Raw genomic sequence first — 137,660 nt, 5'->3', positions numbered from 1 at the left:
TTTGCCACCTCCCAGTTGCAAGAAGGGCACTATGCTAAGGTCTTTTCTGCCCTGCCCTGGATCTACAGCAACGTATTGAGGGTGCCGCTGCGCGTTTCCTGCCTAATGGGAGGCGCTTACGCGGCTCAGTACAATGCCGCCGCCGCAGGTTTTGGGAGTAATTGCAAGTATGTCCATCTCATGTGTTTCGACCAAGGTGATCGATCAGCTTAAGGGTCTGGCATACGAGCTACGCTCGGTCTTTCGTGATATCTTTCATCTGCACTACAGCAGAAGCGCTGACGACTTTGCCACTGAGCCCAAAGCTTCAGAGACCCGCTGGCTCCAAAATTCAACGCTACAGGCGCCCCACGGGTATCTCAAACGAGTCTGGTTAAATGATCGATTTTGCCACTGGCAATGATAGAGTACACCTACCACGTTTGCCACCACCTAGAATCGGGTTGAGCAATTCAACCGGGCCTTAAACCTCGATTGCACAGCACATCGTCTACTGAAAATGGGCGAGCTGCTACAGCAACTTGCTGCTGGCTGCCGCCAGCGCGCCAAAGATGTCCGTCCGTTCGCGCTCACACCAGCGTCAAAAGAGCGGCTTGCTCGTGTGAAGGCCCTTCAGAGCCAGTAGGTCCTACAAGAGTACGTAGCGCCACGGATGAGCCTCGACTTCCTCATGGTGGATTCGTGTACAGATGTGCTTCACGTCCTGTACACTGCATCACAGAAAGTCTATAACCCTGTCACAATTTTCTTGCAAGAAGAACTCAAAGTCTTTGCTTAGGTTGGTGTCAACACTACACGCAAGGAAGCCGAAGACCAGCCCAAGACAGGGTGGCAGTCCAATTTGCGTACCCAGACATGCCCTTGCTCATACCACCCCAAGTATGGTAACCGCGTGCATCGCCCCTTCGCGATGCAGGTGCTACATCGAGATAGCAGTAACGACAAAGAGCCGCTGGCCAGCCATCATGCCCAAAAGCGCAAGCGAGCTACAGTCGACACCGCTCCTACCGCAGCAGGCCGTCCTTCCCGTGCCGGCCACGCCCCCCCCCCCCAACGGAAATAACGTGAGAGATTACGCTGCAGCAGCCGAGCCGATCGCCGCTGATATGGCCGAACGTCGGCACGATTACTGCATCAGCGTAGCTTCAGAGCCTGATGAATGCTTGATACACAAAATATATCTCTAAATACAGACACAATGATAACATATTAGTGGTAGTAGCTAAGTAAGCGATAAGACTTACACGTCATGCACAAGAGAGACGTCTGGCGGTCGCTCTGCGCAGCGAATTTCGTCTCTCATATCGGCGGCTTTGATGATCGCAGAACCAGCTAGCCCGCCGTGTCACGCGTCACACTTCACAACACCAATCGGCTTAAAAAAGCGCCGATACGCACAGCAAACTAGCAGACTGCCGGCTGTCCTTTCGGGAACGAAATCTCACCAGCTTGACCGTTTGGCTTGATCCGGTCGCTAGTCCACCGAGCTGTGTTCCCTGCCCAGATGTTGCAGGTGGTCTGGTGTGCCGGGACTCCCTAAGGCCTTAGGGATGCCGTGCGATCCATCGCCGCCGCGTGTTGCACATGTGGCGTCGGAGGGGGAAGCGTTTTGGGTTGCGACAAAACTAATGTATGCCACAAATAAGAGGAGGCCTTTATGGTCGATAGCCGGTCACTCGCACGTTGTACCTCCGTTGAATTCCTGTTTTGGTACGTGTGCTTTTAGCACCTCTGTGGTTATTTCGACGGATACGCATGTGATACTTATATTTCCTTGTTGCCGCCGGTGCAAGTGGCTTTCAGGTTTTGCTCGACGTGACAGGTCTGCATCCTCATTTGCGATATCCTCAACCGTAACCAGAGGGTCATCGACGTAGTCTTCGTCGCTACTGGAATCGTGTATAAATCCGCGTCCACCAAGTAGGTAGTCGACATGCGGTCTTGCCCGTAGACAGCGCCCTATACATGATAGAACACAGCGTTGTAGATTAGGACAACGTGCTGCAGGCTGCCTGTCACTATGTCCCCCGTGTCTTACCTGTGCTCTGCGCATCTCGGCGCGCTTGCTGCTTCGGCATCTTGCTTTCCCCCCTTCTTGGAAATGAAAGGTCTGTACAACTCGTACTTATTGAATCTCGTACTTAATAGACACTGTAAAATTTACATTTCCGCTTTTGAGATTTTTAGCGTAATATAACTTGCAATAACTTACCCAGCAACACAAAACGCCATTGTGTTGTTCTAAAAGATAAATCGTCATGTTGTAGTAATGTTGCGGTACCGACTCCGGCCGCCGACAGCACATCAAAAACACAATGCACCTGTGAATTTCACAATATCATGCGAGAGCACAGCTGTTAATCAAATTATCTATCCGAGCGTCCATTATCGACTCAATTATTGGCAATTTGCTTTTTCATCTAGAAGATATCGAAGGTCAAATGCATGCTCGTGCTCTCGCCAGGTTCAAACTGCAAAATGATCGGTATCATATAGAAAAGAATCACCATTTTTGCTTTCGCCTGTGCGTCAAGTGTATTTCGGATGGCAACATTTCTAATGGACGACACTAAGAACGAGACTGGAATTAGTCGTTTGACCGGTTGTATGGATGCAGTTACCGCGCGGTACGCGCGAATAGTTTACGCTACATCGCTAGAGCGCCTGGCATGCCTTATCAGCACATCCTGGGCAATGTCATTGGCAATGAACTGTACGACTCATCAAGAAAAATCATACGTTGTTATTCGCTGACGCTTTTTCACGAGCGGCAAGCTACACAATTTTCACCTACTTGCAATACCTTTGCACAAACGGCACACAGCATCAAATATTTTTTATGTAGTATCCGATTTTCTTGCCGCTCTCATTCCAACTTGTAAGTCCAATCATTGATGTGGCCACTGATGGTGCCGCAGTCATGATGAGACACATGAGTGGCTTGGTCACCCTCATCGAGGCCGAGATGGAGAATAACATGACAAAGATTTGGTGCGGACTCCACCAATTGAACTTGAATATGCAAATGGTATTTGAGCAGGCACCTCAAGAAACATTTCTTTCGAGATTGTATGCTGTCATTGGCTATCTCCAACGGCAGACTCTTATTATCAAAATACGTACGACATGTTTAATAGTCTCGGACATACGCTGGATATCGATGTACAATGTTTCGGATTGGATTTGCGTGCACGGATTTGCCATTCGTGGATACCTGGTAGATAAGAAAACCACGTGCAGCCCCAGTTTGGTGTGGTAGCATTTTTTGTTTGTATTGAGGGAGGTAGCTAAGGAAGCAAATGCGGATTTCGTGTCTTTTCAAGGATTATCTACACTGGTACAGCAGCAGCAAGCTCGTTTTAAGGGGTGGCTGAGCAAGCTGTGTACTTTCTTCGGTGTGAAAGGTCCTTTGGTAGAGAAGAGGTTTGCGATTAGAGGTGAAATTGCTTTAAAAAGGAAGCAATACTATGAACACGAAGGGGACTTCACAATTTCACACAGCGCGGCTGAGGAGCTGGGTTTGTGGGTGTGCGATGAGATCTCAAATTGATGATGACGTAAACAACACACTAGTTTCTGCAGTTGCGAGACGGTGTGTGGCTGCGTTCAGCAACATCTACGTTCTAACAAAAGTACCTTGCCTATCATATCCAGTCACACCAAAGGGGTTGGCATGCCTGAGCTTGCTGCAGTCATTAACACCCATAAAGCGCGCCTTTTATAGTATTTTGGTGAGGAAGGTATCTATTCAATAGGGCATGCGTTCGAGCAGCTCAAAGGCTTTTACAGTGACCAGCAAAAGTTTCGGGACGAAATGTCAGCGCGCGATCATCGACTTGCAAGTTTCGATGAGGCGTGGGCTATCGGCGGCTCATCATCGTGTTTTTGACACTTGGCTCACTTCTGTGGTGGGTTGGCTTCTCTGTTTCTAAACACAGCCACAGTCGAGTCCGATTTCTCGGTACTGGTCTGTGAATAAGACAGATAAGAAAACGTTCCTGAGCGACATCTCGCAGGAAGGAATGATGCACCACAAGCAACGTGAAAGCCTGGGTCAATTTACCACCGATAGTTGTTAGACTTGAATTAATTAAATGCCCCACATTTCCCACTTTGAAAAGCATGATTACCCCAAGCAAAAAAAATACGTCAGAAACGTGTGAAATCCCTTATTAAGCTAGGTCTGCGCATCAGTGCCGTGTGCGTGTACACCCAATCAGTAGCAGCACACAGGAACAAAGTAATGTCACACACAGAGCTTGAGAATACTTAATAGCCAATTACAAGCTACCGGGACGCAAATTTGTCCAATTAAAGATTCCTATTTTAGCTAGATTCAGCCTATCAAATAGCTCAAAAGTCGATTCAATAGCATTCCTTAAAATCCTCCCCCGCCAGTACGAGTCTTGCTCACCTTTCACTACCTTCACCTCAAGATGCCTGAAGCAATTGCCTAGCGCCCGATGTGCACCGATCTTAACCCATCGGCGACCGGAATTAAGAGCGACGCACTCATTATTATCCTGTGTCTGAAGGCCTTCAAGATCGCCAAAAGTAAGCCTTTTTTTCATGTTATGTGCCGTTCCAGCACCGCACTTGATCCGCAACAAGATTCTGAGGTGCCGCTGCACTCAGTGCAAACAAGCCGCCCCCTACGCCAGGTGTCCGTGGAGAGCAAACATTTTAAGTCTGTTTCTACCACAAGGTCGTGTCACTATTTGAGAGTGGCGAGCATGTGGCTAGAGCGATACCGCTACACAGTCGCTCCCCCAACGCTGCTCAAAAGTATTTTGACAAGCAAATGACTTAGGTCGGTATGCAGTCGGCTCGTATACGCAAGACGATGCTGTTGTAGCTCGGATTACGACCAAGCAAGCCTCCAGCGTTACAAAAAGTGCAAAATGTCGTGTGCTATTATCGCCGTTCCAAGATCGGAGGTAGTGCCACAACTTCAACCATCGTAGCGGCTGTTCAGAAGCTAGCCTTAATGGCTCGGATAAAGAGCACGAGCCGTTACATTTGACTAGGACTTAAATAGTGAAGGCAACTTCGTTGTCAGCTATGTGTCCGACGAAAAGCCATTCCTTATGGGTTTTTCGACGAAGGCGCTGCTTTATCAAGCTTCTCAAGGCCTCGCGACCTTTATTTGCCATGTGAGTGCTACCAAAAAGACCAACCAGGTTGGATATCCTGTCTTGGTTATCGGCATTACCGATGCCGCAAGAACATTTCACCTGTTGACATTGTTTGCCACCTCCCAGTTGCAAGAAGGGCACTATGCTAAGGTCTTTTCTGCCCTGCCCTGGATCTACAGCAACGTATTGAGGGTGCCGCTGCGCGTTTCCTGCCTAATGGGAGGCGCTTACGCGGCTCAGTACAATGCCGCCGCCGCAGGTTTTGGGAGTAATTGCAAGTATGTCCATCTCATGTGTTTCGACCAAGGTGATCGATCAGCTTAAGGGTCTGGCATACGAGCTACGCTCGGTCTTTCGTGATATCTTTCATCTGCACTACAGCAGAAGCGCTGACGACTTTGCCACTGAGCCCAAAGCTTCAGAGACCCGCTGGCTCCAAAATTAAACGCTACAGGCGCCCCACGGGTATCTCTAACGAGTCTGGTTAAATGATCGATTTTGCCACTGGCAATGATAGAGTACACCTACCACGTTTGCCACCACCTAGAATCGGGTTGAGCAATTCAACCGGGCCTTAAACCTCGATTGCACAGCACATCGTCTACTGAAAATGGGCGAGCTGCTACAGCAACTTGCTGCTGGCTGCCGCCAGCGCGCCAAAGATGTCCGTCCGTTCGCGCTCACACCAGCGTCAAAAGAGCGGCTTGCTCGTGTGAAGGCCCTTCAGAGCCAGTAGGTCCTACAAGAGTACGTAGCGCCACGGATGAGCCTCGACTTCCTCATGGTGGATTCGTGTACAGATGTGCTTCACGTCCTGTACACTGCATCACAGAAAGTCTATAACCCTGTCACAATTTTCTTGCAAGAAGCACTCAAAGTCTCTGCTTAGGTTGGTGTCAACACTACACGCAAGGAAGCCGAAGACCAGCCCAAGACAGGGTGGCAGTCCATTTGCGTACCCAGACATGCCCTTGCTCATACCACCCCAAGTATGGTAACCGCGTGCATCGCCCCTTCGCGATGCAGGTGCTACATCGAGATAGCAGTAACGACAAAGAGCCGCTTGTTAACCATCATGCCCAAAAGCGCAAGCGAGCTACAGTCGACACCGCTCCTACCGCAGCAGGCCGTCCTTCCCGTGCCGGCCACGCCCCCCCCCCCCAACGGAAATAACGTGAGAGATTACGCTGCAGCAGCCGAGCCGATCGCCGCTGATATGGCCGAACGTCGGCACGATTACTGCATCAGCGTAGCTTCAGAGCCTGATGAATGCTTGATACACAAAATATATCTCTAAAAACAGACACAATGATAACATATTAGTGGTAGTAGCTAAGTAAGCGATAAGACTTACACGTCATGCACAAGAGAGACGTCTGGCGGTCGCTCTGCGCAGCGAATTTCGTCTCTCATATCGGCGGCTTTGATGATCGCAGAACCAGCTAGCCCGCCGTGTCACGCGTCACACTTCACAACACCAATCGGCTTAAAAAAGCGCCGATACGCACAGCAAACTAGCAGACTGCCGGCTGTCCTTTCGGGAACGAAATCTCACCAGCTTGACCGTTTGGCTTGATCCGGTCGCTAGTCCACCGAGCTGTGTTCCCTGCCCAGATGTTGCAGGTGGTCTGGTGTGCCGGGACTCCCTAAGGCCTTAGGGATGCCGTGCGATCCATCGCCGCCGCGTGTTGCACATGTGGCGTCGGAGGGGGAAGCGTTTTGGGTTGCGACAAGCTAATGTATGCCACAAATAAGAGGAGGCCTTTATGGTCGATAGCCGGTCACTCGCACGTTGTACCTCCGTTGAATTCCTGTTTTGGTACGTGTGCTTTTAGCACCTCTGTGGTTATTTCGACGGATACGCATGTGATACTTATACTTCCTTGTTGCCGCCGGTGCAAGTGGCTTTCAGGTTTTGCTCGACGTGACAGGTCTGCATCCTCATTTGCGATATCCTCAACCGTAACCAGAGGGTCATCGACGTAGTCTTCGTCGCTACTGGAATCGTGTATAAATCCGCGTCCACCAAGTAGGTAGTCGACATGCGGTCTTGCCCGTAGACAGCGCCCTATACATGATAGAACACAGCGTTGTAGATTAGGACAACGTGCTGCAGGCTGCCTGTCACTATGTCCCCCGTGTCTTACCTGTGCTCTGCGCTTCTCGGCGCGCTTGCTGCTTCGGCATCTTGCTTTTCCCCCCTTCTTGGAAATGAAAGGTCTGTACAACTCGTACTTATTGAATCTCGTACTTAATAGACACTGTAAAATTTACATTTCCGCTTTTGAGATTTTTAGCGTAATATAACTTGCAATAACTTACCCAGCAACACAAAACGCCATTGTGTTGTTCTAAAAGATAAATCGTCATGTTGTAGTAATGTTGCAGTACCGACTCCGGCCGCCGACAGCACATCAAAAACACAATGCACCTGTGAATTTTACAATATCATGCGAGAGCACAGCTGTTAATCAAATTATCTATCCGAGCGTCCATTATCGACTCAATTATTGGCAATTTGCTTTTTCATCTAGAAGATATCGAAGGTCAAATGCATGCTCGTGCTCTCGCCAGGTTCAAACTGCAAAGTGATCGGTATCATATAGAAAAGAATCACCATTTTTGCTTTCGCCTGTGCGTCAAGTGTATTTCGAATGGCAACATTTCTAATGGACGACACTAAGAACGAGACTGGAATTAGTCGTTTGACCGGTTGTATGGATGCAGTTACCGCGCGGTACGCGCGAATAGTTTACGCTACATCGCTAGAGCGCCTGGCATGCCTTATCAGCACATCCTGGGCAATGTTATTGGCAATGAACTGTACGACTCGTCAAGAAAAATCATACGTTGTTATTCGCTGACGCTTTTTCACGAGCGGCAAGCTACACAATTTTCACCTACTTGCAATACCTTTGCACAAACGGCACACAGCATCAAATATTTTTTATGTAGTATCCGATTTTCTTGCCGCTCTCATTCCAACTTGTAAGTCCAATCATTGATGTGGCCACTGATGGTGCTGCAGTCATGATGAGACACATGAGTGGCTTGGTCACCCTCATCGAGGCCGAGATGGAGAATAACATGACAAAGATTTGGTGCGGACTCCACCAATTGAACTTGAATATGCAAATGGTATTTGAGCAGGCACCTCAAGAAACATTTCTTTCGAGATTGTATGCTGTCATTGGCTATCTCCAACGGCAGACTCTTATTACCAAAATACGTACGACATGTTTAAAAGTCTCGGACATACGCTGGATATCGATGTACAATGTTTCGGATTGGATTTGTGTGCACGGATTTGCCATTCGTGGATACCTGGTAGATAAGAAAACCACGTGCAGCCCCAGTTTGGTGTGGTAGCATTTTTTGGGTTGTATTGAGGGAGGTAGCTAAGGAAGCAAATGCGGATTTCGTGTCTTTTCAAGGATTATCTACACTGGTACAGCAGCAGCAAGCTCGTTTTAAGGGGTGGCTGAGCAAGCTGTGTACTTTCTTCGGTGTGAAAGGTCCTTTGGTAGAGAAGAGGTTTGCGATTAGAAGTGAAATTGCTTTAAAAAGGAAGCAATACTATGAACACGAAGGGGACTTCACAATTTCACACAGCGCGGCTGAGGAGCTGGGTTTGTGGGTGTGCGATGAGATCTCAAATTGATGATGACGTAAACAACACACTAGTTTCTGCAGTTGCGAGACGGTGTGTGGCTGCGTTCAGCAACATCTACGTTCTAACAAAAGTACCTTGCCTATCATATCCAGTCACACCAAAGGGGTTGGCATGCCTGAGCTTGCTGCAGTCATTAACACCCATAAAGCGCGCCTTTTATAGTATTTTGGTGAGGAAGGTATCTATTCAATAGGGCATGCGTTCGAGCAGCTCAAAGGCTTTTACAGTGACCAGCAAAAGTTTCGGGACGAAATGTCAGCGCGCGATCATCGACTTGCAAGTTTCGATGAGGCGTGGGCTATCGGCGGCTCATCATCGTGTTTTTGACACTTGGCTCACTTCTGTGATGCGTTGGCTTCTCTGTTTCTAAACACAGCCTCAGTCGAGTCCGATTTCTCGGTACTGGTCTGTGAATAAGACAGATAAGAAAACGCTCCTGAGCGACATCTCGCAGGAAGGAATGATGCACCACAAGCAACGTGAAAGCCTGGGTCAATTTACCACCGATAGTTGTTAGACTTGAATTCATTAAAGGCCCCACATTTCCCAATTTGAAAAGCATGATTACCCCAAGCAAAACAAATACGTCAGAAACGTGTGAAATCCCTTATTAAGCTAGGTCTGCGCATCAGTGCCGTGTGCGTGTACACCCAATCAGTAGCAGCACACAGGAACAAAGTAATGTCACACACAGAGCTTGAGAATACTTAATAGCCAACTACAAGCTACCGGGACGCAAATTTGTCCAATTAAAGATTCCTATTTTAGCTAGATTCAGCCTATCAAATAGCTCAAAAGTCGATTCAATAGCATTCCTTACGGATACAGCTATCTCGCAAGTTCACTGATCCCCGATTCCAAACCAAAGCACGCGTGAATAAGAGAATCCGGCGACAACCACTCGCAGCGCCATTTGCGAAGCCAAACCGAGCGCAGGCGGCCAGCCGCGGGGACAGGGAATTGGTCAGCCCCTCGCTCCCCAACGCAGTCCGCGTGTGGACAGCCCCGGAATTCTTGGCCGGGATCGTACAATGAACAAGCGTAGTGCCTGCCACGAAATAAGAGTTGCTCCCCCCCCCAAGCCCACAATACGTCGCAGCCGTCGCCACGCAATGAGTGCTAGCCCCTTGGCTGCCACCACATTCCCCGCCAGTACGGGTCTTGCTCACCTTTCACTACCTTCACCTCAAGATGCCTGAAGCAATTGCCTAGCGCCCGATGTGCACCGATCTTAACCCATCGGCGACCGGAATTAAGAGCGACGCACTCATTATTATCCTGTGTCTGAAGGCCTTCAAGATCGCCAAAAGTAAGCCTTTTTTTCATGTTATGTGCCGTTCCAGCACCGCACTTGATCCGCAACAAGATTCTGAGGTGCCGCTGCACTCAGTGCAAACAAGCCGCCCCCTACGCCAGGTGTCCGTGGAGAGCAAACATTTTAAGTCTGTTTCTACCGCAAGGTCGTGTCACTATTTGAGAGTGGCGAGCATGTGGCTAGAGCGATACCGCTACACAGTCGCTCCCCCAACGCTGCTCAAAAGTATTTTGACAAGCAAATGACTTAGGTCGGTATGCAGTCGGCTCGTATACGCAAGACGATGCTGTTGTAGCTCGGATTACGACCAAGCAAGCCTCCGGCGTTACAAAAAGTGCAAAATGTCGTGTGCTATTATTGCCGTTCCAAGATCGGGGGTAGTGCCACAACTTCAACCATCGTAGCGGCTGTTCAGAAGCTAGCCTTAATGGCTCGGATAAAGAGCACGAGCCGTTACATTTGACTAGGACTTAAATAGTGAAGGCAACTTCGTTGTCAGCTATGTGTCCGACGAAAAGCCATTCCTTGTGGGTTTTTTGACGAAGGCGCGGCTTTATCAAGCTTCTCAAGGCCTCGCGACCTTTATTTGCCACGTGAGTGCTACCAAAAAGACCAACCAGGTTGGATATCCTGTCTTGGTTATCGGCATTACCGATGCCGCAAGAACATTTCACCTGTTGACATTGTTTGCCACCTCCCAGTTGCAAGAAGGGCACTATGCTAAGGTCTTTTCTGCCCTGCCCTGGATCTACAGCAACGTATTGAGGGTGCCGCTGCGCGTTTCCTGCCTAATGGGAGGCGCTTACGCGGCTCAGTACAATGCCGCCGCCGCAGGTTTTGGGAGTAATTGCAAGTATGTCCATCTCATGTGTTTCGACCAAGGTGATCGATCAGCTTAAGGGTCTGGCATACGAGCTACGCTCGGTCTTTCGTGATATCTTTCATCTGCACTACAGCAGAAGCGCTGACGACTTTGCCACTGAGCCCAAAGCTTCAGAGACCCGCTGGCTCCAAAATTAAACGCTACAGGCGCCCCACGGGTATCTCAAACGAGTCTGGTTAAATGATCGATTTTGCCACTGGCAATGATAGAGTACACCTACCACGTTTGCCACCACCTAGAATCGGGTTGAGCAATTCAACCGGGCCTTAAACCTCGATTGCACAGCACATCGTCTACTGAAAATGGGCGAGCTGCTACAGCAACTTGCTGCTGGCTGCCGCCAGCGCGCCAAAGATGTCCGTCCGTTCGCGCTCACACCAGCGTCAAAAGAGCGGCTTGCTCGTGTGAAGGCCCTTCAGAGCCAGTAGGTCCTACAAGAGTACGTAGCGCCACGGATGAGCCTCGACTTCCTCATGGTGGATTCGTGTACAGATGTGCTTCACGTCCTGTACACTGCATCACAGAAAGTCTATAACCCTGTCACAATTTTCTTGCAAGAAGCACTCAAAGTCTCTGCTTAGGTTGGTGTCAACACTACACGCAAGGAAGCCGAAGACCAGCCCAAGACAGGGTGGCAGTCCAATTTGCGTACCCAGACATGCCCTTGCTCATACCACCCCAAGTATGGTAACCGCGTGCATCGCCCCTTCGCGATGCAGGTGCTAGATCGAGATAGCAGTAACGACAAAGAGCCGCTTGCCAACCATCGTGCCCAAAAGCGCAAGCGAGCTACAGTCGACACCGCTCCTACCGCAGCAGGCCGTCCTTCCCGTGCCGGCCACCCCCCGCCCCCAACGGAAATAACGTGAGAGATTACGCTGCAGCAGCCGAGCCGATTGCCGCTGATATGGCCGAGCGTCGGCACGATTACTGCATCAGCGTAGCTTCAGAGCCTGATGAATGCTTGATACACAAAACATATCTCTAAATACAGACACAATGATAACATATTAGTGGTAGTAGCTAAGTAAGCGATAAGACTTACACGTCATGCACAAGAGAGACGTCTGGCGGTCGCTCTGCGCAGCGAATTTCGTCTCTCATATCGGCGGCTTTGATGATCGCAGAACCAGCTAGCCCGCCGTGTCACGCGTCACACTTCACAACACCAATCGGCTAAAAAAGGGGCCGATACGCACTGCAAACAAGCAGACTGCCGGCTGTCCTTTCGGGAACGAAATCTCACCAGCTTGACCGTTTGGCTTGATCCGGTCGCTAGTCCACCGAGCTGTGTTCTCTGCCCAGATGTTGCAGGTGGTCTGGTGTGCCGGGACTCCCTAAGGCCTTAGGGATGCCGTGCGATCCATCGCCGCCGCGTGTTGCACATGTGGCGTCGGAGGGGGAAGCGTTTTGGGTTGCGACAAAACTAATGTATGCCACAAATAAGAGGAGGCCTTTATGGTCGATAGCCGGTCACTCGCACGTTGTACCTCCGTTGAATTCCTGTTTTGGTACGTGTGCTTTTAGCACCTCTGTGGTTATTTCGACGGATACGCATGTGATACTTATATTTCCTTGTTGCCGCCGGTGCAGGTGGCTTTCAGGTTTTGCTCGACGTGACATCCCCCATATAAATTGTTTTGTGTGTATCGGTAATAAAAAGTCCAAATTTCGTGCCTTTAAACTGTTTGGTGCCCTAGCATATAAAGTTTTATGAATTCGCGTTTGGTGTCTCTATCCTTGACATATCCATATAGGGCCTACCCTGACTCATTTAAAGCAAAATTCATGAAAACCACAATACTAATAAAACCTTGAAGATCTAATTTAGAGAAGTGTGTCCTGCAACGCTAACAAAGGAGGGGGTGAGAAACGGGTCTGCGACTTGGCCAAGCTAATGCCTGCAGTTTAAGATTTATGTGCAGAGCATGCGGGCTTAAGCCCAGGCCCAAGCATGGCCAAGTACCGCTCGATCCTACAGGGTTAATGTTAATGTCCTGGAAGGTTTGGCCTGGATTTAGGCAGCGTGATATAATTCCTACATATTCGCAGGCCAATTAAATCCGTCCTCCCACGATTAATGGATACGTTGTTATTTATCGTGTCCAGTCGAAAGGCTGCACGAGTGCGAGGAATCTTATAAAGCCGATCATTGCCGTCGGAGTCGGAGTCGTAACCGCGTCGTTTGATAGCTGTGGTGCTAAAGGGCAAAATGTAAAGGGACAGGTTCGATTTAAAGTAAATTAGAGCGATCAACAAGTTGATATAAAGCACAGTGAGCTATAATCGACACTCTGTAACTATTAATAATGCCGACGATTGTGAGTGTAATGAAATTTCCAGTCAGTTAAGCACGGGATCTGCGTGGGAGCAACAGTGGCCACTTAAGCTAGTCGCCAAATTGGTCGTATATTTGGTTGTAAAAACGAAACGAGGTCGTAATTTTTGTATTTTCCAAAGAACCGATAAGAGCCACAGCAAATATTAACGTAAAAAAGCCGAAACGGTGCGATCGCTCAGTAATAAAATTCTAATTAATGCAGCACGGAATCTGCGTGGGTCAACAGTGGCCACATACGTTTGGCGTTAGGTTGGTCATTTATTTTGGTGTAAATACGAAAAGATGTCGTACGACATGTATTTTCCAAAGAGCCGCTCAAAGCCGCAACCAAATTTACAGTAAGAAATTTGAAACGGTAAGCTTGTGAAAACAATCTACAATAGTGTCGCTGTCCTCCTCTTCGTTAGACCCAAACATGTCCTTAGCGGACAACCGTTTTCGTAGTCGGTCGATAGTAGCGTATGCAACCTAGGGCTTCCGTAAAAGGTATTCGAGTTCCTCTTTAAGGCTACTATCGGTCGACGCCATGTTATTTATCGTGTCCAGACGAATGGCTGCACAAGTGCGAGGAATCTTATAAAGCCGATCATTGCCGTCGGAGTCGGAGTCGTAGCCGCGTCGTTTGATAGATGTGGTGCTAAAAGGCAAAATGTAAAGTGACAGGTTCGATTTAAAGTAAATTAGAGCGATCAACAAGTTGATATAAAGCACAGTGAGCAATAATCGACACTCTGTTACAATTAGTAGTACCGACGATTGTGCGTGTTGTAATGAAATTTCCAGTCAGTTAAGCACGGGATCTGCGTGGGAGTAATTAGGTTAGTCGCCAAATTGGTCGTATATTTGGTTGTAAAGACGAAACGAGGTCGTAATTTTTGTATTTCCCAAAGTTCCTTCTTGACAGGGGGGGGGCGCAGGAGGAGGCCGCGTGAAAAGGTCAGAGAAGAAAGCCAGAAAGAAAACGTGGCAGCGCGAGCGTCATGTCACGCGCTTTGTCGTTCGTAAGACGGCAGGAAATTCGGACGCGTCCGCAGAGCAGGAGGAGGCGACGAGAAGCGTCGTCAACGGCGTAGTGAAAGCCGACCCCAAGACCTACTGGCGGGCCAAGTGCAGTGAGCATAGCGGCGGGTGGAGAAAGGCAATGATCGAGGAGCAGCGGGCCCTCGAGGCAAATGGAATGTGACGAGCCGAGAGTGCGCATCTTGCACACGAAGTGGGTCTATAAGACTAAACTGGATGCTGGGGGAGGCGCTGAGCGCTTAAAGGCGCGACTAGTGGCCTGTGGGAACGAGCAAGCGTTCCACGTCAACTATGAGTTGACTTTCGCGGGTGTGATGGGACTGAGCAGTGTGAAGATCATATTGGCACTGGCGCGCAAGTGGCGCGTACCAGCGAAGCATGGAGACGTCCCGAACGCGTACGTGAAGGCGGATAAAGAGGCTGAACAAGAGATCTTCATACACCTGCCGAAGGGGATGGACATTGCCATGGAGATCCTCAAGGAACTAGGGGTCGAGGACGAGTCAGAGCTGGCGCTGAAGTTGAAGAAGGCGCTCTACGACTTGAAGCAGGCTGGCCTCTGGTACAAGCTGCTATACAAGAGCAATGTCGCAAGCAGGGTTCAAGCAGAGCCTCACGGACACGTGCGTGTACTACCGACGACGTGTAGATAATCTAGTGGTTGTAGGAGTGTACGAGGACGACCTGCTTATCCCTGGGATGAACCCGACGGCCGTGTACGCGCCCTTTGGACGAGTCTATCGGCGAAGGGCCTGGGAACGGCAAGCAAATTCTTGGGAATGAGGGTCACGTACAGCGACAGCACCTGGATCAGGAGGTGGCGATCGCAGAGATGCTCTGAGCGCACGGCATGGAGGACATGATGTGCGCGCCCCAATCGGAGCCGAATGGAACGAAACGGACGAGAGCGAGTCGCTGCCGACGTCGGGAGACAGGAGCACTGCAACAGTCGCGAGGTTTCAGTCGTTGGCTGGGAGTCTGATGTGGAACGCGAGGTGCACGCAGCCGGACATGGCGTTCGCAGTGCACAAGGCGTCGCGCAGAACGCACCCCGACGACTGCGGACTGGAAGTTGGCGAAGAGGATTGCCAGGTATCTGATTAGCACCAAGGATCGGCGGCTACGGATGTGTGGGGACAAGGATCAGGAGGAGCCACTGGAGGTGGTAGCGTACAGTGACGCGGATTTCGCCTCGGACAGGAGTGACAGAAAGTCTACTACGGGTGGGATGGCTACAATCGATGGAATGCTAGTGAGCTGGACATGCCGGAAGCAAGGAGGAGTCTCCTTGTCCAACATGGAGGCCGAGCTCACGGCGGCGTCCGTCATGGCGGCGGAGCTGCTGGGGGTGCGAGAGCTGCTGACGGAGCTAGATGTAGCGTTCGTGGAGCCAATGCCGTTGCGTGTTGACATCCAAGCGGCGTTGGAACAGCTTGAAGGGGAAGGTGTGTCCGTGAAGGTAAAGCACATCAACGTGCGAATCAAGTTGATGTGCTTTGCCTTCACGGACACACCTTCACCTTCAAGCTGTTTCAACGCCGCTTCACACCACCATGTGGCCGGCTACAACCAAAAGAGCGTGCTGGAGCCAGAGTATCGGCAGAGCGGGGAGATACCTGCTGATCGGCTGACTAAAGCACTGGACGCGCCGAGAATGGCGGATTTGCGAGTCGTGGTTGGGCTCCATTAGAAAAAAAAGTTTATAGCATTCCTGGGAGAGGTAAGGAGGAAGCTCAACACTGCCAGTGAGGAGGAGTGCTGGAAGCCGGAGGTCCAGCGAGGATCCGGACCAGGTATATGGTGCACCGAGCAGCTGTGGGCCTGTAAGGAACAACTGATGCTAGGTGGATAGATAACTTAAATATCACTCTATCTTTTGCATTGTAGCCCGCTAGTGCGCCAAGGTGCAGCCTTACCTGAGGGTGAGACTATAGCAAAATCAAGGTATTTGTTCTTCTTCTCTGCCGATAGCCTCATCCACATCGTGCGTCTAATAACCCTGTAGCCTGTGACGCTATTATAGATTAATGGTCTCAGCAGTGCCAACACACCAACCTTGCCGTCACTGTCACGATTGTCTCCCTCACTGTTGATTAGCAATACTTCAGCTAGTCGAACGTTGACGATGTATGCTAGGTGGATTAAAACCGATTATGCAATCTTTGAAAAATATAATATCGTTTTAACTAGTATTAAGTTGATTTTTATAATAACGTTTAGTCTCAGAGTAAACTATTAGGTGATATATTTTTTTAACTGGACTACCAGGTGAAGTTATCACTACCGGTATATTAACTTAACCGATCTTGTACTGTAACCCCTGTACGCACAGCCATCTGCGTGTATTAAAGCACCCACACATCTCTAATAGTGAGGGTTTTGCACAGAAGTGACACGTAGCTAAGTGGCTGAAATCATTATTAATAGTCAATGCGTAGTCCGGAAAGACATTACATTTTTGGCGGGCTACTAAGAGTTGTAAACTCGGGGAGATGGACCCAAAATCATAAATATGATTCTCTTTTTCTTTAAGTTAACGGATGTGCCCTATTAGAGTCCGGACTTTTTTTAATAGTGCCACTCGAAAGTGGCAGAGAGGACTTTATACGGGTGAGGACTTTATTGGTCTGACTCTTTCTAAGCGTTAACTTCGATGTACAGTAGGTCCTTGAAACTCTTATAGATTCCAATACCTCCAGCTTGCAAGTAAGGCGTGAGGCCACCAGGCACAGCATACATCGAACACTTTTCAAAGAGCACTTAGCTTTTACAGCCTTCGATATGTGCTGTCCCAACCAAGCATTTACGACCACCATGCATCACAAATGGAATAGCCACATCAATCAACTTCTTGAGCAGCTCGCTATCAACCCAAGCTCAGGGTTGGTGTGCCACGAAAAGTGGCCCTGACTTTGTTTTCAAAACAACGGTGAGCATTTTTCTTTCCAGACCAAAAGTGGGGGCAACTTTCGGCCTGTTGCCGGAAAATAGTTCCTCTCTGTATAATGAATAATCAGTAAGTTTGTATTATCATAACCGGGGACCGGTCCGGGTTCTGACATCCGATTCTATTTAAGTTCAGTTATTAACCAGAACGGGTCAAATAATAATTGGTTTATCAACCGGTCGTGTCTTCTGTGATCTGATTGGGCCAGGTTTAACAAACTAAGGGCCATGTAATTTTAGTACAGAAGGGTATAGAAACACTCCAAGAGAATTGCGGACGACGATGGCGGAGGAGGCACGGATGTCAGTCGAGCTGAGAGAGTCTGTCCAGCGCACGTACGACAAGTCCATTCAAATGCGCCCTGCAAACACGCAGCGTGCATATACGAAACGCCAAAAGGCGTTTAGAGACTGGTGTGCCGCTAAAGGAAGCGCATTCAGTGATTTGACTCGATGCACTGTGACAGGAGAGAACTTCATCTCTTTCTTGAGGAGTGTGTCATCGGAAGAGCGAAGCGATGCAAAAATACTCAAAATCAAGACGGGGCACGCAAAACAATAGGGCGAGCTACGGCTAACAGCTATGCTGCAGCAATGGTCGACCTCTGTAAGCAGCAGTCCAGTGCCAGAATCAACAGCCATCCCTCTCCCCGAGACGCTGCAGTGACGCTTCTTAAGGTAACCGATTCTTTAGAAGATGAAAGTAAGCGCAAGAACTTCGAGGATCGCGGCGCTGATACGCTGCTGGATGGCTACACAAACGCAGAGCAGACAAAGAAGATAGCTGCTTACTTCTGCACTCTGGGGCGAGAGCAGGGTATAGCTTTGCGCAATCTACTTGCTTTCCTGCTGAGCCATTACGCTCTAATGAGAGGCGAGTCAGCACGTAAGATGAAGTTAGCAGACTTGCACTCTGTTCTTCTTGAAAACGAGGGCTACAGCCCTTGCAGAGCGGTCATACTGGTCATGCGACAAGGTAAAACAAATCAGGTCGGTCGTATTGAGGTAGGCGCATTCATGCGGAACAAAAGCGTTAAAATATGTCCACACGGACTACTGGGATTGTACTTATTCTGGAGGTGGCATGTTAAAAGTGTCAATGATGTGTCCTAATTGGTGACATAGCGTACAAGTTATTGTACAAAATTTCTCACCATACAAAATATGTTCTGGACCCAATCCTGCATAAGTCGATACATCACCTTTTACAGGAAAGATAAATCAATGGTGCCAGGAAACTCTCTGAAGACAGACTCATAAAATTCAATCACATCTCTTTTTTCTTCCTTCTACTCAAGCTCCTCCACCTTCCTCGCCTCACCTTCAATAGGTTATGAGCCCAACGCAAGCCTCCACCGCTGACGACCGCGAGTTTCCGCGCCTCAATGGCCGGAACTTCATCATCTGGAAGACCCGCGTCATTGCCGCCCTCGAAGGAAAGAACCTTCTCGGCTACGTCGAGCGTATCGACTACACCGGTGACTCCGACTACGAGTTCGACTCCGATGAAGAACTCAACCCGGCACTGTCCGACATGAACGACATGTCCGCCGCGCTTGATGCTGCCGGTGCTCCCAAGGCCGACGAAATGGTGGGCTCCTCACCGAGCGAGTCCTCCTCTGATGCCAGCTCCGCAAGTTCGGATGCACCCACAGCCGGAGACGACGGCGATGTGGAAATGGGGCAGGAGAATCCCCCCGTTATCCAGTCATTCACTGCTCAGAAGCGGGATGAACTGAAGCGAGCAGAGAAGCTGAAGGCTAAAAGCCAGAGGCTGAGCTCGAAAAAGCTTCGACTCAACGAGGCAAAAGCAAAAGCTTTCCTTATCAAGACCATCGATGACCAACATGTTCTCATGGTCAAGGACAAGACTACTGCGTTTGAGATCTTCCAGACGATCTGTAGCAAGTACGAAGGTGCTGCCATCCACGGCGACCCGTATCATGTGCTATCATACCTGATGGCACTGAGGTATGAAGAAGGTTCAGACCTTACGGGGTTCATAATTGACATCGAATCTGCCATGAAGGTTGCCTCCGAAGCCACAAACAGTGTGCTCAGTGACGAACAGAAGTCACTCTACTTGTACCATGCGCTACCTGGAAAATGGAAGCAGCAACTATCGGTCTGGAAGGGTAGCAGGAAATTCATTCCCTACGAAGAGCTAAAGCGTCACATCGAGGCCAAGGTGCAGCATGAACTGGCGAAAAACCGCTACACGCTCAAACAAGGAACACCCGAATCGAGGGAAACCCGAAACGAGCAGGCCCTACAGGCTTTAGCACCTGAACCAACCTTGGTTCAAGCTCCCTATCAAGAGAGCAAGGCTCTCATCTCAACGATGAGCTGTACATACTGCCTGCGCACCAACCACGATACTGTCGACTGCTATGTTCTACAGCGCCACCTACAAAATGGTCAGGTAAAGGCAGGAACGGTGCTTCCCGCCAACTTTAAGCTGAAACCTTCGCCCAATCAAGCTCGACAGCATCCTTACAAGGACGGTTTCGGCGGCAAGTCACGAAACCAAAATCGGAATGACTACAAGAGCAAGCGGAACAGCAATCGAAACAGAAGCCAGAACGGCAACCAGAAGAATACATCTGGAAAATCCAAGAGTCACAATAAATATCACGGTCGCCGCAAGGACACCGACTCCGACAACGAGTATGGAATCATAGCCATCACCACTCTGGACCTCAGACAAGAAACAGAGGCTGTAAGTCTCACCGCCCAAGATGCGATGCATGACCCAGTGTGGACTGTCGACTCAGGCTGCACTCGCCACGCTACGTCCAATCCGAAGTGGTTTGAGAAGCTGATCCCAAGTGCTGGCAGGTCAATCACTGTCGGCGGCAATCACCAGATTCCGATAAAAGGAACTGGTGATGTCAAGATGACAAATAAGGACACGAAGGGAAAGGAACGAGAAATATCCTTGGCCAACGTGCTATATGCGCCTTAGCTGAAGTTCAACCTACTCTCCGTGCGCCAAGCCGTCGAAGATGATTTCAAAATCAACTTCCCCAACGTAAAGAAGTGCGTTCTGTTCTTCGCTAGCCGAACCAAATTTGAAGCCAAAATTGGTGAAGGGACTCGACTCTACCAGTTTCAAGCGAGCCCGGCAACCTCAAGTCAGGTAGCCCATGTGGCCACTTCAGGTAAGCCTGATAATGTTTTACTTTGGCATAAACGAATGGGTCATCCTAACTTTCGCATTATGCAGGATCTGGCTAAAGCCAACACTGTCATGGACATGAGCCTGAAGGACTTTGATTCCAAGAAAGACTACTTTTGCTCTTCCTGCACATACGCCAAGGCCCATCGTAACCCATTCAATAAACGTACCGTTGAACGGGCAAAGTTCCCTCTTGAAAAAATTCATTCTGATATGGCTGGTCCATTACCCGTCCCCACACTCTCGGGGTGTCAATGTTTTTTTACCTTTATAGATGACTACTCACGGTACATGTTCATCTACATCATCAAGCGAAAGTCTGAGCTGTACGAATGCTATGAAGATTTTCGCAAGAAAGCACAAAACGTTTTTCGCGCTGATGTAGGCGAACTCCAGTTCAATGAGAACATACACGATAAAGAAGTTAAACATCTTCAAAGCGACAATGCCCGAGAATATGATAAACTTGGAAAAATGATTTTTTAGAAGTACAATACGCACGCACAATTTACAAATGCGTACACGCCCCAGCAAAATGGAGTTGCAGAGAGGTGCATGCGTACACTACTCGAACGAACCAGGGCTTTCCTGATTGATGGTAACCTACCGCAGGTTCTTTGGGGAGAATGCGTCAAACACGTTGCTGACCTTCTGAACATTACTCCCAGCTCGGTAACCGATAAGGTCACCCCATACGAGAAATGGTTCAAGCGAAAACCATCCGCGCACTACATCAAAGTGTTTGGGTGTACTGCGTACGCTCACATCCCTGAGATACACCGCACAAAACTAGAACCACGTGCTAAGAAAAGCATATACTTAGGAATCCCATCAAACAAAAAGGGATATAGACTCCTTGACACGAAAGAAAACCGTGTTATCTACAGCAGGGATGTTGTGTTTAGAGAAGACGAGTTCCCACAATTGGAATTCCTCAATACACCCGCAATCTCGGACCAAAATGGCCCCGCACGACGCTATCACCGTCGCTACCAACACCACAATTGCTACCTCCAATAGCCTCACTACTAAAACGCAGCGTCAATGCGCTTGCCGCGGAAGTAGTAGTAAAGATGAAGAAAGTCAAACACAAAACGAACGCTCAGAACGAGGATGAACACTCGTGTCTACTTGATGATCCACTCGACATTAACGAACGAAAAGAGCACCTCACTCATATCTACGCTCTATTGGCTATCAGACACATATCTGAGCCAAAGACGTTCCTAGAATCCCAGAAACTACCAGAAGCACAACACTGGGAGAAGGCAGCCATTTGTGAATACAAATCATTGATTGACAACAAAACGTGGGTCCTCATAAAACTACCGACAGGGAGAAGGGGCCTACAGTGTCGATGGGTATTCGTTGTAAAATACAATGGAGACGGCAGTATTGACCGCTATAAAGCTCGCCTGGTAATAAAAGTTTTTTTGCAAAAGTATGGCGTTGACTACGATGAGATATTCTCTCCAGTGATCCGCATGGAAGTGCTGCGACTTTTACTGACGATTGCAGCACTCCTTGACCTTGAGATCCATCAAATGGATGTTAAAACCGCTTTCCTGAACGGATACCTCGATGAGGAAATTTACATGCTGCAACCTGAAGGGTTTACTGTTCGTGGAAAAGAGCACTTAGTCTGCAAGTTTTTGAAGAGCCTATAAGGTCTCAAGCAGGCACCTCGGATCTGGTATCTTACCCTGTGCTCTTTTCTTCTCACCATGAAATTCCACAAATTCATCAAAGACCAATGCGTTTTCATTGGAGTTGTGGATGGAGCTACATGCTACATTCTAGTCTATATGGACGACCTCCTCATCATAGCCCCCACGCTTGATATCATTAACAGCATAAAGAACGCTCTCAAGCAGCGCTTCAAAATGTCTGATCTCGGTGAAGCTCAATACATCTTAGGCTGGTCAATCGTACGCAACCGTACGGACCGAACCATTTTCGTCCACCAAGAGAAGTACGCTACCAAAGTCCTGGATCGCTTCTCTCATCTTGATGCACACCCGGTTGGTACACCCGCTGATCCCAGTGTGAAGCTGACGGAGGCCATGTGCCCCCAAACGCCAGAAGAAAAACATGAGATGAAAGCGATCCCGTACAGAGAGGCAGTTGGTAGCTTCATGTACTTAATGATGGGAACTAGACCTGATCTCGCATATTTTCTACGAGAAGTCAGTCAATTCCTGGTGAACCCAGGAAAACCTCACTGGAATGCCGTTAAGAGAGGATTGAAGTACTTAAACGGTACGCGCAATCTTGGCATCACCCTTGGTGGAAAGCAAAATCTAGAGCAGTATAAGTCAAAGCATTATCTCACTGCATACTCCGACGCAGACTACGCCAATTGCCCAGACACACGACGATCTGTGGGAGGCTATATCGCATATATGTGTGGAAGCCCAATTTCATGGCAATCGAGAAAGCACCACACCGTAGTTCTGTCCACAACAGAGGCAGAATACATAGCCCTATGTCACTGCATGCAAGAAGTTATTTTCTTAAAGCTTCTTTTAGTAGAGCTTAAACACGAAAGCTCACATGCTAATACCCTATTTGAGGACAATCAAAGTTGTATTAAACTTTCCTACAACCCAGAACTGCATGGCAGAAGCAAGCACATTGACATTCGGTATCACTTTGTACAAGAAAAAGTAGAGCGAAAAGAATTTGAAATTATGTACTGCAACACCAAAGAAATGGTAGCAGACATTTTTACAAAAGCACTATCAAAACCCCTTTTTATAAATCTAAGAGGATCACTATGTAAGACACTTATACAAAAATAAGAAAAAGAAAAAAAAAGGAAAAGAAAAATACTAATCGATATGTAAAATTTATACAGCAACAAGTTTTGTTAAAAGTAAATACGTATTATTTAAATCTTAAAGATTAGCACGAGGAATGTCCTCAATTGAGTACACACCATCTACTGTCTCAAAGAAACTTGTCAAAAGCTCCTCCCGGTTAGGGAAGAAGTGATAGGTGTCGGAATCGATGAACACAAACTTGTTACCAACCCAGGCACGAGCGATACAATGCCATGTACCTGCTCGTTGCCCAGGCCGCCTACCTATAATCAGCAGAGCCGATTTTCGACTCCGCACGATGGAGGCAGGTCGCTTGGGTCTGCTCTTGAACCCCGACTTTGTGTTCAGGTAAATCAGCTGTTTCCGCCGCTTCTGCAAGCCCTTCTGCAACGCATCCATAGTGTAGGCACCGTAGCGTGGATGTCCATGATCCACACTTGGGCTCACCTCTACCAGCCGAGCCAAAATAGGCCGCAACATGGCTGGGGTGATAAAATCCCTAGTTTGAAGAGCGTTGCTGATCGATAAGAGACCGCACATTGAGTACCGGTCCGACAGCATCTCTTGATGTTGGCACAAAATTGATGTGCGAAGACTGACAGGCATCTGTGTATACAAAAGATAGTATATTAGTACTGTGCAAATCACATCAACCATAGCAGCAAAATATTGATTGCAGTAAATCAATATGACAAAACCCAAGGTTATTGAGACCAGTGGAGACGATTCGCTACCGAGTGAAACAAGTTCACTCAGAGCTAGCCCAGACTATAGCGTCAGGCGCGCATCGCACTAAGTCTCGCTCCCTTGAGGATTGCACTTGATCAACACCTTCAATACTTGCATGCAAATCAGAAGAAAACTGCACCTGTGCAAAAGTTGAAAGATCAGGAAATGAACACTTAATGTACTCAACGAGAACGATACGGAAGAGAAAGCAAGCTAATTTCACTGATACTTGAACTGCACGACGGTAAAGAACTTTGCGACCTTCGGAAAGGTATAGACATACTTTCTAGCAACTCACTACCGCAAGAAACAGTCGATTATCCTCGAAGTAGTAATTTTAGTCAAAGTCCTCAACGTCTTGAATGCAAATCAGCTGCACCATCTGGGATAAGAACTGCCCCCAACTTGGGACACAGAGAGGCTGTCAATGATGTGTCCTAATTGGTGACATAGCGTACAAGTTATTGTACAAAATGTCTTACCATACAAAATATGTTCTGGACCCAATCCTGCATAAGTCGATACATCACCTTTTACAGGAAAGATAAATCAATGGTGCCAGGAAACTTTCTGAAGACAGACTCATAAAATTCAATCACATCTCTTTTTTCTTCCTTCTACTCAAGCTCCTCCACCTTCCTCGCCTCACCTTCAATAAAAAGCGAGCCTTTTCCCGATTTTACAACTTCTGCCAACTGGTATCCTGTCAAGCTTTTAAAAACTGGAAAATACATGACCAAAGAAATGTCCTACAAAGTGCACCGACAGGCTATCACATTGGCGTTTAATCATGTTAATATTCACAGTAAAACGAAAACGCATGTTGGGCGGGGTTCTGGAGCAAGAATGGCTGATTTAGGCGGCGCGAGTGAGTCTCAGATTTGTCGGCTAGGTCGCTGGAACAGTCAATCACTGGAGAAGTGCTATTTAGCTTCCCTTCCGCGAGAAGCAATGCACACATTAGCAGGACTTGATCCAGCTAAAGGAAGTTTTGTTTTGGCTCGGGCTTCAGTTGAACCCCCACTACCACTGCAACATAAAATATTTCCACAAGTGGAAAAGTGGAAGCAGTCAATAGCTAACGGAAGTGCGGAGCAGACGATGGCTGGGGGGGCGCTTGGAATTACTACAGTATCTCCGTATAGTGATACTACAAGGCGCTGTAGTATCGAAAGATAGCACTTCCGCACATCTAATCTGACACAACGACGTCTTGCGTTCGTCTGAGTTTCTTCTTTTCAAGCAAGAAGCAATCCAGACATAAGCCAATATCGACGACCCCGCCGAGCAGAGACTTCAAAAGGCAATGCCATTTCTGAAAGCTAAGATAGACGGATCTCATCAAGTAAAAAAGCTTTGGTTGGCCAAGCAAATGCGTCACTGCAGATGGTTAAAAGTCAGCTCGCTGACGTTGTACGCGTACTGGCCCCACTTACAGGTGGTATAGCTTTGGTACAGTTGAAATTGGTCTCTGATACACAGGCAGTGAATTTAACTGCCAGGCACGTAGAGCGGAGTGCTTCCACCGATCAGGATACACCCATGAGCATCACCCCGGCCTCCTGTCCGCAATATAAGCTACGCCGAGGCGTCGAGACAGTAACGGATCTTTGGAAGGAGTCGACGGTAGGATAAGATGGTGGTACTGCGGTAAGCCATTTGGAAGCAAATCACGGCGCAAAGTGGTGCTCGCCAGAAGAAAGGCGGTTCTTCAATCGCCGTCGAGCTATTCTATATCTAATACAAGACATTGCTGCTCAAGGCCACGTAGTTGCTGTAGTCACAGAAGTTGCAGCGATCGAGCAGGTCGTCAAAGCTGTGGAAGAGTGCCGGCAAAAACACAAAAAATCACTGAACTGGATAAGTAAAAATGCGGCACTGGTCCGTGAAGAAGTAAAGAAGGCCGTCTTACCCCGTCGAGCAACAGCCTCCTTAGCTTCATAGCTAGGCACACTATACCCATGCAATATATAACAATGTAAAGGTGAACAATTCTGTCTTGGATATCGACACCATTGCTACCGTCGTGATTTCGCTGTGCACCGCTCCATCGCTTCCTCAAATTATATTCAGATCTGATTCTCCACCTACTGAGAATGTCTATAATTGGCGGATACCCAGAAAAATTATTGGCGCTAGGACTTCACGTCCTTTCTAAGTAAAGAACGGGCCCAAGTCCCAGTTTATTTCCAGGCTAATAACCCGTCAATAACAGGTTTGGTAGTTTGTCTAAGGACTCTATTCGGAAGAGGCTTGTATTTAATAGTGCAGGCATATAGCACCCCACACAGGGTTCTGGACTGTGGATAAATTGGTCGATAAAAAAACGTTTATACCACCCACCCACCCCGAGAGCTTGCAGGAAGGGTTTATTGAGGATTATTAAAACATCCACCCATGTTGTTTTAGTCCACCCATCAGTCATTCACCCGCCCACTATCCCTCTCCTCTATCAATCCAGATCTATCAATCTCTAGTCCATCCATCAAATAGCATAATGCTTCGAGCTCCAGAACTTAATCGAGGTCCACTCAGGTATCACTCTTAGCTTTCGTTGCTTCAGCACAGGGGGCGACGGGCCCAAGAACTGTGAACGATCGTACCAAAACCCCGACGTACTTTTGTACAGTGCACTGCAGTCGTTGATTGGGCGCTTAGTATGGGATAGGGGGCGTAAAGCCACGGCATTCTGCAATGGGCAGTCCGCAAACACTGTTTGCATCGATAGACCTGCACATCCCACCCTGCTGTGCAGAGCAAAATCACTACTGTGAAGTTTGTGAATTAAAAGTGTCAGCTTTTGTTAATTTCATTTATTAGAAGTTTGTAAAACATTTAGAAAACAAATATTTCAGTACTACTCTGTTCCATCTCAAATCTAACACTTCTCCTTTGCTGACATATTTGTAAAACTAATGGTGTGATTTAGCTAAACGAGCCCACTACGGAAAGCCCTGCCTTAGCTCTATAAAACAGTATTTTTTGGTAGATCATAGGCAAACAGCAACGAAGTACAGAGCAAAAGAGCGTCATTCGTTTTGACGGGGGGAGCGTCTGGTTTCGCAGTGGGCTTCCCAGTGTTGGAAAATTGCTGAGGTTTTCAGGAGAGATCGGTTTTGTTACGGTCTTTTTTTGTTACGGTCTTACAAGATGTGAAAATAGTTCTGTAAGAGCTGCTGTCTGTGCCGCGTTTGCCTGAAAAACGCTTTTGACCAATTACATCTATGTATTTACAGTCTGACAGATTTTAGATCTCGCAAAAGGTGAAAAAATAAAACAAGGTGTGTAGAAAAAGTTCATTAAAAATAAAAGTTACTTATTTTGAGCTGGCGGCGCCTTCATTTTTTAAAGTGTCTCCTGGCCGTTTCTGAATACCAAAAGGTCGCAAGGCGATGAGGTTGGAAGCACTCCGTTGCGAATGTGGTGCTTCGAAACTCAGGGGAGTTTGTATGAATTGTCTCCTCCACAGATTCTAGTATTTTTTGTGCTGTCACAAAGCACTTATCTATCGTCTTACTTGGAAGATCACAGTAAGCTTTTTCAACTTCAGCAATTAAAACATCGATCTTGTACGTTGGTGTTCGATATTGAACCGACTGTAGCGAGTTAAACAGACCCAAGTCGAGTACGTTCATATCGGGCGACTTCGCTGGCTGATATTTAATAGCGATGCTGTGCGCTTTGGCTGCTGACGCTAGAGCGGGGTGGTCATGGGTCACGTGGGGCGATGCGTTGTCTTGCTGGATAACAACACGTTTCTTTCGGTACCCTAAAATATCAGAAACAATAAATACGAGTATTTTAATAAAGAATAAGCAATAAGCAACTTTACCTGGTCATGCCGCCTCAATTGCCGGGAAAACTTTTTCGGACAGCAGCTCCATGTACACTTTTGTGGTCATTCTTCAATTTTTCGTTTCTAACGTGCCAGCAACCCGATTCTTTGACGTTTTTTGGCAGCAACCAGCTCAACAATAGGCCATATGCCTAGCTTGCCACTAAAATATTTTTTGCTTCGGCATTCGTATCTTGGGCGGCCGACAGCGGCTAAAAACATTACTTTACCAATGTAACGTCTATTTGCACACGTACGATGAGGCTCAGGCTCGTCGGCGGCTAAATACAATTTTGTGGATGCCTCATACATATTAAACCATTTTTCGTCAACGTGAATGCATATGATCAAACCAGTATTTTCCACCTAGAAAAAAATATTAGAAATGAATAATTTCAATCAAATAGCACTCGTTCTTATCGGCCTCAGTTTTCACCTTACCAAGCGCAAACTCCAAACGATTTTGTTTATGCGCCGCGGTTAACGCAGGTTTGACGCGCGAGACTGCACGTCGCACTAGCCCTCGTTTTATATACCGGTAGATAGAAGTAGTGGGAATCTTGGTGGCATCAGCAAGGGACCGGATTGTTCGGCGTTGTGCATGAGGTACCGCTCGTACTGCGGCCGAAATTGCAGCAGGTTAACGCTTAAGAGGAGGTGGGCGAGGACGTCGCTTCGTGCGCAGGAACGCAGAGGTGCCTTGCATCCTCCAAACTTTAAAAGCCAGCTGCCTGGTTATTCCGAAGGCTGCAGCGGCTTTTGTATAGGCCCCTTTTGGTAGTTTGTCGTCTTTTAGGAGCTTTGTCAACCAAATGACAATATTTGGACGGTCACTGACGCTAAGTTGCTTGTGTTTAAGTCGGAGGGTTGGAGGGGTAGTCATCGGAGAAGCGCTCGTGCTGTTCGGCGTGATAGTCTTAGAATGAGGCCCTGATTTTCAGTCGAAATCGCTTTTTACACAAGCGATCAGACGGCAGCCCATCATGCTTATCTGCACAGCTGACACGTATTATGTAGCTGGCAGCCACAAATTAGAAAATTGCAAATTTCTATTCTTTGCATAATAATAGCCAATGATATCATGTAGTTTTTTTTTTGGGCGCTCGTTGCGTTAGATTTGAGATGGAACAGAGTGGTAACTACATTCTATTAATAGATTTAGCAATATAAAAAATCTTCGCTCTGGTTGCTCGTCCCGGTGTCCTCTTCCTCATCTTCCTCTGTAAACACCCGTAGTAAGTCTTCCAGATGCGAGTAGCGCTCAGCGTCTTCATCTCAAATATTCTTTGCATTGAAGAAAATATGTACTAGCTTCTCCACCCGATCAGGCGCCAACCGGTTGCAAAGTTTAGAGTGAATGAAAGCGTGAGCCGAGAAGTTGCGCTCCGACGCAGCACTAGAAGCCACGCAACGAAACAGACGCAGCACTATGTCCTGCAACAGAGGGAGATTATTCAGTCCACACCAGAAGTCGAAAAGCGGGATCTTGCGCTCACAGAGTAGACCCCATTGTCGTGGTTAGGTTACTTTCAGATCTCGGACATGCCGATGATAAGCTGACAACTCCACGATCACTGCGTCCGCTTTCTCCTCATCATGCCATTGTACAACAAAGTCCTCGACAGCGCCGCGAAGAGAAGCATCCATGTCAATCCCAGTATAGCGTGGGTCTAACAGGTACGCAATGCCGTGAGCATCTCCGTAGGTCAGCTCAAATCGCGAGCTGATGAGCGCATCCACGCTCTTGTACTCGGCTGCAGTGAGTTCTGTAGCTTTTTACTCGTTCGGTAGGTCGACAAAAACTTGGTACACCTCCGCAACTGGTGTGATGTTCTTCTCAAACAATTTCAGCGCCTTCGAAATTGGCTTAAGGATGGCGATAGCCTTCTTTAAGTGAGGCACAAATTCAGCCGATGTCACTAGAGTATGGACGCCAAGGCGGGTCTTTTTTTTTGCTTTTTTGTCTTCGCCTTCAGGAATCCACGGGCTGACACACGAGAGAATAGTATGGCCTCTGCAGCCAGTACAGTCTCGAAGCACTTATGCAGGGATCCCCATCTTGTGTCTCCTGGCTTAGTGAGAGCCTGTAGAAATTTTTCTTCAAGCTGTGCTGAAAGCTCTGCCCACGTTTTGTGATTCTTCTTGAAGAAGGTAACCATTTCCTTACATCCACTATGCAACGTATCCATCCATTTCACCTTTTTGACGATGTCCTCGACTAGTAAATGCAGGCCGTGGCAGACGCAGCCGAGAAAGAAAGTTTTGGGAAACTTTTTTGCAAAGTTTCCCAAGCGGCCTTTCTCGCGTTAGTATTATCTGTCACCACGGCGCCGACCTCGAGAAAATCGTGTTTGGTAATAACTCGCTCAATGTCCGCTGCCAAAAACTCGGCATCGTGTGCTTGAGTACCGATGTAGACGCTCTAAACAAAACGGGTACTCCCCGCAAACGACGACATAGTTCGCAGCAGCAAGGCCATTGATGTCAGTCCATCCATCCGTGACAAAGGTCACAATTTTCCCATCCAGAGCGACTTTGAGCATCTTGATAGACTTGTTGTACGCACGATCGAGAAACAACGTAGCTAGTTGCTCGGGGCTTGGAACTTTGACGTCTGAGTGTAGTAGCTGAAGTGCTTCGAGAAAGCTGGTATGTCCGATCCTATAGAAGGGCATACCCGTGCTGCACACCCACCATGCCAATCGATCTTGAAACTGCTTGGTGGTGTCGCCCTTCAGACGGGGTCGAAAGTATCAGTAATTAACGCTGTATTCCTTTGAGCAGAGCAGCGCTTGGTCAGATAATGCTTGATACGTTCGACGTGGCTCCGACCGGTGGTTTGAAGAAGCTGGTTGCGCTTTTTGCACCCGACACCACCTTGTGGATCCACATCCACATGGTTCCAGGCTGCGTCTGCTTTCCGACCGGGGCGAACAGTCAGATCCCTCTGCTCTGTGACGACAGGAGGTTTCTCCGAGCTAGCTGGAATCGCGTCGGTCCGTAGCGACATACTGCGTAGACTAGGCTTCAGAGGTCTTGAGGAGAGGGGAGAGTTTTGGAGAATGAGAGTCCGCGGAGAAGTCGGAAATTACTGCTGCGTGCAAAAGAGAATGGTTGGCTTGCATGGTGCAAGCCAATCATTCTGTTCGTCCAATTCATGGAATAATTGCATCTGATTAATGAATAGGTGAAGGGACAGGTGTTAAATATCCAATTATACCACCCATGCTATTTAATAAATACCCCTGATATTTCAAGGTTTTGGGGTTTTCCAGAGCCCTGACCCCACAGGACACTATACGGAAGGGGGCTTTTATATGAGCGCGTCCATTATATGTTTAGGAGGCATAGACGTGCATATTAAAAACAAGTTAATTCAAAATAGTTTTTAATGAGGAAATTTAGGTGATTAGCTAGATACGTTTTGATTCGAATCGACTATTTATTAGAAAGCTTAAGTAAATCTCAATCTTCAATATTAACGGGCTCTACCAAAACCATACCGTTAAATTTCCAACTGTCCGACCGTGGGCTCCAACTGTACCGATACGAACGCTTTTCAGTTTTATGACATGATGTGACGCTTGTGACAAACAGTGACACTAGGAAACTGTGGTTCACACCCAACAGCCAACAGACTCAACAGCACGCGGCAATGGACTTCGTACGGCGGTGGACTTGGTGGCGACGCTGGCGGTCGCGGCGGACTCGGTGCCGGCGGTGGCGGCGGACTCGGTGCGACGGAGACGACGGACTTGTTAGCAGCGCTGGTGACGGAGACAGGGGACTCGGTGCTGGTGCTGACGTCGGACGCGGTGGTGCTGCTGGCGACGGAGACGGGGAGCTTGGGGATGGCGCTAAAGTTGGTCGTGATGATGGTGTTGGCGGAGAAAGCGGGGTATTGTTGCTGGCGTAGACGGCGGACTTGGTGATGGCGTCGACGGTGGCGACGTGGTGCTAGTGGTGGAGGCGGATGTGGCACAGCTATCCGGCGACGGCAGCTAGCCATCATAACGCGTTGGTTTGACAACGTGTAGACATGCAATGTGGTGATGTTTCCGGTGGCGGTCCTTCCGGAAGAAGGCAGCAGCTTTTGCTGCTGGCTGGTTCAACTCCAGAATCCGTCTAAGCATTAACTTTATCCCGTTGTATTGTTTCCTTTTTCTATATTTCTTGTAGGTTACTTCGAAGGTCGAAAACGAATGAAGGCAGGAAGAGCGGCTGATGGAGCTGGGCCAATGACGAATCCATTTTCCACGCGCTCGTGGAGCGCTGCGATTTGCGTCTCAAGCTTCCCAGCTTTATGAAACTTACGGAAGGCTTTTACAGCCGTGCCTGCTGCAACAGCAGAAGACTCGTTGGACTTCAAGAAGGCAAGTGCTTTCGCTTGGGCCTTCTCGCCTAAGGCTAACACCTCGCTTTTGAAAGCTGGGGAAGCAACACCCAGGGCAAATCCAGAAGGTAAGAACCGCATCATGTACCCTGTGGCGTGTCGTAACTCATACAACGTTGTCTTTTTCATACAGGGCGAAGCATACACGCGTGGCTCCGCCGTGAACCACTCGTACCAGACGTCTGAAAGCGACTGATACCCCTTCTTCTTAGGACGTGTGGTTCGAGTTAGTTGCTGTGGCGCCCCCATGTCTTCAGGCTGGTCAACAGCAGGTGCTTGTGCTGGTGCACCAGGTACGGCTTTGGTTATGGAGGAGTGCAAATGTGACTCAACAGCTGACAGGCGTTTCTCTAGCTGCCTATTTTGCAGGAAAAGAACATTGATCTGCTCTGACTGGTGCTTCACGAGATCCAGGAGCTCCATTAAATTTGAGTCACGATCTGTTAGCGTGTCCGTCTTAAGCGCCGGAGGGGTGAAGGCACTCCGAATCGTGCTGCTCCACGCAAGCACCTCTGCCTCTCGAATAGACCGTTCAGACATGACCTCCCGCATTCGGGCAATCAATGCATTCTCGTTTGACAGCAAGGGCACGTCGGGGTAATGCATTACGAGGGTGGTTGTCAAAACTTCTGCTACGTCCTCGTCGAGGTTGATAGCGACGTGCGAAAAAGCCAAGGTGTTCGGAAACAGCAGCGCCTGAAACCTTAGAGCACGGGCAAGTATTGGTTGTTCAAGTGTGCGCAACGAAGGCAACCGAGCACCTTCCTTGGGCTTCCACCCACTCAATACTCGTGCTACATTCTGGTCCGCCTGGGTCGTGGTTAGCACATAGCCAAAAGCTTTATTTACGCGGTCGAGCTGCCAGCCACCTCGATCAATAATCGAGTTTTCAGCCACGCTCCCGTCGTTGGCGTGCATGGCGGCACCGCGTCGGAATGAGTGCGAGGTAAGTCCGGTGGTGAGTCTAATTTGTTTCTCATCGCCCAACGTTTTCACTCTCACCAACAACCTGTTCACGTAAGCTTGTGCACCAGGGACTGTCCGCTTGGGTGCTGACTGTGAATCTTTCAAGAGAGCAGGAATGCTGTCAGCTTCTAGGAGCTCTACGAGGCTCAGCTCCTCAACGTCGACTGCGCATGTGGTGCTACGCCTTGTAGAGAGGAGCTGAGGGAATATGCGCTTACTTGGGGCAGTTTGCTTTGCCAGCGCTGACGCCAACGTGAACAGAGGACACGTAAGGGGTCTTTGAAAAGGGAAATGCCTTGTAACAAAGCCGTTTTCACCCTCTTGTAGCGCAAGAAGAGCACACCACCTAGCCTAACAATATTGACACAACAGCTTTTTCAAAAAGTAAAATAAAAACCTACCAGGTAGTATAGAAAGCTGTTGCTTCTCAAGTTGCTCTGCGTCGGAGCTGCGACCGTACATATACCACATCATAACGACCAGTGAGGCATCGAGATAAATACTTTCGGCGGCAGACGTATACAGGAGGCGTACGATATTTTCTAGATCTTGCTTGGAACAAGGGAGTGCTTTCTTTTCAAACGCGCCATCTTCTCGATTGTTGCAGTACAGACAGAATTTTTGTAGCTGAGGCTTCACTATTCCACCTTGCTGCGAATACTTATCCAGCAGCCAGTTCTTCACATTTTCGAAATATGCCAGACACGTATTTGTAGATCGAGATTTGTCTGTTGATCTCGCTAGGGGATATGCATACTTATCTCGAAGCACTTTACCAGTTTTGTCGGCGTCAATAAGTTGATGGACAGCATCGAGTGCTATGCTCTCCGACGCAAGGAGCGTGGTGAACGAGTTGATGGCAGTCGTCCTGGCCTTCTTGCTGTTTGCTGGAGCCAGCGACGCGATGGACATGGCTTCAGCTTAGCAAACTGCTTATGCTTGTGAATTCCCAGCTACCGTCAGATTGGTAGGAAACTTCTGTTTATTTTTAGTACATGCATTACTACAAAAGTTTGTACAATTTTTTTGAGAATACTCCAACTAAATATGGCTGGAAAAGTTGGATATTTTTAAAAGCTCTCCCATTGGCTATAATTCTGTCTTTGTCTAATTTCATTGGCTCATACAAGCTACAGTCGGTTGGATTAAAGTCGATATTATACCATACCCGCTCCAAGTCAAGTACGAGTACCCTTTCTGATTTTGAGGGTATACATGTACACTTTGGTATAATACCATTTCAAATAATAAACCCTCTTTACACGCATGCTGTCGACAAAAAAAACTAAGTTCGTATTGAGGAGGATATAAATTTCTACTACCAGTGTGACTATCACGTAAATGTCAACTTTGACAGTCATTTTCGAATATTTATGCAATGACGCGTGAAGTGTGGTTCCAGTTGGTGGATGGACAAGGCAACGCCGTCGGCTCAGCCGACCGCGTGAAGGGGCTATCTAATAAAGCAGACGTTGTTGATCTCCGAGATGCAGTGAAGGTGAAATACAGCGACAGTCACCTCGCGGGCGTTGCCGGGTCCGACCTCAAAGTCTTTGCGAACCGGGCGGAGATGAAGGCGTTATCAGTAGATGCGTTGATTGGGTCGTTTGGTGTAACAATGATGGATGCACTTATCGTGCAAGTGCCTCAGCGTGCAGCTGTCCTGGATGTGAGCAGTAATCTGAACCGGGTCCAAGTTCAGTTCGCCACTCGAGACCTGAAATATTTACTCGCCAAGGACACAGCAAAGTATAATTGGTTACAGTCACCCGCTTTGACCAATGCAGAAGCCCTCCAGATCCGGGCAGCTGCCCGATCAGCGATCAAATCTTTCACGCGACAAGCCATTAGAACTCGTGAAGGGGTTCTACTGGATGGTCCGCTTAGTTTGCGTCAAGGTCAAGCGAAATCTGGTTTCTACTATGCCTTTTCCACATTCGGTGGTATTTTGGGTGCGAAAGTGTATGGTGCGATGCACAAACACGAATTTCAGAGAGAAGTTGAAGTCAACCTCGCGTTGGGAAGTCACAGCAATATCGTCCAATTTATCAAGTCATTCTCGATTAAAAATGCCGAAAACGAGCCGCGGCATATTATCGTGATGCCGTTCTTTGCTCGGTGTGCTGCCGACTTGCTGATGCAACATTCTCCGGTTGAACCTCGCGCCTTGGTCACCATTGCGCGCGACTGCGTCAGTGCGCTTTGTCATATTCATTCTAAGAAGTATTGCTTTGCTGATTTAAAACCCGCCAATATTATGCTTCATTGTGGGGAACGAGGCGGCGCCACGCTTGTTGATTTCGGGGGTGCGGTGAGACTCGGTGATTCCATTGTCGAGATCACCGAAGAATTCTGCTTAGATGTTGCTATATTGCAAGGCTCCGAGCTCCTTGACTGGACATGTTTGGGCACAACGTTGGCTCAACTAGCGGGTATTGACATTAGCATGTACCACTCGAGACTGCAGCTTATCACGTTCTTAAATGATGGGAACCACTCAGTGAACAAGCTCATCGAACAACTAATCATCAGCTGCCTCGTGAACCCATGTCTGAGTCACATCGAAGCAGCCTTGAAGCCATTGCTCAACTCTTTGTCAGCCTTTATTCACCAAGATCATCAGACAGCATCATTATTGTCGAATGTGTAGCTACTCGATCTGTGAAGAGAACTTTGGTAATAAGCTGCATGTACCGCCGTACACGAGACCAGTTCATGTTTGTGGTGCTTGTTTTCCGCTAGTGCTTGCTTTTATGTAGTGAGAATCAATGCTTTTGTCGCTGCTTGGATACTCGACCGTAACGCTACGATGTCTTCTGCCTGGTACGCATATGTCTTGTGAATTGCGTAACATTTCCGTGAACCTTGTCTCGTCGAGAGTGTGCGGAAAAATTCGACCTTGACTCATTTTAAATACTTCGAAGTAATCGAAACAAAAAATATGACTGGACGTCGAGTGGTTGCATTACAGTGAAGTACGATGTCGGAGCTGGCGCCGACATATTTTTGCTCTGAAGGGTGCTGCGTCTGATAACGTGGTAGTCTTCGTCGACCAGCGAAAGCGTCAGTTCGGTACATTTCATCCCAGTCATGTAAAGGAGTATCTTGGTAAGCTGAGAGTTTGTCCCGATTTTTGTCGTGGCATGTCGTGCGCGTTTGGTGCGAGGGGTCATGAATTCCGTTTCCTCGTCAAAGTTTGCGACGTATGTAGTGCCGCCTAACTGGTATCTCTTGGGCCGAGACCAGATTGAGCAGCTTCATGGAACATTGACGTATCATCCAGCGTGTAGGCATTTATCTCGATTAATTCGGAGTCCAAAACATCTCTCTAAACAATATGTCAAGGCTCCACGGAAGATGTTTATGAATCCGTAAAAGCATTCTCGATGAAGAGAAAGAAACACGGTGGCGGATTTAGCAATTTCGAGGGACTGCGCTTTTTTTTCTTTCAGATAAAAGTTGAATTTGATGTGCAGGATGCGGAGACAGGAAACAAAATTCATTGCGGAATTTTTTTTCAACATTTTTAATGCCATATTCGGAGGCATTAACTCGGTAAGAGGGAAAAATCTATTACACTCTTTCTTTTCTTGCGGTAGATTTAAGTATCTCATTCGGCGAACGCGCAGCTCTGGCTTTACTTTATTTTTTTACTTTAATTTTTATTGAACGAATCTTTGTCCGAAAATGCGCTTTAGTTAAACAAGTTTCGTAGCAGCTGATAGTACCCTTTGCTTCTGCTGCATGGCACCTACTTATAATCCCGAGCGGAACGGTACTTGGACGTAGTTAGAGCGACGGTGTCGCGAAGGATAGCGTCCCCCTCCGCTCGGTCCTCGAACCACTGCATACTCGCATGCGTGCGGTTGACCACATTTAGCAGCGAGAATCCGTAATCTGCCTGGCGGAAAGCCGACCATTCCGGCTGCGGGTCGAAGTATGTCGGTGCCAGACCTTCTCGATTACCGGCGTCACCGAGTACGACGAAAACCGGGCCGTCTTCAACTACCTTCTCCTTGTAAGCCGGGTGACTTCGCTCATAAGCGTGAACGTGTCCAGCGAGCACTACGTCCACCTTGTTCCGGTATAGAATGTCCTCCATGTGCTTCTTCATGACCATGTGCGGCTCAAGACCCTGGTGTGCCGTGTTGCTATTATACCATGGTCCATGCATGATTACTACCAACCACGGGGTGACGCTACGATCGACACGCTGGAACTCTTGTTGTACCCATTCGTACTGTGGCGACGTGGGGGTTGAGTCGACGTATGGTGTTAGGATAATGAAGTGGACGAGGCCAACGCGAAATCCGTAGTATAAATTACGCCGTTGCAGCTGATCCTTTCGATCGTACGGCATGCGGAAACGTGTCTGATACGCGACGAACTCGCTCACGTCCGCTTGGCAGGGACGTTCCACCTCGTGGTTGCCCGGTGCTGTCATCCAGGGCATACGGGCGATCAACGGCTCAACGAGCTTACCCCATCGATCCCATCGGTACTGCTCACTGTCTGCGTATGAGAGATCTCCAGCACAGACGATTGCACTCATCGTCGAATGATAGCCAGCGAGATGGCGAATGGTTTGCTCGGAGTACTCGGTTTGGCTGAATTCGAGCAGTGAGCACGTTAGTAAAAGTCGACACAAAGGTACTAAAGATCGTATGTACTTACCCGAGGTCTCCAATAACACCAAACGTCTGCGATGTCTCATTTCCGACGGGTATAGCCGTCTTGAATGTGTATACGGTACTCCACCCTCCAGTTTCATCTCCACATTGGTCTACACGGCAGGACATTCTGTCAGTGCTCGTATCTTAGCACATGAATGTCCTTTAGATACGTACAATAGTAATTCGTGTTTGGCTCAAGTTTGTCTCCTGGAATCGTCACATGATGTAGCCATGGTGACGTGTACGAGCAGAAGTCGTACTGCTCACAGGGCTCCTCAGACTGCTGTAACATCGATAAATCGTCCTTGGACAGCCCGTAGCGCACCGAAGACGTCATTGTCTTCACGTCCGTCGCCCAGGAAATCGTCATTCCCAACCGGATCTCGGATGCCGCCGCATTTAGCGTTCTACTAGCTGAAGAACCCTTGACTTCCACCTCTTCGGCCAATGCGATGTGGATCTGTGAGGGTGGAGCGGGGTCTGTCACGAGCATTGAGTTCGTGCCCACTAGATTCGCATCATATACAGGCACTTGAGCCATATTAACCAGCACGAAGGCCGACGCGAAGAGCAGCAGGGAGACACCGACTACCGCCATCCTCTTGCTCGGTGTTGAGGTCACTTTGGCTTGCAAGAGTGGGGCTTCCTCTTCGTGTCGGTGGTGCGACTGTGGCTCGAGTTAGTTTGCGGGCGAATCGTCGAGCTGTATGAGGCTACCGTCACCATTTCTAGTGCAACCGCCACACACATTATTCTCTCTTGAAAAACTAGGACTGAGTTAAGTTAGTGGCGCATTGCTGTGCCCTTGCCAGCGGAGCCAGGCAGTTGGACAGATTCAAAGCATTGAATCTTCGTCCTCATGGAGCAGAGCAAGATTGAGCGCACAACAACCATCTGGGATCGTCTTCACTGAATCAGAAATTGCGACGCGCGCTAGAGCAACATAACTGTACGTTGCAGGTAAATTGCTTACGAATTATGCCCGGTTACATGTATTATGTCCGACCAGAAGTCAATGCTAAACAAGTATTAATTTTGTACTGATTTTTGTTAGCTGATTCAGGATCACCTCAAAAATTCACCTACGCTAGCTGTAGGAAGACACGCAAGACCTCGAGCAGCTCGATGGACGCGGACGACGCGGCTCCCGTCGCGAATGGCGCGCCTGCAGCCGCACGAGCACCTCCCGCCCCTGTGTCAACTCCTACGCTGTCGGTGGCTAAAGAAGAGCCCGCGAAGCCCCGCAATGGCGCTCCCAGTTCAATGGGAGCCTTTCCCGCCGCTTCCGACGCCCCAGTGCCGCTCAAACCGAAACCAAAGCCCACATTACGTACGCCACCTAGCAGACTACGTAGTGGAAGTGGTAGTGGCAGCAATACAAGCTCAGGACGCGAGCGACGCGAGTCTGGCGGCCCTCGTCCCGCCAGTGCCAACATGGGCATCGTCGTGGGCACCCTCAGACGCAGAAACCGCGTGAATCTTCGCACCAGCTCATTGTCGGATGAAGAAGCTAATGACGTAGTGTCAGTACCGCCTCGTAGCACAGCGATGCTGGCTCCGAGGCGCAGTAAGAAGCAGCCTAGTCTGCGCAACATGGCGTCACTCGTACGCTCACATCTACGGAGCTCCAAGAGCCTGGTATCTACCTCCAGTGAGTCTACAGATGTGGACGTAGACGCTGACGCAGATACAGACAAGAATCCAGGCCTGGAGCGCAGCAACTCGTCGTTCGCGGGCGTGGCACAGCAACTTGTGACCTCCAGACGTGCAGCCAGAGGCTTCCTGTCCATGTGGACGAAGGATTCCACCGAGACGATGCACGTGTATCGAGGTATTCACATGGAGAAGAAGAAATTGGACCTTGTGAGTGTCGCGTCTGAGTATAAGGAGATCAAGCGTCGACAGTTCTACCAGGAACTGGTAGTCTACGTCGTTTTCTTGACGTTCCTCTTCTCGCTGCTCTCGTGGCTGCCAGTACAAGACAGTTTCCACCAAAACGACGTGGTGGGCGCTCTTACGTGTCGTGAAGAGGGCGAGTGTGAGATCAAGACCTTCGCAGACATCTACGACTTCGCCGGTAAGCTGCGAGACACCGTTTGTGAGCGTCAAGACGTTACAGCGCAATGGGTACGCGTGGGTGGCGTAGGTTTCCGTCAAGTTCGAGTCAAGGAGCTACGCTGTCGAGTCTATGATGGCTGGGAGGCTCCGTGTTACCCGTTCTACAGTCCAGAAGCGGAGCAGAAGACGTCTATACTAGGAGAAAACGGTACTGGTCGCGTGTACGAGTGGAGAGATGGTCTAGGAGATCTGTCACCGGAGATGTACAGGTCTGCAATCGACTGGCTGTTCTTCGGTCCTGTGCCATCGTACGGCTCAGGTGGCTACGCTGTGGATCTGTGCGATCTGGAGGATGTGGAGGAGCTGCAACGGGATCATTACCTCTCCGAACATACCCGCGCTGCGGCATTCAAGTTCATTTTGCTGAACCCGATCACTCGTGTGTTTACTATTGGAATGCACGTGATCACAGTGGATCCTTCGGGTCATATCGATCACTTCGCTCATAGTTCTCACGTTCGAGTGATCGGCCACGAGAAACCAGAGCAGTTTACGATCACTGACGACAGCGTGGAGGCACCTCCTAAGCCCAAGCTTCACCGCAGGATCTTCGATGCTCTTAGAGGCTCCATGTCCTTAGTTCGTGAGGCTTTCGACGTGCGTGTACTGCTGTGGGTCGCGCTGGTCTTGTTCTTCATCACTTATTGTATAGGAGAGGCCACGGAGATGAGTACGATGGGTGTGTCGACGTATCTTGGCTCGGATATGTGGAATCTGTTCGAGCTGAGCCACTTGGTAGTGCTGGCTGCGATGCTGAGCTACATGGTGCACTACTACATGGCGTCCAGTAGCTTTGCACTGCATTTAGCGGAACTGCGTGAAGGTCGAGGAGTGGAAGAACTGAGTCACACAAGCTCTCAAGAACTATTGACTGGCTTCCAGCAGTTATCCGACCTCGCGTCGCTGGGCTCTGCTATCAGTTTACTCAAGGTGTTCAAGTTTTTACGTATGAATGCGACGCTGAACTTGCTCTGGCGTGTGTTGGGTATGGCGATGAGTGACCTCATGGGCTTCCTGGTTATCTTCAATCTCATCTTCCTGGGATATTCAGCGATGGGTAGCTACGCCTTTGGCTTCGCTCTTGAAGAGTACTCGACCATCAGCAAGTCGTACGGTACGTGTTTCCAGATGCTGGCTGGAGAGATGGACTACGGACGATTGCAACAGGCGAACCCTCGCGTTGCTCCGCTGTTTATCGGTACCTTTGTGGTGCTGGTTTTCCAGATTTTAGTCAACATGTTTGTTGCTATATTATCCGAGTATTATGAAGTCGCCAAGAACGACGAGACAGCCAGTGGAGAAGACGTCGAGTACGATGTACTCGCTCGAATCCGCAGCTTTGTGAGCGCGTGTTCGCCCACGGTTGTTGTGCCAAAGGACCACGGAGTTATTCGTCTTATTCCATGGCAACAAGTTCGTCTTATATCGACGAATCTAGTCGACCAGGAGGAGACACGTCAACGTGTCAGGAAGCTGTTCCGTGGCGCAGTATGGCGCGTCGTTGCGTTGCTACGTTTCGGTATGAAATTCGACCGTAGAATCAATTTTGGAGACCGCAAGACGCACGATGGAAGCACGCACAATGGCAATGGGGGATCTCCAGGTGGTAAGGAAGATCGTGAGCTTGTGTCGCACATCCGGTTGTCCGAGAACTTTGATCACAAGACCATCAAGGAGATGATTCCTATCGGCATCACGATTCGACTTCAAGGAGACTCCATTCTTGGCGACGGACTCGCGCTTAAGGTTGTTCATCACGGTAAATTGTCTGTGGAGTGTATCGTTCTAGGCCCCAATGAGGCAGAAGCCGGGTCGAATGCACCTGGGAAGATCAACGGCGGGTTGCATGCCTTCGCTCCGCCACGCACGATCTCGTCGTTAGGCTCGTTTGAGGACGATTCCGACCTGGACGACGGTGCACCAAGAGAGCGTGTGCTAGAGCTGATGGGTGGAGAGAAGCTGAGGATCCCGAGGAGAAGACTGGCAGTGCATTTGTGTCGTATCATGTTCCAGGAACTAAAGAATGGGCTTCTACGTGCTACCAAGTTGTGGAACTACTCCAAGGACCACATGGTGGACGACTATCATCTCGGCCTGCTCTTTGATAGTGTCCGTGCTGATGGGCGTACTAGTCTGCGTTTCGACGAGATCTCTCGCATGCTGGATCTGTTCCTGCGTAAGGATAAACGCAAGGCGATGTGCTCTCAAGCCGAAGTACGACGTGAAGCTCTTCAAGTGATGTATCGCTTCCGTAAGTGTCTGATTGACATGCCGTCGCGTGAAAAGGAAGGCCACAACTACCGTCCGAAGCCTGTTGATACGTCCAAGGTCGAACTGGGTCATCTTGAACATCTAGGCGATGTGTTAGCACGCAATTGTCACGATATGTGGGCGTTAGAGCGTCTCAAACAAGGCTGGCAGTATGGTGAGGAACGAGATGACAAGAAGAAGAGACACCCGAACTTGGTGCCGTACAAGTTACTCTCTGTGGAAGAACAGGCTTTCGACTACCGCTCGTCCATCGAGACGATAAAGACGATCGTCTTTATGAACTACGCCATCACTCGTGCCAACCACCAGCGCTCGCACAGTGGCTCGTTCCATGACTCTGTGTCTCGATCGGCTTCTACGATGTCAGATATCGCTGATGGAATGGGAGGGAGCAACAGTTCATTGTTGAGTGGCGGCTCGGAGTCGACAAGTCCAAGAGCCAACGACGCCGCCGTTTTCGAGGAGTTAGGAACAGCTTCTCACCCTGGAACACCGGCACGGCCTGTACCTTCATTATTACGTGAAGCGATGAGCTTTCGACGCAATAGTCTGATGGGCGATTCTCCGTACTTCACGAGCTATGGAGAGGGCGGTGTGGAGGTGTATCGTCCTCTTCCTATTGACACCACGACGGTCGAGTTGCCTCCGAGACTGTTGCGTCTTGTGGATTTATTGGCTGAGAACGCACACGAAGTCTGGGCTAAGGGACGAATGGATGAAGGCTGGACGTACGGTCCGCAGCGTGACGATAGCACCAAGAAACATCCGTGTCTGGTGCCCTATGTGTTCCTCACGGATGACGAAAAGGAGTACGATATCAACATCGCTAAAGAGACCCTCAAGACGCTCATCGCGATGAAGTTTACAATCCTCGACCGCTCCAGCAAATATTAAATCTTGAGGTGGATATGACATGTTAGACATCCACACTTACATGTAGAAATATTGACTTGGCTTCCATGAATCTCAGGCCTTGTGTTGGATCTCGGTATAATGCTCATATGGTGGATGTATTATATAAATTGAGGCGTGTGTTGCTACCTTACTCTTCATCGGGTGCGTTCATGAGGATATCGGTAGCTGCTTCAATGGTGATGCATAGGCGCACAAGCTCACGTCGTACCGTCATGGCGTTGCCACGCTTGAGTTCGTGAGTGACGCCAGGGAACAGACTCACTCGATAGTCATCCCACTCGGAAATGCCGTACAATACCTACATCAAACGTTAGGACCTTCCTGATAAATTTCAGATTGACATAAGGCACACTTACGTTCTTGATCCAAGGCATGTACATGAGACCTGAAGGGAGCACGAACGCACGTTGTGCACGCAGTAGACGATTGTTGATCAATCTGACGCGGCTGAAGTCGTGCTCTTGGTCGGAAATGACGTTCATCTCGTGACTCACACTGATAGCAGCGGCTTCGAAGGCGGTAGTGGCGTTGTGTAGACGAACAAGAGGCACCACTTCGGCCAGTCCTTCACGTGCTAGTGCATCCTCCAAGAACGCTTCACCTCGACGGAGTTCTCGTGATAATTCCGTAAAGTCATACTGCAAGAACTGTGCGTCCGAGAATGACAACAGAATACTGCCATAAAGCTCAGCAGCAGCACGGTGGAAAGCGAACTGAGGGTCAGCGAAGTGCGAGATCCACGCAGGGACGTCAGCACCGGTATTACCCACACCGAAGTAGCCTCCATCAAAGCCAAGCTCCAGCGACGGGATGCCCAATCGTCCAAGGAATGGGGAGATACGTCCACCCATGCTCTTCTCCATTGGTGGCAGCTCTAATTCAACACCACCTGGGTTCTTCTTGTTGGCATCTTCAAGCCAATACGCAAAGACAGAGTTGCCACTGCCCTCAGGGAGCTCGTTACTTGAAAAAGTTGCGTTTACTGGCAACATGTCGAGATCGTCTTCATCCTTACTGGAGCTCCCAGTAGCTACAGCTGAAGTAGCGGATGCGTTGCTGAAGAAGAAGCTGTCGACGTCAGGATAGTCTTGTTTCTTCGGTTGAGCAACCGCTGCAGTCATGAGATAAATGTTCTTGCGGATGGTAGCCGAGGCCTTGCAACGAAGTGCACCAGCACCACGTACAACGTCGTCTAGATGTAAATACACTACGCCACGTCCAGAGTTGCCACTTCCAAAGCTTGGGTACCGGTCGATCCAGTGCGAGCTACCAACGGAGCCGAATTGCTCGCCACCAAACGATGCGAGCACCAGCGTACGATACGGGGTCCATCCATTCGACACGAGTGTTCCCAACGCTCGGACAACTTCGAGAAACACAGCGTTACCTGAGCCTGGACTTACAGCACCAGCGTTCAAAGAGTCACGTGGCGCACCGACCAGGACATGGCGATCCGGTTCACGAGAGCCGTGCACAGTGATCACCACGTTCCACGTCGTGGTTAAGTTGTACACATTGTGGTTCGCCATCTTGACGATAACATCAACGTCTTCTGACTTGGATGTTTCGTCATCTACTGGAAGCAAGTACTCGACACCCAAAGCTCCACCTTCCCATCGAGTTCCGAAGACATCAGCGGCGTCAATCAGCTTCAACGTTGCTACCTTCTTTGAAGCAGCTTCGGTCTGAAGTAGCAGGTCTTGAGCAACTGCAGCGCTAATAGGCATACTGACAATTGGCGGGAGCATGTTGAACGTGTTGTTCACCGAGTAAATGTCGTCAACAGAGAGACGATCGGCATCGGTTCCCATGGGTCTTGTCGCTGAGAATCCTTCCGGCATGGTCGGATCACCGTCTCCCATGTACACGTTGCCGAATGTTGTGGTTGTAGTAGGACGCCATGGCCCATCGGGTGCTGTGCGTCCTCGAGCTGGGCCATCGTCGGCCGGGTCAGTGTAGGTGAGTACACCGACAGCTCCAAACTTGGAGGCTATGACCACCTTTGCCGGTAAAGAGATGTCTCCTCCTATGCGAACCAAAGCGATTTTACCAGAGACGGTAATGTTGTTCAATGCCAGAGCTTGATAGTCTTCAGAGGAGCCGAAATGTGCATACACAACCGGTCCAGATACGGAGCCGTTCTTGGAGTACAAGTGGAATGCTGCATAAGGTTTAATCAAGTTCTTGCCTTTTGCCTGTCGTTTGGCCTGTCGAGCAGCATGTTCAGCAATGAAATCGTACGACGCTAGCGACGTGTTATTAGGCAATTGGAGAATATCCAGAGTGAGGGTCTCAGGTGCGTTGACGAGCATTTCGAACTCGTCAATCTTGATGTGACCCTCTTCAAAGCCAAAATCGATTGCACTCGAGCGGATAAACTTTGCCATCTCGTAGTCCCCAGTGCTGCCGGTGTGGCGAACGACCTGTCAATGTGAAGAAGAAAAATAAGTTAATCATTATTTTTGCAACTATTTCGCATTAAACGTACGTCAGTGTAAAACTCGAGGTTTTTCTTGAACCCATCGGCTGAAGTTGCAGCAATGAAATGATGTTGAATGGCAGGTGTTGAGCTATGATAAATTGGCAAATTAGTGTTCAGTTGATAAAAGTGGCAACTTGCCATTTGCATAACTTACCCGTAATTCTCTTCGTGTCCTAGGACACCCAAAAGCATGACACAAGTTGCGCTGGCGAGGACGAGACCCAGCACGAAAGCGATACCTACGCGTCGTCGACGGATAATTTCCGCTTCAGTGATGCCTTCGCTTAGGTGGGCCTCGCGCGGACTGTCAGCATACACATTGGACCTCGTCAAAGGCACCTTGGACTCATCGGCGTTGCTGTCGTCGTCATCAAGATCCAGATCCGGGAGCACCTTGAGTGCGTCGCCCTTGATGATACTGGTCCTGTCATCGAAAGCCCCCATGACTGCTGAAGGTTGTTCTGAGGCCTGCTTGCTGCTTTGAGCAATGGAAACTTCGCCCAAGTAGTAGGAGAACGTGAAACTCCACTTATACTTTCTATCTTCGGCGTGTCTGAGAGCCCTATTTTTGCCAAGATATTTTTACTACAAGTAGTATTCGACAAGCAAGACGATGGTGCTGTCATTGAAGACAGCAACACGTTTTTGTCTCGAGACCACCCGGATTCTACAAGAGTCAAAAGTTTTTTGGCTTGCTACATCTGAGACTATTATTGCACACTTTTGGCAACTTCAACGACACACATTTTGCATTGTCCGGCTTCATAACATCGAGTCGGTTCAAGCAGATCGAAGCGCAGGATACTGTAGACACATTGCAAGTCAATTGTTGAAGGACATCATACTGTTTTTGGCTTACACATGCCACGCCTGCCTTTGGCGTTGCACTTGTCCTTCTCTCTCCTCCTTCTACTTCGTCCCAGGACACTCTGCGTGTCCCTGCATCCTTAATCATACACTATTACTAAGTACCTATCACACACAGGAAAGGAGACTCTTACTGCGCATTAAGGCCAATGCCTCAGCAAGATCACCCTTCAGTTCTCACGCGCTGCCTTTCAGCATCGCGGTTTTCCTTCCTCTTCTCTCTTGTTTATTGCTTTTCTTGTCATGTTTCTTTCATCAAAACACTCACTCACTCACCAGCTCCTTTAACTGAAGCAGCTGATGCTTCGCACTTTCTTCTTGGTCTGCCCCTCCAACATACTCTCAGCCTGACCAGTGGACTCGGCCACGATGGCATCAAAGAAGGCAACACCGTCCTTATCCTCCGACAAGCCCGTTCCTTCCACGATCTCCACTGCCTTGGCGACAACCAATTCCAGCTGCGAGGGGGACGTGAAGTCACCGTCGCGCTGCAGCAGACTGCCGATCTCAAACAGTGAGAATCCAGCCTCCGCTCCACGCTTCAACATCGCTGTACACACACGCATCGTCGTCACACACTCCTCTTCAATCCCAACAGCACGCAGCACAGCCGCATCGCGCGCCTCATCCAACGACGCGATGTGGTCGAGCTCAGCACACGTGAACGGGAACTCGGCCTGCGGCCACTGCAGCCAGTCGAACGTCGCGCCATCCAGGTGCTTGTAGGACGGCAGACAGAAGCCGTGGTCGATCGGGGTCATAGCAAACGTCTGGTCATTCGGCCGCGCACTCAGCAAGATGTTGCCGGCGTGACGGTCCGTGTTGAATAGACGCACGTCCAGAATACCGATCTTGTGCACCTCAGGGATCGCGAACTTCAGTGTACCCATGTCCTCAGCTGAGCACTGTGAGGCCACAAAGCGTTGCATTGAGCCTTCCTTGTCCTCTCCATTTACATTCAAAACCATCAAATTCGTCTCAGGCACATCACTAAAGTTGCCATAGGCGTTGTCCAGCAAATAGGCGGCACGTTCACGGAGCGCGCCGTTGCCAACACGGAAGCCCTTGTTGACGGGGTGCTCGGTCACGCCCACCACGGCGTTTTCCTTCACATACCCTCGTGGGTTCTTAGGTGCCATGTACTCTTCGTCTCTCGGCTTAAAGATACCCATGGGGTTCATCTTCTTACTAGGAGAAATAGTCGATTCCGTCGTCAAAAAGTACGCTCCACCGCAGCCTTCGCTGGTCAACTGGAACGTGCTACTCACATCTGCAGCCATACACTTGACCTGGTCGGCGAAGCGCTCGGAGGCCTCCGTGGTGAGCCATTTGGCTTCCAGCCCAGTAGGCAACTCGATCTCCGGCTCGACGCAGTCCTTGGCATGCTCAGCCGTGAGCGACTCGCTGTCACGCTTGAAAGGAAGCGGCGAAAGGCGGAACTGCACGATCGGGTACAGTTTGGTCACCACTGTGCGTTGCACCAGACCCTTGGCGTTCAACATGGCCGAGCCGTGCAGTCGAAGGCGACTAAAGCGGCTTGGGGATCTCTTACGTCCATTTTCGTTCTGTATATCGTTGTCCACCCTGTCCGAGCTCCCGCGAAACCAGTCAACAGCGCCCATGCTTTCTCTCTCTGTACTTGAGTTTCTTTAGCTTAGCTACGCGAGGTCGGATGGGCGGGGCAGGGCTGAGGGCTTCTGGCTGGTAGAGGCGAGAGGCGAAGAAACGGAAGACAGAGAGAGGCACGAGAGAGACAAGGACTTGTTCTCTCGGGCGGTGGCGCTGGGACGGAGGCGAAGGCGGAAGCTTCAAGCGCTACTGGGAGGCTTGTCTGTAGGAGTGCAAATTGCGGAATGGCGTCGCAGAAGCGGGGCAACAAAAAAAGTAGTCAGCGCGCGATTGGCACTGTTGCATTTGATTGCAGTAAACAGGTAGTTTTGAATGAAAAAACGCTCAATATTTGAAGTCAATTTTCGAATAAAAAGCTGTATATTAATTAAAATAGAGAGGTGCTGGAAAGACGAACGAAAGAGCGCATTTGTAGAATTTACTGGCGGTTTGCACCAAACTTTTGCAACTGTACTGTAAGCAGGTGTCGCCTTCAAGGTTGCCTTGAGACGTGCTACCGACAACGCGTCCCACACAATAGGAAAGCCTCAGACGCTTAGGTGTAAACACGCCAAAAAATCTTTTAGCAAGAATTGAAGCGCGAAAAGAAGTCGTATTATAATGATACTAAAGGATTTTCTCTCAGCTGGCATGTTGGCGCTGTGTAAGCGCATCTGCAAGCCGCAGTGTTGATGCCCGTTCCGAAGGCGGTGGTGATCTGCGATAAGTGATGAATAACAAGACGAAAGGGCGCGACAACGCCCCGTTTGTGAAGAGGTCGGTTTCAGCACTGCACAGTGTGCATCAGCGTTGCCAACGATGATATCTACGGCAGCTCAGAGTCTCCACTTGACCAACACGCCATCGTAAGTCACGGCCCCGACCGGTACTGGTGTCCTCAAAGAGTTAATCGCATGAAAGCCTGCGCTGGGACCTTCCTCGGTCGCCCCTACGCCTCTCCCTCTTGCAAGTGCGAGTCGACCACGTGCTTTTCGTCGAACGTCTCCGCACTGAGCGGCCTGATGAGACTTTCGTCATAAGAAGGGCTACCGGCAAATTGCCGGCGGCAATGCTGCGGACACTCACATAATAGCAGGATAAACAAGGCTCACTTATCAGGAGCAAGTCCGTGTAAGCGCAGCTCTTCAAAAGCCTAATGCAGACCTTGCAGACATCCTACATGTTTTTTTTTCTAAAAGAGTGTCAGCGCTGACGGCAAGCGGGACGTTGGCGTGATGCTTCGTCGAATCGACACCTTCAATATGCGAGGGTACTGTACATGTATAAACCCTTTGGGCCTTTTAATAAAATGCAGCTCTGTCATCGACCTTCTCTCAATCGAAGCGCCACCTCCGGGAGTGAGGAACTACAATACAAATTCAGATTGCGCTCTGTGGATTCCTCGAGGCTATATATTCGATTTGTGGCCTCTCATGATAAAACAGCAACAGGGATTTATTTGCTACACATGTAGCAAATTTAAGCTAGCTACAAGTATGCGGCCGGTGAGCCACTCGTTCTCACCGATGCTTGTACTGGATAGTGCTCCTTGAGCACTGGTAAGCTGACAGAGGCGTCTCTAGCGACTTGGTGGAGTCTCGTCACAGGGCTCTACAGCACTCGACATTACTGCAATCTTTGCTTCTGCACAATTTAGCAAATAGCGGACCGCGTGTACCGGTGTGCGCACAGGTGTTGTTGGTTACCAATACTGGTGCAATTTGCGCAGTGAAGGGCTGCGCTCAAGGATTCAAAAACCGGTTGCACTGACGATTCGGTTCTGATTGCAAATCGGTTGTGAAAATTGTCGTGAAATTAGTCGGCCTCGACGCTCAATAATAGCACGTCACCACGGTGTTGCAAGTTTCGCCGCCACGAGGACTTACGCTTCCCTCGAACGAGCTTCTTTGGTCATTCCTACTGTCGCTACCTACGTGGTGCCACCGGTGGCGCCCGTTCGGAGGCTCATTCGCAGCTGCATCATATCCAGACTTGGCGCCAGATCGAAGGAGAAAGAAAAGTGGCGTGGCACTATCATGGCTGGGCCCTTATGAGCTGCTGGCAGCGCGCCATGCCGCTGGACGCGTGCAAAACGAAATGTAATATACCACATAATCTGCCTCTGCCCCGGAATGGTGGCCTACAGCGGCTCAAACTATCTCTACTGCCAGGCTCTACCGTGCCAGCATGGTGGCAAGGTCACGAATGCAACAGCTCTCCTAGCCTCATCTCCACTTAGCAAATACCGTGGCTCACCGGGCTAAATCCGAATGGGTTCAATGGGGCCCACCCGCGCATAGCCGGCCTATTTTTGGCGCCAAGGGCGGCGACTGGTCGAAAAGCTGAAGAGATCATTATTTCGATTCGTGCAAAGTCGTCCTCCGACTATCCACCAATGAGGCACTTCCTGCCCGCCCGGGCTGTATCATTAGCCCGCCAGCCCATATTGCCAGCAATACCGGTTTGCCTCGATGATGCTTGGCCATCGTGTCGGCCCCTCTTCCTCGCGCTCTTGCCGCCATTCCGTTGTTTTCCGTGGCCTGCGCAAGCCTCGTGTTGTATATTCCCCTCTGTGTCTAGTCGTTCCCCTCCATACCTGTCAATATGTCTGCTGTGCCTGTGTCCACCATGCCGTATGAACTGCCCGAGGCGTGCGCGTCCGAGGCGCACGAGATCATTCAATGGGCCCTACTCAAGGAGAAGCACTACACAGCGGTGCGTAATCCGCTGTACCTCTCGGAGGTTCAACGCCACGGAATGACATCCACCTGGCGTCTGCGCGTCTGCCGCTGGATGTTTGAGACCGCGAAGGAATTCGAGCTACAAATGGACACGGTCTTCGGCGCCCTGCACTTCCTGGACCAATATCTCAGCGTACATTCGGTGGACCGGGTAACACTGCAGCTTCTGGGTATGATCTGCATGTGGACAGCCAGCAAGATGCATGAGGGCAAGCCAATCCTTCTCGAGGAGATGGCGCTCATGTGCGAGCGCAAGTTTTCGCGAGCACAAATGGTCGACGCCGAGGCGCAACTCGTACGTCTCATCGGGTTTCGCTTCAACCCCCCGAACGTCTTCACTATGGCCCGAGACTTCGTTAACGAGCTCCCTTTCGACGGTGACGCCGACCGTCGCGCCAACTGCGTCGCCTCCGTGTTCAATCTGCTCGAACGCGTGGTCGAGGACACGTCATGTCTCGATTGCACAGCCTCGAGTCTGGCTAAGGCCGCTGTTCAACTCGTTGCCAAGTCAGAATACAACCTTACAGTCACACAGGTTCTCAAGTCTCTCAAGACGGTTAAAATCGTGGAAAGTGCCTACCGCGCAGCCTTCAAAATTGTGCGTGGCGCTTACTTCGGCACGTCCTTCGCTGCGACTCGATCCAAGACGTCACAAACCGCTGTCTCGGAGATGGTGGAGCCTCTCAAAGCTCTGACCCAGAGCCCCACATCCATTGAACAAGGCCCGTCGCTCCAGGACGACGAAGTGTCATCAGACGGCAACACTCTGGACGACTCGTACCTCATCTGTACCGAGACGCTCTCCCCGTCTCCCTCACGAGCATCCCCTGCATCCGTGCGAACGAGTGCATCTACCTCATCAACCATCGGTGTAACTCGGACTGCGTCATCACCAGCGCAGTCCGAACCCGATACCAAGCGACCCAAACGCCAGCGCAAATTGAGCATGCAGACACAATAGGAATAAAAAACAACACAAAATTGTAGATAGGAAACAATCGGAAGCTAAAAATAAAACTAATTTATACTCGAGACTCTCTACTCTTCCGAGTCGCTTATCTCGATACACGTCATGCTACCGTCGCTGTCCTCTGCAGGACGTGGAGCACCGTCATCCTCGCTTTGATGACGTCGACGTTCTTCTTCTTGTTCTTGTTGCGTGAAGAACAATCTTCGAAGATCTCCAGTGGACAATCGCGTCTCTCGTAGTCTGTTCTTCTTTGCACTCGACAAGACATCGCCATCGCCTAAGAAGGCAGCTGTAATCTGCCGCTTCTTGTTCTGCAATTCTACGACACGTTCTTCAATTGAGCCTTTCACAATGAACCGAACAACGCGAACTTCTCTCGTCTGACCGAAACGATGAGCACGATCGATAGCTTGACGCTCAAGACTCGGATTCCAGCTCGGCTCCATGATGAACACATGTGCGGCAGCTGTAAGGTTCAATCCCAGTCCACCAGTACGTAGCGAGAGCAACAACACATCGAGCGGCGGACCAACCACGGGTCCTCTGTCAAGACTTTCTTCCTGTTGCTGGAAATTCCGCACAACTTGTTCGCGATCTTTGGCTGGCATCCTGCCGTCTAGCTTGGCGAATGCTATGGCCATACTACCAGTCTCTGGTACGTCATCCAACGACGAAACTCGCGTCTCACACTGAGTATTGTGAGCCTCTAGACGCTCTGCAATCATATCGAGGAAACTCGTCCACTGCGAGATCACCAACACTCGCTCTCGACGGGCTCGCACCTTCTTCAGCTCCTTCATCAACGCTGTCAACTTTGTCGATTCCAACGGATTACACCCAGCCACAGTATCAGAACTCGAGCGCTCCTGGAGACTCTTTAACAACTCCGCTTCTCCCGTGGAGAACGGAGAGATACCGTCTCTTCCTTTGCTGACCAAAGCTTCCGCACTTTCAGCTCGTGTTTGGACCTCAGCCAACGGGTCTGCAGTCACCAGAGCACAGGAATCACACACCTGTCGCAGTCGTAAGATGAGCTCAAACACGTGCATGAAAAGCGGTCGCTCTTCTCCATCTTTCGTCGGTGTAGTGAGAGGCACCCGACGATTTTGTTTAGCTTCTTTGGACTGCAAATACCGAAGCACTTGACGTTTAGTCGAGCGATGAAGCAGCATATACAGAGCTCGCTCGACATCTGAAGCGAACTCCAGCTCGATAGTCTCTTCAGTTTTAATCGGTAGATCCAGGATAGGAGCTCTGGAACGCGCGTCCAGTGTAGACTTCAATCGTCGCATCACGACACGAGGCACTAACGCACTTAGCTCCCGTTCAGATAACGCATGCGCACGGTTGCCAAGACCAACGAACTGCAGCAACGCTGCCAAGTCGGCTGTTCCATTCTGGATTGGTGTTCCAGTCACACACCAACGACGTCGACTGCCAAGTGTAAATGCAGCTCGTGCTCGAGCACACCCGGCGTTCGAGATCAAGTGACTTTCATCCAAGATTACTCGGAACCACTGCAGTTGATGGAGCTTCGACGTCACCACAGACTTTTTGGACTGCGGAGTAAGACGAGGTGCTTGATGCCATCCGTCCTCTGCAGTACCGTCGCCATGTTCTTCATTGTCACTGTCCTTGTCTCGAACCTTGCACTCCAATAGTCGGAGAGTGTCGTATGTCGAGAGAACAATATCTGCTCCCATGAACTGAGTGGCAGAGCGGAAGCTCTTGCGTGTGGTTCCTTGATACGTCACCACACTTAGATTTGTTTTGGCGCGGATCTCTTGCTCCCATTGTGACAAGATAGACAACGGCGTTACGATCAGTGTCGGTGCAGTAAGACGAGGCACTGTACTGCCTGTCTTGCTTCTCTCTTTAGCATCTGCTGCTCGCGCTCGACGTAGAGATTCACAGATTAGAGCAAGACAGCATATCGTCTTTCCAAGACCCATTTCATCCGCCAGTACTCCTCCACATACTTTCGCAACTAACGCGTCAATCGCAGTAGCGTCCCCGCGCCGTTGCTGGTCAATAGTAACATGGTCTCCAGGCTCCTTCTCTCGTTCCAGCATCCACTGCAACGCCTCTTTTTGATACGGTTGCAGATCCACCATGAGCTCCGGCACGACGTACGGGAACACTCCTGGCTTCGCTGCAAGAGACTTACGACGTCTTTTACGTCGGCGTCGATCGCTTGCAAAGCGATACTCCATTTCCAGTGGCAGCTTCGTATGCAATAGTGCACCTCGGTTTGCACGCTTCCTCGACAAAGCTGATCTAGAAGACGGTGGGGCTGTAGGAGGCGTCTGCATTGCTCTCTTTGCCGAAGGTGCAGGAGATCCGTGTGGCGCTTTCCTCGCTGACGAAGCTGTAGGAGGAGAAAACGTGGTCCGTCTCTCGGATGAGGCTGTCGGAGTAGCATACGATCGCTTCCGCGCTGACGAAGCCGTGGGAGTTGCGTTGGATGTTTTTCTTGCTGACGAAGCTGTGGGGGTCGCGTACGACGTTCTTCGGACCGAAGAAGCAGTGGGTGAAGCGAATGTTGATCGCGTTCGAGTCGCAGGATTCCGCTTGGTGACGCTCTTTCGTTTAGTGGAAGCAGGACTTGATGTTTTGTTTGATTTCGCTCGAAGCTCTTGCTGTTTATCTGTGGCTCGTGTGTCTTCTTGAGTTGATTCTCCAACTGGTTGACTTGCCATGGGTGACTGAGGTGCACTTTCCACGGCTGGTGGCTCTGGTTCGTGCATGTTTACGTCTTGTTGTTCACTTTCTTGTTGTTGATTCTCGTCGCCGTATTCAGTTCCATCTCCAAACTCAAAATCAGGTTCTGAAGCCCATGGAGGTCTCTCGGTTGTATCTTCAGGTGGAGGGGATCGATTCCTTTCGGGAGGGATTGGGACACCCCCATGCGTCTTTTCCTCCTCGACCACAGCCTCCGCTTCAGGTTCAGCCTTGTCTTCGATGTCATCCTCTTCACTATCACTACTGAACACCAGTTCCTTAGATACATTCATCTCTTCATCATCCGGGTCATGATGCACCATAACATTCTCTGCAGCATCTTGTTCGTCCACACTTTTCTCTTGACATTCGACAATTTGCACTTGCCCCTTATCCTCTTCACTATTTACTTCCTTGATTACCGCAGCCTCTTTTTCTTCAACATGTGCTTCAGACACATCGATCATCTGCGTATCTTCCACCTCTGCGGCATCATCCTCGAGGCTCCGTTCGTTCTCCTCATCACTCAGATGCATAGAGTGCATAGACACATCCAGATCTTCTCTGAAACTCGGTTCTAGCGACCGACGAGGTGTTCGTCGCGTCTTTCTAGCAGGTTTCGGCGACCATTGGCCGGGTGTCCAGGGCGACTTGGCAGCCCCCGAGGGAGGCGAAATTGTGCCTGCACACTCAATTGATGTGCGTCTACTATCAGCAATGGGCGACACATCAGCCATTCGCACTTGCAATCGCTGTGAGGCGCTCACGCGGCGTTGAGGGGTCGATTGAGACGCGAAATCTTGCGAGCTAAACGCTGGAAACATGCTCTGGCTCTCCGGCGACGGTGGCGTACTGTACACGTACGATCCGTCAGAGACAATTGAGTTCTGCGGTGCTGAAAACGTTTGTGACGCTGGGGTAGGCGCGTTCCATCGACTGTGGTTGGGCGGAGCGTGCTTGATACCCACCGACGCCAGGGCTTCTCGAAGCTGACGCTCATCCTTCTGCGTCACAGCTGGAGAACACTGCAGTGCGTATTTACCAAAGTGGTTAGCGATCACTTGCCGCGCGTAGTCGCGCCAGTCGCGCTCGTACTCGCGCTGCCATCGCCCTGCAGGCGTCATGGCCGCCGACCGATTTCAAATTTAAATTTTAAATGTGCAAGTTTAATTTCAGCCAACCAGAGGTAAGTACATCCAAGAGAACATCACGCTCGAAGCAAGCGACAAAAAAAGGTTGAAATAAAAATATTGTGGAAGTGAGAGTGTTGAGGAAGTAGTTCTTTGGATTCCATTAGATACTTCAATGCGCTCTCGGAGAGTCGCTCTGCTAGTTTGCCACTACTACCAAAACAGGGGAAGCGACAGGCAGGGGCCCTCACTCGAGCTGCCACGCGTCCTTCCTCAGAATATTGGCCAACGAGGTCGGGCTATTTTCTCTTGGATGCTGGCAACAGACGTCTTTACTGGTACTGGGGGGGGCTATAGAAACAAGGTGAGCTCCCTGCATCTGCGTCTAATGCAGGGACTTGACACGATTTCAGACTGGAAACGAGGACATGAGGCTATCGCCGCCGCACAGCAAATCGCTGGAACAAGCTGCCAGTCGATTGTGATCGCTGGGGAGCTTCATTCGCCCCCGGCAACGAATTGGCATTCTTTCTTGTCGTAAAGGGAAACCCACGTCGTGCGGCCGATGTTTGCGAGCTCCTCTCTTCAGCAGCCTGTAGCAAAGACTGGCAGTCGTGGAAACGCAGATTCTCCGGACTGAGCACAGTGTACACCGTACTGTCGTCGCTCTGCTGGTTAGAGGCGGTTGGGTACGGCTCCGGGTGTGGGCCAAACAAGCTGGTAGCAGCCACACTGGCGTAGTACCCAGACTTAGACTGAGCCATAGTAGCCAAGTGGAGTCCATAGCCAGCCAACGACGAGGTCGACGAGACAGTCGAATAGTTGAGTGAAGCCACAGAGTTGCTGTGTTTCAACAGATCCGACTTGGACAACGGACCCGAATGGCCAATCTGGTTGTCTCCCTCGAACTCGTCACAGTTCGTGACAGACGGACACACAGCCATCGAGTCTAGCGATCCGATTACTGAGACGTGATCGTCCCCATCCGCCCTGTCCTTTGAGCGCAGAGACTGACGCAGTTGATTGCATTGAGCATTCAGCAGCGAGTCGAGAGCTGTAAAGCTGTCACGGTTGTTGCTAGAAGCAAGGTCGGCAGTCGTGAATTCCAAGTCACTAAAGTATCGGTTGTTACTATCATCCTGGTCGTAGGACGGAGGTGACGAGGTTTTCCTCACCGACTCGCCCTCCGTGCTAGTATCCGACATGCATTCTTCATCCACGCCACGCCAACGTTGCCGTCTGGACTTGACCACATCATAATTAAAGCCATACTCGCCACCACTCGTCATCTCGTCAGCAGTAGGAGAGTGAGCCTCAGATTGTTCCCCAACGATTGAGTTCAGGTCCGAGTTGTAGTCGTGTACCGTTGGCTCCGACGACTCGCCGATAAGCTTCTCCGTGTACTGCGTGAGCTTGTCAAGCTGCGATCGTAGCATCGTCGCACGGTTGATCTGTTGCTGAAGACGGATCTCCAACATGGCGTTCTTCACCTCTAAGCGCTCGCTCTTCTGACACACATTCTCATACTTGGCTTGCAGCTCCATGTACGCTCTTTCGACTTCACGGTACTTCTTTTCCATAGGCGACTCCACGTGGGCTACTGATTCCGAAATAGAGATTTCGCTAACTCTAGGCGCAGTGTTACTGTGCACAAGGCCAGCAGACGTCAGAGCCTCGATCCACTGGGCATTAGTAGCCACCATTTTCTCCAGCACAGACTTCATCCCGTTCGTCTCCTTCTCCAGGAACTCCAAGTGGTGGTCAAACACTGTCGGGCTTTGGTTGTTGGTCTGATGGGTGATCTGGTTGCTCAATGGACGGGCCGGCAACGCCGCGCGCATGGAACGAGATGAAGGCGAGCATGCCGCCAATCGTTGGAACGATGCAAACAACGGTGCTTCCTGTTGCAGCTGCTGTTGCTGATGCTGAGAAAGCCTGGCCTTTGTCAGACCGACAGAGGAGCGCACGTCACCTGCCGACTGAAAAGGTTTACGAGTGGACATTCTTCTGGACGCCTGTCGACGCTGGGCCTCGAGGGCACGCGAGGGCGAAGGGCCTAACGAGACCGACAGGTCTTCTCGCTCACGTGACGCCTCGGGGGATTCCGGAGACAAATCAGTGATGGTAAAGCGACCTCGGACCTGCGTCTTGCCCTTGCGCACGGACGAGCTGGAAGCCGACAAGTCTTCGTTGTTGTTATTGTTGTTGTTGTCTTCATCGTCGTCGTCTCGAGTCGCCTCAGGCGCGTCGGGCACGTCGGTGACCACGAACTTCCGCGGCACGCGGAGCTTGCGTCCAGTGATTTTGGTCACCGAGCGGCGACGCACGTCCATGCGCTGCTCAGTGGCCGAGCGCATCAGCGCAGGTTCCGGTGGAGGCAGCGAGCTGGGCGCGGAGACGGTGCTGGAGGTCGTCATGAGAGTTTTAGCTGATGCTACTGCGCCGCTTTGGGCGGGACCGCGCGAATCGAAGGAGGTCTATCTTTTCTATCGCGAGGAGCGGCCGATAGGTTGCAACGAAGGGAAGGTACGCCGCGGACAAGCCACTGCTCCTTGACGCGGAAGTCTCTAGTCTGATACTAAACCTTAGTGAGGCTCATACAAACACTCGCACCAGGGAGAGGAGCCGGAAATTCGGATTTTCGGGTTTAATTTCATAAGGACCCGCGGGCTACGAAAACCTGAACCCGAGGCCCGCAACGATCTATGCACCTCTTACAAACTCCAAGTCATTTTGTTTTGACTTTTTTTAATCCTGTTCGATCAGAAACGGTAACCGTAACTATTACAGAAAAATAGAAAAATGGCCAGCAGACCTATTTTGGTGTTACGGTGGCAATGACGGTATCGCATGGCGACTCGCTCTGGTCCGTTCACCGCGGTATTATTACCGCTAAGGTTTCTACCTAACAAAATACGCGAAATCCAGGCGTCGACCCAACCTCGATCCCTTCACATTCGCTGAAAGTGCCTTACCGGCCCACGCAGCGAGCAGCCACCACCGACTTGCGAATGTACATGCTTCATTTTTCGCATCGCCAACCGGTGGGTTACCAACTGGTAAAATACAACAGGACTGCGTGACATTTTGCTAGCACGCAGCGTGGCTCGGAGGTGCAGCTGGGTCAAACCTGCTGGTGCTCAGCCTGTGATCTCTTGCACTTGCCGCAAAGCACGGCACTTTGAAAGCAGTGCCGTAAATTTCTGCCAGAATCTGTCTTCCTCAACGATGTGAAACTTTAATAAATCCATGCTTTATAAATCTTCAAGTAGCAGACGCAGAATCTGCGAACTCGTACAATCTATCCTGGATAGCGGACGGCAACTTGCCATAGCAACTTGCCATGAAATCTTCATTGATGACGCCAATAAGATTAAGAGAATCACGAGTCTTGATCCCATCGGCCCGATGAGGGCAGAGCTCACAGACTCTGAGTCACAGTGTTTCAACGTCGCAAATGATTTCCCCGTTTTAGTGTGATTGTCATTAAACTGATCTTCGGGTGGTTAAATCGCTAAAAGATAGAGTGCAGTTGATTGGCTTAATTTCCATCATCCAATGGCTGATCCCGTGAAACGACTGGCTGGGAGGTTGGTGTAAAGTGGAGAGCACCTTATCATTTCCAGTTCAAGTTTTCCTCGTAAACCCACTTCTGGACTTGTGTATTACGTGCGTGCGTTTGTATTCTGTATCCAACTGGACTTCTGGCGAGACCTCTCTTTCACAGTGGAGGTCCCAGGGTCTAGCAACTCGCCCCGATGTGGAGGGTGCGTGTCTTCTGCTGTCGCAAGGCGGTTGAGGTCGCGTGCAAACTCTGCACTTTTGTGAGGGATAAGCGAAGCGAACAGTTGAAAAGAGAAGTCTTGGTTGTTGAGCATCTGGACCGCCTGGTGGCCTCGGTTGCTTCGCTGGAAAATTTGCTCCAACTGATCGATGGCACCATATTCCCAATCTTTTTTGCTAGTCATTTAGACGATAATGCTGGAGACTAACCATGGTCGCAAACACACTGATCAAAATCTATATGTATGTCCACCACGAACTTGTAGTGGCGTAGGTAACACAGCGGTAGTACTACTGTAGTACATGTACATGTAGGAATAGGATTGAAAGCAATTTACAGTTCCTTAAAGTGAAGTCATTTTACTGCTGCTTTAGAAGTATAATGGATGCAAAGCACTTCCTGCTGCATTCTTGCTGTAGTACTACTAGTACTACCGTACAATTACTACAGTAGTAATGTGCAATATCTATTCTTACACTTGCAGTATAACTGTAGTAGTAGTAGAAGTCATGGGACCTTGTGCTTCTCGGCGTAGACTGGACGCGGAGGACCGTGCTCAAGAGAAGATCGCGGAGTTTGTGCAGTATGTCATCTCTTCAGATCTTGCCAAGCTGCGAGAGATGATTACAAAGCGGAAGATGAATCCAAACGCGAAGGATGTGAGTAGAGATGAAGGTAAAGGTACTGCAGAACTGTTGATTCGAAGTGTTTGAAACTTGCCCTTGTGATGCAGCGCTTTGGCATGAATGCGATTCACTGGGGTATGAGCTGCTTAACTAGCTGTACAGTACTTGCAGTGATCGTTGTTGACTTTGGGGTCTTTCGTCTGCAGCATCTTACGTGGGAGCGCTTGAATGCATAAAGGAGCTAATCAAAGTAGGAGGATCACCAACAGCTACAGATTCCAACGGACGCAATGCGCTTCATCATGCTTGCCGAAAAGATCATGACGAGATAGTGCGCTACCTAGTTTCCACTGCACATGTGGACATTAACTCTCGCAGTGAAAACCAAGACACGCCATTGCATAAAGCAGGTTTGTCTGTTCTGAAACATCTTGGCTTGAAGCGCTCAGAACACTTTTCCTCATCACTTCTACTTTGGTAGTACGAGGCAAAAGCCTTAAGGTAGTGGAGATGCTTCTAAAACTGGGAGCAGATCCTAATCTTCGGAACGAGGTATTCTTCTCATGAAGTAGTATTTTCTTGATTCACAAAGCGCTAAGCCATTTTCGTGTGATTTTTAGCAAAACAGAACACCCCTGGACGACCTGGAAGCCACCTTGTCAACAGTGTTCGACTCAGCTTCAATGGTTTGTGTAATCCCATTTCACCTTTGCTGTAATCTCATGATGTTGAATGTGTTAAGACTGAAATCAATTTATCAAATCGCGTGAGGTCCGCAAGACGTGAGCAATATGAGCCCTTCAAAGCAGAACCGAGGCCGCTTGAATACGTTGGGCTAGCTCTGCAGCCAATTAGACGCGATAGCCACTCGGAGCGCCGAAGCTTTATGTCTCGACGAAGTGTTACCGAGTGCACAGATCGGACGGCACGAAGAAACTCTATTTCAGAGGAGCCAAGCCAGTGGGCAACGTCAACGGTATCTAAGCAGTACGCGTCCTCACCGAAAGAAGACACACCATTGCGCAAGGACCTTCATTATGCCGGCGAACGTGTTATCATGGCTATACGCGTCAAAGGTGCTTTGTCCGACACCGAGAAGCTAAACCTCATGCGAGCCATGCTCTTAAAGCATGTAACGTCGCCTGATAATTCGCCGTGATGTCTACTCCTGAAGCATTATGGATAGCAATAGCGATGAATAACTCGTCAAGATCGATTTTGCTTTCGTGAAGCCGACAGTCAGGGGAGATTTATTGATTTAAATACTCCCGTCTCGCTTTCCCTTCGAGGTTTGCAACATCTTAGTTGGAAGCCTCGCGACGGTAGCCATCCTGGCCACCACGGCGGAACTCCGGGTTGAAGTCGCCCGATGGGCCGACACCCTTCTCCTTGTCGAAACGGCCACGGCCAAAGCCGCCAGCGGACGGGGCCTGCGGGCGCGTGGGGCGAGCGGCCTGCTTCTTGAGCGTGGCCGGCACGATCTCAGCGGGCAGGTGCAGGTAAGAGCGCAGGTACTCGATACCCTCGTTCGTAAGGTACCAGTAGAACCACTGCCAGTTGAACGTCTCCTTAACGTAGCCGCGGGACTTGAGCGACTGCATGAGCTTGATGACCTGGAGGTTGGGCACATCCACGGCCTCGTGCTTGGGCAGCGAGAAGTCCTTCTTCGCAACCATCACGCCCTCCTTGAAGAGGTACGAGTACACAGCGATACGGTTCGTCTTGGGGACCAACATGTTGACAGTAAGAGTCTAGAAAGCTTGCCGGCGAGTGCGGATCTTCACGGGAAATAAGCGGCGAGGTTTATAGGAAAACCAGAATACGCCGTCATTCTAATACCATGAGCTCCAGCCAACCAACCAATGCGGTTCTCCTGAGCTACACAATATTGTGTTTTATTGTAAAAAGAGATGCCATGAGTAATTACGCTTGACAAATTTTAAGCCAATCGCACCGCGGAAGCCTTGAGTATTGCGGCAAATGTACGTCAGTAGCGGTTGATTTGCCGCAAGCACCGCCGACTCCAATGGCGGAGAACGTGGAGAAGTACTCGGTTCTAATTGACTTGACGGCCGGCACAGTCGGTGGCATCGCTGGTGTCGTCGTGGGACAGCCGTTCGATACGGTGCGTCTGATATTGTAACCTGTCATCAACATCGCTGATTGACGCTGTGTGTGTATCATCGTCCTGCAGGTCAAAGTGCGGCTGCAGTCGTACAGCAAGTACTACAATGGTGCCTTCGACTGCGCTCGTCAGACTGTGCGCTGCATCTACTTTATATTACTTAAGCTGAGGCCGTGAAGACCTGATGGACGGTATTTCTTTTTCTTTCGAGTGTAGTGGAAGCATGAGGGCTTTTCAGGCTTCTTCAAGGGCATGACGTCACCCATGGTCGGTAGTGCGGCGACGAATGCTGTCATGTTTGCAGTCTATGAACGCACGCTGAAGATGATCGACGATAATCCGGAGAACGCGACACTCAAGTCTGTTTTCTATGCTGGAGCTGTCGGAGGCTTCTGGCAGACGATTCCACTGGCCCCTGCAGAGCTCATCAAATGCAGACTTCAGGTGCAGGATGGACGCAGAAGTAGCCAGTACCAAGGACCGATGGACTGCATCCGGCATATTATTAAGGCCCGGGGTACGCCCGGACTTTTCCTAGGCATCACGTGCACAATGTGGCGCGAGGTGCCGTCGTTCGCCGTCTACTTTTGGCTCTACGAATACACCAAGCGCAGGATGATCGACAGCAATATCAACTCGACCACTTCCATGCTGACAGCGGGTGGCGTTGCTGGTGTTGCTTCCTGGGTTGTTTCCTATCCTTTTGATGGTGCGTACATCTGCTTGCTTCTAGGAACTCCAGACTGTTCGTTGGTGGGGAGTAAGGATGGTACGGTATCAGCTAACCATGTGTTGTATACATGTAACGTTAAACAGTGATAAAGACTGCGATCCAGACGCTTCCAGTCAACCACAAACCAGGAGAGCACAAAATTACATACCAAGCTCGTCAACTCTATCGTCTCGGCGGTTGGCGAGTCTTCTTTAGTGGCCTGGGCACTGCTTGTGTGCGAGCATTCCCCAGTAACGCGGTGACTTTCTTCGCTTATGAGAAATCCTCCGAGCTGCTCAAGGACGTGGTTCGAGACTGAGCGTTTTTGCCAATTAGAAACTGCTATAGACTTCAACTAAGTAGGCCGATCACATTGACTCTTATGTGGTGCACATCCTTCATTTCACGTCATCTTCACGTCGGAATCAAAAAATGTTTCATCATCAACCTTGCTATTCGTTGATCTACCATGTTAACCCTCCGGAATGCTCTCTTGCGTCCTCGCCTAGGCGCTGCTGTGCTGCAGCGTCGCTTTGCATCCAAGAGCAACCAAGAGCACCTAGTAGACTGGATGACGGGGCCTCCGAAGATGCTTGACGTGACGTCCTCCAAGTTTGACACGCTGTCGTTGGGTTTCGCCAACGATGATGCCGACTCTGGGGTGTTGCACTTGAAGCTCAACCGCCCCAAGGTTGTGAACGCCATGAACATGCAGATGTGGGTAGATCTAGCGGAGGCCTTCGAGCTCGTGGAGCAAGATCCCAGCGTTAAGGCCGTCGTGGTGTCTGGGGAAGGTCGCGGGTTTACGAGTGGCATGGATCTGGACGTCTTCGCTCAGATGCAGAAGGTGGCGATGGACGAGTCTTGTGAAGGACGCAAGCGAGAACGTCTAATGCGCGTCATCGAGAAGTTGCAGAACGTAATTTCCGCTCCAGAGAAGTGTCGGGTGCCGGTTATTGCGGCGATCCACGGGCCTTGCATTGGTGCAGGCGTGGACTTTATCACGGCTTGTGACTTGTGCTACTCCGATGTGAGCGCCATATTCTCCGTCAAGGAGGTGGACCTGGCTATTATCGCTGATGTGGGCACGTTGCAACGTCTACCCAAGCTTGTGGGTGAGCGCCAAGCCAAGGAACTTGCCTACACAGGTCGTGACTTCGGTGGACTAGAGGCAGAGAAGCTCGGTCTTGTGCTTAAGGCTTTTCCTGACCAAGAGGCACTGATGAGCCATGTTGGAGACGTAGCAAAGGATATCGCCAAGAAGAGTCCGCTCACTATTCGTGGCATCAAGCAAACGATCCACTACCAACGAGACCACTCGACAAAGGACTCATTGGAGCAGATTCGCTACCACAACGCCGCCGTCTTGTACAGTGACGACTTGGTGCAAGCTGTCGGTGCCATCATGAGCAAGACGGAGCCCAAGTTCCGCAATGACTAAGTACGTCGCAAGCGATCTAATGTTGAGCTCGTCGTGCCACCCGCACTTCATCTTTGTCTTTTTTGCATTTCCTCGTGTTTTACGCTTTTCCTCACTAGCTACAGGCACCAACATCTCGCTCTATCACAAGTGGCTCGGTCTGGTCTAGAAGCTTTCTATTCCTTTTTCCGTGCAGCGATAGCAGCCATCAGGTTACCACGGCCAGGGGCTCCTCCTCCTCCTCCTCCTTCTCCTCCACGGCCTCGAATAGCTGACATCAAGTCGCCGCCCCGACCGCCACGACCACCATCATCTCCGCCGCCACTGCGAGACTTAATCGCAGAAAACAAGTCACCGCGCCCTGGACCACCCGGGTTTCCGCGACCACGCCCGCGAATTGATGACAGGAAGTCGGTAGGGGGTCCTGGAGGACCATCACCGTCGCCACCGCGGCCACGACCACTAATCGCTGCAAACAGGTCATTTCGCCCACCTCCGCGACCACTACGCCCCCTACCTCTGGCCGCCATCATTGGGTGCGGTGCCCGGGCTGGACCAGCTTCCTCCGCCACTTCACTTTCTGCTGGTGCAGCAGCACTTTTGTTCTTCTCCTTCGCTTCCTTCATGATTTCGGTTCTTGTCTTCACGCGACGGTTAGCAGGTGGACCCTTGTCCTTCAGCGAGTCCAATGTGCTCTGACTCTTTTCGCCCAGATCCTTCAAAAGACCGCGAATAACAGGGATAGCTGACCGCAGACGCTTATCACTTGCCTTGACCTCATCCATACGCTCGATCATGCCGTCAAAGCAGTCAATCACGGCATCGCAGTACAGCAGAATCAGATTACACTCGATAGACGAGCGCGTATCCTTCGCATCCAGCGACGCGTCCCGCTTACCGGAAAGATTCATACCCGATCGCTCGGCGAACTTCAAGCTTGCCAGACGAATCTCGTTCACCACCTCACCAAACTCTGCCAGCTCCACCTTAATTGTCGCAGCCGTCTCCGTTCGCTCAAGTCGGCGCTTGAGTCTTGCCTGGAACCAGAGCAACTGTCGGTTCTCGATCTGATCCAGCGATGTATCGATCAACTCGCATGCACCGTTGGCCTCAGCAACAAGACGCACGTTGCGGTAGTGCTTCTTCAAGGCGTCAGCACGAGAGTTCGCAAGCTTCGCTCGGGCCAGTTCCTGAGCTTCGGCCAGAGCTCGTGCACCAGCATCATCAGGGTTACCCTTCTCGACGGTTGATTCCATGTACACATCTCCATCGGGATATCCGAGATCCTGATCGTACGCAGGAGTTTGGTTAGCCTTGATAGGACATTGCTTGCCAATCATCGGGCAACCGATGTCTGGGTCGTCGCGTGTGGCGTACGGGTGATTATCCTCTGGTCCGTATTGCTTCACGTGCTTGTTGTAAGAGTTGACAACGGTCTTGAACGTCTCCTTAAGCGTCTTAAACCACTCATACTTCTTCTTCGTCATTTCTTCTCCCTGTTGAGCTTTCCATGTCTCCGCAATATCGCGCAAGTGCATGTGCAGCGCACGACGCTCTGTCACCGAGAGACCAGTAACACGCAAGTTATCCAGCAACGACGGGTGATTCTTCGCAATATCCGCGGGGTTCATACGAATCAGCTCCAGGACGTTCGTGCGTTTATACTTTCGAGCAATATCACGCGGAAGTGTCTTGCCCGTCGGTGACTGCACAGTCTGGAGATCAGCTTCCGACATCTTCTTCACGTCAACCGGCATCATCCGACGGATGGCCTTCAGCGCCTTAACGTTCTCTTCGTAGTTCTCCTCTTCCCATTCACGCTCCTTCCGTGCTTCTTCAGCAGCGTACTCATCAGTCAGCATAAGAGCAGTGTTGTACTTCTCCATATCCTGTTCAAGACGGTAGTACTCTTCACGCAGCTGCTTCTGGATCGTGGCGTCCGGATGCGTCACATCAGCTGAACCAATTTCCTGCATACGCTTAGAAATCTCTTGCACCTTCGCCATAGCCTCTTCATACGGAATATCTGCGGCCACGGCAATACCAGCTTGCTGCAACTGCTTCTCCAGCTTCAATAGACGACGTAGCAGTTTAACTTGGTCGCTAGAGATGTCCAAGTTGGCCAACATATCTTGCGCCTTCGGCTCTTCTCTCTGTCGGACGGAGCGGCTACGCTTCAGCTTCTCCACTTCTGCCTGCAGCGCACGGATCTTCTCGTCATACGAGTTAATACCATCAAAGAACGCATGAATACCCATCTCATCGACGCCGTCTTCTTGCATTTTTTTCTTCACGTCGTCGTTCGACTCGCCGTCCTGAATCATCTTGCGGTACACAGCGTAGATCGATGGTCCCTGTACATCCGACTCCTGAATACGACGGTTTGCTTCAATCAGCTTCTGGGCCTCTTCCTGGGCTCGCTTAGCTTCAGCGAGCTGCATCTCTGCTTCCTCCTTCGCTCGAGCTGCTTCTGCCATTGCCTTCTCCACAGCAGCTTTACCCTCGCGCTGCTCTTCGCGAGCTGCAGCCATAGCTGCTTCTGCCTTCTGTCGAGATTGCTCCAGCAGCATGTGTGCTTCTTCCTGGGCACGAGCAGCGTGATGCGTGGCTTCATCGGCTGCCATCTGAGCTTCGGCCTTAATCTTAACCATTTCATCTCGCTCATTCATCATGCCGTTGCTGTTCAGGTCATCGCCCAGGCGTCCACGCTCTTGGTCCTCCTCATACGCTTTCTGTTTATTCACGTACTCCAGTGACAAAGTCAGTACAGCTCCTGCCGACCGGCTACCGAGAGCCAGAGGGTACTTCTTCGTTGTCTTCTGCATGTTCGGCAACGACCTCAGAGGAATCGTAAGCGTCGTAATCAACTCAGTCGCACGGAACAAGTGCTCGTCGAAGATACGGATCTCCACCACCATGTCGTCACTGGGGGCCTCGAACGAAGCCGAGTTATCTTGTTTCCACACAGGAGACCGTTGGTTCTTAACCACTGAAGTCTTGAAGGTCTCGGCGCCCACTGTAACTTCGCAAATCGCGTTAACGGAGCTGCCCGATTTGGTCAGATTAGTAGCTGACAGAACACCAACGTGAATCACGGGCGTGGAGAATGCCTCATAGTTGAACTGCGACAGACGGCCACCAGCATTCCGATCCAAGAAGGTTCCATCCATCGAAAGACTCTCCGTCCGCTGTGTTCGCAATGCTTTGGCTTCTCGTAGTGACTCTCCAAGGTTCTGTGTGCGGTTGACAGTCTTGGAGGCATCAATAGCCAGCTTAACTGCATCCATCCAGCCCTTCTTGTCCGATTCCGACGTACAGGCCATGACCATACGACGATCATCCACACGAAGTTCCAGCAAATACTCTGCAGTCACGTTAGGAGAGCGACACACCACGTCACCAGTCCCAGATAGCGAACGCACAGTACAGCGATGATTCAGGAAGCTCATTTCGCCACGCGATGTCGTAGAGCTCGGACTCTTGAAATATTCCACCTTCGACACACTAAGCACAAAGTATCGAGACTTCCAGTTGCGCATCACACGGCCCTGCTTGTACATGCGTCCCTTCTTGATAGTCGCGGCTTGGTTATTCAGAATCAACTGCGCAATCGACTGGTTATCGTCGCCTTCATTGCCGTCGTCCTTCACAAGGCGCGGGTTATTCATCAGTTTCTGCTTCACGTGGGACGTCGACTCACGAAGTCGGAAAGACTCGGAGTGTCGTGAGTTTACACGCTGCACATCGGCCAGTTTTTCCTTTGGCACAAACTGCAGAGTCTTGGGAGCTGTCGCGTTACGAAGTACGTTCATGACTTCAAGATACGGCATACACAGCACATCCGTCTCGTTCACCTTGTACACGATATCGCCGACAGAAATCATACCGCTTGTCTTCGCTTGACCCTTCAGTGCACGTACCACGGCACCGTCAATACCGTATCGTACGGCTTCTTCCAGGTTCAATCCCATAGGTCCATTGTCGAACACCACAGCGTACGTGGTGAGCTCCTTGTCCAGATCGTCATCTTTATTCTGCTGGAACTTCTCGCGCACAACTTGTTGACGTCGGGCTTCGTCGATCTCGAAAGAAATAGCCAGAGGTCGAGGCATCTTACGAATCAGATCAATAGCGTCGGAGAAGCCCATGCCGTCTACGTTCTGTCCTCCAATAGCGACGATAAGATCACCAGCCTGTACCTTGTTCTCCAGTAAAGGATTGTTAATGTTATCGATAGCAAGACCGTGGTCGATCACGCCGTCCGTGGGCGGCATAAGCTTCACGCCGAGCTTCTCCTTAGCCGGCAGCTCGATGACTACAACCTCGGGGCCGGAGTCGCCGTCCTCGTCCGTTGCTGACGTCGACTCGGCCGCTGCCTCCTCTTGCTGCTCCTCCTCCGGCCGCTCCGAGCCACAGGCCACACACGCCTCCTGGCCGTCCTCATTGGCTGCGAACTCGCACTCTGTACAGGTCCAGGCCATGGTGCCGCACTTGGGTTAAACGTTGAGGGTTCACCGCCTAGATAGCAATGCAAGGTGAAGGTTATTAGATGCCTGGTGAATGAAAACTTTAGGGTTACGATCTCCAAGCCAGCTGGTTGACATGGATATCACTTAAGAGAGATCGCCACTACAAGGAGAGGGGGCGTACTTAATGAGACAGGTTATACGCGCTACAGCGCTGGGGGTCGCTAGCTGCGCGACAAGAGTGAGCACACGCACGTGTCGCCTGTTGCTCCTCGCACGAACTCGCTTTACGAGGACTGCGCGTCCTCGGTGCTTCTCTGGTCTGCGTCGATCGCCGCACGCCGCGTTTTCCCTTTGGCGATTGACGATGGAATGCGACCATCACTCCTTCACCCCCTCTAAAATCACGGGGCTAGGGGTCTTTCAATAGTAAAACACCGATGTTGTTTGTGCCAAGATCCCGCTCTTGGCGATCCAGAAGTGGTTGGTGAACCTGGCTTGGCGAGTGCAAGCTTGGGAGACTCACCTAATTGATGCACGGGTCAAAGGGCAGGAATCATGGCTATCGACCGCGCTGATCGCCCATTATGGCCTTATTGGCGAGGCAGAGCGATCGACGTCCGTAGGTAATGGACATCTTCCGCTCTCTCTGAGCCGATCGGGTGGTGCTGTACCCGCCCTGCCGCGTTTTTGGTCCGGCCTAGCGAACGGCGCTGTCGCAACGATTCAACGAATCGGAGGATTGAAGTGGAGACCAGCGACGCTGTCTACTCTGTGGTCCACGCCTGTGGAATCCACTGCTTGTACTGCCTTGTGTCATTGTTTTAAGTAAAGACAATGAGAGACTCTTTACTATTGACGCTAAGCACGACGCAAGAAGCTTTTTGAAAGTTTGTGCTGAGGTGACGAGTAGCGTATTCCTTCTTTTTCAAGACTCGGCGAGCTTCGAGTCGACCTAATAAGCGATTTACATACGATGCAATGCATGAAAAAACTGAATGTTGACGGCCGGGCCGAATCGTTGCTGAAAGGATTACATTATTAAGAACTCGGTGGTGCTTGTTTTGGTTTAAGCACCAGCGAGTGTGCAACAAATGAACCACTTTCGAGCAAACGCTCCACCATACATTTATGACATGTAATGATAGCTCGGAGCCAGAAGCTGTTGCTGCTATCACAGCTTGTGATTTAAGTTGTGATATACAGCTCCAAAGCAAGTTGGTTGAAGTGCTGAGTTAGACTTCAACCAACTTGCTTTGAAAATGTGCACCACAACCGTTTACCTTCTCAGTAGCATATCCTTCCGAAACCCATCATATCGCATCCCGCGTCCTCCATTGCTTTTTGGCGCGCTGACCTGCCGCCCCCTCTCGATCTCCGCTCGCCATGGCCTCTAACGATGTGGACTTCCGGGCGCTGTACCAGAGCTCACTAAAGCTGACGACGTCGCTCGGTGAGCTGGGGATCCCTCGTCTAGAGAAGCGTTTAGAGCAACTAGATGATGCGTCGCGTGCACTCAACGCGCAGGTCCCCAGTACTAGTGGAAGCCGCAAGCGTCCAGCAGCCGCAGGGGCTGACAAGGCCAACTTCCTGCTTGCATCTAAGGGTATCGACGCTGAGAAGCTCAGCAAGGAGCTAAAGCAGTTCGAGATCGCGCCTGAATTTGAGCCCGAGACGCCCCTGGGCGAGACGGATCTAGAGGGATATCTCGCTCACCACCACGAAATGATCGTTCTAACCGCCATCGAGGACGTTAACCGTCGCACAGTGGAAGCTACACATGACCGCATGAACCGTGCTATGATCGACGACTTCGAGGACGCCAGGCAGCGCCTTTTAGAGGACCTGGGAGGTGCCAAACAGCTCGGTATCAGCAACTACCCTCGCATATTGGATTCGGACGAAGCTACTGGCAGTATCTTCTCCTCTGCAGCTCGTGACAAGCGTCAAGCACTCGAACCTGCGTCTGGTCTGGGCCTCAGCGGCGCGTCCTTTGCCGGTCAGCCGCGTTTCCAGGCCACAGGCTTCGGAACGCCGTCGCTGCATATGTCACAGTTGCAGATGGAGAACGCTATGACGGAGGAGATGAAACAGTACTATTCCGTCATCAAAGAGCTTAACAGCAGCCGCGTGCCAAACACGCGCAGTCAGTTCGAACTCGCCCGTCACTTTCAACGAATTTGTTCGTCCAACGTGTCGATATCAGTGACTGGATCCAAGTGGGAGGCCGTACTTAAATGCTGGCAACTCGTCAATGACTTACTGGCAGGTGGTGATGCTACCAAGCCCAACGCGCCGAAGCTAGCAGAGCGTGAATACCAGACTGTCCGACAAGGAAGTGACGGAGCGCAACGTAAGCTACTCCAGCATCGCCTTGCATTCGGTGCCCGCGTCTTCCTGGAGAACCAATTCCGTGTCTTCGTACAGGAAACTGTGCAGAAGAACAGCCTCGCTATTGGTGGTATTCCGGATCTAGTGTCCACTATTCGGGCGTTCGTCAAGCATCTGCACAGCTCGCGTTATGCTGCCAATGGTAGTGGCGGTAGTACTGATGTAGACAATATCTGGGCTGTCATCTACTACTGTCTCCGCTGCGGCGGTGACCAGGAAGCGGCTAATCTCGTGGCCAAACTGTCCAGCTCGGGTGACGACTCCACCATTGATGGCGATGTGCTCTGTGCGTTGAAATACCGTGCACACCAGAAGAGCTTGTACGCTGACCGCAGCGCCAACCCATTGAACGCCTTTTCTAAGCAATTTCCTGCCGAGTTTGAGCGCTTGGTGGACCGCTATCACCGTTTGGTGAGCTCCTCGATCGACGCGGTGTCTGTGGTGAACCCATTTGAACGCTGTGTAGTGAACCTGTTATGCTTCGGCAACGTCAACGCCAATGAGCAGCGTATTACGACTACAGTGGAGGACTATCTGTGGCAACGTCTGTGCTTTATCCAGCGTGTTGCAGCCACCAGCTCTGCTCCGGACAGTACAATCACAAAGCTATCGCAGAGTATGCAGAAGTTTGGACCAACGCATTTCGAAGGCGGCGTGCAGCCTGGTGGTGGCAACTTCTCTGCGTTCCTGTACTTCGAGATTCTACTCATCACGCAGGAGTTCGAGAAAGCTGTTAAATATTTGGCCTCCAAGGGTTATCTGCTGGAAGCAGTGCACTTCGCGATCACGCTCAAGCACTTCGGGCTACTGGAGTGCACGTCGTTCTCAATGGGAGAGGAAGACGAAACGACAGTCGATTTGGTGCGTCTGGTTCGCCAGTACATTCACGGTTTCCAGCGTGCTAATGCAGCGGAGGCAGCAGACTATGTGGCCTGCATTTCGGACTTGACAGCGAAGAAGGAGTTGCTCGCAGAGCTGCTACTGGACACACGCAAGTTTGATATGCTTGCTGGATTTACGAACAACACAGACGGCTCACGTACGCGTGGCCTGTACGACCACTTGCTCAAGGATGAGCCTGAAGATGAGGTCAAGGAGCTCATTCTCTCGGCTGCTCGCAAGGCTGAGGCTCGTGGTCGTCCGCATGATGCGTTCGCTCTATTGAAGAGCGCAGGCGACATTGAAGGCGTTATTTTGCTGCTGAACTCGCAGCTCAGCTCGACGTTGTCAGCCACACGACCAGAGCGTGAGGAATGGTTCCGTGAGGCCAAGGAGTTTGCCGAGAAGTGGATGCGCTTCCCTTGGGTCCAGACGATTGCCAACCGACATGCGCGTACAGCTGCGATTGCCTTCCAGACACTCCTGAACATCAGTATCTTCCTGGAGATTTTCGAGAAGCAGCAGTACGAAGACGCCATCGGGTTTGTGGATGAATTGGAGGTGGTGCCGACACAGAACTCGAGCAACTTGTCGCTGTGTGTTGATCGCTTCCTGTCTTTCGACGAGAGTGTCCGACAGAACTTCCACATTCTGCTGCTCGGATATATGGAGTGCCTTGTGCGTGACGCAGACCGCGTCAAGACTCAGGTCTCTGGCGAAATTCGTCGTGCCGGCATCGCTGCTCTGCGCGAAAAGGCCGAACTCCTCGTCACATTCGCAGGCATGATCAAGTTCCGACTTCCTTCAGGTACCAACGAGCGACTGAACCGCATGGAGGCCATGATCTATTAGAATGCCCCCGCTGGGATACCGTTCAAGAAGGAGATCGCAAAGAACAATTAAGGCTGTCGACAACGAATGTTACATGAAGTTTCTCTTGACTACATCCACATTCAGCTGGTCCTCCTACTTGCTACTTAAGTACTACTAACGGTCAAATAAATCTTGCATGCTGCTTGTCTTGATGCTCATCAGAATCATCACTTCTGTACCTGCACCGGTGGGCAGGGAATAAATGGCTTGGTTAAATTACCGCAGCGGCGCCTGGCGCTGGGAGAACAGTCTCGTGGCGTTCGACGAGAACTGGAACTTGCTTGGTGACGTTCTCGAGAAGAATCTGGTCGACAGGCTGTCACCACGGTTGGTAACAAACGCAAAAGATGCGCGGGCGTCCAAAGACGACGATGGAGCTGCGCCTGCATTGGAATAATCTATGCTTCTCGCACTGACGCCACCTAGTCTGGGCTTCCTCAACACAAGCGCCTTCTCGGCACTGCTCTCTCCTGCTCGACCTCTCTTTGTGGCCGCCTTTCGCGGCGTCCGGATACGCGAGGGTCGCGTCAGTTGGCTCACATCTGCCGTCGACGGCGCAGGCAACGAGCTAGTGAAGGCTGTGGCTACCGTCGACGATAGTGAGAAATAATTAGTGGGAACTCCTGCTACCTGCTGTGCTGTATGGGTTGACGCATTTGCTACACTTGATGATGCGTACTGTCGCGGGGCATTAGGAACGGGGTGGCCCGCTTGCCGGGCGAGGTCGAACTCTTCGCGTATGAGCTCCTCACTGCTACCAAACTCTTGGAAGAAGAGTCTCTCCGTATTGAGCTGCGAGGCCTGGGCGATCCGTTGGCGCACCTTTGTTCGCGGAGTCTTGGCCTGTGTCGGCGCCTCGTCCGCCATTTCCAGCGCGCGCTTGGTGCGACGTCCGCTGCCGCCTGGTCCGAACGTCTTGCGGATACACGCTCGCGCCTTTTCCAGACGCGCGTTGCCCGCCGAGTCCATCGGAGACATCATGAAGAGCCCGCCGTCCTGCATCGCTGGTTGAGAGGATAAGAGAGATGAGGAAGTGACAGTGACGTCGAGAATGGACAAATGGGCAAAGATGCCGCGAAAAGCGACCCATTTTTCAAATTCAAATGTTCAAATGAGATCGTTGTTTTTGTGAGGTGCACATCAATAAAGCGTGGACCACATAAAGGCAAGTTGAAGTGGAATATGTTTTGTGAGACCCTGCGTTGAGTCTTTCTCCTTCTTCTCTACAGTTGAAATATCTGCTGGAGCAGCGCACGAGACGGCTGGGAGACTTGCAGCGATGAAGGTGGAAACGACGATCTCGGATCTGCTGATGGAGTGCGAGGAACAGGGTGTCCAATTGCCGGAGGTATTCCGAAACATTGAAGGACTTTCAAGTTGGCTTGTTGACCATGTTTCTTACAAATGTGTACTGCCTGTAGAGCCCCTGGCAGGCGCTGCGTGAGGTGATCACGGCGTTACGAAACACTAAACACGACGCATTAGGCTATCTACAGACCGCAAAGGCTTTTGACCAGCTCAAGACCAAGTTTTCCAAAGATACTGAAGCGATGGAGACGGAGACGGCGGCAGCGTCACCACGTGTGGTACGCCGCCAGAAGCGCAAGCTCATGGATGACATGCCCAAACGCAAGCGCCGAAACATGATTCTTGACAGTGATAGTGACAGCGACGATACCTCTGCCTTAGTCGCCGACATCATGAGCCCTGTGGCGAGCAGTAAGAAGAAGACCAAGTACCCCAAAAAGAGTCGTATTCAAGAGCAGGTGGAGGCCACACCTGCCGCGAAAGATCAGAACCAGTCACTTGTGGATCAATTGGTGCATTTGGGCGAGTATGAGGTGACCCACGGGTACACCCAACGTGGACTTGCACGTTTCCGAGCTGCGAGGGAGATCCGCAACAGCTACGTTGTCATTACTTCGGGGGCACAAGCGAAGAAACTTGACCACGTGGGAGCAGCGGCGGCTACGAAAATTGACCAACTTCTGAACGAAGGGCTTGCAGCCGCTCTTAGTGAGTACGATGGGGACGACGAGGCACTACCGGTGACAAAGTGAGCCCTTTGAGTTTTGAGCTACCATTTCCTAGTACTACATGTATTATCCTTCGAAGTAGGTAGGTTAGCGATACCAATGACATTTTTTGCGTCGTGAAATTTACGACAGTTGAGTGACGCGAGAAATTTGGCCTTGTCCCAGTTTTGCGTGGTCATTTGCTCCAACTGACGGCCAAAAATCAAGTCTGTAGTACAGCCTGGAAGAAGATGAATCTCCGCCAAGCACAGCGCTCTCTCGCTGAGCTTGTTTCGAAGTGTGAAGCTGCACATATTCAGCTTCCAGAGGTTTGCTAAACGCATGACTTATTCATGGATTCTTTTCCGACCTAGCTAAACCTTAGCTGCTTTTTTTCTCGTTAAACGAAGGACCCATTGGAAGCGCGTGCTGAGGCGGTGGAAGCTATCATCCATTCGTTAACGGATGGAAAGGTAATATCCCTTTTAGATGACTTTAAGGACGTGAACATTTCCTCATCATGATCTTGCAAGGTCAATTTGGCCGATGCGCTAGATGAACTCCAGCAAAAATATGGTCTTGAGCTTGCGTGGAAGCAGCACTTGGAGAATGAAGAAGCCAAGCGTCAGCGTCGCCGCCAATCTCGCCAGAAGAAAACTGTTGACCGCACTAAGGACCCTCGACGCTCGAGCCTCGCCATAGTCCCACAAGTTCTGTCGCTGAATGACCGACTGGATATAGTAGTCAGTAGTGACGGTGACGAGCAAAGTGGAGAAGGCGAGCAGTCAATTGTCACCAAGGAAGGCGTGATGACCCCTTCCAAGCGTCCAAGTACCGGTCAAGAGCAACAGAATGCCCCCATGAAAGTGGCCAAAAAGGTGAAGAGCGCACGCGCGTTGATTATTAATCCTCAGACTGTTAGCGAATCGGAGGAAAAACAACCTCCGCCTGAGAAGATACCCGCAGCAGGTCAAGGGAATATCCTTGCTGATGACGGAAGTCGTGATCGTGGTGTTGGCGAAATGCTTGCTCTGGAAGACTTGGACGAGTTGGAGGAAGAGGGCAGTGCTATGAGTAGTGACGAAGAATTCGTCATGTAACTCTTTATTTGTCAGGGATGTAGCCATCTTCAAATTCTCCAGATTCAAACGATGAAGAGGTTGATTGAGCAACCAGTTGACGTCGAAAAGTTGCATGAACCTTGAGCTAGTCGTATCCAGGAACAAGTGCAACGCAGGATTAGTATTAAGGTTATGAATGCACTTTTGAGCTGAGCACCAGTTGTTTTTTTTAATTGACTTACCAATGCCGGGAGTTCTCCAGATTCAATCGAGATGCGTAGACTGCTCTCTTCCTCGCTTTCTATCGCATATGAGACTGCGTTTTTACACTTGGTGTATGCTCTTCTGGATTCGCCAAATACTTCCCCGTCGCTTAAAGCCAAACCTTCTTCTCGCGATATCTCACCTTCTGATAGCTCTGCGCTGCAAATTGAGTCCGGAACACTACTTCCAGAAACAGACAAGCGCCTTCGACGTCGAAACGGACGTCGACGGGAGGATCGAGTTGTAGTGAGAAGATGGCGATCAATCTCGCGAGATATCCCATACGAGCGATAATAATCCGAGGAGGAGCTGAAGTCACTGCTACTCACCGACAAACTATTCACTAGCTCGAGACTGCTTTCGAAGCTTACAGAGTCATCCAAATCCAGCATCTTTTGAGTGAGAGCAACAGGTTTTGACGTCGGTGAGGACTCCACATCTTGATTTTGAGTCTCTTGAGCTTGCTCTTCAATACTATTCGATACACTTTCATGGCTCTCTTCAGAGGAAAAGACACTCTCCGTGTTAATATGGACGTCAAAACTTTGCTCGTTTGGAGCAGAAACATTTGGTTCTGGGTTAGTTTTTTCTGCCTTGTCTGTGCGTGAAGGGTCTTGCTGGTCGTGGAGACTGCTTTGACCCAATCGCCTTTGTTGACGAGGTTGTTGTAAGATTTCGATCGAGGTAGCAGGATGAAATAATTCGCGCGAATCGGAGTCACGACTTGATCCAGCGAGCGAATTCAATATAGCTCCACCGAGGTGCGTTTGTGGAAGGACGGAGTTCGAATCTTGCATGTTTTCATGGCTCTCTTCAGGGAAATCAATCGGCTTTTCTTGTTCAGGGGTGCTTTGAGGTTCCTCTTGCTTAATCTCATCGAAAGTCTGTACAGCCTTTTCAGAGAGTTTTGTTGGAGATGCATTGAGCTCGTTCGTATCTGTCGCCTCATCTTTCCATCTCACAGGCGGTTCTTCTGGCACTTCTGGGGTATCCTCGATATGTACGTCCTCAGCAGGGGCCAACGACACACGACGAAGAGCTTGTCGATCTTTCCAAATCTGTTGCACTAAACCACTAACTTGCTCTTCCGTAAGGACATCAACCCAGTTCTTGAAGCCCTGAGAGCTCGAGTCTTCCGCAGCAGACTCTAATTCAGTCCCACCTCGCGCCATTTGCTCATTGTAGTAAGCTTCAGCTCTTTTCAAACCGGTAGTATCGTCTGTAGACTCATGAGTTAAGGCTGCGATTCTTCGTAGTCGCTCTCTGATCAACTCTTGAGTGATGTCGTTCACCATTTTATCATCAACTGCTTCCTTCCCAACAAGCGATTCCAAGCTCCTACGTACGACATTTTCGTTGACTTCGACGTTGGCGGCGCTGCGAGTGTCTGCCAGTATTCTACTGACTAAAACGTCCGGAAGTTCTTGAAAAATTCGGTCCTCCATGGCTGCTTCTTTCGGCTCATCTTTGACTTCGTAGGCTCGAATATCTTCTTCTCTTACTGACGGCGGAGGTGCACGTGCAGATTGTCTTGTTCTGGGAGAAATAGTTGGCTGCTCATAGATTGGCAAGGACATCGATGGAGCGGATGGAGGTGGAACCTGCTCCCGCCGTGTAGGAGCTCTACGTCGTTGCGCTTTTCGCTGTTGCTGCTGGTCATAGGCAGCGGTGACAAAAGCCACAAACTCCTTATAATTGATCACTTCCTTCATCGGCAGATGCGAAGTTCGGCGACTTCGTGGACCTTTCGCATCGGAGGAATGAATATGGCGAAAGAACGATATGATTTTAGTCGTCGGAACGGAAATCTGCAAGCGATGCAGAGCCATACACGTTTCAATGCGATTCACGTGGCCATCTTTGTCGGTATCCAAGTCACTAAAAAGTCTTCGGAGAACATCCGAGTTCAAACGCATGTCTCCTTGGTTTCCCATACCTCCAGAAAGTATCGGTTGAGCTCCAAAGGATGCGACCGACGGCATAGTGCGGAAATCTGACAGCACTTGCCTCCCAATGGACGACGACGGACGCTCGTCTGTTGCTGCCTTTATTCGACGAGGACTTTCACCTTCGATTGCGAATATATCGTCGTCCCCACTGTCTTGCGGAATGTTAGCAGTCGGAATGCTTGAACTTTTGCGGGGGCTTTCTAGTTTCACCTCCGCTAGCTTAATTGATGGTGCATTGCTAATTGTGTCGAGACCATCAATGGGTCCTTGGGCCTTGCTATCTTCTACGGCTTCTTCAGGTACAGGCGGTTCATCCAGTGTCTCGTGCTCCTCTTTGTTCTTTGCAGTGACCACAGGAGGATCTTTAGTATTAAGCTCCGTTTCAACTGCTGCGTTTGGCTTTGCGTTCTCTTTGTCCTCAACAACGCCATGTAGTGGACTCGTTGCAACATGTTTTAACACCCGCCGTACTTCCCCACCAGCCTCGGTAGTAATTCTAGGCTTCTCCCAAACTTTTCTCTCCTGCTGATTGCCAGTAGCTTTACCCTTGACCCCATTGCTCACTGCGTGCCGAGCTGGAGCAGTTCTCCTAGTTTCCGTCCTTCCCACTGAGCTTTCCCGCGGTTTATAGGACGAAGGCTGAGCAGGTGTCAACTCTCTTCTCTTTTGGTTCCAAGACCGCTTTCCCGGTGGATACTGCTGCAACTCTCGGTCGACGCGTGCTATACGTCTAGACACCTCCCACTCCACACGGCGTTTGTATCGTCGACCGACCCGTAAGCTCGATTGCCCCTCGATAGCTATGAGCATCTGGTCCGCTTCTCCTACTGCCCACTGTTCAGCTGCTGCTTTCCGTCTCCTGGGACCAGCGGCGTTCGTCATCACCAGCGCATTAGTTGTCCAGAGCAGCGGCAAACTGCTTCGCAAGCGCGCCTGGAGCTCGCGATTGCGGGCATTCACGTCGCTCAGCAGCGCGTACCCAACATCGAGGCTCTCCATTTTACCGAGTTGAGATCGCTTCACTCACTTCAATGTGCGACGTTTGGCGCTCAGGTATACCGGTAATACCGATGCGGTGTCGTGACGACACTGTCGTCATTGACAGCTTGCAATGCATTTCTGTGCGCACCGATCCCAAATCCATCCCATTTTTACCAGTGCTCAAAATGTGACAACATACAAGAACACGATTGGTGCCACACATTTTGCTCCTAGCGAGCTGCCCTCTTCCTCGTCGCACACCGATAATCATCGGTAGGTCTTCGTTGATTACCGGTTTCATTAACACGCGTTGATTGGCTATTGTGCTTATGTGACATACATAGACGTCCTGTCTGTCCTCATCCAGTTTTACCGAGGGTGACCTCTTCGCCGTCAGTTGCGAACGTCGCAGCAGCACAGCACTTCGATCAGCACCATGTTGAGGACGACGCGCGCGCGCCGCCTGCCCGCCGTACGTGCGCTCTGTGTCCGCAAGAGCAGCAGCAGCAGTAGTACTGCTAGCAGTAAAATCGACCGCCTACCTCGCTTATCCGATCTGGTGCTCATTCGCCACGGTGAGAGCGAGGGCAATGTGGCTCGCCAGCGGTCCCTGGCCGGGGACCACAGTCTCTTCGCTGGTGAATTCAAGCACCGTCACAGCTCCAATTGGCGGCTCACGGATCGAGGTCGACGGCAGGCCGCAGCCGCTGGAGACTGGCTCAAGCGCAACAACTTGGCACACTTCGACCGTTACCTCGTATCTGAGTATCTACGCGCAATGGAGACGGCAGGCCGCATGGGACTGCCCGGTGCGCGTTGGTACGCCGAGATGCTCATTCGTGAGCGCGACTGGGGCGCCATGGACCTCATGAGCGAGCAGGAGCGCTTCATCAAGATGCAGGATGAGCTCAAGCGGCGAGAGCTCAACCGCTTTTACTACGCACCACCTGGAGGCGAATCATTGGCCGCTGTCGCGCAACGTGCCGACCGCTTGCTCGGTATTCTGAACCACGAATGTCATGGGAAAAGAGCTATTGTTGTGGCTCATGGTGAAGTGATCTGGGCGATGCGCACAAGACTCGAGAGGATGTCACAAGATACGTTTATTGAGTTGCAGGAGTCAGGCCGCATGGTGGATCAGATCCACAATGGCCACATATTGCATTACACCAGGAAAGACCCGCTGACCGGGAAAATGGCGCCGTACTTCACGCATGTGCGCTCGGTGTGTCCCTGGAACGAGAAACTCAGTCCCAAAGGATGGATGAAGATCGACCGACCAGTATACGACAACGAGTTGCTACTAGCTACAGCGGAGCGTGTTCCCCGTATGATTATTTCAGAAGAGTATCTTGAGAAGACGTATAATGGAGCAAAGACGTTGTCGGAGGGAGAGGTGACCCCCGACGTGCTCTCGCATTCTACGAGCTTGAACCAAGCTTCAGAATCGACCGAGGAACCCGTTGCCACGAACGAATCGCCAACGAAGGAAGAGCATCATACGCCGCTTTTGATTCCCGGAAAACCCATGTTGAACCTGAAAAAGGTGGTTGTGGTAAAGAAGATGTCTCGATTCCAGCACGAAGCAGAGCTGTACGGCAATACCGGGTAAGTGTCCGCACCTGACTGTGCTTTTCATGTTCGCTGAATGTGCTGATTTGGGTTGCTATCCGAAATCCAGTGAAGCTTTGAGGAAGCAGATGTCCATGCGAGGATTTGTTCATGACCGCTTGAAGGCGAGTCATGAACATCACATCGAGGCTGTGGACGAGATTACCAGCAGGTACATCGAGAGTACCGCATGGTTTATTGATATCACCTTTCTAACGTTTGAGTGGATTATTTTCTACTATAGTTTTAAGGAACGTGATATCGAAGTGAAGGTCGTCTCTGCCAACCAACTAACACATGAAGCTGTGGAGGGCACGGACATGATTTTTTCTGCTGGTGGTGATGGGACTTTTCTGAAGACCGCAAGTTTCGTAAACACGCCAATCCCTGTAGCAGGCTTGAACACAGATCCAAAACGAAGTGAAGGAAATCTGTGCTGCTACAAGGTGGACAACGTTACGCACCGGTTTAGTACTGCGTTGGATCGTTTACTTGAAGGCGACTATAAGTGGCGACTACGCCAGCGTATCCGTGTCGGTATGGTGAATCAAGATGGCTACTGGTATGAGCTGCCTCGCTACGCTTTGAACGAAGTGTTCATTGCAGAGAGTGACGCCTCTCGACCGTCACACTACAACATCGGAATCGACCAGCACCAGCGTGAATCCCATCGTAGCAGTGGCATTCTCATGTGCACAGGCACAGGCTCGAGTGCATGGTACTCCAGTGCGGTACGTTGGAGCTGAAACCTTGCAGCAGTCCGCGATTAATGACTGATAATTGTCTTGTTCCAGTGCCAAATCTATCGAGAACAGGTTGCAACTGTTCTTAGTGCTATGGATCACACACACACAAACGAGACAGTGACGGAGCTAACAGAATCGTAAGTACAGGTATTCTTCCTATCCAGTCAAAGGTGGGGGAACTAACACCGTGGCGTTTGCTGTGCTTCCTTGCGTAGTATTAACAAGCAGAACGTTTTCCCAGAAGATTCGCGAGACATGGGATATGTTGTCCGCGAGCCGATTATTAATGCTACGTTCGGCGATATCAGGTTTCGACGGTGAGTTCGTCTTGCTTGCCATCGATCACTTTATGTAGTGATTGCTAACGCGATTTAACGCCGTGGGTTTTGTTACTGCAGAGGCAAAGCACGACGAGTATCCATGCGGTCTCTCGGATGGGATATGAAAGTCAACATCGATGGCATTTACTCAGTGCCGCTGGATTACGGCGTCCAGGCAGTCATGAAGATTGTTGATGAGCCAAAATACGTGCTACGGACCGTGGACTTTTCCCCATTACCAGGCTCGGCGCCCAAGAAGAGAATCTTTTAGACTATATCAGCAAATAGCACTCAGTTTTGGACGTGTCAATAGTAATTCAACCTTCACGACGTATAGTACTTCATGAAGTTTTGACTCCATATTTTTCTCAACTATCTGCGACTTCGCGAGCGAGATCTCGATGATGAGGACGAGTGGTGACGCCGGTGTCGGGAAGATCTCCTGGAGCGAGAGCGAGATCGGGACGAAGATACAGAGCGTCGTCGACTGCGGTGGATCCTTTCACGTCCACGAGAGTGTGATCGACTGTCGCTGCGCCTACGTCGACGAGACCGACGGCGATCATCATGACGCGAATGACGTGACTCTCGTGGACTCGACCCGCGATGCTCACTCGACTGAGATCGACGTCGCGGATCTGGACGCTGAGGTTCCTTTAGATCCCCTTTATCCGGTGTTGCGTCTTGGGTGCGAGTAAGTCGCGCTACTAACTCTTCAAATACCTGCTTTTGCTGTTGCTTCGAGAGCAACGCAGCTGATTCACTCGAAGCTGCTGAACTGTAGAAATCACGGAGAAGCCTTTGGACTTCCTCACTCTCCCATTTCATCGTCGACTTGTCAAGAGCAGAAATCTTTTCCTCCAGGAACTTGGTAAGACGTAGCTGCTCTCCATCGCGTTTAAGCGCTTCAGACTTATAATCTGCTACTGCTTTACCATAAATCTTCTCTTGCGCTGATAATGTCAATAGCGCTAGAACATTTTCCTGAATCTGATTGTACCGCTCAGCATCAAGAAGACGCTCCAGCGTCGAGAGGAAAACGCTCAGTGTGGTGCTTGGTTCCCATGAATCGAGCTGAAATTGTTCATGTAGGAGCTCAGTAAACTGTTTCTTAGCGAGCTTCAGTTTGCTCTTCTTCTCAGCCTTCAGATCTTCTCGACGATGCGCAACAAAATGCTCATAAATGGCACGACGCTCATCCATAGTTGGCACGCCCATGAACCGTGGATCTCCTGCAATCTGTGGCAGCGCTACCGACCACTTGGTCAAAGGCATTATGTTCTTGTCACGCAGCATGGCTCGGAACTGCTCGATGCGTTTTTGTTCACGAGCTTTGCGCTCTTCTTCTGCCTTCAGCTCCTCTGCTGTTAACGGCGTTTCCTCCTCAACTTGCTCTGCTGATTGCTCGACTTTCGCCTCCACGTCCTTCTGCCCCCCGTCTATATCTCGCTTCTCTTGCTGTTTCTTATGCTTTTTCTGCCTCTTCTTGTCTTTCTTTTCCTTTTTAGCAGCTTTGTCATTGTCTTTTCGTTGATTCTCCTCTTCTCGCGCTTCTCGAGCTGCTTTGGCCCCTGCTGCAGCAGCCTCCGCCTCGCCCCATTCGTGTGGACGCTCCCAAACTGACTCGCGCGTCTTCGAGTTGAAGTAATACAGCGTGCCATTACCCGCATTATGTGCTGTCCACACACCCGAGCGCGCCACGTTATTCTCCAGCATGAGCTTCATCATAAACTCCGTCTCAAGCGACGCGAGGTCGTCGGGGACCTCCCATTGGGACGAGTCCGTCTTATGATCGTAGTAGAATAGTCGCCCGTCGCCGTCGTCGTGCACAGACCATTCATCCACAACTTGGAGTGCATTTAGTACATAGAGTTTCTGCTCCGCCGTCCCGCTGGCCTTGGTAGAAGGCTCTTCGTCAACCATGTTGGCTCGCTCTTGTATCAATGATATTTGAAAAAGGTGTACCACACAAACTGCATCGGTGCCAGCCTCTCGGACCAGAATCAGGCACTTCTCTTGACTCGACTCTTGAGATGGCGGAGGTGCAGGGCCGCGGGCGGCGAGCGTCGACGATTAAGCGCCGGTTTGAGACCGACGAGGAGTATGTGGAGGAGCAGCTGCTGTTTGATCTGGAGTCGGAGCTTCAGCAGGTACAAGCGCTGAAGGTGCTGACGCAAGAGCGTTTGAGTCAGTTGATGCAGGAGCAGAAGCATTTGGAGCAACAGCAGAGGCGTTTACAGCGTCAAACCGACCGACGCGATGCTGGAGCTGCCACCGCACGCATGCTACAGTTGCAGGAGCAGGAGCGGGTGCGACTTGCGATGGCGGAGGCGAAACGCGAGCACGATGAAAAGGAAGCCAAAGCTAGGGCCGAGGAGGCGCAACGCCGACGAGAAAACGCGATTGAGACGCAGGATGATGACCTGGACGACCTCGATGCGTTCCTCGCACAGGACGCCGCCCATTTTTGAGGGCTTACGCACGCTAGTTTAAAATATTTATTGCTGGATAGAAATCAGTGCTGCCTGCCGAAAGTAACCCTTGACAGTTTTAGCTTTCGTGTATGGTGTGCCCCACCGATATAGGATACCATGGGGTCGCCAAAAGTTGTGGCCATCTGCCTGATAATGCGATCTCTCTTCTCCGCTGGTCGACACACGCCGGATGCTCTTCGACAGCATATGCATTTCTCGCTTTAGAAAAGACTTTATGGCTTACTACATGTACAAGTATTTCGAAGTCGCGAAGCTGAGGCAGGTCAGGGCCTACTGGCCTACTCAGTTGGCCAGATGGCGGAGAAGCTGTCAAGCACTTCAACAGCAAAATTTGCTGTACAGTACTGTACTACGACCGGGTCTGTTGGCGCTACATTAAATGTAGCGCCAACAGAGTTCGGAGGCAACACCCGACACTAGAGTGTACGGTGCACTTCAAACGATCAACGCTGGTGAGTTGTTTATAGGCCCAGTGATTCTTTAGACGAACGGATGAGGTAAGGAAACAACTTTTTACGTCACACCCAGGACAGGCTCACGCCCCGCGAGTCGCGGCTGCACGTTGGCCGGTCAGTGACCGGCGGTCACAGTATTATATTTGGTGTCGCCTCTTGCCTTTTGTCGGAGTCAGTTCCGAGGGAAATGTGAAACGGCAGCACATTGGCTGAAAGTCGTATAGGTTCTCAATTAGCTGAAAACCATCTTAGCGCACCGGTCTATTGGATAAAAAAATCTGCCTGAGTTTTCATGAGAGCGGGGCCAAACCGCCACCCCCAAACCCGCGAGCAGAGCAAGACACAACGCAAAAAGCGCCGATATCCGGAACGCGTTGACTAACTCAAAGAACACCACAAACTCACTCTGCACTGCCGCTCATATCCTCCTTTCCCCCTTTTGACCATCACTCCTGTTGCCCACGCCATGGAGACCGCCACCCCCAAGGACATGACCGACGCGGGCAACCGCAAGCGCAAGATGACGGCCTCCACGCCGCCGTCCGGCCTAAAGCGCGGCCACAAGCTGTCGCGACCGGCCGCCGCCCCGAGCGCCAGCATCTTGAATGGCGTGACACCGCCCGTGATCACGCCGCAAGGCTCCATCCACACTTCGGACCAGTTCATCGACCACCAGCGTGCCATGTTCAGCGCCGCCGTAGCGCCCACACCGCATGGGCCGGTGGACCACATGCCGCCTACCCCTGCTTTTGTCAACCGTAACGGCTTTAGCCACACGCCCGATGGCTTCTCCTCCACGCCTAGCGAAGGCTTCCCATCCAATAGCGCCCTGGCGCAGCGGGCAGCCGGCTCAGCTTCCACGCCTGCGGACGACAACCAGACGGCCGCCACGACCAACGGATACTCCTCACACGCGCCCACGCCGTCGCCTGTTCCTCGCGCGGCACCACTCAATCTCCGCAACTTCGCCAACTGGGAAGTCGGCACCCGATACTCGCTCGTGCGGCTGCTCGGCAAAGGTTCCTACGGACAGGTACAGATCAGTCCTGGTTTTTCTTTTTCTGTTTACGAGTCTCTGATCTGTCTTTCCTATTTAGGTGGCCGAGGCCTTCGATAACGAACGAAAGAAGAAAGTGGCCATTAAGAAGATCATCAACGTCTTTGACCAGGAGATCGACTGCAAGCGACTGTACCGCGAGATTTACATTTTGCGTCGTCTGAGGTATGTGGAAGATGTAATGTATAATGCTTTAGTATGCTGTGCTGATTTAAATGCTGTTTTGTTTTGCTACCAGCCACCCGCAAGTGATCAACTTGATCGATGTGATCCCGCCGGAGAACTACGACACTTTTACAGATCTGTACTTGGTGTTTGACTTTGTGGACACTGACCTGCACAAACTCATCATGAGCCCGCAGTACTTGACCATTCGTCACATCCAAGTCTTCCTGTATCAACTTCTGTGTGGACTGAAATACGTCCACTCAGCCAACGTGATCCACCGTGATATGAAACCCGCCAACATCTTGCTGAACGAAGACTGCACCCTTATGGTAAGTGACATTCAAAAGAAATACTTTTTTCTTAATGAAATATTTGCTAATTTTAAAATATTTTATTTAAAATAGATTTGCGACTTCGGCCTCTCTCGTGTAATGGAGAGCGATATGTCGATGGAGGAACTGAGCAAGCACTTGTACTCTCCGAAGGACTCCAAGTCGCCCACCACATCTGACGGAGGAACCACATCGGCACCTTCTCCTGGAAGCGCCTCCTCTACGCCTTCGTCGTCTGGCGAATTCCCCAAGATGCGACGACAGTTGACGAAACACGTTGTTACTCGATGGTATCGAGCACCAGAGCTGATTCTCCTTCAGGATTACGATTTCTCTGTCGATATGTGGAGCATTGGATGCATTTTTGCCGAGCTGTTGAGCATGCAAGTGGAGAGCTGTCCGCGGTACCAGGAGCGCGTGCCTCTCTTTCCTGGCCGCTCATGCTTCCCTCTTAGCGCAGACCGTCCCACGACGTACTCAGACAAGCTGGACCAGCTCAACGTGATTTTTAATGTGATCGGCACACCCGGCGAGGACGATATTGGCAGCTTGGGTGAAGTCAAACAGTACTTGCGGAAACTGCCTAAGAAGGAGCCCAGAGACCTTCGCGAGGTATGTACTGCGTCGTTTAAGCTCGCATTTGTAGCCATGTTCTGACCTGGTTGTATATCTGCGGTCCATCCAGATGTACCCTGGCGCTCCTGCTGACTCGCTTGACTTACTCAAGCAAATGCTGTCATTTAACCCCGAGAGCCGAATCTCGGTAAGTCTTTCAGCTTCTACACTACTTTATTCTAGTAGGTTTTTATCTGACTGTTTTATTTTTTCAGGTCGATAAAGCTCTAGCGCACCCGTTCCTGGAGTCAGTACGGAGGTCTCAGTCGGAGACTGTAGAAGGCAATCCGTTTGGCATGGAGTTTGAGAATGTCCCTCTGAACAAGGAGGCTTTGAAAGGTATGTGTGTGACTTGTAATTCTTCTTTTAAGTTCATGATACTTACGCATTTTTGTGAATTATACAGCCCGTATTTTTGAAGAAATCAAACTGTTCGCGGAACGAAACAACCGGAGATGAATGAAGTCTCCCGCTCTGTTCGACCGCGACGGGGCGAGCCTCGACTTGGTCCGTGTTCGGCTTGCGGGAATGAAGATGGAATCAGACGAAGGGGTGAAGCAACAAACGGCCGGTGGTAAAAGTCGGTTAGTTTGAGTATGTAAAATGTGAAGAAAGGAAGGCAAGAACGAGATGGCGTGTGGGCTACAATGAAGCTACAAAGTCAAATGGCGATGGTCCTGTTAAGACAGCTGACTCCTCGAAAGAAGAGGAGCTCAGTAGCCTGTAGTGGATGTATGAACTGCACACCTTCGTTCTTGTGACCTTACGATGCATCAAGACAAGAAGAGCCAGACGGAAGATCAAAACGGAGAGACGAGAGTAAAAGTAAGTGGATATCCGATCTCGTCAGACGGCAACGCCGCCATCCGAGGGCAAAAGTAGGCGCGTGGTGCTCGTCTGTATGTTGGCTTGTCTTACGCTTCGATTGCAGTGTCGAATGTGTTTTCAATAGATGAAGAAGATTGACCTAACGTTCCTGAGGATGCTGATACCGTTGCTTCGTTTCATGTTTTATTTTTGCTTTTTCCTAGTCACTAAAAGTGCTGTTTCAAAACGGACATTGCAGTGCTTATGGCCGAGACACTCGCATATAGACAAACAACTAATGCCAAACCAAGCTCATACCTTATTGGAACTCGCTGTGCCTTCCTGACGACTATGGAGACGAGCGTGGATACGCTCGTGTACCAACTGGAAGACGACGATACCAATGTACGTTGGAATTCATTACAGAAGCTTCGAAGGATTGCAGCAGTGGAAACCTCGCACTTTCCGGTTCGCAATACTCGACGCTTTCTTCAATGTGTCCGGAGACGAATTGTCAATGAAGCAGATCCCTGTGTAGCTATTGAGGCGCTGAGGTTACTTGGAGACGTGATGGTCTCACTTGGAGATGATGTCGACCAAATCTTGTCTTCCATTCTGCCTCATTTAATCTCGATCCTGCCGAGAACACGCAAGGACCAGGAGGATAGTGAGGAGGATTCAGATATTCTACAGGAAGAGATGCTCCAAGTCTTTCGGAAATACACGAACGTTACCAATGATCTCCAAGCTGTCGCCGACTTGCTCGTTAATATCGGTCTTGGAAGTGGACAAGGAGCTGTACGTGAAACCTCGCTCGTTGTCTTGATGCGACTACTCGATGAACGATTCTTGAAGCATTCAAAGACAAATCGAGATGCTACAAGATCCGCAATCGGTCGAGGAGACAAGGCACTTATCGTCGCTTTGGTGCAAGCTATAATACCGGCCATGGAAGATACGAACGAGAATGTGGTCGTAGTGGCCGAGGAAGCCATCGCCAAACTTGAGTCCTACTGGGGTAGTCGATTTTCCAGCGACATGATGAAGTTTCTAAGCACTGAAGACAAACGGACGCTACAGGAGCATCAAGAACCGATCGCAGATTTCTTGCAGGTATGCACAACCTCTACATCGCCACCGGCTTCACCACCGCAGTCTTTACGGCCAACTTCTACTGCGTCATTCAGTGATGCATGTCCGTCAAAAGCTCACCCTCTGACGTTGACAGAAGAGCTATATTTTGGGTTCCTGAAAGCTGATATCGTGGCGATATTAACTACATACATGAGCAACTCGAATGCTGACTGGAAGAAGCGCGCAACAGCCGTGGAAAAGCTGTACGCAGCTTGCAAGGAGGTGGATGCAGGTACGTTACGTGGATTTACAGTGGAAGAGCGAGCCAAACGAATGGACGAACTAGAGAAACTTTTCGACGTCCTGGTGCATCTTACACAAGATGTGGATGTACATCTTGTTAAACGAGCACTCCAGATCGCGCAGATATTATTCCGTAAGCTGAGCCCGCCGCGATACAAAGAAGATGATGTCCAACCGAATCAAAACGATGAGAACGCAGAGGTCAAGGATGCAGCATTCTACATGAAAAAGATGCTATCCCCCACGATAGAAACCGCAGCAAACTTTGTTGGTGATGACGACGAGATGGAGAGTTTTGTGTATACCCTACTAGGACAGGTCTTTGCAAGTGGCTGCGTTAGTGTTACCTCGATCGAGCAAGTGCTAGCTTCGACGTCACTTCGACATCGTCGCTCTCAAATTCGAGAAGAAGCCGTGAAAGTTTGGATTGTGCTTCTTCTAATCACAGATCGAGAAAGTCTCTTATCAGATAGCTACGCACCGAATGAGTACGTTGTACAGACGCTGGGACGCTTGCTAGGAGATACGAACGCCCGTGTGCGGGACTTGGCTTTCGAAGTGGCTGCCGTGCTCGCTATGGTGTGCTGCTGTAATATTTACGCATTACTGGAGACTCTTGTCGAGGATGAGTATGTTGCGGAACGAGTGGATTGGGCTGCGCTACGTGCGAGATTAAGACGTAAAAATGTTCCAGAGCTTCGATCCAATTGCACGCTACGAATTAAATCTACGGCTGTGGCTACGGGCGTATGTAGAAGTCGAACGAATCGACTGGCTTCGAGTGTAGAGCAATCGCTGGATAGTATCTCCGAGATGAGGGTGCTGGTTAGAAACGGACTTAAGTCTCACGAACACCAAAGCGAATCGAGTGTAGCGAGAAGTGAAGGGGTCTACACAACGGTTGACATCAACGAAAAGTTGTCTGCCTTGAGAAAGAAAATGGATCAACCTCGCTCCAAGCGGACACAGCGCCCTCAGAGTGAAAAGGCCATGACGACGTCTAAGCTCGAGAGAGTAAACGATAACAAGATAGAGTTAGCGATGCAAGTGCTCCCTCGATCTAAAAGCTCGCCAGAACAATCCGCTAATAACCTCACCGACTTTGATGAAAGCCCGAGAACAATGATCTATCAATCCCCTAAAAGCAAGCGAGTCTATTCGAACAAGATCGCAGTGACTCTTTTAACAGCAGAGGAGCTCACAACTGCACCTAGACAGCTTAGCCCTCAGCAATTACAAAGCCTACAAAGCGATTCACACAACTACGAGGATCGTAGCAAGTTCACCGACCGAGCGAGAGTCACTAAAGCTGAGTCTCCCTCGCATTCTTCGTATGATGAACGCCCTATTTGTCCGCTGGCTTCCTCGGGAGAATCTGACCAAATCTATTTAAGTGCCGTAAGGCAAGATGAGCTTGACAACAATGAAGTTCGGCCAACTAGGAAAAGCAATGGCGAGCGTGTGGTGTCTCTAGCAACTCGAAAGCGACTGGAAGCAAAGACGAAACAGGACGGTGAAAGAAATAGCAACAATTCCCCAAGGCTGTCGCCAGAGAAAAGAGTGAGTGAAAATGAGCCGTCAAATAGCAAAGATTTTGGTGAAGCGCCCCGGTCTGGCAAGCAAGAACCACGATACTTGGAGCCGCACGAGATCACTCCTTTGATGAATCCTAAACATGAGCTAAACAGAGTTCTCTCTCAACTTCAAAGTGACGACTGGGAAGCAAACTTCGAAGCACTTAGTACAGTTCGACGACTTGCATTGCATCACGCTAGCGTGATCGACGCAGTCAAGGTTCACACAATTATCTCTGGGATCATGAAGCAAGTCTCGAATCTGCGTTCATCAGTCTCAAAGAATGCCCTGATGGCACTTGAGTCCATGTGTGCTGCTTTCAGTCGAGCAATGGATTCGGAAGTGGAGAGTATCGTCCCCGTCTTGCTCAAGCGCTGTGCAGACTCGAACGCCTTTGTGTGTGAGTCAGCTGCAGCGTCTTTACGTGCCGTGGTGCTGAAGTGCACTACATCTCGCGTTGTATCTGCCTTGACGTCTCGTGCGAGCAGCAAGGCCGCACCGATCCGACGAGAAGTAGCTCGTGGTATCTACGCACTTATTCTAGGTCAAGCTGACATACAGACAAGTAAGGATCTGCCTCCAGTTCTTCAACTGGTTGGCCGATGCCTCGAAGACTCTAATAACGAGGTGCGTGACATTGCCAAGCAGGCAATACTCCACTTACACCACATACAACGCTTACCAAGCGAGCGGATCAAGAGGTTCTTATCGGCATCAGCACAGTCAAAAGTCAACAGCGCTTTGAGTGGGAAAGTCGCGTATGTACCGCAACTACTTCCCAAGTCGTCCAGTTTGATGGAAATTGCTTCGGAGTTGCCTTCGTCTGCCACCAAGAAACGAGAGACTACCTCAGCACCAAAGGCAAAGAAGACTGCGAAGCTCTCTAGTCGAGCGTCTCCACCTGCATCGAGCAACGGAACTCGATTAAAGATGAACTCGGATGAACTCCATCGACTCGAGGCGAAACTCGACAGTAATAACTGGAAAGACCGCTTTGATGCGCTCAACGAGACGACGAATTTCATCTGTGGCTGTGCCTCAGCTCTCGTGGAAAGCGGCCAGATGCTGAATCTATTCGACCAGCTCATCAAACGCCTGGACGATGGCAATGCCAAGGTGAACGTACTAGCGCTCGAGTGCATGGAGAGGATTGTCCCTGCTGTTGGCAGTGGAATGGAGCAAATATTACCGAATTTTGTGCCTGCAATCGCTAAGAACCTTGCCAACGCTCGAACGTCATCTCTGGCTCTGTCTGTAGTGCGACAGCTTTGCGCGCACGCGGACAATCGCTCTCTGTGCCAACAGTTTGCGATTCAAGCTCGTAGTGCCAACTCCCGTGTGATCCCAGCTCTTCTTGATACGCTTACGCAACTGACAGCACACAGCTTGGACGACAAAAACAACTACGTGCTTACTCGCCATGTGCTGCCCTTGGCGGTGGATCTGCTGAAGGAAGCCAAGAGTGGCGTGAAAGAAGCAAACTCGAGATTACTACGGCAACTACGTAGGACGCTAGGACCCACAGCTATATCGAATGCCGCATCCAAGCTGAGCTCGACGCAGCAAGACAAACTTGCTGCTGTGCTGCGATGACAATATTCAACTTGTAAAAAAACCCAAAGTGGCTTATCCAGTTAGAAACGCAACTTTACTTAGCGCAACATTAGACATCGTTTGAATTTTGAAGGCGCCAATTCGGCGCTCTCGTCCATTCTTCGATCAGCACAAAGGCCTGCGCTCCGTAAGACAACAGTAGCGCCATGTCAAGCACGCCGCAGAAGGACACAGCGGAGGAGCACCAAGAGATGGAGCAGCAGGTGTCGTCTCCGCCGCAATCGTCGGAGAAGCAGACGCAGGACACTGAGGCGGAGGAGGAAGTACCGGCCACCATGGGCGAGCAGAAAACCGAGGAGACGCAGCAAGGAAAAGTTGAAGAAGTAGAGATGGAGATGCAGGAGGAAAGCCTAGAGCCGGAAAAGCAAGAACACGAGAAGACGCAAGAGGAAAAGACGCCTGTGAAGGCTGCCACACCGTCGGAAAAGAAAAAGCCAAGCCAGGCGACGTCTGCCTCCAAGTCCGCCACTAAAAGGAAGTTCGACGCTCTCCACGCTCGCAATGCACCTTCCATTCCAGAGCACGAGAAGAATAAAAAAGCTCGCGCCTCCGCCTTAATGAAGACGCCCGGTGCGAAGCTTAATGAGAAGAAAGCTCCAACGAAGACAAGGGAGTTCTCCTTCGCGAGACCTACAGAATCTTCCGCTAGTCGCACAACTGCAATCGCGAAGGATCACGGACACCCAAAGACGACGCCAACGCCCCCACCTGCTCGTAAGCCGCTACACCCGAAGAACACACCGGCAAAGGCTCAGCACACATCAGCAGCGGCTCCCAAGACTCCGACAGACAAGACGTCGCGACCTCACTTCAGCTACACGCCATACACGGGTCCATTGCCGCCTTTGACCGTCGAATCCAGCTTTGCACCCAAAGGCTCGCAGAATACGAGCCACAAGTTGCCTGCCTCTGCACGTAAGCCACGCCCGGCATCAGCGAAGAAGACACGACCGCAGAGTTCGACTGGTAAGGAAAATAATGGTGTGAACACAGATGGAGATGCAGCTACTAACGCAGCTTCCAGCAGCAAGGTAAACCACCGTGACGAAGGAGCAGACCCGGTCGGCGTTTGAAAAGAAGGTCAAGGCTCAACGCTTCACTGAGCCAACAGCATAGCCGACTGCAAATTTGCTACACACTTGTAGGCCTCCACTCGCCTTATATATCTAGCGCCGTTCTTATTCGCATGACGTTGTTTGCAGCTACATGTATATGGAGGCACTAAAATAAATAATCTTTTTTTTAGCTTGAAGTGTTGAACACAATTACTCCTCTGAAGAACAGGATGGTGCTACACGAACACCGATTAGTGCGTACGATGTGTACTACTGTACGATGAGGGCTGTAAGTGTGAGCGTGAAAAATGGAAACCAAGTACTTAGACATGAGCGAGATCTACAGGTAGGGCACTTATGAATATTTCTTGGTAGTTTGCTTGTTTGTGGAGTGATTGTGTTTTGAGTTGAGCGTGCTGCCTATAGTTTCGCCCAACGAACCGATCAATTACGTCAAGAATCTTAATAATGGCTCGTTTTGGATGTTAATGAAGCCTACAACTTCACATCGAGTCAGTGGGTATCTGGATTGGAGCTGCTACCGAATTAGTAAAATCCAAATAGAAGATCATCATCAGCTATGCTACCGTATTGCATGGATTAGACAGCGAGTATCGACTGAAGAGCGGTGCAATTTGTCGCTATCAGTGGGGGATATGCTTATCACTTGAAGACCAAGCAAAAAAAAACCGAAAGCGCATTCATCAGATCTCTGTCAACTTCGAAGAGCTCTGTATATTCACTATATACATTCGAACAACCACTTGGCGACTTCCTTCAAGTAATTTGGAGATCTACGTTTGTCCGTGCCGATGCATTAATTGACATGAATACTGTACATGTATATGTAGCACCAGCAATTTTCAGCTTAAATTCTGGAACCATCATTGAAATACGAAATATGCTCGACATTAAATTTCCTGGGTCGCTTTGACGGTGTTTGTAGTTAGCCTGAATCCTTCGTACATACATGTACACTAAACACAAGCTCAGGAATAATGTTCGGTGTCGCTTCCTTTTAATCTCCTTGTACTGGACAAACAAATTATGAAATGCATCCAATCTTAAAAAGGTTGTATCGAAGGATAAGTGACTATTTCAACCAAACTGAGAATATAAAATATTCATAACGACGTTGTTACCAGCACGCTTCGCTACGCTTGTCTTCTCTCTCTCGATGCTGGCAAATCAAAAAAGGATGTTGAGCTAGTGCGCCAACATCGTGTCAAGGTATCCCGCCACCTTGTCGCCAATGCGTCCCAGCTTCTTCGCTTCTTGACCACTTCTCACCGCCACGTCAGCATCACGAAGGCGGCGTGCTGCACGTAGAAACGCTGTGCCTCGACCAGTGTGGCGCTTATACAGCTCCTCCTCGCCGTACTCGGCCAGTGCATCCACTAGAATTTGGTTCTTCTCAACTTGCGCTGGCTTGCTGGTTACATCCTTCACGATAGGTGGCACCACCGAGTCGTATTCACGCTGACCATATTCACTCTGCTCTTCTTCCTCTTCTTCTGCGTCGTACTCGTAGTCTTCGTCGCTGTCAGCGTGACCCTGCTGGATGATCTGGTCGATCTTAGCCGCAATACGTTGACCAACCATCCCGATATCCTTACTGGCTTGCTTCCCCGACTTCACCACTGTCTCGGAGTCCCGAATGCCTTGAGCTGCACGCAAATGCGAGATGCCCTTGCCTCTATGACCCGAATTCAAGTGGCTATCACCGTAGTCGATCAGAGCATCCACGATCGACTGGTTCTCTGAACACTTGGCAGGATTTTCACGCAAGTCCTTGACAATCGGGGCGAGGGTATAGCCACCTCCACTACCTCGCGAGTAGCTACGAGACCCAGTCGTCTCCCCCGTGTCCTTGACGATGCGACCATGCTCCAAGATCTGGTCAATCTTGTCAGATATAACATCACCAACCAAGGGAACACTCGTTCGGGCAGTGGACCCAGACTTGATCACGTGGTCTGCGAGTTGAATCTCGCGTGCTGCACGAAGGTGACTCGTTCCTTTACCAGGACTACCGAAGTAGAGTTCGTGTTCTCCAAACTTCGTCAACTCTTGTACCAACGGCTGGTTCTCTGGACATTTGGCTCGAGAATTGTGGATCTCCACCACCAGTTCAGGACGTTGGTGGTCTTCCACGTCCGTGCTGATATTTTGGTCACCAGTGGTGTCTTTCACCTTCCCAGTGGCCATGATTTCCTCGATCTGGGCAGCGATCTTGTCGCCCACCATAGGCACAGCACGTGCTTCTTTCGACGACTTGATTGCAGTCGGGTGGTCTCTAATGTGGAGTGCAGCACGAAGATGGGAGACCCCCTTGCCCGTGTGTCCGTGATCAAGTTGCCCTTCACCATAATCGACAAGTGCATCCACGATCTTCTGGTTCGCAGAGTTTGCAGCTTTCTTCTCACGAACTTCTTCGACCAAACGGATGGTCTTGTGGGGAGGCATGGACTCTTTCTCAACGTCTTCCATGTTAGTGTCGTCCTTGGATACAGCGGCATACGCGTAACCAGCGGAAGCTGGTTCAGTCTCTTCGCCGTTTTCACCTGCACGCTTCGTCTTTTTACTACTTGGGTTCGACTCCGACGGAAGCGATCGTTTGTTTCGACCAAATTTTGCCATCATCTTCTTCATCGCACCCTGTCAAATAGGATGACGTTATCCATTGACGATATCGAAAGCTACACACGTTGTTGGTTACCTGTTCATCACCATTTGACGCTAGTAGGGCTGTGGCGATCTCATGTGTGGCTACGTAAGGATTCTTTTCACCGACGACGATGTGTTAGTGGTTTACGCAGGCAAAAATGGCCGCAGTGCTGCTGTAGTACCTCCGGAATATCGACGCTCTTGTTCTTGGCCATCTCTCGCAGCTTGCCGATCTGCGCGTACACCGCATCAGCTGTCTTGGCGTCGGTCATGGTCACTTCTGCAAATTCTTCCACCGTGTGCGTGGCTTCTGCAAAAAACGAGAATGAGACGATGTCTCTAGAGAATTTCCGTGCGAGAACAAATTATGAGACGCAGACATCCCGTTAGATTAACAACATACAGCCAAACCTTCAAGCGAGACAAGAGGATTTGGCCACGAGAATGCAGAAAAGTTGTTGAAATCTACTGCGAGAAAATCAAATATGTGAGACCTTGAGATTTCCCAGTTCCCGTCAGTGCGTCGCATTCGTCACAGTGCTCTTTGCTAAATTTCTCAGCAAAGTGTGTATTTTTCCAAAGTATTAAAAGTTACAAAATAAATCTGCCACATGCCTACATTGCTGCGTCCTACTTTTCTGCTTCTTCGGTGATGTCCTCCGCCTCGTCCGGCGACTGACACGTCAACGCGTCGATGAAAGTAGCAACTTTGTTCCCAATGCAGCCCAATGCTTGGGCCACAGTGCCACTTGTCACTAACTCTGCAGTATCTCGTAGACGACAGGCTGCACGCATAGAAGCCGTTCCTTGACCCGTGTGACACTGAGCAAGCTGCATTTCTCCACGATCTGAAAGCGCGTCCACAATTTTCTGGTTTCCTTCGACTCGTGCTTGCTTGCTGCGAACTTCGTGAACAATTCGTGGGGTACCAGAAGGTTCGCGAACTCCAAACTCGCTTCCTTGGTCGTCTTGGTCATCTACTTCATCGTCGGTATCAGCATGACCATGTTCTAACAGTTGATCGATCTTTGCACCAATTTGAGCTCCAACATACTTGATCGACTCTGCCGCCTGCTTTCCCGACGTCACCACAATATCCGAATCTCGAATTGCCATTGCAGCACGTAAATGGGCAACACCCTTGCCAGCATGACCCGAGTGCGAATGACTACTGCCGTAGTCGACCAATGCATCCACGAGGAGCTGATTTTCAGGCCGCACAGCACGCTCCTCCACAATCAGTTCCGGTTGAATGTTTCTTCCCGCAACTGGGATATCCTTAACAATGCGGCCATATTTCAGAATCTGGTCAATCTTGTCGGCAATTGTTGCTCCAACAAGAGGTACTTCACGACGAGCCTGGTCTCCGGAACTGACAACCTGATTGGTTAGCTGTAGTTCTCGGGCTGCGCGTAGGTGAGTCATCCCTTTGCTAACGCTACGGAAGTTAAGCTCGTGTTCCCCAAATTTCGAAAGCTCATCAACCAGGATTTGGTTTTCAGAACATTTTGCTCGAGTTTCGTGCACTTCGTGAACCAATTCAGGCAGCGTGTGCTTTTCCACATCGTCCAGCTTGAGTTTGTCTTCCAGCTTTCCAGAGCTCAAAAGCTGTTCAATTTGAGTTGCCATCTTGGATCCAACCAATGGAACAGCACGAGCTTCCGTACCAGATTCGATGGCGCGGGGATAGTCTCGAATAGCACACGCTGCACGCAGATGAGTGACTCCTGTCCCCGTGTGTCCTTGATGAAGTTGCTGCTCTCCATAGTCCGCGAATGTGTTCACGATAACTTGATTCGAGAACACAGCCGCCGGCTCTTTACGAACGTCTTCAGTCAAGCGAGATACCTTCCGTGGCGGCTCTTCTCCTTCATTCGCAGCGATGTTCTCGTCGCCAACCTCGTCTTCTTCCAGATCCACGGGTGTTTCCTCTCCTGCATCACCGATAGCTCGTTCGGTTTCACGGGCCTTCGCTGTCGCGGCATGTTCTCGCTTGGCCCCCCTTTTGAACTTAACGGCTAGTAGCTCCATTGCACCCTATTAAACAGTCCGATTTGTCACGACAGCGTCAGCATCTCCATTAAACTATAGTTTAAATCGCACTGGTTACCTCTTCGTCGCCATGAGATGCAGAGAGTGCCTTCAAGATCTCCGCAGAAGCATCGTAGATGCTCTACAAAACAACAGAAACGAAATATCAAACACTTCTTAAGTAACCCCCAGCTCCTACTATTTTAGCACTAAGGCCGTACCTCGGGAAGACTTACACCGCCTCGCTTGCACCCTTCGCGCAAGTTGTCTAGGTGTTGGTACAACTGAGTGAAATCTTCATCAACCATGGTGTCTTTGCCAGCGTAAGTTTGATTGTGTCTACTGTACTGTAGGAATAATCTGCTGCGACGAAATCCTTGCGACGGGTAGTGAAGGGTTCTCGTTCCCGTTGATTTTGTGTGTGTGTCTTATCTCATATTCTCGCAGACCGCTTCAGGTCGAAACTTTCAAAATGCAAGCGACCTTTGCAGGATTTACCGGTTTCGGAACAGCATATCTGCGTGCCATCGAGAGCATGCGCTCTGATCGTATCACCCGTCTTACGTTCCAGAATCGTGCAGATCTAGAAAAAGCCTTAATTACAACGCCTAAATTAAGAAATTCGTTTGGAGACTTCATTTCCATTCGCACTCGGTATCTGGATGAAGCGCTGGAGCATCGAGATGCTAAAATTCGCCAAGTAGTGATCCTCGGTGCAGGTCTGGATACCCGCGCATTTCGGCTGGAAACACTGCGTGGATGCCATATTCTGGAATTGATCAAAAACGGGGAGGCTTTCGAGAGTAAGATCAAGATGACGGAGAAGGAGGACATGACACTAATTGCTGAGAGAGCTGACTACATCGTCGCGAACCTGACTGACGATGATTGGGACAACAAGCTGTTAGCTGATGGATTCGCCCCGAGCTCTCCAACTTTCTGGACCATGGAAGGCCTTCTTCCGTATTTGAAGTGTTCGAATATTATTGCGTTGTTGGACGCACTCGACGGTTTGTCTGCACCCGGAAGTGAATTTGGGGCTGACATGCCTGGCCACACAACGTTCAGTTCTGGGAACACTGCTACAATGATGAAATACGCTGAAAAAGATCCTCTTCACGGTGTATTGAGCAAGATTCCTTGGTGCTTGAAAATGCAAGCTTCGCTAGGAAATGAAGGAATTCATTTTGGGCGCGAGTGGTCGCCGCTAGTCTCCCAGGACACCAACGAGAACATTTCGATCGCATTCATTATGGGCAAGAAGCCTGTTTGTGCTGAAGTGCGTCTGAAAGACGTATGTCCAGGCTTGGATTTCTAATTTGGTAGCTTTCTAAACGCTGGGCTAAATGTTTAAATACTAACGCCAAAACCTTCCTTGCTTCCCATTCAAATTACCGGTATTCACTCTTGTCAGCCATTGTGAATTGGGTTACTGTACCGTTCTCAGCCATAGTTTTTTCGTATTCTGGGAGAAGTCCAGGATAGGTCACAGTTGCTTTTGCCTCATCGCCAGGAAGCGGATATGGATATGGATCTTCTTTCACCTTCCTCGGAATTAGAATTGGACGATGCGTTTGCCGAGTCCATGGGCTTCGTCACAACCTACTTACGAGCACTTGAGACTGCTCGCAATGACCGAATCATCAACGATCCCTTCGCCGAACCACTCACCCAAAAGCAGCAATCCAAGATCGATAAGTTTCTGAAAGAAATATGGAGTGAAGTCTGCTCTTTCCCGGAAACGCTAATTGCATTCCGTACGCGCTATCTAGACGAAGCGCTTCAGCACCGTGATCCCGCAATCCTACAAATTGTGATTCTTGGAGCAGGACTTGATTCCCGTGCATACCGTTTGGAGTCACTCCGTGGTTGCCACGTTCTGGAACTTGACCAAAGTGGTGCTATGTTTGAACACAAGGCGGACGTGATGAGAGAGCTACACGCGCCACTTATGGCCCAGAATGTGGACTGTATTGTCTCGAACTTGGCTGAAGCAGGCTTAGAGGTAAACCTAATGGGGCACGGATTCAACCCCACGATGCCCACTTTCTGGGTTATGGAGGGACTGGTCCCGTACATGGAACGCTCGAGCATTGTCGAGATATTGAAGACTATCGACTATTTGTCGGCTCCTGGAAGTCAGTTTTGGGCGGATATTCCAGGTCAGACTCTTGCTGACAGCGAAGAATGGGGAAAGCGCGCCATGAAATACGGCGAGGACGATCCGTTGCATGGAGTTTTTAGCGAGATCTCATGGACAGTGGAAGAACAGGTATCTTTGAAGGCTGCTGGAGATCACTTTGGTCGTCACTGGTCTCCTGTGCTTTCGCCGAAAAGTAAGCAGGTGGTGCCGCTGTTCTTTGTCGTCGGCAAGAAACCTATTCCAGGTGTGGTGGTGGAACAGAAGATGGCCCCCGGTCTTCATTTCGAGGAGTAACGAGTGCAGTATTTACCCGTACACTTTCCTTGACATCAAGATGTCCAATTCAGCGAGCAATTGCTTGCAAACTATTCGTCGATCGCTTTTGTTGGCCTATCCAGTTAACAGAAATAAAACTATTCAGTACACCTTGAAGTAATCTCGAAGATATACATTTGTTATGCGTTGTTGCCACCACCGCTAGTCATTGGCGCAGCACCGTGGTGAAAAGGGCATCAGATTGCCGATTCAAATACTTATAAACCACCAGTGGCTCCTGTCCGATACCCACAAACAAAAATCCCACCACTATGGCAAACGTCGAAAAGCTCGACAATATCTCAAGTGACAATGCAGGAGTATCAGAATCTCCGTCTCCGTCGAAAGCAACACGAGCGGTTACCCGCTTTTTTGTGCGGCACTCCATCGGCATGCTCTTTTGGGTTGTAGTTGGGGGTGCTATCACCTCAATGTTACTAACCACGCAGAGCGAGCAGAACGACAACAACCTTTTACCCACGACGAAGATTCAAACCAACAAAGGATCAGGATGGTATCTTGGTGGAAACGACCCCGAACACGTTTTGACAACGCTACCAGCGATCCAATCCCTCGATGAGCTACCCGAAAGCTGGGACTGGCGTGACTACAACGGTACAGGCCTGAGCCTCACTACAAGTGTCTTAAATCAAATGGTTCCCCGTGCCTGTGGATCTTGCTGGGCCTGTGCGACCGTCAGCGCACTTTCGGATCGGATTCGTATCGCCAAATTTAAGAAGACCGGCCATCTAGATGCAGAAGTGGTGTTGTCGCCTCAAGTACTACTCGATTGCGGAATGCGTTCCTTTGGGTCGTGTCGCGGTGGAGATCCTCGATACGCTCACGAGTGGATCTATGAGAATGGCATCGTGGACTCGACGTGCAGTCCATATATTGCAGCACACCCGTCATGGATAGGCAGTGGAGACTGCGCTGCCACGTAGTGTCACACCTGCACTATGAATGGAGACTGCTTTGTGATTGGAAACCCGAAGAAATACTTCATCTCAGAGTACGGCACGCTAAATTTCACGACGCCGGAAGAATTTCAATTGGAAGCAATGAACGAAATTTACCATCGTGGTCCGATCGTTGTGAGTTTATACTCGCTGACACCAGAGTTCAAACAATATAAAGGAGGATACATCTTACGAGACTCCGGCGAGTACCCCGGAACGACTCTTGTCGTGAGTATTGTTGGCTGGGGAGCAGACAATAAGACCGGAGTCAAATTTTGGGCTGTACGCAACTCGGTGGGCACTCATTGGGGTGATCGCGGTTACTTCTTCATCGAACGGGGCACTAACACCTTTAACATCGAAAACAAAGGTGCGTGGGCCGTGCCCATCGTGTAGACAGGAGTTGCACTAAGTGGTTAGATCATATCTAACTTAGATGTGTCAAATATTCCAGCTTTTCCTCTCCCTCTACTTTCTGGAATCTTTCTGCGTTAAGGCATACATGGATAGCTTGTTCAGTTCAGACACAACACGACAGTATCAGTAGCAGCTTTTCCCCATGTCAGGAGCTCACGATTTGTACATGAAAGCTAAAATAACTTACCACATCAACTTCGATAAGCACTTACTCTCGATGGTATTTTTTCGCTATGATGACTCGAGGAGGAGCAGACCAAAACACTAATAAAGTGACTATACACACGTTAGTGTATGAGTAATCCCACGATGGGGGGGGCAGCTGCACCAAAATAGTGGCGGATTACAAGCACCATCTGTATCGTAGTGTATCGCTTTAGAAACGAATCCATGCAAGATGTGAAGGAACTTCACACCAACTCAAACGATAAAAACACTACGTTCACTGAGATAGCTCAGTGTCATACAATCGCAACTACACTAGTAATGGCACTTAGATCCCTATATGTGTAGTTGTGACTTAGAACGGAAAGAACGTAGCTATCTTCAACCGCTGAAGATCCGCATTTGCGACTTAAATGTAAATGTATTGTATGGAAGCATTGTCCACGTGTGGCCGCACTGGTTTTAAAGATTCAACTGTCGGTGTCAATTCGGTTCGAATAGCTTCATCCGAAAAAACTGGATGAATCTGCTCTTGGCTGCATCACGGCCGTCGTTGCAGCCGACAAAATGAGGGACGGAGTGGAGGTTGTGGTCAACATGGTCCAACTTTCTTTTTCGTCAACGACTTAATTAAGTAGATCTTACTGCAGATCCAATCATACGCTATAATAACCCCACCGAGACGTATCAAGACTACAATTTGCCCGATGAACTGCAAACCAAACGAGCGACAAAGGGGACGACGACGACCTGGATAATACTAAACAAAAATGCAAACGAATATGATGATTTGAATTAAGTAAGTGAGGAGATCGATGTGTTGGACGGAATATTGGAGCTATTATAGCACTTCCTCGGTCGAGGCTGCAGCCTCATCAGCCTTGCAGTCGTAGCGTAGTAGTTGCGGTGAATCTTCAAGCGAGCTGTTTATAGGACCAGAAGTACACTTGTTTATCGAGGAGAGCAGGTCGACAAGGCGCACTTTTGACGTACCGGATGCAGTTGTTTTGAGCGTTGATCTGCTTGAGACGGAAGCAACCGTCCAGTCCGCCAAGTTCCTGAATCTGGCAGGTCGTCAAAGAAAGAATCTTAAGTTGAAATTCTACTGCACAGATGACATACCTGGTTGTCATTGATCCAGAGCACCTCGAGGTTAACGAAAGCATCGAAGTTCGCAATTTAGTCGATGCGCTTATTGTTCATGTACAGCTCGGTGCAGCTTTTCACATATTCGTGATTCTTGATGGGCAGCTCCGCATGGGGATCCGAAAGCCGCCAATTTCGTGTCATGTTAGAGATCGGAGAGCGATCAAACTAAAGTTGTTGATTAAAAAATGACGTTGACGAACAGATTTGACAATTTTATTTTAAAAAGAACCCCGTTATCTTAAACGACACTTCTGCTCTAATTAGCTGGTACGTGGTGGAGATCATAGTTCTTTTAACCAGGCTTGAACTTAGCCACGTCTGTCTAACGAGCTCAACGACCCGACCAAGCGCCACGGAGAAGCTACCGAGCCTGGTACCAGCACACGCCAGATACACGCAGCAGCTCGTCCAGTCGCGGGTCCAGCACCTCCAAAGGCGTACAGATAGACAGCTTGAGACACTCTTCAAGCTGCTGTGGGCCCACATCCACTCGGAACAAATCCGCCGGAAGCGCCAACGTGCGAGCCACATCGGCACCAGGGCCACGTGAGTCATCAAACAGCAGGCGAGATCACAGCAAATCACGTTCGCAGTGTTGAGCAGCAACGCGGAACAACTCTCGCGTGAAGAGCTGAGCTTCCTGCAGAGCCCGCTCCACCGGTAGCACACCATTGCCCACGCCTAGTTCCGAAGGGGTACTCTTGAGTAGCAGAAGCTGTACAGCGTCCTTGTCCAGAGGCTTGCGTGTCAGCGGTTGCGTTGTGAGGACCAGCGAGTATTCGCCCAACGGCTCCACCTTACGTGTCGACAGAGTTATCGTGGACGGAGGTCGATGGAAGAAGCTTCCTGATGACGAGTGACACACGACTGCATCCGGTGTACCAAACTGCAGTAGGTCTAACACTTCGTAGCGTGAGCCATGACATGCGATGTATCGGAGTAAGATCTGCACCATGATCAGCTCCAAGCAGTTGGATTGCAACGACGCAGGTTGCAGCTTTACTGTCACCATGCGGATCACACAGTCGCGCCAGAGCAGCGACAAGGGTGCTGCAGATGTTGACGCGGTGTTCGCTTGAGCTGGGCCCAAATGATGTACCAGCTGCGGATGCGGTTTGTTGGCAGCTCGTCGAGTAAATCTCGCTGCAGCTCGCGAAGGCGGTCGATGGCCATCACTGCTACGTGGTGCAGGTGTCAAGGTAGCTCTGACATCGTTCGTCCTTGTCAGTGCGGTGCTCTTGCTGCTGGGATACCTGGCAGGTGACGACGTTGGGGCTGGTGTACTGAACTTCTTGGGTTCCTCCGGCGGGTCCGGAAAGGCTTGCAAGAATCATTGAAGCCCCTTGACGATGTTCTGGAACGTGGACGCTTTCTTCCAAGGCAGCGGTGGGGTCACGACAAGCGCATCATCCTCACTAAGATGCTTGCCTACACTGTGACCGTGTCCATTCTCTGCGTCGTGGAAGTCGTGCGGCGCGTCAAGCCACTGCAGAAGATGTTGCTGGAAGTAGCTGATGGTGAACCCGTAAATGAGAGCTTGGGTCTGCAGTTGAGCACGTAGCCACGACGCTACACTCTGCACTCTTGCTCCAGACACTCCAGTCGTCTTCTTCCCAGTCTTGGCAGCCAAACGATTCTGGAAACGCAGATCTTGCTGCTCCAAGTCGTGCAAACTCACAAGTACCGCAGTCAGCAGCACGCCTCGATTGTCGCATTTCACCTCAAGCACCACGATGGAGAGAGGGTCATTGCTTGCACTATTCGTCCACCCAGCCGCTTCCGCTGCAGCTCTTTCCGGGTGGTAAAAGTACTCGGAGAAGCCATCTTTGCCAGGTATGTCGCTCTCGTTTGCTGCGCTGGGGTCCGCAGGGAAGGCACGTGCATGGCTCCTGCTGGTAGCTAGCGTCCGAAGACGTCGGAAACCAAGCGTACGTAAGTGCACTGCGTACTCTTTATAGAATTCACTCGCCACTTCAAAACGCAGTGGCTCCAAATTCGCAGCCACCTGCTGCTTGATACCACGAACGTCAGCTCCTGTACCGGCGTCCATGCTGAGTACAGTGTGCTCGATGTACAGCTTGGCCACTGAGCAGTCGTCTTGATCAAACACGAACTCGCGCTTGTAGCTAAGCAAATGAACCAGATCCATGCACGACTGAAGAGCACGTAAACGCCCACTGATGATCCCGTTCTCGTCGCCGTCAGACAATCCAATCACCTCAGCCGCTACCCATCGCTCCACAAACGCAGCTCGGAATCGTTGATGCAGCAAGAGATGTCCACTCTCCACTAAATGCATCACGACATCCTTCGCGACGGGCTCCTCCATCTCTTCATCCGCACGCATCGACGCGAGCTTCTCCAGCAGGTTCATGCCCACTGTGTGGCTAGTTGATTGCGTCTCGAATGCTTCCCATCGCATTTCCAGAGCTGCGCAATAGTATGGAAGAGGAGTTCGATTCTTCTTGGGATTGTCTTCATCTTCCTCGAGCTCGATCAAATGTCGCAGCTGGCCTGTCAAACTCGTTGCCCACCGCTCAGTGTTGCCAGGGAATAAAAAGCGAGGCCCCCAAACACACTACAATCGCTTCTTCCACGAACTGTGGAATAGACCCGGGCCCGCGTCGCTAGTGTTTCTTGGCAATGCAGGAGCTGTAGTTACTGCCAACCCTGTCAACGAAGATGAAGACGACGACGACCCCAACTCGGAGAGATTAGTACCTCTCGATCCTCTTCGTACAGGGCGATTCGCTGTGTTGCCGTGAACATTCTCCATTGTATCGATGCTCCACTCACAATGCTGTTAATTTTTAAATTTCTTAGATGCTGGGAAGCTAAGCTCTAAACTATTTTAATAGTAGTGGCTAACGATATCTATTTGTGGAGAGAAAAGATTTTTGCGAAACGACACTTATTTTTGGTGTGGTGTACTGCTCTTTCTTTTGGTGACCCTTTCTGCGTCTGTGGCGCTTCACATCCTATTTTTTGTGTTCGCTAAAAAAAATAGAGTGCTTTGGATGGCTCTCCGGGATAAGGATCTCAGGTTCCCACATAGGCGTCGCCTACTCATTTGGTAGATCCAATAAGCATTATGATAGCGAATATTAATCACAACTGCTGACAACGCAAAGAAAACACGTGTAAAATTAATTATCTTAAACGGGCTAACTTGAGTACAGTTTCAGGAAAAGACGTCATGTATTAATACGATTATGGTCGCTACACAATAGGAACAGCCCACGCTCCATGACTTTCCATATTGTAAATGTTCACCCCTCTTTCAGCGAGGAAGAAGCCCCGGTCCCCCCAATTGGTACCGTCCGAGTTGCGAACGATCCAATACTTGACACCCGTCTTCACGTCGGTACCCCATCCGACGAGACTCACGACGTGGGTAGTGCCAGGGTACTTGGTTGAGTCGCGCAGGATGTAACCTCCTTTATATTGACGATATTCCGGTGACAGTGAGTACATGCTTACAACGATGGGGCCACGGTGGTAGATCTCGTTCATCGCCTGAAGCTGGAATTCCTCCGACGTCGCAAAGTTGAGTGTGCCGTACTCCGAGATGCGATATTTGATTGGGTCCTCCAACACGAAGCATTCACCTTTCAGATTGCATGTGTGGCATTGCGTCGCCGCGCAGTCACCTCTTCCCATCCACGACGGATGCGAGGCAATGTATGGGTTGCACGTCAAGTCGACAATACCATTTTCATGGATCCATTTGTGTGCATATCGCGGATCTCCACCGTGACACGACCCAAACGATCGCATACCGCAGTCGAGTAAGACTTGTGGCGATAGCAGCACCTCTGTGTCAAGGCGGCCGGTCGTTTTGAACCGCGCAATCCGAATTCGATCCGACAGCGCACTAACCGTAGCGAACGCCCAGCAAGACCCACAAGCACGGGGCACCATTTGGTTCATGACGCTAGTGGTCAAGCTGATACCCGTCTTGTTATAGTCGCGCCAGTCCCAACGCTCAGGAAAATCGTCTAACGACGTAACTTCCGGTAGCGGTGACAGTACGTGCTCGGGGTCGTTGCCACCAAGGAACCAACCGGCACCTTTGTTGGTTTGAACCACGTCTACGTCGCCCTCCCCTTTACCGTCGGGCGGACACGCTGCCATCAAGTCGAGTTGGTCTTGGACCGCGTGCATCGACACCCCGTTGTGCGTGTAATCGACGAGTTTCTTAGGTGCAAGCACCGCGGAACTGACAAAACTCCCCAGTGCGATCCACATAAGCACAGAGCCAATGGACCGCAGCTTAAAGCGGTCAGCGTGGAAGTTCTCCCAAATCGATTGCAGTGGAGATGTTGAAGATTGTGAAACGCTGTTGACGTCCAGCAGAGGACTGATGCGAGGCTGCAACAGCGGAAGATCGGACTTGTCGGTGATTGCCATCACGCTAGACTTGGGAGCTTAGAGCTGCTGAAGAATAATTGCGAAGTGGTATGCAGTTGCAGGTGAGTGGTGCCATGTTCTCTCTACCAGGCGCGAAGAGCTCTTCGTCCTTATCCCGGTACCTCGCTGAAATTGATAATAATAAAATACACAGGCTGACTATTAACTAGAGTCTGTGCAGCGATGAATCTGGGAGATACATGTAGAGCTAGGAAGTCGTGCGGATTTGATATTTTAAGCCGTTTGGAAGTCCGATGCTGTTGTTGCACTTATTCACACACGGAGGTTTATAGATCGATGTTCTTATTGAATGATTAAGCTGAGTACAAGCTTTCGAGTGAATGGAGAATGTCCGAGCACAGTCATACCACCGACCCCCATACATTTATAAGGTGCTGGCGAATTCACAGCTAAGACGAATCCACAAAATATGTACACTTCACCTATGATCACGGGACTGACCTTTCGATACATGAACCGCACAAAAACACAAATAAATAGAATTTAATGCATTGCGATTGTGAAAACTGTTGATGCCAACATGGACAGAATCTATAAATCAATCGCTCCCTACTGCAATATGCACGATGAATTCAGAATTTAATTTTTTTTATCTTACACTTTGTAAGCCTGGCGTTTTGTACCGTTGTTGATTTTTGCACGACAAATCCATACAAAACACCTGGTTTGGAAGTTACAAAGCATTATGATGTGACCACATAATCATGTTGCATGAACGTTGGCTCAGTTGACGACAAATTAATCTTCGTTGGGCTTCCCATAGGTAGCGTAAGCTAGCTATGGGCCATAGCTAGCTTACGCTACCTATCCCCCAGTATAAATAACCTGGTAGCATCTGGTGTTATCCATCCGCTGACGGGGTCACTTGCGCTTCAGGAATGTATTTATAGGCTAAACTTGTGAGGGGATCACACTGCACCTTGTACAGAGGAAATGCTTATGGTTATTAACTACCCGAGTGAACGCTAGTCCGCGTGCCGGCCTCAAAGGGAACGGCTTGCTACTCAGAAGAGTAGATGTAAGACTGATGTATTTACAAGTAAGCTTAGCGTGGATTTACAAACTAGATGCTACCTACAGTGGAGCTAAGTAGCTAGGCCCTGACTGGCTCCTAGAGCATCTGGTACCGTTTACCAAGTTGTCCACAAGAGTGACGGGTCACTCTTTATGTAACCTGGGGTACACTGGATTGTACCCCGTTACAAAAATTGAGTTAAATTTACAAACTTTAAGTGAAGCTGTAGCGGGGTACGCCCCTAATTACATGAAGTGTGAGACATCACACTTCGCGATACCAAGTACATGGTACCAGGGTCTTCAGACGCTGATGACATAGCTTCACTATAGGTGACTCATAGTTTTATATTTAACTCAAGCTTAGCATAAATGCATTCAGTTTGCAACTTACCTTGAACTGGTCACTTCGCTCCCTTTGACAAAAGGGACCTGCTCACTGAGAGTTTGTATACTCTTGGAAGCCGACTTCCTCCAGCGCAAGGCGCTGTGTGACCCCAGCACACTTAGTAGCATCCAAAACAATCCGGGTATGCTACCTGAACCTCTGAAGTTTGTCGCCATGGATAGGAGCGACTTCTCCCATCTGAACGACTCACAGTTCGAGCCGATTCGGAAGATGGCTGGCATCTCTCTCAGTCTCCGGCGGTGGAAGAAAGTCCGTTACACCCGAATCCAATACAGCTGAAGGTGAAGCCGTAAGAAGGGAAGGAATATGAGAACCTTCACTTCTGGGTTCGAGAGGTAGAGCTCGCTATGGAAGTGGCTCTGATCTCGACCGAGCCACTCCTCGTTGCTTTTGCGCTTTTCAACCTTTATCGGTCGTACACGCAGAGGCGACATCGTCTGGATGTTTCACATCCTGAACTCAGGGGAACGCCGGAGACCAGTACCCTACTGGGGAAGATCTAAATCTTCGTGAGCGGTACGCGGGTGGCACGTACCACGGGAATTTAGCCCCGGAGAGACTACGTACTCTCGAATCGGCGAAGGGCAGCGGCGGGCAGCTTGTAGTACACGGATATGTACGGGGACACGATCACTCCTATAGAATCTTGATCGATTCTGGGGCGTCGAAGAACCCTGCACGCCGCCACACGGTTGCTCGTTATAGCAACAACCTGTCCGATGCTTTAAGAGAAAGCCAATGCAACAGCACAGTGTCCGAGCGACTGGCCGACGGGAAAGTCGTCACTGTCCCCAACATCCAAATGAATCTGGCTGTCAAGTATAAATACTTTAACAGCCGCCCTGCGATGTCCGACAGAGCATTGGCGAGTCATGTCCCCACCTCAGTAAGGACCAGGGGAGCCTGCAAGGCCTGCCAGGGTACCGAAGCATCCGGCAGATGCTTGGGAGTCGTCGACGTAAATGATGACTCCGAGAAAGATGTGATGATGGCGGTGCTAGGTGGCACTGTCCAAGTGGGTAGCTTAGGTCCAAACGCGGGTAACATGGCTCCGCAGACAGCTGCAGCTGTCACGAACGATGATAGTAGCGTGTTAAAGGTGGGTAACATAGCTCCACACACGGTCGCCCAGACCTTAAATGAAGCGGAAGGAATCGATCAAGCTTCTTGTGTGGGTAACAAATGCCACACGCAGTCGCCCATAACCTAACTGAAGAGACATCCTTCCTGTGTGGGTAAACATAGTTCCACACGAGGCCGCAAGTGCCTCGGATGTCTACATCGCGACATCCCCAGACGTGGGTAACGAAGTTCCACATCACGGTCGCCGTCGTCGGCGACGCCGCCGCCGCCGCAAGTCGGATCTGAACCTCGTTCAGATCGACGTCGCTTCAAGCATCTCGAAGTCCAGGACCGGGCTTCTCCGGCGCGGTCGGTGGAAGAGTGCTATCACATCTTCGATGGCATGACCGGTTTACCCGTCAAGACATCTGGTGTCCACTTAAAACCGTTGCCAGAGGTCGCAGAGATACTGAATCTCATGGAAATTACGGTCGAGTCTTTCCGGGCAACCACAAGACCGGAGAGGTGCTTATAAGACCAGAGGCCACTCGGGAAGCGTTAAACGCCTCCTCAGTCTTGGACAAGGACGTTCCAGAGGAGTTGAGCGAGCAGCGTCAAGCGCGCTTGGGTTCTGAGATCCTTAAGAGCCCCAATAATCCGGTGTATCCTTTGGTGACGCTGACGATACCCACCGACCCGACTCCCATCATCGCGGTGTGCGGCATGAGATCGACCTCGTGCCTGGCACAAAGTACTGTGTCACGAGACAGTGGCTTCTCCCCCGCAAACAGTGCGAGGTCATTGATTCCTTCTTCGCCGAGAAGGCGAAGGCAGACATGGTGTCGACGTCGACTTTCTGCGTTCGGAAGCCGAACGGGAAGTGGCGTCTGGCTCACGTGTATAACAAGCTGAACAACGCGACGGTGCCGGCCCAGACACCAAACCCACGAAAGGATGTGTTGTTGAGCAACATGGCCGGATGCGTACTGAGCAGTCGCTAGATTTGGTAGACCGAGACTACCAGATCCTGATGCGCGAGAGCGACATCTCGCTCACCGTAGTGAGTACTCCAAGCGGCATGCTTTGGGAGTGGCTCGTCACGCTGCAGGGTATATCTAACGCCCCGGCGACATTCAACCGCTCGGTGACGCAGCTATCCAGGCCACTGCGTGCATTCGTACAAACGTACTTCGACGCCATCTTCGTCCATAGCCGTACCGAGGGAGGCAAAACGGCCATGGAGGTGCTTTTGGGGCACCTTCGTCGAGTGTTGGACGTGGTGAAAGCGAACAAGCTATACGACAACATCGACAAGTGCGTCTTCGCGTCACCATGGTACAAGGAACTCGGTTGCTTTGTCAACAACGTCGGCGTTCGAGCTGACCCAGACAAGGTCAATGCCATTGCAGCATGGCCGACGCCCCGATCCCAGAGGGATCTCTGAAAGTGGTTGGGCTTGGCCAAATACCTTCACAAGTACAGCGCAGGGTACGCGAGCCTCGCTAAGCCCTTGTCGGGCCTCCTTTAAAAGGACGCGGACTGGCGATGGGAGCGAGAGCACCAGAATGCTTTTGACAGCATCAAGGCCAGTCTCCAAGATGCCCTTTTTTTAGGCCTGCCGGACGAGACGAAGCCGTTCAGCGTCGCCTGTGATACCTCCGACTATGCCATCGGCTGTGCATTGCTGCAGGTCGATGCAGCTGGACACGAGCGAGTCATCTCGCTCCGGTTCAGACAGCTCAAAGCCTCCGAGCGGAACTACTCTGTTCGCGTCAAGGAGCTCCTGGCAATGAAGTATGCCCTGGTGAAGTTTCGTGTTCACCTTCTGGGCTCTAGGCCCTTTGTGTTCTACACAGACCACGCGTCCTTGAGGACGGCGACTTACTCGCCTCACCTCTCCCAAAGGATAACGAGGTGGCTGTCCTTCTTCGCGGAATACAACTTTCGCGTCGAATACAAGCCGGGCAAGCTCAACGTGCTTGCGGACGCCCTCTCTCGGCGTCCTGACTATGCGTTGGCCCACATCACGCGGGTGACAACGGATCTATATGATCGGATACGCATGGCGTATCGGGACGATGCGGCTGTCGCACCTATCGTCAAGTTCCTTATGGCAGGAACGAGCGCGAAGTCCGACTGGCTTTCGTCGCGACAGCGCTCACGGATCCACCGATATGAGCTGAAGGATGGCCTCCTCTATTACCGGGTGGAGCCCAATGAACTTCCACGGGTGGTCGTACCCAACGACGAGGATCTGAAGTTCGATATCCTCGCGGAGGCGCACGACGCGACCTCCAGCGGCCGCTTGGACCGCGAGAAGACCTTTCAGTCGGTCTATCAGGCCTTGTGGATCGACATGTACAAGTGGGTCACCCGATACGTGAGACATGCAAAACATGTCAGCGGGTCAACCCGCAGGACACGCTTCGGCTCCACTACAGAGCCTGCCCGTACCGACTGACTGTTGAAGGTCGATGAGTCTTGACTTCATCTTTGGGCTTCCCGCCGACGGACACGGCAACACCGGCATTTTAGTGCTCGTGTGTCGACCGAGCAAGATGGTACATTTTGCTTCGGTTCCCGTCACTGTTACGGGCGAAAAACCCGCAAGGTTGTTCGTCGATGGCGTGTTCCGCTATCACGGTCTCTTGGAGACGATTGTCTCGGACCGAGACCCGCGGTTCACGGCTGCGTTTTAGAAAACACTGTTTCCTTTACTGGGAACTCGTCTACAGATGTCCACTGCGGATCATCCGCAGACAGACGGCCAGACAGAGCGCGTCAATCGAGCGATCGAGGACATGTGTGCGCGGCAGCACCACGTACGTGGTCGACGCAGCTTCCAGTTGTTGGGTTTGCGCTCAACAACGCGGTGCACGTGTCCACGGGGCTCACGCCGTTCTACTTGAACGGCTTCCGTCACCCCAGAGTGCCTCTCACGCTTCGAGGAGACACTGCCTCCTCTATTCTTAGTGGGGGAGAGGCTCGGAAAGCTCTTTTCTCCCAGGTCTCGGATGTGAGACCAGTTTTGCTGCGGAAACAAGTGGGATCCTTTATGGATACCAAGGGGAGCGTTGTCAGCAGGGTCCGCGATGCCATGGCAGCGGCCCAGGATAGATAAAAAGAGTACCCACACAAACCTGGAAGAGGAAACTTAAGTGTATTTTAAGTGGGGGCCTTAGACACGAGAAACCTACTTCTTGACACTGTCAGCTCTGTCGGCAGCAAAAAGGCGAAGCACCGCTTCATCGGACCATTTGCAGTCCTGGCCAGACATGGTGCGTCGTACACCATCGACCTACCTAAGTCAATGACGACGCACCCGGCGTTCTATGTTGGACGTCTTAAGCGGTACTTTGATCCGCAGGGGGTTGCTGAATCGCAGACCCACCTTGGCCCAACTCCTCGAAGCGAGGGCCGGCCACAGGCGCCCAAGTCCCGCGCTGGATAACAAGACTGTGATCAAGACCGTACACCGGAGGAATCCTGTACGAACGGACCCCAGGGTCTACGTCAAGTACGCCGAATACGTCGAGTACGCACCATACATGTACGGCTAGGCGTGCGCCACAGGCGGATCTGGACGTTGGTGCAGACCATCAACGCGTCGGGTCATGCGAAAACCCTCGGCAAGATCAGACGAAGAGGCCCGGCGGTCCACCCGCTGATGCAGGTTTGAGACCCCCGCCCCAACTGGTCCAGGAGACCCGCAAGACAAGCGAGCACGCCCTGATTCTCGGCCTGGGCGGCAGAATCACCGTCTGTCCCAAGATCAAGTGAAATCTCAAGCACGAGGACGCGTCGACGAAGGTGGGCAACCTCAAGGCCCTGCGCCGGACTCGCAGGAAAAACACTCGGACGAGAGTAGCGTTCCGGAGGCGCCGAGTACTCGCTCTTACGAGGGCACCCCCGTCCCTGCTTGACCGGAACGTAGACGTCCGCTACCACATGGAGCGGATTCTCCAGGAGCAACGGCGTCGCGGTAAGTGACAGCTTCTCGTGAAGTAAAGGAGTTATGCCCACTCCGAGAACTCGTGGGAGCCGATTGAGCGGCTCCTGTTAGACTGCACGAACGCTGTCGCAATCTGGGAACAGAAGCGACGGCAGCTTTCAAGTAATCCTGGACTTCTTGCCCGAGCGGGGTACGGACGTTGACGACGCTCCGTACCCGCGCTTATCGTGAGCGCTAGAAGTCGCGCGCTTTATACTGTCCCTTGGCTGCGAGCGCTTGCTGACCAAGTGGCCGATCCAGACACGAAGATCACGCTGGTCTAGGATGGGGGACAGCAGCTAATCTTCATGGCGTTCCCGTAGCTCAGAGGATGTGCAAGTGAGAGACTCAAGCCACGCTCAAAACATGTCCGCGAACGAGTTCCAGCTCGGACAGCGCTTGGGAAGAACCTAGGGGCCCCAATGTGGGTAGAGACCACCCCGGTACTCGAGCTTCTTACGACAAGTCGTAAAGGCCATAAGAGGGAATCAGTGTGGCGCTGAAATGTGCTTAGTGCTGTACCGTAATCCGAGGAGACGCAGTGAGCAGCTCTGCCGACGATCGTGGACATGCTGCTTGGCGTCCATGGTAGGCGAGAACAGGTATATAAGATTGGCGTGGTCACCGTAAAACCGAAATCCTCTCTGACGTAGTATCAGGTATTCCAGGTCTTAACTGGCCTTCAATATCTGGAAGGCCTCCTTCATAATTATAGGCCAACACAGCTGAGCGTCACAAATCACTCCACCTTTGCCGATTACCAGCGAGTGATTTTGTTCTTTGACTGAACAAGAATTATCCCATGCGCGAACCGCTGTTACCACAATGCTGTATCCGTTCTGACGGGCGTTTGTGAACATGCAGAGGTCATCTTCTTCCACAAGGAAATGTCATCATGGCTGTGGTCTTGATGACACTAGCTGCACTGTAGGCTGCGCGCTCCGGCTTCATTCACGTGATAGAGACGTTAAGGACGTTGCGATTCCGCCGACCAGCCATTCTTTCTCAACATCGAGTTCAGTCAGTATTTGAGACATAGTACGAGCGGAATCCACAATTGCGTCACGTAGCCAGTTAGAAGCATATATTAAATACTGCAGTTCGGTAGCTGCTGACAGCGACGAAGCTCCTGCAACGCGCTGATGCGCCCCGCGTCATTGCGAACATCATCGTCAGATATCACGTAGCCACACCACATCACATCACGCTTGAACGGGGTGCTCTTCTTCGCGTTGAGCCAGATGTTGCACCTCTGTGACAGCATAACGAACCGTCGAAGCATGTCAGTAAACTTGTCCATAGGCTTGGCATAAAAGAACACATCGTCCCCGTACCGTCGCCGCATGTCAAATAACGCGTCCATGGGCTTGGCATAAAAGAGCACATCGATCCGCGCCTGTGCGTTGTTTGGAAATCAGTTCAGCAAATACACGCTGTATATGGCTCTGGAAAAGCAATGCAGAGTCCATGGGAAACACGAGTCATAGAGTAGACACCCTCGTTTGTCATAAACGACAGGACCGCTTGACTCACTTCTGCCAGTGGTAGCTGCCAGAACCCGTTCTCCATATCAGCCTTAGCCATGGATACAGTACCATTCACACTGCTCACCACTGCTGCGACATCTGTCACGGTACCGGCAATTGACACGGTAGCTTGATTAACAACACAGCAGTTGATGGTGAGACGGAATGCATCCTTGTGTTCCGGATTGCGAAAAGGACCGACCATGATTACCCTGCGTGCCGTCCTGTTCACCCTCGCAATTCCATTTCTGGCAAGCCTTGCCTCATGTTCACAAAACAAAACCGCCGCTGCAGGGGTACATACTTGCGTTGCTTGCATGCGTATCGAGCTTGTGAATTCCTTTAAGTGAATGTAAATTGGCTCCACACGAGCAGGAGGACCATCACTCAGCCTTTTCTGCCAAATTTGGTATACTCGTTTAGAGCACCTCGTAGCTCCTTAACTTAATCCAAGGCCAAGCCGCAGCAGCGTCAGCAACCATCGCATTAATGCTGGTCTGCACATACTCATTTGGTTCGTGGTCCGCGAGCTATCTCCCACTTCGTAGTCGTCATTGGTATCCACGAAGTCATCTCCATGGGTCAGCGGAGCGGAAATGTCATCTACAATAATGCCCAGCTCATTTAGGATGTCCTTGCCTAATAAAGCTCTTTTGGTTCACTGCTCATAACCACGCAGGTGCCAGAAGGTACTTTATCATATTTTTCCATACCATATTTTTCCATACCCGTAGCCGTAATCAGCCTGAGATCTACTTCCACAGTACATTCACTTTCCAGACACTGAATGAACAGGTCAGGTTGGAGACCCAATCATGAGTATACCACACAATTCGGGATCACACTTCGCTCTGCACCTGTATCCGGAATGAAAATGAGGTTAAGAAGGCTATTAACTTCACAGTATTTTCTCTTTGAGCCATTCACGACCTTCGAGCAGACCACAGTACTGCTGGGGTGCTTGGAAGCGCGATAGCTAGCCAACGCATTCTCACGTTGCTCAGGAGTATCTGTAGGTCACCCGCGCATCCAATGAGGACCATGTCTGACCAAGCAGCTTTCGAGGGGGGGGGGGGAGCCGACTTGGCAGACCCCGGAGAGCCTTTGCTCTTTTTGCTGCTGGCCGAACTTTCTCGCCGCTTCCCTCCTTGCCAGAACTAGTGCTGTGCCTAGATCCTGACGCACATGTTGCACCGACTGAAGCCTGACGCAAAGGACCGCGAGAAGCACTGCTCGCCTTGATGATGCGATAAAAGTGCTGTGGCGCCTTGGCATGCTCCTGGACAATGTCTAACAACGCGACATCAGCTGACTTAAGATTACGGCGCTCAAGCTCAACTAGACGCAGCATTTGTTCCTCACGAACAGTAGGCAGAAGGTTTTCGATCAGCAGCCGACATCTGGTCCTCATGCGATCTCGGTAGCCTTGCAGGGATGGGTCCGTTTTGTCAATCAGTCCTTGAAGGCCGTTCTCTTCCAGTAATTTTGTGAAGTCCTACAAATAGCGGAAGACGCGAGCATCACAGTCATCTGTAGCCGGATCAATTTGAGGTGATTGATGATTCAAAGACTTCACATCGGGCACAAACGCATTGGCGAGAGCTTGGCTGTGCGGATGAATGAGCCGCAGGACATCTGTGTCGGTGATAGACTCAAGCGGTCACTGAATAAAATAGCCATAGATGCTATCCAGAATCGCAGGCGGAAAGCGCCCGACACCGTTCCTACCACATGCAATAACACCTGACACAGTGCAACGGAGGTGCATCTTGGCACGGAGTGATTCCACTCACGGTACCATGACGCAGGCAAAGCATGGTCCCAGAATACCAGCTTGGGTGGCCGAACCACTTCGTAGATTGGCCGCGGCCCGGTCGGTCGAGCGTCCATGTTGACGTCTCGGTCAGGGTCGAGCGGAAATCTACCACCTACCGTAGTAATTCGCAGGAGATAGATGCATACTTAGCGCAAACTTTGTCTAGGTTCTGTCGAAAGCCATATTGGTCGGGACAGTCCTTGCACAAACGACGGCCACGGCTTCTCTTCAGTCGGCGACGCGCACTGGGGAGCGATGCAGCTTTGGCGGCGTTGCACACGGGGGGGGGCAACTCTCTCTATCACATATAAACATACTCGCGAACGATCAGAGCGTCAGCGTGAACGTTGTACCTGATTGTCTCGCTTTTTTTTTAGCAAAATAGTTTAAAAAGAAAACAATGCCTCATACCTTTGTTGTTTGCACAGATCTGCAAGTAGGTCTTGCTGTGCAATTGCGTTGTCCTTGGTCTACATGCCTGCACTGAGGGTACGATGAAGGGTTTCGTTTTTAATTCTTCGTTCCGGCACTATTGACGGCAGAACTTTGAACATTCAAATGATGTTTATGTAACGCTCTCTGATAGAACCACTCCGGCGCGGACGTTTGATTTGCCACACTACATCACCCAAATCGATCTTGCTTTTCCTTTGTTCAATGGGCTTCTCCGGTAGGTATTCAGAGCAAGCCACTAGCTATAAAGAGGGTAGAGGCAAAAGTAAATTTTAGCAATAATTACAGGCAGCAAAGCACAAGTTACCTGTCTGATCCGCATTTAATTCACGAGTGACGCCAATTGCCGAGGCGGTTGCCTTGACCTCTTTCGCGAATTGGTCAGCAATCCTTGCGCCAGGTGTCTTCAATAGCGCTATTTGCACTTGTTTAGCTAATTCGACCGACCTAAGTAAATGTAAAACCTGTCCCCTTCAGCACGCAATCCATTTATCATTTGATAAGCCGTATTTCGTGCTCTTTTGACAGAAGTGCGTCTAGTCTTGATTTAAACCGGATTCCGCGTTACTTTACACGCCCTACGAAGCCTGTCGATGTGCGGTAGTTTGGGACGCCAGGCGAGAATAGAATGGCGGTCCTAAGACTGTCATACTTGATGATAGGCAAAATCGAGTAAGAAGGTTCCGTTGTCATTTTGATGTCTTCTAACACGTAACCCTCCTTTATCAGGGTAGGGGCTACCTATTTTCAGTTTAGCACGACCTCGCGCATCCGGGAGACGCTGTCGCCTATTTTGTTTTCGTTGCTGGAGCCATAAAAATTGGAAAACTGAAGCAATAGCCCGGAATTGCTGAAGTTCGCCAATCTGAATGTATAGGGTCACATATGGTGCACAGCCCTCTTGTTTTTTTTGTATTGCATTCCTTTAACAGTATGCATTTATTTAGGGAATATGCTATGTGCGTTTAAATAAAATATATTAAGACCAGGCAGCTCTCAGCTCTACAAGCGTGTGTGGGCATCCCTTGTTTGTCCATATCTCCTATACTACCAAGCGTTAGAGGATGCCATTTTGCCCGAAGCATCTCATCACTGTATGGTGGTGCGTTCTTCGTAATTAGTATGATGACGTACAGCCTTATCGCTTCACTTGGGATCAAAATTAGTGTTTTTAACGTCACGGGAAGTGTAATGGGCTTACACGCAAGTGGATACACATAGCCACTTGGTTATAGGGTTTCCACGTAGGTGTGAGATACACCAATGGATACATTAGGCAGACTGTTGGTCTGCATTCATTTAGGGCATTCATTGGTTGAAAGTCAGTATTTTCAGCCGATTAGAATAATATAATTCTGTCAGCCAATCGTTTATAAATGCCTTTCATTTAGAATATGACACAAAAAGGAAAACCCAAACAAACAAATAAACAGCTCTGATTTTACCAGAAATCGGCTTTGCTGTCCTATGTAAGTAAATCTATACTTTAGGACGAAAGTATACAGTGCGGGCGGTAAGTATACTGCCACCCAGACTTTGCATTAAAGCTTGACCAATAATATAGCTAAGAAAACCCTGTTTGGACCAATAGAACGCTCCGTTCAAAACAAAGCGATTGGTGGTCGATTGACATCAATCAGCACTCTACAGTCGTAGTCACATCTAAATACCTGGCGGACCCCCCCATCTAAGCGGTGATAAGTATACTGCCATTGCTGTATTGAGCTGGTTACTGGCTTGCTTTTGATCGCATATGTGAATATGTTGCTTGAGGGATTCTAACGAATCTTTCAGCCTCTGTAAACTAGGTATTGTGCGGCATTGACTGCTGACTACATGACTAGAGGCCTAAGGCTGACAGAGAAGAAAAAAAACAGCAAGATTTCGGAACTTCACACGTGCGGTTTGGGCGAATTAGCCATTGTAAAGGTATTAGGTCGATCTAGACCTCTTGTGCACGCGTACATCACTTGTTCAGATACCTACAACACCATCAAACGCGCCGGGAGACCAAAATCGCTGACGCCTACTGTCAAGCGGCGACAACTCCGAGAGGCTTTGAAGGGCACGTTGAGCGCCCCAAAGCTTGAAACACAGCTTCCGTTAGACCTGAGCGCTCGTAGAATTCGAGAGATTCTTCAAAAGCACCCGGAATTTAGGTACGAGAAGCGTATGTCTTTGCCTGTGCTCACGAAGAGACATTAAGCTAATCGCCTTAAGTTGGCGAGGGAGAAGGTGGCCTGGGACGCTGGGAAATAGTCTCAAGTCGTGCTCTCCGACGAAAAAAAGTTTACTTTAGATGGTCCTGATGGGTTACAGTACTACTGACATGATTTGAGGTTCGAAACGCAAATTTACTCTCGTCGTCAAAGTGGAGGAGGAAGTGTCATGGTGTGGGGAGCTTTCTGTGCTGGTGGGAAGAGCGAGCTAGCGATTTTGGAGGGGTTTCAGAACAGTGAGCACTATATCTTCACCCTATCAGAGCATTTACAGCCGTTTATAGATAAAATCTACGGGCGAGACTGCATATTCCAGCAAGCCTATGCAGCTATCCACTCATCCCGAGCCACAAAAACCGCTTTAGAAGAAGAAAATGTGGAGGTCATGGAGTGGTCTGCGAAGTCTATAGACCTTTACCCGATCGAGAACAGGTGGGGCGTGCTGGCACGAACTGTGTATACGGATGGACGTCATTTTGAGACTCGAGAATCTCTCATTGCAACTATCAAGAGATGCTGGGCCGAAATTACTGATACGTAAATGCAGAAGCTGCTGAATTTGATGCAAACGAGGTGCGTGGCGGTCCTGGAGCCCCAAGGTGCGAAGTCAAAGTACTAGATAGAGGGTGCAACAGCGCAGTAGCTTAGAGGGGGTCGCAATTTGAAAAGTGACAGTATCGTTATCGCCGTGCTTGTTAACCCCCCGCCCGCTCTCAAGCGAAAAAATGCCCCCTGCCTGACCTTAACATGTTGTACTATACTACATGTTAAGGCCGGTCTAAACTAAGAATTTGTATTGTCTGTCATAAGTACGACACAGTTTTATGAATTGCGGGAAGTTGCATAAATGCTTTCACATCCTGCGCAATGCTCTGTACCATACATGTTGTCAAATACCCTGTGGACTAGCCGAAGTTGTGATGCACGGCGTATATACTACTTTGTGTTTTGGTTCTTTTATTATGATTGAAGAAAGGTCGAACGAAGTTGCACAGCTTTGCGCGGTGACACGGACAATTTGATTGAATACTTCCAGCTAGCAATCATCTCATCCTCATTCGCTATCATTTTCTCCCTCCAGTGCTGTTTTGTGAACATTCTCTGCCTCTTCCGCTTCCGAAACGTCAGCGGCATTCTGTGCTTCCCGTACCCCAGACACGTCGGAGCCTGTAGCGCCATCATCTCCAGAGCCCCCTCGTCGTCGCTGTCATTGTTGCTCTTGGGACGGCGGCGGCGCTTCTTGCCGAGGCCACGCCTTTGAATGTCTCGCCCGACACGAGGACGTGGGCGCTCGTCACCGTTCTTCCGGTTGATGTGCCATATTTGATGGCACGTCATGTTGCTGTTCACAAAGTGATTCGGTCGCACTCGATCGCACCGGTAGACTCTATATAGCGTGTTAGACGATATGGACAACATATCAATTCACCAATATTCACCGTTTGTTTCCGTTGCTGCAGGCTTCGCAGTAGAAGCTGGTAGCACTGCGCTGACCAATGTTCGTTTTGGCGGATAGAGCATACCTTGCACTGGTGTTGTGGCCGCTTCCTAACCTCCTCACGCACTTGTACCACTCAGAAAATTCAGACAGCTTGTGCGAACCAGAAATCGCTGTCGAAACGCGCCTTGGCGTTGCGGGACCTGGTGAAAAACTCTGCTCACACAATAAAAACTCAAGTCACACAAGTAGTATATACAGCATGTCGATACCCCAGCAAGTTGTATGTACCACTTCAAAGTTTTCACCAGTCATCTGGAGCAGTTGGGTCTGTAGCACTTCAGAAATTAGAGAGACATTAAGCTAATCGCCTTAAGTTGGCGAGGGAGAAGGTGGCCTGGGACGCTGGGAAATGGTCTCAAGTCGTGCTCTCCGACGAAAAAAAGTTTAATTTAGATGGTCCTGATGGGTTACAGTACTACTGACATGATTTGAGGTTCGAAACGCAAATTTACTTTCGTCGCCAAAGTGGAGGAGGAAGTGTCATGGTGTGGGGAGCTTTCTGTGCTGGTGGGAAGAGCGAGCTAGCGATTTTGGAGGGGTTTCAGAACAGTGAGCACTATATCTTCACCCTATCAGAGCATTTACAGCCGTTTATAGATAAAATCTACGGCCGAGACTGCATATTCCAGCAAGCCTATGCAGCTATCCACTCATCCCGAGCCACAAAAAACGCTTTAGAAGAAGAAAATGTGGAGGTCATGGAGTGGTCTGCGAAGTCTATAGACCTTTACCCGATCGAGAACAGGTGGGGCGTGCTGGCACGAACTGTGTATACGGATGGACGTCATTTTGAGACTCGAGAATCTCTCATTGCAACTATCAAGAGATGCTGGGCCGAAATTACTGATACGTAAATGCAGAAGCTGCTGAATTTGATGCAAACGAGGTGCGTGGCGGTCCTGGAGCCCCAAGGTGCGAAGTCAAAGTACTAGATAGAGGGTGCAACAGCGCAGTAGCTTAGAGGGGGTCGCAATTTGAACAGTGACAGTATCGTTATCGCCGTGCTTGTTAACCCCCCGCCCGCTCTCAAGCGAAAAAATGCCCCCTGCCTGACCTTAACATGTTGTACTATACTACATGTTAAGGCCGGTCTAAACTAAGAATTTGTATTGTCTGTCATAAGTACGACACAGTTTTATGAATTGCGGGAAGTTGCATAAATGCTTTCACATCCTGCGCAATGCTCTGTACCATACATGTTGTCAAATACCCTGTGGACTAGCCGAAGTTGTGATGCACGGCGTATATACTACTTTGTGTTTTGGTTCTTTTATTATGATTGAACAAAGGTCGAACGAAGTTGCACAGCTTTGCGCGGTGACACGGACAATTTGATTGAATACTTCCAGCTAGCAACCATCTCATCCTCATTCGCTATCATTTTCTCCCTCCAGTGCTGTTTTGTGAACATTCTCTGCCTCTTCCGCTTCCGAAACGTCAGCGGCATTTTGTGCTTCCCGTACCCCAGACACGTCGGAGCCTGTAGCGCCATCATCTCCAGAGCCCCCTCGTCGTCGCTGTCATAGTTGCTCTTGGGACGGCGGCGGCGCTTCTTGCCGAGGCCACGCATTTGAATGTCTCGCCCGACACGAGGACGTGGGCGCTCGTCACCGTTCTTCCGGTTGATGTGCCATATTTGATGGCACGTCATGTTGCTGTTCACAAAGTGATTCGGTCGCACTCTATTCGCACAGGTAGACGCTATATAGCGTGTTAGACGATATGGACACATATCAATTCACCAATACTCACCGTTTGTTTCCATTGCTGCAGGCTTCGCAGTAGAAGCTGATAGCACTGCGCTGACCAACGTTCGTTTTGGCGGATAGAGCATACCTTGCACTGGTGTTGTGGCCGCTTCCTAACCCCCTCACGCACTTGTACCACTCAGAAAATTCAGACAGCTTGTGCGAACCAGAAATCGCTGTCGAAACGCGCCTTGGCGTTGCGGGACCTGGTGAAAAACTCTGCTCACACAATAAAACCTCAAGTCACACAAGTAGTATATACAGCATGTCGATATCCCAGCAAGTTGTATGTACCACTTCAAAGTCTTCCCCAGTCATCTGGAGCAGTTGGGTCTGTAGCACTTCAGATATTAGAGAGACATTAAGCTAATCGCCTTAAGTTGGCGAGGGAGAAGGTGGCCTGGGACGCTGGGAAATGGTCTCAAGTCGTGCTCTCCGACGAAAAAAAGTTTACTTTAGATGGTCCTGATGGGTTACAGTACTACTGACATGATTTGAGGTTCGAAACGCAAATTTACTCTCGTCGCCAAAGTGGAGGAGGAAGTGTCATGGTGTGGGGAGCTTTCTGTGCTGGTGGGAAGAGCGAGCTAGCGATTTTGGAGGGGTTTCAGAACAGTGAGCACTATATCTTCACCCTATCAGAGCATTTACAGCCGTTTATAGATAAAATCTACGGGCGAGACTGCATATTCCAGCAAGCCTATGCAGCTATCCACTCATCCCGAGCCACAAAAAACGCTTTAGAAGAAGAAAATGTGGAGGTCATGGAGTGGTCTGCGAAGTCTATAGACCTTTACCCGATCGAGAACAGGTGGGGCGTGCTGGCACGAACTGTGTATACGGATGGACGTCATTTTGAGACTCGAGAATCTCTCATTGCAACTATCAAGAGATGCTGGGCCGAAATTACTGATACGTAAATGCAGAAGCTGCTGAATTTGATGCAAACGAGGTGCGTGGCGGTCCTGGAGCCCCAAGGTGCGAAGTCAAAGTACTAGATAGAGGGTGCAACAGCGCAGTAGCTTAGAGGGGGTCGCAATTTGAACAGTGACAGTATCGTTATCGCCGTGCTTGTTAACGCCCCGCCCGCTCTCAAGCGAAAAAATGCCCCCTGCCTGACCTTAACATGTTGTACTATACTACATGTTAAGGCCGGTCTAAACTAAGAATTTGTATTGTCTGTCATAAGTACGACACAGTTTTATGAATTGCGGGAAGTTGCATAAATGCTTTCACATCCTGCGCAATGCTCTGTACCATACATGTTGTCAAATACCCTGTGGACTAGCCGAAGTTGTGATGCACGGCGTATATACTACTTTGTGTTTTGGTTCTTTTATTATGATTGAACAAAGGTCGAACGAAGTTGCACAACTTTGCGCGGTGACACGGACAATTTGATTGAATACTTCCAGCTAGCAATCATCTCATCCTCATTCGCTATCATTTTCTCCCTCCAGTGCTGTTTTGTGAACATTCTCTGCCTCTTCCGCTTCCGAAACGTCAGCGGCATTCTGTGCTTCCCGTACCCCAGACACGTCGGAGCCTGTAGCGCCATCATCTCCAGAGCCCCCTCGTCGTCGCTGTCATTGTTGCTCTTGGGACGGCGGCGGCGCTTCTTGCCGAGGCCACGCCTTTGAATGTCATGCCCGACACGAGGACGTGGGCGCTCGTCACCGTTCTTCCGGTTGATGTGCCATATTTGATGGCACGTCATGTTGCTGTTCACAAAGTGATTCGGTCGCACTCGATCGCACCGGTAGACTCTATATAGCGTGTTAGACGATATGGACAACATATCAATTCACCAATATTCACCGTTTGTTTCCGTTGCTGCAGGCTTCGCAGTAGAAGCTGGTAGCACTGCGCTGACCAACGTTCGTTTTGGCGGATAGAGCATACCTTGCACTGGTGTTGTGGCCGCTTCCTAACCTCCTCACGCACTTGTACCACTCAGAAAATTCAGACAGCTTGTGCGAACCAGAAATCGCTGTCGAAACGCGCCTTGGCGTTGCGGGACCTGGTGAAAAACTCTGCTCACACAATAAAACCTCAAGTCACACAAGTAGTATATACAGCATGTCGATACCCCAGCAAGTTGTATGTACCACTTCAAAGTTTTCCCCAGTCATCTGGAGCAGTTGGGTCTGTAGCACTTCAGAAATTAGAGAGACATTAAGCCAATCGCCTTAAGTTGGCGAGGGAGAAGGTGGCCTGGGACGCTGGGAAATGGTCTCAAGTCGTGCTCTCCGACGAAAAAAAGTTTAATTTAGATGGTCCTGATGGGTTACAGTACTACTGACATGATTTGAGGTTCGAAACGCAAATTTACTCTCGTCGCCAAAGTGGAGGAGGAAGTGTCATGGTGTGGGGAGCTTTCTGTGCTGGTGGGAAGAGCGAGCTAGCGATTTTGGAGGGGTTTCAGAACAGTGAGCACTATATCTTCACCCTATCAGAGCATTTACAGCCGTTTATAGATAAAATCTACGGGCGAGACTGCATATTCCAGCAAGCCTATGCAGCTATCCACTCATCCCGAGCCACAAAAAACGCTTTAGAAGAAGAAAATGTGGAGGTCATGGAGTGGTCTGCGAAGTCTATAGACCTTTACCCGATCGAGAACAGGTGGGGCGTGCTGGCACGAACTGTGTATACGGATGGACGTCAGTTTGAGACTCGAGAATCTCTCATTGCAACTATCAAGAGATGCTGGGCCGAAATTACTGATACGTAAATGCAGAAGCTGCTGAATTTGATGCAAACGAGGTGCGTGGCGGTCCTGGAGCCCCAAGGTGCGAAGTCAAAGTACTAGATAGAGGGTGCAACAGCGCAGTAGCTTAGAGAGGGTCGCAATTTGAACAGTGACAGTATCGTTATCGCCGTGCTTGTTAACCCCCCGCCCGCTCTCAAGCGAAAAAATGCCCCCTGCCTGACCTTAACATGTTGTACTATACTACATGTTAAGGCCGGTCTAAACTAAGAATTTGTATTGTCTGTCATAAGTACGACACAGTTTTATGAATTGCGGGAAGTTGCATAAATGCTTTCACATCCTGCGCAATGCTCTGTACCATACATGTTGTCAAATACCCTGTGGACTAGCCGAAGTTGTGATGCACGGCGTATATACTACTTTGTGTTTTGGTTCTTTTATTATGATTGAACAAAGGTCGAACGAAGTTGCACAGCTTTGCGCGGTGACACGGACAATTTGATTGAATACTTCCAGCTAGCAACCATCTCATCCTCATTCGCTATCATTTTCTCCCTCCAGTGCTGTTTTGTGAACATTCTCTGCCTCTTCCGCTTCCGAAACGTCAGCGGCATTCTGTGCTTCCCGTACCCCAGACACGTCGGAGCCTGTAGCGCCATCATCTCCAGAGCCCCCTCGTCGTCGCTGTCATTGTTGCTCTTGGGACGGCGGCGGCGCTTCTTGCCGAGGCCACGCATTTGAATGTCTCGCCCGACACGAGGACGTGGGCGCTCGTCACCGTTCCTCCGGTTGATGTGCCATATTTGATGGCACGTCATGTTGCTGTTCACAAAGTGATTCGGTCGCACTCGATCGCACAGGTAGACGCTATATAGCGTGTTAGACGATATGGACAACATTTCAATTCACCAATACTCACCGTTTGTTTCAATTGCTGCAGGCTTCGCAGTAGAAGCTGATAGCACTGCGCTGACCAACGTTCGTTTTGGCGGATAGAGCATACCTTGCACTGGTGTTGTGGCCGCTTCCTAACCCCCTCACGCACTTGTACCACTCAGAAAATTCAGACAGCTTGTGCGAACCAGAAATCGTTGTCGAAACGCGCCTTGGCGTTGCGGGACCTGGTGAAAAACTCTGCTCACACAATAAAACCTCAAGTCACACAAGTAGTATATACAGCATGTCGATACCCCAACAAGTTGTATGTACCACTTCAAAGTTTTCACCAGTCATCTGGAGCAGTTGGGTCTGTAGCACTTCAGAAATTAGAGAGACATTAAGCTAATCGCCTTAAGTTGGCGAGGGAGAAGGTGGCCTGGGACGCTGGGAAATGGTCTCAAGTCGTGCTCTCCGACGAAAAACAGTTTAATTTAGATGGTCCTGATGGGTTACAGTACTACTGACATGATTTGAGGTTCGAAACGCAAATTTACTCTCGTCGCCAAAGTGGAGGAGGAAGTGTCATGGTGTGGGGAGCTTTCTGTGCTGGTGGGAAGAGCGAGCTAGCGATTTTGGAGGGGTTTCAGAACAGTGAGCACTATATCTTCCCCCTATCAGAGCATTTACAGCCGTTTATAGATAAAATCTACGGGCGAGACTGCATATTCCAGCAAGCCTATGCAGCTATCCACTCATCCCGAGCCACAAAAAACGCTTTAGAAGAAGAAAATGTGGAGGTCATGGAGTGGTCTGCGAAGTCTATAGACCTTTACCCGATCGAGAACAGGTGGGGCGTGCTGGCACGAACTGTGTATACGGATGGACGTCTTTTTGAGACTCGAGAATCTCTCATTGCAACTATCAAGAGATGCTGGGCCGAAATTACTGATACGTAAATGCAGAAGCTGCTGAATTTGATGCAAACGAGGTGCGTGGCGGTCCTGGAGCCCCAAGGTGCGAAGTCAAAGTACTAGATAGAGGGTGCAACAGCGCAGTAGCTTAGAGGGGGTCGCAATTTGAAAAGTGACAGTATCGTTATCGCCGTGCTTGTTAACCCCCCGCCCGCTCTCAAGCGAAAAAATGCCCCCTGCCTGACCTTAACATGTTGTACTATACTACATGTTAAGGCCGGTCTAAACTAAGTATTTGTATTGTCTGTCATAAGTACGACACCGTTTTATGAATTGCGGGAGGTTGCATAAATGCTTTCACATCCTGCGCAATGCTCTGTACCATACATGTTGTCAAAAAAATACCCTGTGGACTAGCCGAAGTTGTGATGCACGGCGTATATACTACTTTGTGTTTTGGTTCTTTTACTATGACTGAACAAAGTCCGAACGAAGTTGCACAACTTTGCGCGGTGACACGGACAATTTATGTAAATCCTTCCAGCTAGCAACCATCTCATCCTCATTCGCTATCATTTCCTCCCTCCAGTGCTGTTTTGTGAACATTCTCTGCCTCTTCCGCTTCCGAAACGTCAGCGGCATTCTGTGCTTCCCGTACCCCAGACACGTCGGAGCCTGTAGCGCCATCATCTCCAGAGCCCCCTCGTCGTCGCTGTCATTGTTGCTCTTGGGACGGCGGCGGCGCTTCTTGCCGAGGCCACGCCTTTGAATGTCTCGCCCGACACGAGGACGTGGGCGCTCGTCACCGTTCTTCCGGTTGATGTGCCATATTTGATGGCACGTCATGTTGCTGTTCACAAAGTGATTCGGTCGCACTCGATCGCACCGGTAGACTCTATATAGCGTGTTAGACGATATGGACAACATATCAATTCACCAATATTCACCGTTTGTTTCCGTTGCTGCAGGCTTCGCAGTAGAAGCTGGTAGCACTGCGCTGACCAACGTTCGTTTTGGCGGATAGAGCATACCTTGCACTGGTGTTGTGGCCGCTTCCTAACCTCCTCACGCACTTGTACCACTCAGAAAATTCAGACAGCTTGTGCGAACCAGAAATCGCTGTCGAAACGCGCCTTGGCGTTGCGGGACCTGGTGAAAAACTCTGCTCACACAATAAAAACTCAAGTCACACAAGTAGTATATACAGCATGTCGATACCCCAGCAAGTTGTATGTACCACTTCAAAGTTTTCACCAGTCATCTGGAGCAGTTGGGTCTGTAGCACTTCAGAAATTAGAGAGACATTAAGCCAATCGCCTTAAGTTGGCGAGGGAGAAGGTGGCCTGGGACGCTGGGAAATGGTCTCAAGTCGTGCTCTCCGACGAAAAAAAGTTTAATTTAGATGGTCCTGATGGGTTACAGTACTACTGACATGATTTGAGGTTCGAAAACGCACATTTACTCTCGTCTCCAAAGTGGAGGAGAAAGTGACATGCTGTGGGGAGCTTTCTGTGCTGGTGGGAAGAGCGAGCTAGCGATTTTGGAGGGGTTTCAGAACAGTGAGCACTATATCTTCACCCTATCAGAGCATTTACAGCCGTTTATAGATAAAATCTACGGGCGAGACTGCATATTCCCAGCAAGCCTATGCAGCTATCCACTCATCCCGAGCCACAAAAAACGCTTTAGAAGAAGAAAATGTGGAGGTCATGGAGTGGTCTGCGAAGTCTATAGACCTTAACCCGATCGAGAACAGGTGGGGCGTGCTGGCACGAACTGTGTATACGGATGGACGTCAGTTTGAGACTCGAGAATCTCTCATTGCAACTATCAAGAGATGCTGGGCCGAAATTACTGATACGTAAATGCAGAAGCTGCTGAATTTGATGCAAACGAGGTGCGTGGCGGTCCTGGAGCCCCAAGGTGCGAAGTCAAAGTACTAGATAGAGGGTGCAACAGCGCAGTAGCTTAGAGGGGGTCGCAATTTGAAAAGTGACAGTATCGTTATCGCCGTGCTTGTTAACGCCCCGCCCGCTCTCAAGCGAAAAAATGCCCCCTGCCTGACCTTAACATGTTGTACTATACTACATGTTAAGGCCGGTCTAAACTAAGAATTTGTATTGTCTGTCATAAGTACGACACAGTTTTATGAATTGCGGGAAGTTGCATAAATGCTTTCACATCCTGCGCAATGCTCTGTACCATACATGTTGTCAAATACCCTGTGGACTAGCCGAAGTTGTGATGCACGGCGTATATACTACTTTGTGTTTTGGTTCTTTTATTATGATTGAACAAAGGTCGAACGAAGTTGCACAGCTTTGCGCGGTGACACGGACAATTTGATTGAATACTTCCAGCTAGCAACCATCTCATCCTCATTCGCTATCATTTTCTCCCTCCAGTGCTGTTTTGTGAACATTCTCTGCCTCTTCCGCTTCCGAAACGTCAGCGGCATTCTGTGCTTCCCGTACCCCAGACACGTCGGAGCCTGTAGCGCCATCATCTCCAGAGCCCCCTCGTCGTCGCTGTCATAGTTGCTCTTGGGACGGCGGCGGCGCTTCTTGCCGAGGCCACGCATTTGAATGTCTCGCCCGACACGAGGACGTGGGCGCTCGTCACCGCTCTTCCGGTTGATGTGCCATATTTGATGGCACGTCATGTTGCTGTTCACAAAGTGATTCGGTCGCACTCGATCGCACAGGTAGACGCTATATAGCGTGTTAGACGATATGGACAACATATCAACTCACCAATACTCACCGTTTGTTTCCATTGCTGCGGGCTTCGCAGTAGAAGCTGATAGCACTGCGCTGACCAACGTTCGTTTTGGCGGATAGAGCATACCTTGCACTGGTGTTGTGGCCGCTTCCTAACCCCCTCACGCACTTGTACCACTCAGAAAATTCAGACAGCTTGTGCGAACCAGAAATCGCTGTCGAAACGCGCCTTGGCGTTGCGGGACCTGGTGAAAAACTCTGCTCACACAATAAAACCTCAAGTCACACAAGTAGTATATACAGCATGTCGATACCCCAGCAAGTTGTATGTACCACTTCAAAGTTTCACCAGTCATCTGGAGCAGTTGGGTCTGTAGCACTTCAGAAATTAGAGAGACATTAAGCTAATCGTCTTAAGTTGGCGAGGGAGAAGGTGGCCTGGGACGCTGGGAAATGGTCTCAAGTCGTGCTCTCCGACGAAAAAAAGTTTAATTTAGATGGTCCGGATGGGTTACAGTACTACGTACATGATTTGAAATTTGAAACGCAAATTTACTCTCGTCGCCAAAGTGGAGGAGGAAGTGTCATGGTGTGGGGAGCTTTCTGTGCTGGTGGGAAGAGCGAGCTAGCGATTTTGGAGGGGTTTCAGAACAGTGAGCACTATATCTTCACCCTATCAGAGCATTTACAGCCGTTTATAGATAAAATCTACGGGCGAGACTGCATATTCCAGCAAGCCTATGCAGCTATCCACTCATCCCGAGCCACAAAAAACGCTTTAGAAGAAGAAAATGTGGAGGTCATGGAGTGGTCTGCGAAGTCTATAGACCTTTACCCGATCGAGAACAGGTGGGGCGTGCTGGCACGAACTGTGTATACGGATGGACGTCATTTTGAGACTCGAGAATCTCTCATTGCAACTATCAAGAGATGCTGGGCCGAAATTACTGATACGTAAATGCAGAAGCTGCTGAATTTGATGCAAACGAGGTGCGTGGCGGTCCTGGAGCCCCAAGGTGCGAAGTCAAAGTACTAGATAGAGGGTACAACAGCGCAGTAGCTTAGAGGGGGTCGCAATTTGAACAGTGACAGTATCGTTATCGCCGTGCTTGTTAACGCCCCGCCCGCTCTCAAGCGAAAAAATGCCCCCTGCCTGACCTTAACATGTTGTACTATACTACATGTTAAGGCCGGTCTAAACTAAGAATTTGTATTGTCTGTCATAAGTACGACACAGTTTTATGAATTGCGGGAAGTTGCATAAATGCTTTCACATCCTGCGCAATGCTCTGTACCATATAGGTTGTCAAATACCCTGTGGACTAGCCGAAGTTGTGATGCACGGCGTATATACTACTTTGTGTTTTGGTTCTTTTATTATGACTGAACAAAGGTCGAACGAAGTTGCACAACTTTGCGCGATGACACGGACAATTTGATTGAATCCTTCCAGCTAGCAACCATCTCATCCTCATTCGCTATCATTCCTCCCTCCAGTGCTGTTTTGTGAACATTCTCTGCCTCTTCCGCTTCCGAAACGTCAGCGGCATTCTGTGCTTCCCGTACCCCAGACACGTCGGAGCCTGTAGCGCCATCATCTCCAGAGCCCCCTCGTCGTCGCTGTCATTGTGGCTCTTGGGACGGCGGCGGCGCTTCTTGCCGAGGCCACGCATTTGAATGTCTCGCCCGACACGAGGACGTGGGCGCTCGTCACCGTTCTTCCGGTTGATGTGCCATATTTGATGGCACGTCATGTTGCTGTTCACAAAGTGATTCGGTCGCACTCGATTGCACAGGTAGACGCTATATAGCGTGTTAGACGATATGGACAACATATCAATTCACCAATACTCACCGTTTGTTTCCATTGCTGCAGGCTTCGCAGTAGAAGCTGATAGCACTGCGCTGACCAACATTCGTTTTGGCGGATAGAGCATACCTTGCACTGGTGTTGTGGCCGCTTCCTAACCCCCTCACGCACTTGTACCACTCAGAAAATTCAGACAGCTTGTGCGAACCAGAAATCGCTGTCGAAATGCGCCTTGGCGTTGCGGGACCTGGTGAAAACCTCTGCTCACACAATAAAACCTCAAGTCACACAAGTAGTATATACAGCATGTCGATACCCCAACAAGTTGTATGTACCACTTCAAAGTTTTCACCAGTCATCTGAAGCAGTTGGGTCTGTAGCACTTCAGAAATTAGAGAGACATTAAGCTAATCGCCTTAAGTTGGCGAGGGAGAAGGTGGCCTGGGACGCTGGGAAATGGTCTCAAGTCGTGCTCTCCGACGAAAAAAAGTTTAATTTAGATGGTCCTGATGGGTTACAGTACTACTGACATGATTTGAGGTTCGAAACGCAAATTTACTCTCGTCGTCAAAGTGGAGGAGGAAGTGTCATGGTGTGGGGAGCTTTCTGTGCTGGTGGGAAGAGCGAGCTAGCGATTTTGGAGGGGTTTCAGAACAGTGAGCACTATATCTTCACCCTATCAGAGCATTTACAGCCGTTTAAGGATAAAATCTACGGGCGAGACTGCATATTCCAGCAAGCCTATGCAGCTATCCACTCATCCCGAGCCAAAAACAACGCTTTAAAAGAAGAAAATGTGGAGGTCATGGAGTGGTCTGCGAAGTCTATAGACCTTAACCCGATCGAGAACAGGTGGGGCGTGCTGGCACGAGCTGTGTATACGGATGGACGTCAGTTTGAGACTCGAGAATCTCTCATTGCAACTATCAAGAGGTGCTGGGCCGAAATTACTGATACGTAAATGCAGAAGCTGCTGAATTTGATGCAAACGAGGTGCGTGGCGGTCCTGGAGCCTCAAGGTGCGAAGTCAAAGTACTAGATAGAGGGTGCAACAGCGCAGTAGCTTAGAGGGGGTCGCAATTTGAACAGTGACAGTATCGTTATCGCCGTGCTTGTTAACGCCCCGCCCGCTCTCAAGCGAAAAAATGCCCCCTGCCTGACCTTAACATGTTGTACTATACTACATGTTAAGGCCGGTCTAAACTAAGAATTTGTATTGTCTGTCATAAGTACGACACAGTTTTATGAATTGCGGGAAGTTGCATAAATGCTTTCACATCCTGCGCAATGCTCTGTACCATACATGTTGTCAAATACCCTGTGGACTAGCCGAAGTTGTGATGCACGGCGTATATACTACTTTGTGTTTTGGTTCTTTTATTATGATTGAACAAAGGTCGAACGAAGTTGCACAACTTTGCGCGGTGACACGGACAATTTGATTGAATACTTCCAGCTAGCAATCATCTCCTCCTCATTCGCTATCATTTTCTCCCTCCAGTGCTGTTTTGTGAACATTCTCTGCCTCTTCCGCTTCCGAAACGTCAGCGGCATTCTGTGCTTCCCGTACCCCAGACACGTCGGAGCCTGTAGCGCCATCATCTCCAGAGCCCCCTCGTCGTCGCTGTCATTGTTGCTCTTGGGACGGCGGCGGCGCTTCTTGCCGAGGCCACGCCTTTGAATGTCTCGCCCGACACGAGGACGTGGGCGCTCGTCACCGTTCTTCCGGTTGATGTGCCATATTTGATGGCACGTCATGTTGCTGTTCACAAAGTGATTCGGTCGCACTCGATCGCACCGGTAGACTCTATATAGCGTGTTAGACGATATGGACAACATATCAATTCACCAATATTCACCGTTTGTTTCCGTTGCTGCAGGCTTCGCAGTAGAAGCTGGTAGCACTGCGCTGACCAATGTTCGTTTTGGCGGATAGAGCATACCTTGCACTGGTGTTGTGGCCGCTTCCTAACCCCCTCACGCACTTGTACCACTCAGAAAATTCAGACAGCTTGTGCGAACCAGAAATCGCTGTCGAAACGCGCCTTGGCGTTGCGGGACCTGGTGAAAAACTCTGCTCACACAATAAAACCTCAAGTCACACAAGTAGTATATACAGCATGTCGATACCCCAGCAAGTTGTATGTACCACTTCAAAGTTTTCACCAGTCATCTGGAGCAGTTGGGTCTGTAGCACTTCAGAAATTAGAGAGACATTAAGCTAATCGCCTTAAGTTGGCGAGGGAGAAGGTGGCCTGGGACGCTGGGAAATGTGGTCCAGCGTCTCTCCGACGAAAAAATTTATTTAGATGGTCTTGTGGTTAGCATAATATCTGAACAGTTTGGAGTTGGCGAAAGCGGAAATTTTTATCCCTGCTTTGGCCCAAGGTGGGAGGGAGGAGGTACTGGGTGTTGGGGGGCTTTTTGTTGCTGGTGGGAAGAGACGAGCTAAGCTATTGAGTGTGGGAGCGGTTTCAGAACAGTGAGCACTATATCTTCACCCTATCAGAGCATTTACAGCCGTTTATAGATAAAATCTACGGGCGAGACTGCATATTCCAGCAAGCCTATGCAGCTATCCACTCATCCCGAGCCACAAAAAACGCTTTAGAAAATCGAGAACAGGTGGGGCGTGCTGGCACGAACTGTGTATACGGATGGACGTCATTTTGAGACTCGAGAATCTCTCATTGCAACTATCAAGAGGTGCTGGGCCGAAATTACTGATACGTAAATGCAGAAGCTGCTGAATTTGATGCAAACGAGGTGCGTGGCGGTCCTGGAGCCCCAAGGTGCGAAGTCAAAGTACTAGATAGAGGGTACAACAGCGCAGTAGCTTAGAGGGGGTCGCAATTTGAACAGTGACAGTATCGTTATCGCCGTGCTTGTTAACGCCCCGCCCGCTCTCAAGCGAAAAAATGCCCCCTGCCTGACCTTAACATGTTGTACTATACTACATTTTAAGGCCGGTCCAAACTAAGAATTTGTATTGTCTGTCATAAGTACGACACAGTTTTATGAATTGCGGGAAGTTGCATAAATGCTTTCACATCCTGCGCAATGCTCTGTACCATACATGTTGTCAAATACCCTGTGGACTAGCCGAAGTTGTGATGCACGGCGTATATACTACTTTGTGTTTTGGTTCTTTTATTATGATTGAACAAAGGTCGAACGAAGTTGCACAGCTTTGCGCGGTGACACGGACAATTTGATTGAATCCTTCCAGCTAGCAACCATCTCATCCTCATTCGCTATCATTTTCTCCCTCCAGTGCTGTTTTGTGAGCATTCTCTGCCTCTTCCGCTTCCGAAACGTCAGCGGCATTCTGTGCTTCCCGTACCCCAGACACGTCGGAGCCTGTAGCGCCATCATCTCCAGAGCCCCCTCGTCGTCGCTGTCATAGTTGCTCTTGGGACGGCGGCGGCGCTTCTTGCCGAGGCCACGCATTTGAATGTCTCGCCCGACACGAGGACGTGGGCGCTCGTCACCGCTCTTCCGGTTGATGTGCCATATTTGATGGCACGTCATGTTGCTGTTCACAAAGTGATTCGGTCGCACTCGATCGCACAGGTAGACGCTATATAGCGTGTTAGACGATATGGACAACATATCAACTCACCAATACTCACCGTTTGTTTCCATTGCTGCAGGCTTCGCAGTAGAAGCTGATAGCACTGCGCTGACCAACGTTCGTTTTGGCGGATAGAGCATACCTTGCACTGGTGTTGTGGCCGCTTCCTAACCCCCTCACGCACTTGTACCACTCAGAAAATTCAGACAGCTTGTGCGAACCAGAAATCGCTGTCGAAACGCGCCTTGGCGTTGCGGGACCTGGTGAAAAACTCTGCTCACACAATAAAACCTCAAGTCACACAAGTAGTATATACAGCATGTCGATACCCCAGCAAGTTGTATGTACCACTTCAAAGTTTCACCAGTCATCTGGAGCAGTTGGGTCTGTAGCACTTCAGAAATTAGAGAGACATTAAGCTAATCGCCTTAAGTTGGCGAGGGAGAAGGTGGCCTGGGACGCTGGGAAATGGTCTCAAGTCGTGCTCTCCGACGAAAAAAAGTTTAATTTAGATGGTCCGGATGCGTTACAGTACTACTGACATGATTTGAGGTTCGAAACGCAAATTTACTCCCGTCGCCAAAGTGGAGGAGGAAGTGTCATGGTGTGGGGAGCTTTCTGTGCTGGTGGGAAGAGCGAGCTAGCGATTTTGGAGGGGTTTCAGAACAGTGAGCACTATATCTTCACCCTATCAGAGCTTTTACAGCCGTTTAAGGATAAAATCTACGGGCGAGACTGCATATTCCAGCAAGCCTATGCAGCTATCCACTCATCCCGAGCCACAAAAAACGCTTTAAAAGAAGAAAATGTGGAGGTCATGGAGTGGTCTGCGAAGTCTATAGACCTTAACCCGATCGAGAACAGGTGGGGCGTGCTGGCACGAACTGTGTATACGGATGGACGTCATTTTGAGACTCGAGAATCTCTCATTGCAACTATCAAGAGATGCTGGGCCGAAATTACTGATACGTAAATGCAGAAGCTGCTGAATTTGATGCAAACGAGGTGCGTGGCGGTCCTGGAGCCTCAAGGTGCGAAGTCAAAGTACTAGATAGAGGGTGCAACAGCGCAGTAGCTTAGAGGGGGTCGCAATTTGAAAAGTGACAGTATCGTTATCGCCGTGCTTGTTAACGCCCCGCCCGCTCTCAAGCGAAAAAATGCCCCCTGCCTGACCTTAACATGTTGTACTATACTACATGTTAAGGCCGGTCTAAACTAAGAATTTGTATTGTCTGTCATAAGTACGACACAGTTTTATGAATTGCGGGAAGTTGCATAAATGCTTTCACATCCTGCGCAATGCTCTGTACCATACATGTTGTCAAATACCCTGTGGACTAGCCGAAGTTGTGATGCACGGCGTATATACTACTTTGTGTTTTGGTTCTTTTATTATGATTGAACAAAGGTCGAACGAAGTTGCACAACTTTGCGCGGTGACACGGACAATTTGATTGAATACTTCCAGCTAGCAACCATCTCATCCTCATTCGCTATCATTTCCTCCCTCCAGTGCTGTTTTGTGAACATTC

At 50.2% G+C, this 137,660-nt stretch overlaps 33 protein-coding genes across 33 annotated transcripts; 16 read left to right on the top strand and 17 right to left on the bottom strand.

The window, feature by feature from the left end:
* Positions 1-35,208: 35,208 nt before the first annotated feature.
* Positions 35,209-35,812, top strand: PITG_00276 (uncharacterized protein; the record flags this gene model as incomplete). Its single annotated transcript, XM_002908851.1, has 2 exons — positions 35,209-35,736; positions 35,807-35,812. 2 exons carry the CDS (start codon positions 35,209-35,211, stop codon positions 35,810-35,812), a joined length of 534 nt encoding a protein of 177 aa, XP_002908897.1.
* A 1,175-nt stretch (positions 35,813-36,987) lies between these two features.
* Positions 36,988-38,536, bottom strand: PITG_00275 (Iron(III)-zinc(II) purple acid phosphatase, putative; the record flags this gene model as incomplete). Its single annotated transcript, XM_002908850.1, has 4 exons — positions 36,988-37,387; positions 37,424-37,843; positions 37,911-38,019; positions 38,084-38,536. The coding sequence occupies 4 exons, from the start codon at positions 38,505-38,507 to the stop codon at positions 36,988-36,990; spliced, it is 1,353 nt and encodes a 450-aa protein (XP_002908896.1).
* A 232-nt stretch (positions 38,537-38,768) lies between these two features.
* Positions 38,769-43,192, top strand: PITG_00274 (ryanodine-inositol 1,4,5-triphosphate receptor Ca2 channel (RIR-CaC) family protein; the record flags this gene model as incomplete). Its single annotated transcript, XM_002908849.1, has 2 exons — positions 38,769-38,811; positions 38,973-43,192. The coding sequence occupies 2 exons, from the start codon at positions 38,769-38,771 to the stop codon at positions 43,190-43,192; spliced, it is 4,263 nt and encodes a 1,420-aa protein (XP_002908895.1).
* Positions 43,193-43,340: 148 nt separating this feature from the next.
* PITG_00273 (N-acetylated-alpha-linked acidic dipeptidase-like protein) lies at positions 43,341-46,168 on the bottom strand (the record flags this gene model as incomplete). The annotated part of the gene is made up of 4 exons (XM_002908848.1): positions 43,341-43,511; positions 43,570-45,636; positions 45,702-45,783; positions 45,850-46,168. The coding sequence occupies 4 exons, from the start codon at positions 46,137-46,139 to the stop codon at positions 43,341-43,343; spliced, it is 2,610 nt and encodes an 869-aa protein (XP_002908894.1).
* A 678-nt stretch (positions 46,169-46,846) lies between these two features.
* Positions 46,847-48,184, bottom strand: PITG_00272 (phosphatidylinositol kinase; the record flags this gene model as incomplete). Its single annotated transcript, XM_002908847.1, has 1 exon — positions 46,847-48,184. One exon carries the CDS (start codon positions 48,182-48,184, stop codon positions 46,847-46,849), a length of 1,338 nt encoding a protein of 445 aa, XP_002908893.1.
* A 2,524-nt stretch (positions 48,185-50,708) lies between these two features.
* PITG_00271 (uncharacterized protein) lies at positions 50,709-51,872 on the top strand (the record flags this gene model as incomplete). The annotated part of the gene is made up of 2 exons (XM_002908846.1): positions 50,709-51,532; positions 51,614-51,872. 2 exons carry the CDS (start codon positions 50,799-50,801, stop codon positions 51,870-51,872), a joined length of 993 nt encoding a protein of 330 aa, XP_002908892.1.
* A 715-nt stretch (positions 51,873-52,587) lies between these two features.
* PITG_00270 (uncharacterized protein) lies at positions 52,588-55,726 on the bottom strand (the record flags this gene model as incomplete). The annotated part of the gene is made up of 2 exons (XM_002908845.1): positions 52,588-52,596; positions 52,664-55,726. The coding sequence occupies 2 exons, from the start codon at positions 55,724-55,726 to the stop codon at positions 52,588-52,590; spliced, it is 3,072 nt and encodes a 1,023-aa protein (XP_002908891.1).
* A 440-nt stretch (positions 55,727-56,166) lies between these two features.
* Positions 56,167-58,751, bottom strand: PITG_00269 (uncharacterized protein; the record flags this gene model as incomplete). The annotated part of the gene is made up of 2 exons (XM_002908844.1): positions 56,167-58,135; positions 58,708-58,751. 2 exons carry the CDS (start codon positions 58,749-58,751, stop codon positions 56,167-56,169), a joined length of 2,013 nt encoding a protein of 670 aa, XP_002908890.1.
* Positions 58,752-59,397: 646 nt separating this feature from the next.
* PITG_00268 (uncharacterized protein) lies at positions 59,398-59,700 on the bottom strand (the record flags this gene model as incomplete). Its single annotated transcript, XM_002908843.1, has 1 exon — positions 59,398-59,700. The coding sequence occupies one exon, from the start codon at positions 59,698-59,700 to the stop codon at positions 59,398-59,400; it is 303 nt and encodes a 100-aa protein (XP_002908889.1).
* A 325-nt stretch (positions 59,701-60,025) lies between these two features.
* Positions 60,026-60,474, top strand: PITG_00267 (uncharacterized protein; the record flags this gene model as incomplete). The annotated part of the gene is made up of 2 exons (XM_002908842.1): positions 60,026-60,175; positions 60,412-60,474. The coding sequence occupies 2 exons, from the start codon at positions 60,026-60,028 to the stop codon at positions 60,472-60,474; spliced, it is 213 nt and encodes a 70-aa protein (XP_002908888.1).
* An 880-nt stretch (positions 60,475-61,354) lies between these two features.
* Positions 61,355-61,950, bottom strand: PITG_00266 (40S ribosomal protein S10; the record flags this gene model as incomplete). The annotated part of the gene is made up of 1 exon (XM_002908841.1): positions 61,355-61,950. The coding sequence occupies one exon, from the start codon at positions 61,876-61,878 to the stop codon at positions 61,444-61,446; it is 435 nt and encodes a 144-aa protein (XP_002908887.1).
* Positions 61,951-62,168: 218 nt separating this feature from the next.
* On the top strand, positions 62,169-63,298 carry PITG_00265 (Mitochondrial Carrier (MC) Family; the record flags this gene model as incomplete). Its single annotated transcript, XM_002908840.1, has 4 exons — positions 62,169-62,267; positions 62,337-62,402; positions 62,484-62,976; positions 63,084-63,298. The coding sequence occupies 4 exons, from the start codon at positions 62,169-62,171 to the stop codon at positions 63,296-63,298; spliced, it is 873 nt and encodes a 290-aa protein (XP_002908886.1).
* Positions 63,299-63,445: 147 nt separating this feature from the next.
* On the top strand, positions 63,446-64,465 carry PITG_00264 (Delta(3,5)-Delta(2,4)-dienoyl-CoA isomerase, putative; the record flags this gene model as incomplete). Its single annotated transcript, XM_002908839.1, has 1 exon — positions 63,446-64,465. One exon carries the CDS (start codon positions 63,449-63,451, stop codon positions 64,418-64,420), a length of 972 nt encoding a protein of 323 aa, XP_002908885.1.
* A 7-nt stretch (positions 64,466-64,472) lies between these two features.
* PITG_00263 (uncharacterized protein) lies at positions 64,473-68,880 on the bottom strand (the record flags this gene model as incomplete). Its single annotated transcript, XM_002908838.1, has 1 exon — positions 64,473-68,880. One exon carries the CDS (start codon positions 68,878-68,880, stop codon positions 64,576-64,578), a length of 4,305 nt encoding a protein of 1,434 aa, XP_002908884.1.
* Positions 68,881-70,251: 1,371 nt separating this feature from the next.
* PITG_00262 (nuclear pore complex protein Nup93-like protein) lies at positions 70,252-73,155 on the top strand (the record flags this gene model as incomplete). Its single annotated transcript, XM_002908837.1, has 1 exon — positions 70,252-73,155. One exon carries the CDS (start codon positions 70,252-70,254, stop codon positions 72,985-72,987), a length of 2,736 nt encoding a protein of 911 aa, XP_002908883.1.
* A 69-nt stretch (positions 73,156-73,224) lies between these two features.
* PITG_00261 (uncharacterized protein) lies at positions 73,225-73,989 on the bottom strand (the record flags this gene model as incomplete). The annotated part of the gene is made up of 2 exons (XM_002908836.1): positions 73,225-73,641; positions 73,708-73,989. The coding sequence occupies 2 exons, from the start codon at positions 73,987-73,989 to the stop codon at positions 73,225-73,227; spliced, it is 699 nt and encodes a 232-aa protein (XP_002908882.1).
* Positions 73,990-74,226: 237 nt separating this feature from the next.
* On the top strand, positions 74,227-75,068 carry PITG_00260 (uncharacterized protein; the record flags this gene model as incomplete). Its single annotated transcript, XM_002908835.1, has 2 exons — positions 74,227-74,356; positions 74,430-75,068. 2 exons carry the CDS (start codon positions 74,288-74,290, stop codon positions 75,066-75,068), a joined length of 708 nt encoding a protein of 235 aa, XP_002908881.1.
* Positions 75,069-75,274: 206 nt separating this feature from the next.
* On the top strand, positions 75,275-76,123 carry PITG_00259 (uncharacterized protein; the record flags this gene model as incomplete). The annotated part of the gene is made up of 4 exons (XM_002908834.1): positions 75,275-75,352; positions 75,434-75,496; positions 75,557-75,724; positions 75,809-76,123. 4 exons carry the CDS (start codon positions 75,275-75,277, stop codon positions 76,121-76,123), a joined length of 624 nt encoding a protein of 207 aa, XP_002908880.1.
* Positions 76,124-78,922: 2,799 nt separating this feature from the next.
* Positions 78,923-79,296, bottom strand: PITG_00258 (uncharacterized protein; the record flags this gene model as incomplete). The annotated part of the gene is made up of 2 exons (XM_002908833.1): positions 78,923-78,958; positions 79,015-79,296. 2 exons carry the CDS (start codon positions 79,294-79,296, stop codon positions 78,923-78,925), a joined length of 318 nt encoding a protein of 105 aa, XP_002908879.1.
* Positions 79,297-79,714: 418 nt separating this feature from the next.
* Positions 79,715-82,226, top strand: PITG_00257 (uncharacterized protein; the record flags this gene model as incomplete). The annotated part of the gene is made up of 7 exons (XM_002908832.1): positions 79,715-80,686; positions 80,768-80,886; positions 80,960-81,061; positions 81,134-81,620; positions 81,684-81,772; positions 81,851-81,952; positions 82,034-82,226. 7 exons carry the CDS (start codon positions 79,715-79,717, stop codon positions 82,224-82,226), a joined length of 2,064 nt encoding a protein of 687 aa, XP_002908878.1.
* A 101-nt stretch (positions 82,227-82,327) lies between these two features.
* Positions 82,328-83,878, bottom strand: PITG_00256 (uncharacterized protein; the record flags this gene model as incomplete). The annotated part of the gene is made up of 2 exons (XM_002908831.1): positions 82,328-83,349; positions 83,566-83,878. The coding sequence occupies 2 exons, from the start codon at positions 83,876-83,878 to the stop codon at positions 82,328-82,330; spliced, it is 1,335 nt and encodes a 444-aa protein (XP_002908877.1).
* A 110-nt stretch (positions 83,879-83,988) lies between these two features.
* On the top strand, positions 83,989-84,426 carry PITG_00255 (uncharacterized protein; the record flags this gene model as incomplete). Its single annotated transcript, XM_002908830.1, has 1 exon — positions 83,989-84,426. One exon carries the CDS (start codon positions 83,989-83,991, stop codon positions 84,424-84,426), a length of 438 nt encoding a protein of 145 aa, XP_002908876.1.
* Positions 84,427-85,371: 945 nt separating this feature from the next.
* PITG_00254 (mitogen-activated protein kinase, putative) lies at positions 85,372-87,536 on the top strand (the record flags this gene model as incomplete). The annotated part of the gene is made up of 7 exons (XM_002908829.1): positions 85,372-85,938; positions 86,003-86,127; positions 86,201-86,459; positions 86,535-87,074; positions 87,148-87,225; positions 87,293-87,416; positions 87,484-87,536. 7 exons carry the CDS (start codon positions 85,372-85,374, stop codon positions 87,534-87,536), a joined length of 1,746 nt encoding a protein of 581 aa, XP_002908875.1.
* Positions 87,537-88,235: 699 nt separating this feature from the next.
* PITG_00253 (uncharacterized protein) lies at positions 88,236-92,429 on the top strand (the record flags this gene model as incomplete). Its single annotated transcript, XM_002908828.1, has 4 exons — positions 88,236-90,063; positions 90,136-90,240; positions 90,454-90,654; positions 90,853-92,429. 4 exons carry the CDS (start codon positions 88,236-88,238, stop codon positions 92,427-92,429), a joined length of 3,711 nt encoding a protein of 1,236 aa, XP_002908874.1.
* Positions 92,430-92,560: 131 nt separating this feature from the next.
* PITG_00252 (uncharacterized protein) lies at positions 92,561-93,694 on the top strand (the record flags this gene model as incomplete). Its single annotated transcript, XM_002908827.1, has 1 exon — positions 92,561-93,694. One exon carries the CDS (start codon positions 92,726-92,728, stop codon positions 93,521-93,523), a length of 798 nt encoding a protein of 265 aa, XP_002908873.1.
* Positions 93,695-94,613: 919 nt separating this feature from the next.
* Positions 94,614-96,444, bottom strand: PITG_00251 (uncharacterized protein; the record flags this gene model as incomplete). Its single annotated transcript, XM_002908826.1, has 4 exons — positions 94,614-95,976; positions 96,076-96,163; positions 96,225-96,287; positions 96,355-96,444. 4 exons carry the CDS (start codon positions 96,442-96,444, stop codon positions 94,712-94,714), a joined length of 1,506 nt encoding a protein of 501 aa, XP_002908872.1.
* A 276-nt stretch (positions 96,445-96,720) lies between these two features.
* Positions 96,721-98,511, bottom strand: PITG_00250 (uncharacterized protein; the record flags this gene model as incomplete). The annotated part of the gene is made up of 3 exons (XM_002908825.1): positions 96,721-98,209; positions 98,283-98,345; positions 98,425-98,511. 3 exons carry the CDS (start codon positions 98,509-98,511, stop codon positions 96,803-96,805), a joined length of 1,557 nt encoding a protein of 518 aa, XP_002908871.1.
* Positions 98,512-99,788: 1,277 nt separating this feature from the next.
* On the top strand, positions 99,789-100,640 carry PITG_00249 (O-methyltransferase, putative; the record flags this gene model as incomplete). The annotated part of the gene is made up of 1 exon (XM_002908824.1): positions 99,789-100,640. The coding sequence occupies one exon, from the start codon at positions 99,789-99,791 to the stop codon at positions 100,638-100,640; it is 852 nt and encodes a 283-aa protein (XP_002908870.1).
* A 674-nt stretch (positions 100,641-101,314) lies between these two features.
* On the top strand, positions 101,315-102,016 carry PITG_00248 (cathepsin, putative; the record flags this gene model as incomplete). The annotated part of the gene is made up of 2 exons (XM_002908823.1): positions 101,315-101,582; positions 101,673-102,016. 2 exons carry the CDS (start codon positions 101,315-101,317, stop codon positions 102,014-102,016), a joined length of 612 nt encoding a protein of 203 aa, XP_002908869.1.
* An 879-nt stretch (positions 102,017-102,895) lies between these two features.
* Positions 102,896-104,363, bottom strand: PITG_00247 (uncharacterized protein; the record flags this gene model as incomplete). The annotated part of the gene is made up of 4 exons (XM_002908822.1): positions 102,896-102,962; positions 103,196-103,307; positions 103,937-104,237; positions 104,304-104,363. The coding sequence occupies 4 exons, from the start codon at positions 104,361-104,363 to the stop codon at positions 102,896-102,898; spliced, it is 540 nt and encodes a 179-aa protein (XP_002908868.1).
* Positions 104,364-104,681: 318 nt separating this feature from the next.
* On the bottom strand, positions 104,682-106,127 carry PITG_00246 (uncharacterized protein; the record flags this gene model as incomplete). Its single annotated transcript, XM_002908821.1, has 2 exons — positions 104,682-105,865; positions 106,073-106,127. 2 exons carry the CDS (start codon positions 106,125-106,127, stop codon positions 104,682-104,684), a joined length of 1,239 nt encoding a protein of 412 aa, XP_002908867.1.
* A 443-nt stretch (positions 106,128-106,570) lies between these two features.
* Positions 106,571-107,761, bottom strand: PITG_00245 (cathepsin, cysteine protease family C01A, putative; the record flags this gene model as incomplete). Its single annotated transcript, XM_002908820.1, has 1 exon — positions 106,571-107,761. One exon carries the CDS (start codon positions 107,759-107,761, stop codon positions 106,571-106,573), a length of 1,191 nt encoding a protein of 396 aa, XP_002908866.1.
* Positions 107,762-115,345: 7,584 nt separating this feature from the next.
* PITG_00244 (uncharacterized protein) lies at positions 115,346-117,674 on the bottom strand (the record flags this gene model as incomplete). Its single annotated transcript, XM_002908819.1, has 5 exons — positions 115,346-115,654; positions 115,792-115,883; positions 116,292-116,387; positions 116,970-117,074; positions 117,578-117,674. 5 exons carry the CDS (start codon positions 117,672-117,674, stop codon positions 115,346-115,348), a joined length of 699 nt encoding a protein of 232 aa, XP_002908865.1.
* Positions 117,675-137,660: the final 19,986 nt, after the last annotated feature.

This window comes from Phytophthora infestans, genomic scaffold (assembly GCF_000142945.1).
Source record: "Phytophthora infestans T30-4 supercont1.1 genomic scaffold, whole genome shotgun sequence".
NCBI classification, from domain to species: domain Eukaryota; phylum Oomycota; class Peronosporomycetes; order Peronosporales; family Peronosporaceae; genus Phytophthora; species Phytophthora infestans.
The sequence above is the reverse complement of the archived record's forward strand: the minus strand, read 5'-3'. Positions and strand labels throughout refer to the sequence as shown.